The 140,955-nt window shown below is 34.7% G+C and overlaps 17 protein-coding genes and 1 long non-coding RNA gene across 40 annotated transcripts in view; 9 read left to right on the forward strand and 9 right to left on the reverse strand.

Annotated features, from left to right (window-relative positions):
* Positions 1 to 7,621, forward strand: part of LOC105426742 (uncharacterized) — a 190,016-nt gene extending 182,395 nt beyond the window's left edge. Inside the window, exon 3 of the mRNA XM_089085271.1 lies at positions 7,257 to 7,621. Coding sequence (XP_088941397.1) covers positions 7,257 to 7,271 — 15 coding nt within the window. The 3' untranslated portion in view covers positions 7,272 to 7,621. The remainder of the gene's footprint in view (positions 1 to 7,256) is intronic.
* A 4,439-nt stretch (positions 7,622 to 12,060) lies between these two features.
* Positions 12,061 to 16,959, reverse strand: DNaseII (deoxyribonuclease II). 8 transcript variants are annotated; one of them, XM_089070792.1, is made up of 10 exons: positions 16,776 to 16,957; positions 16,535 to 16,698; positions 15,435 to 15,554; positions 15,180 to 15,317; positions 14,481 to 14,658; positions 13,978 to 14,157; positions 13,468 to 13,780; positions 12,979 to 13,081; positions 12,753 to 12,897; positions 12,061 to 12,444 (listed from the first exon to the last, which is right to left on the reverse strand). In XM_089070792.1, the coding sequence occupies exons 4-10, from the start codon at positions 15,278 to 15,280 to the stop codon at positions 12,325 to 12,327; spliced, it is 1,140 nt and encodes a 379-aa protein (XP_088926918.1). In that variant the 5' UTR covers positions 15,281 to 15,317; positions 15,435 to 15,554; positions 16,535 to 16,698; positions 16,776 to 16,957; the 3' UTR covers positions 12,061 to 12,324. The 8 variants fall into 8 exon arrangements, with proteins under 8 accessions (XP_088926918.1, XP_088926924.1, XP_011636425.2 ...); XM_089070798.1 differs by lacking the exon at positions 16,535 to 16,698 and having other exon boundaries at positions 15,180 to 15,351; positions 16,780 to 16,959; XM_011638123.3 differs by lacking the exon at positions 16,535 to 16,698 and having other exon boundaries at positions 15,180 to 15,351; positions 16,776 to 16,959.
* A 1,410-nt stretch (positions 16,960 to 18,369) lies between these two features.
* On the forward strand, positions 18,370 to 27,947 carry Vav (Vav guanine nucleotide exchange factor). Of its 3 annotated transcripts, none has more exons than XM_011638125.3 (9): positions 18,370 to 18,844; positions 19,506 to 20,016; positions 20,107 to 20,175; positions 20,520 to 20,646; positions 21,921 to 22,283; positions 22,571 to 22,891; positions 23,038 to 23,442; positions 23,841 to 24,112; positions 24,339 to 27,947. In XM_011638125.3, exons 2-9 carry the CDS (start codon positions 19,610 to 19,612, stop codon positions 24,694 to 24,696), a joined length of 2,322 nt encoding a protein of 773 aa, XP_011636427.2. In that variant the 5' UTR covers positions 18,370 to 18,844; positions 19,506 to 19,609; the 3' UTR covers positions 24,697 to 27,947. The 3 variants fall into 3 exon arrangements, with proteins under 3 accessions (XP_011636427.2, XP_011636426.2, XP_088926893.1); XM_011638124.3 differs by lacking the exon at positions 20,520 to 20,646 and adding an exon at positions 21,382 to 21,571 and having other exon boundaries at positions 18,372 to 18,844; XM_089070767.1 differs by lacking the exon at positions 18,370 to 18,844 and adding an exon at positions 21,382 to 21,571 and having other exon boundaries at positions 19,944 to 20,016.
* On the reverse strand, positions 24,968 to 30,391 carry LOC105426745 (torsin family member). The gene is made up of 3 exons (XM_011638126.3): positions 29,430 to 30,391; positions 28,701 to 28,960; positions 24,968 to 28,633 (listed from the first exon to the last, which is right to left on the reverse strand). The coding sequence occupies exons 1-3, from the start codon at positions 29,617 to 29,619 to the stop codon at positions 28,037 to 28,039; spliced, it is 1,047 nt and encodes a 348-aa protein (XP_011636428.2). The 5' UTR covers positions 29,620 to 30,391; the 3' UTR covers positions 24,968 to 28,036.
* Positions 30,392 to 31,363: 972 nt separating this feature from the next.
* On the forward strand, positions 31,364 to 33,536 carry Cyt-b5 (Cytochrome b5). Of its 2 annotated transcripts, none has more exons than XM_025218162.2 (4): positions 31,364 to 31,870; positions 32,046 to 32,174; positions 32,261 to 32,334; positions 33,056 to 33,536. In XM_025218162.2, exons 1-4 carry the CDS (start codon positions 31,715 to 31,717, stop codon positions 33,075 to 33,077), a joined length of 381 nt encoding a protein of 126 aa, XP_025073947.1. In that variant the 5' UTR covers positions 31,364 to 31,714; the 3' UTR covers positions 33,078 to 33,536. The 2 variants fall into 2 exon arrangements, with proteins under 2 accessions (XP_025073947.1, XP_011636429.1); XM_011638127.3 differs by having other exon boundaries at positions 31,370 to 31,870; positions 33,094 to 33,536.
* A 1,321-nt stretch (positions 33,537 to 34,857) lies between these two features.
* LOC105426750 (b(0,+)-type amino acid transporter 1) lies at positions 34,858 to 55,369 on the forward strand. 2 transcript variants are annotated; one of them, XM_011638133.2, is made up of 5 exons: positions 34,858 to 35,373; positions 52,323 to 53,443; positions 53,676 to 53,889; positions 54,262 to 54,567; positions 54,963 to 55,369. In XM_011638133.2, the coding sequence occupies exons 1-5, from the start codon at positions 35,349 to 35,351 to the stop codon at positions 55,025 to 55,027; spliced, it is 1,731 nt and encodes a 576-aa protein (XP_011636435.1). In that variant the 5' UTR covers positions 34,858 to 35,348; the 3' UTR covers positions 55,028 to 55,369. The 2 variants fall into 2 exon arrangements, with proteins under 2 accessions (XP_011636435.1, XP_088936535.1); XM_089080409.1 differs by lacking the exon at positions 34,858 to 35,373 and adding an exon at positions 49,789 to 50,216.
* On the reverse strand, positions 55,213 to 56,670 carry LOC105426749 (uncharacterized). The gene is made up of 2 exons (XM_011638132.2): positions 56,530 to 56,670; positions 55,213 to 56,193 (listed from the first exon to the last, which is right to left on the reverse strand). The coding sequence occupies exon 2, from the start codon at positions 56,185 to 56,187 to the stop codon at positions 55,690 to 55,692; it is 498 nt and encodes a 165-aa protein (XP_011636434.1). The 5' UTR covers positions 56,188 to 56,193; positions 56,530 to 56,670; the 3' UTR covers positions 55,213 to 55,689.
* A 274-nt stretch (positions 56,671 to 56,944) lies between these two features.
* Positions 56,945 to 58,515, forward strand: LOC148938229 (exosome complex component RRP4-like). Its single transcript, XM_089080505.1, has 3 exons — positions 56,945 to 57,080; positions 57,142 to 57,382; positions 57,788 to 58,515. The coding sequence occupies exons 1-3, from the start codon at positions 56,947 to 56,949 to the stop codon at positions 58,304 to 58,306; spliced, it is 894 nt and encodes a 297-aa protein (XP_088936631.1). The 5' UTR covers positions 56,945 to 56,946; the 3' UTR covers positions 58,307 to 58,515.
* Positions 58,516 to 58,770: 255 nt separating this feature from the next.
* On the forward strand, positions 58,771 to 60,984 carry LOC105426748 (Nicotinamide amidase). The gene is made up of 3 exons (XM_089080474.1): positions 58,771 to 59,002; positions 59,366 to 59,610; positions 59,839 to 60,984. Exons 1-3 carry the CDS (start codon positions 58,808 to 58,810, stop codon positions 60,392 to 60,394), a joined length of 996 nt encoding a protein of 331 aa, XP_088936600.1. The 5' UTR covers positions 58,771 to 58,807; the 3' UTR covers positions 60,395 to 60,984.
* A 736-nt stretch (positions 60,985 to 61,720) lies between these two features.
* On the forward strand, positions 61,721 to 64,603 carry LOC105426751 (uncharacterized). The gene is made up of 5 exons (XM_011638134.3): positions 61,721 to 61,991; positions 62,614 to 63,141; positions 63,304 to 63,392; positions 63,489 to 63,713; positions 63,963 to 64,603. Exons 1-5 carry the CDS (start codon positions 61,788 to 61,790, stop codon positions 64,171 to 64,173), a joined length of 1,257 nt encoding a protein of 418 aa, XP_011636436.2. The 5' UTR covers positions 61,721 to 61,787; the 3' UTR covers positions 64,174 to 64,603.
* A 2-nt stretch (positions 64,604 to 64,605) lies between these two features.
* Positions 64,606 to 66,499, reverse strand: Rpb7 (DNA-directed RNA polymerase II subunit RPB7). The gene is made up of 8 exons (XM_011638135.2): positions 66,257 to 66,499; positions 66,025 to 66,134; positions 65,768 to 65,927; positions 65,461 to 65,511; positions 65,286 to 65,351; positions 65,093 to 65,164; positions 64,998 to 65,031; positions 64,606 to 64,920 (listed from the first exon to the last, which is right to left on the reverse strand). The coding sequence occupies exons 1-8, from the start codon at positions 66,266 to 66,268 to the stop codon at positions 64,904 to 64,906; spliced, it is 522 nt and encodes a 173-aa protein (XP_011636437.1). The 5' UTR covers positions 66,269 to 66,499; the 3' UTR covers positions 64,606 to 64,903.
* Positions 66,500 to 66,964: 465 nt separating this feature from the next.
* On the forward strand, positions 66,965 to 67,903 carry LOC112552575 (uncharacterized). Its single transcript, XM_025218157.2, has 2 exons — positions 66,965 to 67,153; positions 67,246 to 67,903. Exons 1-2 carry the CDS (start codon positions 67,071 to 67,073, stop codon positions 67,391 to 67,393), a joined length of 231 nt encoding a protein of 76 aa, XP_025073942.2. The 5' UTR covers positions 66,965 to 67,070; the 3' UTR covers positions 67,394 to 67,903.
* Positions 67,217 to 70,193, reverse strand: rnh1 (ribonuclease H1). Of its 4 annotated transcripts, XM_089080486.1 has the most exons (8): positions 70,035 to 70,193; positions 69,439 to 69,640; positions 69,211 to 69,372; positions 68,900 to 69,068; positions 68,516 to 68,646; positions 68,179 to 68,443; positions 67,893 to 68,028; positions 67,217 to 67,432 (listed from the first exon to the last, which is right to left on the reverse strand). In XM_089080486.1, exons 2-7 carry the CDS (start codon positions 69,537 to 69,539, stop codon positions 67,936 to 67,938), a joined length of 921 nt encoding a protein of 306 aa, XP_088936612.1. In that variant the 5' UTR covers positions 69,540 to 69,640; positions 70,035 to 70,193; the 3' UTR covers positions 67,217 to 67,432; positions 67,893 to 67,935. The 4 variants fall into 4 exon arrangements, with proteins under 4 accessions (XP_088936612.1, XP_088936608.1, XP_088936615.1 ...); XM_089080482.1 differs by having other exon boundaries at positions 67,217 to 68,028; XM_089080489.1 differs by lacking the exon at positions 70,035 to 70,193 and adding an exon at positions 69,949 to 69,964 and having other exon boundaries at positions 67,217 to 68,028.
* Positions 70,194 to 70,584: 391 nt separating this feature from the next.
* Positions 70,585 to 75,017, reverse strand: LOC105426755 (rab-like protein 6). 2 transcript variants are annotated; one of them, XM_011638137.3, is made up of 6 exons: positions 74,884 to 75,017; positions 74,206 to 74,383; positions 73,638 to 74,128; positions 72,448 to 73,232; positions 71,674 to 72,175; positions 70,585 to 71,529 (listed from the first exon to the last, which is right to left on the reverse strand). In XM_011638137.3, the coding sequence occupies exons 2-6, from the start codon at positions 74,330 to 74,332 to the stop codon at positions 71,329 to 71,331; spliced, it is 2,106 nt and encodes a 701-aa protein (XP_011636439.2). In that variant the 5' UTR covers positions 74,333 to 74,383; positions 74,884 to 75,017; the 3' UTR covers positions 70,585 to 71,328. The 2 variants fall into 2 exon arrangements, with proteins under 2 accessions (XP_011636439.2, XP_088936530.1); XM_089080404.1 differs by lacking the exon at positions 74,884 to 75,017 and adding an exon at positions 74,716 to 74,865.
* Positions 75,018 to 75,862: 845 nt separating this feature from the next.
* On the reverse strand, positions 75,863 to 80,078 carry Smyd3 (SET and MYND domain containing, class 3). 4 transcript variants are annotated; one of them, XM_011638139.2, is made up of 6 exons: positions 79,944 to 80,078; positions 77,547 to 77,788; positions 77,180 to 77,484; positions 76,740 to 77,019; positions 76,422 to 76,584; positions 75,863 to 76,144 (listed from the first exon to the last, which is right to left on the reverse strand). In XM_011638139.2, the coding sequence occupies exons 1-6, from the start codon at positions 80,072 to 80,074 to the stop codon at positions 75,922 to 75,924; spliced, it is 1,344 nt and encodes a 447-aa protein (XP_011636441.2). In that variant the 5' UTR covers positions 80,075 to 80,078; the 3' UTR covers positions 75,863 to 75,921. The 4 variants fall into 4 exon arrangements, with proteins under 4 accessions (XP_011636441.2, XP_088936570.1, XP_088936577.1 ...); XM_089080444.1 differs by lacking the exon at positions 79,944 to 80,078 and adding an exon at positions 78,539 to 79,736; XM_089080451.1 differs by lacking the exon at positions 79,944 to 80,078 and adding an exon at positions 78,495 to 79,736.
* Surf4 (Surfeit locus protein 4) lies at positions 79,884 to 83,195 on the reverse strand. 2 transcript variants are annotated; one of them, XM_011638140.2, is made up of 3 exons: positions 83,032 to 83,195; positions 81,399 to 82,073; positions 79,884 to 81,030 (listed from the first exon to the last, which is right to left on the reverse strand). In XM_011638140.2, exons 1-3 carry the CDS (start codon positions 83,080 to 83,082, stop codon positions 80,944 to 80,946), a joined length of 813 nt encoding a protein of 270 aa, XP_011636442.1. In that variant the 5' UTR covers positions 83,083 to 83,195; the 3' UTR covers positions 79,884 to 80,943. The 2 variants fall into 2 exon arrangements, with proteins under 2 accessions (XP_011636442.1, XP_088936643.1); XM_089080517.1 differs by lacking the exon at positions 83,032 to 83,195 and adding an exon at positions 82,759 to 82,782.
* A 112-nt stretch (positions 83,196 to 83,307) lies between these two features.
* On the forward strand, positions 83,308 to 90,986 carry LOC105426759 (uncharacterized). Of its 3 annotated transcripts, none has more exons than XR_003096686.2 (4): positions 83,308 to 83,752; positions 84,752 to 84,846; positions 85,391 to 85,612; positions 90,290 to 90,986. It is a non-coding gene; the product is annotated as an uncharacterized LOC105426759 (long non-coding RNA). The 3 variants fall into 3 exon arrangements; XR_016140018.1 differs by lacking the exon at positions 90,290 to 90,986 and adding an exon at positions 86,300 to 87,266; XR_967805.2 differs by lacking the exon at positions 90,290 to 90,986 and having other exon boundaries at positions 83,316 to 83,752; positions 85,391 to 86,246.
* A 3,911-nt stretch (positions 90,987 to 94,897) lies between these two features.
* Positions 94,898 to 112,932, reverse strand: net (atonal bHLH transcription factor 8-like protein net). Of its 2 annotated transcripts, none has more exons than XM_011638143.3 (2): positions 112,325 to 112,932; positions 94,898 to 98,426 (listed from the first exon to the last, which is right to left on the reverse strand). In XM_011638143.3, exons 1-2 carry the CDS (start codon positions 112,344 to 112,346, stop codon positions 97,243 to 97,245), a joined length of 1,206 nt encoding a protein of 401 aa, XP_011636445.2. In that variant the 5' UTR covers positions 112,347 to 112,932; the 3' UTR covers positions 94,898 to 97,242. The 2 variants fall into 2 exon arrangements, with proteins under 2 accessions (XP_011636445.2, XP_011636444.2); XM_011638142.3 differs by having other exon boundaries at positions 112,295 to 112,927.
* Between the last annotated feature and the right edge of the window lie 28,023 nt (positions 112,933 to 140,955).

Below are 140,955 nucleotides of genomic sequence, written 5' to 3' on the forward strand. Positions count from 1 at the left end.
GACCTGGACGCGTCTCGATACCCTTCCCGCTACTGCCCCCATCCAGTATGGACAAAAACCGCAGCGGTATCGTTTTGTAAAACACGCCGGTGCCGACTAACCTCGATCCACGTACTACGGTTCGTTAGATCGTCGGATCACACGACCTGATTTCGCTATAAAAGCGCGAACGCGATAGCGATGGCTAGCGGGCGCGTCGCGAACTCCCGCATTTTTCCAGACATCAATCTCACCTCCGTCTTCCCCTTTTCCCTTCGTTTTTTATTGTAAATTACCGATATGTATAAAGTAATAAATAACAAAAATAAAAATAGAGATTCAGAATATAAACTATGTGATACTTTGCCTCAAAAAGGATAAATACCAAATAAAGGAAACAAAAATTAAAAATCGTAGCGTGTATTACGTGAATTCAGTATGCTCTCTTCTTTTTCTTATATATATTTCTTTTATTTTTTATTATATTTTTTATATTTATACATCTTTGTTCTCGCATATCTCGTTATTAATTGCTCACTTTATTTTTAATTCTTTGAATAATGATTTAATCGATATGTTTATTTAAAAGGCTGATTTCTTAGTGAGGACGTTTTATGGCACAGCCAAATACATGCCAGAGCTTGCATCGCGGAAGGTTGCGTGCAGTATTGTGAAATATCCTTTCCGTAAGGGTGTGATTTTACGGAGAGACTTCACCATCGGGAAGTAGATAAATGCGCAAGTTTCTGCCCGACGGAAAAACAAACTTCGTTGCGAGCTCGTCCGTCTGCAAGTTTTCCGCGTAACCGCAACGTGAGAGAGGAAAAGAAGGGGAGGGGGGGGGAGAGGAGAGAGAGAGAGCGGAGAACCCGGTCGCTGCTGCCCGATTGATTCTTCTTCTTCGTAGAAAAGTTCCGACTACGAAGCCGCTGGCTGCTTCTCCCCCGAGAGTTTTATTACGTTGGGGACACGCTTATCCCGACCGCAGATCCGCGCTAACATATCCCTTTCCCGCTTGCCCCGTCCTCTCCTCATTCTTCGTTCCACTCACCCTTCCTCGAACCCCGTCGACCATCGATAGATTTAAGAGCAAGAAAAACTTGAAGAACCCTACGGGAAAAAAGAAGCAACTGGAGAGATAAGAATTGTGTGAAAGTGCAGCGATGCGGATATACATGGCAAACTAGAAGGAGTTGGCTTAAAAGGTCGCATATTGTGGAAAATTACTGAAATAAATTAAATAATAAGTATATACTCGTAACTATCTCTGCGTTTTACGGATGGAGCGAGTTGGAAACGGAGAAAATTAGGAAGTAAAAGAACAAGTTTTATTTAAAAAGTTATATTTAATATGAAACGTGAACAATATTTTTTTCTTATTATATTTTTAACAATATACAATATGCATGATCAATTTTTATCATCACAATTAAAATAAAAGACGAAGTTTTAAATACTATGAGACAGTCATTGTTGAATACCGTCAGATCGTAATAATTAGAAAAATGCTGAAGCCAAGAAATCATATCATTTATTTTTATTAAAAACGAGATTTATGCTATCCCTTGCTTGAAGCTTTTCCACCTAATTATATTCTTACAATGGATTTTGTACATTATTAATTAATATATACTTTCAACGTGCCATCATTATTATTAAATTTCACGAAATCTCTAAAGAATTTCGCGCACGTGAGAATCTACTTAACTCTCATGATTCCTCCTCCTTCACTTCGGTTGTTGCGCCGGATAAACTACCGGCGTTAGAAAGAGGCGGTACGCGCGCGAACACAGAAACCATACGGAGTAGTATCGTCGAGATGAAGCTATTGTGAAGAAGTCGATGGCGCGCGAAAGCAATGCTTTTCGCAACGCGGTAGAACGCAGAGAGTATGTTATCAGAAAAAAAGGATAAATAAAAAAATTAAAAAACACACAACTGCCCCTTGCAGCGAGACTGAAGAGATGCCGCTGGAGAATTAGCAACAGCTACCGAGAGGCTGCTTAGCCTGGGATATTCCGTTGATGGATGAAATTCAGTCGATGCCGCGTGCCGCGAGTAAGTATAATGGAAGTGAAGTCGCGGAAACACGCGCGGCCTACTGTCGCTGTGAATAGGAGCTTCGTTAAGCTTTGTCTAAGCGCTGCAGCTTCGCTCCCCCTCCCCGGTCTCTTCGCCGGCGTTCGCGTCTCAACTTTAACCCTGTAACTTTCCCTCGTACCCCCTCGAATCCCGGCTATTCTCCTCATCTCTCTGCTCTTGGCCATCTACTCGAGTTAGAAGCAATTGTTTGCGCTCGCTGCAGTAGATACGGAGTTTATAATGTAGAGAGAAAGAAAATCCGTTAATTTAATCCGCGAAACATTTTACAACATTTAACTTTTGCGCTATTCAATCTTGGTCAGTTTATTGGAAAACCGCTGCTTCAGCAGCCATGTTCGTGCTCGTCTATGTACGTAGAACTCTCGTCATGAACACACCTAACCGATAATGACAATGCTGAGACTTGTAGAGGGAATGCGATAAGTGCACGTACACTGGTACCATCAATGCGACTGCATTGTATAGTCGCGTCTGACTGTAACCGCACTTCTATCACTGCGATTGCAAAACGGTAATTGCTGCGACGCTTCGATGACCTGCATCGCTTTCCTCTCGCTCTCTCCTTCTCCTCCAGCCATGCTTGATAAGCTATCGGGTTCAAATATATCACAAAGTTGTGCCTTTTCACGTAACTCGTTATCTCTGATTTCCATTTCTTCTATTCCAGAATCTTTTTGATGAATACAATCCTCGTTTAGTCAATGTTTTCATTATTGGATTGAATTACTTTTTGACATGATAAAAATAACGAATAATTGTTATTCTATAATAATAGTTAAAAATTGTATTTCTTTTCGACATTTCCTACAAAAATATAATTAATATGCCTTACTGCGAGTTTTAATACAAGATAATTAAACGACGAACACATTAAAAATTTATATGCAATAAGTATATTTTCCGGAGGAAATAGCGGATAATATTAATAAGATCGCGATAGGAGCTATTTATGGATGATGAATACTAGTCTTTTGTCCTTTCTTCAATCGGAAAGCTCAGGATAGATAGCTCTCCTTGCTCTCTCAATTATTCGGAATGATGTTCCGTCTTTATAGCACGACGGTTCTCCCGTCGCAGGACGAATTAAACCGCCATTAGCCTTAGGGAATTTCCGAGAACCGGAAATGTGGAAGTAACGGGATGGGTAGTTATGAGTCAACGACTCTCTTCTTCCACCAGTCGATAAGTTCACGATGAAGAACCGACGTTCAAGTTCGATTATCTTGAAGTGGTTGTTTGGAATACGCCGCTCGCATTACGAGGAAGATAGAAAATCTACCAATTTTCAAGGAGACTCAAATTAAATGCAATTAGACCTAGATTAAAGGAATTTAGATTACATTTAGCTATTAGTGAATTAAGAGAGATCTGCAGAAATCTGAGATTTATGAAGTTTATCAAATTATGTCTTTAATAATAATTTATTACAACGTAATATTATTACAACGTTTATCATACGAAGAAAAAGATTAGCTATATTTACAATCAATATATTTATAATCAATAACAAGGATCAATAAATATTTGTATTTTTCTGGAGCTTGCAGACTTTACAATTTTTAAATTAAAAATAAAATTATTTGTGTATTTTGTATGTAAAAAAAGATATTAGATTGTCTATTTTAAGATATTTTTCAGAGAGAATTTATTTGTTCTTTTATTCTTTTATTTATTCTTTTTTATTTTTTCTTTTTAATTCTATTTAAATGCAATTTTTCAACTTTAAGATATTTCTTAACAGATTACTCAGAAAAATAAGAGATTTTTTATGAAATGATCATTTTCGCTATAAAATTATTATTGATACATTGTATTGCAAATTTCGATCTTATCCTTCACATTACCGTTTTTAATTTTATCTTTTATCATACAATTTTGATCTTCATTTTTTATTTATCCAAATTCTTCGCTAACATTCCGAGTTGATAATTTTTAGGAGTTTCGCAACTTCTTAACATCTCACCGACAACATCATTCTTGCGTCACGCTACAGAAATCTTCTGCGCTTCTTCCTCGTCTCCATCATTTGCAGAAGTCGAAGTTAACTTTCGTGGACTTTCGTCGGGGTAATGATGCAGGCTGTTGCTTGCATCGTAAGTTCCGCTACTTACAATTTAAATGTAGTCGCGCCGCGCACATTTCGTATCTCACGTAATTCGCGTCTTAACATTAGCGAGATAACGTTTAAGGGACTTCGCGCTACTTCCGGTCAGGTGAAGTCTCCCGCTTGATCCCCGCGAAGGAAACTCCAGAAGGATGTGAGTCACGAGTGCGCCATTAAAAGGTCGCCGTAACTCTTCATCGCGTAGCTGCTAGTTGCGAGGCAGCGAGCTGATGCCCGAAAACTTTCTGAGTGCCCGCGCGCTCCATTTTCTCCGTAAACGTAAATCTGGGTCAAAGTAAATGACGATAACATCAACGTAGATACGATTTTGCAGAGATTACTCGTAAAACGCGAAGTCCTGTCGAGTCTGCGTCTCTTCGTTAATTACAAGAAACATTTGAAAAATATAAAATGACTATTGAATTTCAAGGGCTAACCACTTAGAGCTACTGCATAAGCTCGATAAGCGCATGCGAGAAAAGATTTTTGCTTGAAAAGGTATTACATCGAAAAATAAATGTTTTGTCTACTTGCGGAGAACTAACATCGCGATATTTAAAAACTATTTAATATCATTTTAATTTATTAGCTAAATAAATGTGTATATATACATGTATGATAAAATAGTAGTGAAAAGATAGAAAATTACAAGTTGAAGCATGTTTAATAACTTTATTGACTCGTCATATTTATTACAAATATTCTTAACTTGGATATGTCGATGGTGTTAAAAGATTAATTATATAATATTAATTTCATAGCTTAATTATTACAAGATTTATGTAAATAAGATAATATGACAAGATTAATCATTAGATGCCATTTAAGGAAACAAAGAAATATTTTTTCTGTAGCGGTGTAAAATTATATTTTATTAATAAAAACTTTTTTCTGTTTTTACAACCTTCTTAAATTTTTAATCGTGCACGATTGCACATAAAAATATATATTAATATTGTTTTAATTATGTTGGAAGGATTAATGTTACACATGAAAGAGGGAAGACATTTCATATATCTTTCTATATGTACTTGACTTGTTTTCTCTCCTTTTAAGGAAATATTTTCAGATTAAATTTCTTCTCTCCGCCGTGTCGCTGTTGCCTCTGCAATCTTGTTTAAAGAACGGAACCTGACGCGCGCGCGCGCACACACGAACCGGAAGACGAATGCACGGGCGAGTTGCCGTTGACTGACGGAACTCGGCGTAATTGGCTCGGGGGCGATAACTGACAACGGAATTCGCCACCGTGGTTACCCCGACTCACGCTGAGCGATTACATTGCGCGAACGAGTCGTCCGCCGACAGACACCGGAAACTTTCAATTCGCTCCCGACCGCGTCATCAACCGTGTAACCTCGTTAGTGTCGGTCAAGCTCTGTATTTACCTTGAGAATAGTGCCTTTACATCTCTTTCTCTTTGTCTCTCTCTCTCTCTCTCTCTCTCTCTCTCTCTCTCTCTCTCTCTCTCTCTCTCTCTCTCTCTCTCTCTCTCTCTCTCTCCCCCTCTCTCTCTCTCCTTCTCTTTCGGTAGAACAACGAGATCAGCCTCCAGCTACCGCAACTTCAGCATTTGCATCGCGTCAAGTCAGGTGCGTCAGTCAAGATTACACAGAGTGTGTGTAATCCGTTTTACAATGAATACATGGCACATTTGTAGAACGAACTACGTTCTACATAGCTAGGAAACTGAAAAATATCGCGAAATACGAAAATTCTCTTGGTGAAGAAGTAAAAAGTATAAGTTCTTGATGAAAAGTTATTACACTCAGGAAGACAATTTTATAATATACATTAATGTTAAATCAAATATCATACTTATATTAGATATTTCATAAGTTTGATGTTTAATGTTTATAATTATTTTAATTTATTTTATTTAATTTATTTTATTTTATGTTTCTGATATAATTAGTTTTTGCGAATTTTGTTTTGTGTGTTTTGTTTAGAAAATTTCAAAAGAATGTTTCAGAAAAATGTCAGTAAAGTAGATTTAAGGACATGTGACATATATTATATATAAGAATAAGACACTACAAAATATAAATATACCACACACTAATACAGAATCACATACAAATACAGATACAAATGTTACAAGCTAGAAGTCATCTAGAGCTGTAAGACACGGATTAAAATAAATAAATTAATTAATTAATAAATATTAGATATTTCAGAATAGATTAAAAAAAAAAGTGCCTTTAAAAATAAAACATAAAATTAATTTAAAAAAATATAATAATTAAAATATTATATATATAAAAGAAATCTATAACACGCGGCATAGCAAATATATACAATATATGAACGCATATTTTGCAAATACATTTAAGACAAGAGATGAATTATCAGCGAAGCTGTCGGTAGCCATACGCTGGCGATAATTCCCGCAGAACAACGGGAAACGGAGCCGTTGAGAATCACTCTAATCCTCGTAAAGGGGATTCTCCGCGTGCGTATATATCTTCGTCCTTTCACGTAATCTGAGCTTAACTAAACTCAGTCTTAAACTTGCTCGCGGTAATAGTCTTCGCTGTTAATCGAAGCTCCGCTCTCCGGTGTGTCCCACTCCCGGAAGTTGCTGTGGACGACGGCGTGCACACGGGGCGATTTTGTCGTCGTTACCCGTCGGACCTCGCCAGTGACCCCAAAGCACGACGCAAAAGCTCGATTAGGGCGTTATCCAGTGTGGCATGAATATCAAACTTCGACCAGGAGTCCCGCTCCGTTCCGTTCCGTTTACGTAACTTCTGCCGAGAGTGATATGCACGTCACCTTCGACCTCGGTATCTTTGGTGGAAAACCGATATCATCTTCACGATTAGTATCCATAACGAATGATTGCTTTTTCAACATATTGATCAAAGCCTCTATGACATTTAAAAATTAAGGTTCTCTAGCGGACTTTAAGCTTTGATAAATACAATGATCAGATGACAAAATCGTAATCTTTCATTAATTTTTCATATTTTTCTAGTAAAGGAAAATGTGGAATTATCCTGCAAAATATTAAATATGTAAAAAGCATTCTGTCACACTTTAAATATCATTTATTTAATCTTAATTTCAGAAGAGTGCCTTGTAGAAGAGGGCTTTCATCATTCTCGGTTATCATCGTTTCCTCGACGCGTTATGGTCGCATAGGACAAGACCTGGAACGGTACGAATTCCACACCAGCTCATTTATTCGTATCGGTAAAACGAGGTTTGCGCGAAAATGGGTGTGAGACGTAAGTTTGGCAGCTCATTTTATCCCGTCCGCAAACGTAACCCGCCGACGCGGAGCACGGACGAAGAGAGATGTTTCCCGGACGTTCCCGGACGTTCGTCGACGTTGTGCGGTATGAATACGTATAAGGGTGTACTAAAGTTGGCGCCGGGACGTTATAATGCGTCATAACGGGCCGCACACGCACGCGCGCACCCCTCCCCCCCCCCACACACACACACACACACGCGCGCGCACACAAACACACGCACGGGGGCTCGCCATCCTAAACACGGAGGAAATGCAGCGCCGCCCCAACTTCAACTCGCCCTTCGTCACCCATACATTCGCGTTGCATATAATTTACATAATGAGCATCCATCTGCTTGGAAACGTTCGCTTGAAAGGGGTCGGACGAAAGTTAAACGCGTCTGTGCCTTCGTTCAATGTAGTTCCCGATGTGTTGCTCGATCCGTTTCGTTTGTGCATATCGGATATGCCAGAGCGTGTGCGATATCGTTCAACAAATTTAACGATACCTGAGCCGAACGTATAAAGCGCACTTTCGGATCTACTTTTAAATCCGAATTGAGAATTATCCTATCAGCATTGATAACGTTGTTATTTAATATATATCAGATTTTACCATCGAATTACTATCTAAAAATATTTTTTTAATGATCGGTGATTTGTTATTTTTACGGAAATTTGGAAATATTTTATTTTGAATTTTTAAAAAAAAAATCAGCATTGTGCACTGAATATTTGATAGGGCATTAAAAAATTTGTATCTTCTTCCCATTTAACGAAACATTAATAGCATATATGTTACCGCGTATAATTTACGCGTTCAATTATATTAGTATTGCAGAATTAATCGCGGATCAACTGTCGTACCAGCGGTTATGACACTTTGCGATCGACAGGCAAACAAATCCGAGTTGCGACGTACGCGTCGACGTACGCGTTACCTTCGTTTACACAGCTTTCCAATCTGTCGAGTTGTTCGCAATTTTCCATCAGAGAGTTCGCATATTCCGTTTACATCCGCGGGACGCGACATAAGCTTATTTCCACCTAAAAGGACTCGGACCCTCTAGCACACGATATGAATACGTATAAGGCAATATTAAGCTTTGCACAGGGCTATCCACCGCGATACGTATCCCTTCTATCCCAACGAAGCGTACAAGTGGTTATAGGATATATGTATATACGTGCAAGGCTGACCTTCTACACAAATCCTTTTCCCTCTGCTATACCTATTCTTTCCTTCAGCATCGTGTTTTCAATGTGTCAAGGTAAAGAAGTTTACCGTATCGATTTTTTCATATCCAAATTACATTTTCGAGAGCTAAATGTTTGAAAAATAAAAGTCAAATTTACATACACAAAATTTTTAAGTCGTCTCTGAAGAATAAAGCTTTTGTAAAATTTTATTTATCAAATTTTTTAATAGAAACATTTTCTAAATTTTTAAGGAAGATGAGATTCTCTTCGTTGAAATTCAAAAATTTATGAATGGATATCTATTAATCGATTGAATTGTTTATATGTGATCTCATTTATGATATCTTTGTATTATCAATTGGTATAACTTTAGCTCTCTTTGATTCTGTATTTTAAGAAAAACCGATATGTTAAAATTGAAATATCGATATATACGTTTGAATATTTACTTCATTACTTTTTTGACCAATATAGAGAACTTTTATCCCTATAAAAAAATTATTCGTCGCATTTTTTATCTCTAACATTATATATTTTTACTTGAAATCAAAACTCGATTAAATTTCATTGAAATTTGAAAATATAATATAATTATTTTATTTTTTCTTGCTTCACCTCTTTATTTTCACTCACTAAATCATAATAAAAAAGATGATATGTTAGATATTTTTATTAAAAAAAAATTATTTTCTGATTTGTGAAAGATACTGTATATCATCAAAAAGTAACGCATTACAGGTAAAACATTCTGCGATATGCGCACGCATTGCACGAATACTTGAGCATACATAGGCGAAACGATGCGATGGGTCTATGTATATAACGCCAACGCGTATACGTTTGGCTGGTGCACAGCCGGGGGTTTTAGCATGCGGGGCAGACCGGCCTTTAATGCTGAAATATCGCTGGAACGTCGCAATGTTACCCCGTCATCGTCGTCGTAGTCTTGCTGCGATATTTCGAGGCCCTTGTGCACAAAAGCCTTAACCGCAAACTCAAGCCTATCTCTTAACTACCGCCACGATGCTTTGTTGCGGGTTCAAAAAATTATAATTATTAAACAACTAGTGGAAAAGTTTTCAGGTTTCAATATTATAAAATATTATCGTCTGTTATATTTTTCTGAAAAATGATTAACAAATAATTGAAACAAACACAGAAAGGATTTTGCTAAAGTATCTAAAAGTTTGACCAGATACAGATTTGAAAATAATTTTATTGGGCCATTAAAATTATTATGTATATAACGTTTAAAATTATAATGTATAAAATTTAAGTTTAAGTATAATGATAATACTGCAAAAATGTTTTATCTTTTAGCAACCAATTTAAACGTTGTGTGTAATTATTTTAATGTTATTTCAACAATGTTATTTTCAAATTTGGCCAAATTTATAGATATTCTAGCAATATTTTTCTATAAAGCCATTAACTTAATTAATATTAAATTGATATGGGTTACATAAACGGAAGATTAGTAATCCCACCATAACATAACTCGATCCCTTATGTTTAGCCTAATCGATGTCTACTTAAGCAAGAGCAAACATCTCCAGTTTGAGTGTTAGTCGAACGGCAAAACAACGAGTTATCGAGGCGGAAAGCGGGCGGAAAGGAAGTTCCGAGGGCATCTGGAAGCTTCTAGTTGGTACTCGGAAAAACAAGCTGGCTGTCGTCAGGATAAGGGGATTAAAGGGGTTCTGCCAGCCGGCAGCTGGCAACGAACGCTCAGGCCAATTCCTCAGGATGGGGTTGGCCCATAGTCGCAGTATTCAGACGGCTCGACTTCGACGAGCCAAGAAAGAGAATTCACCGCCACTGTCGTGATTTATCGCTCGTTATTGCTGGTATTTTTCAAATTACGTGCGCCTATGTGAATTGGAAGAGAAAGGTATAAAGGTAGTGAACGAACGTTATTAAAAATGATTAGAAATTAATTGATAAATTAATATATTTATAAACGAGCTTCCAAAACATATTTTTATAATTTTATAATTTTAGTAACAGAAAGTCTTTAATCAGCCTCAAATGCGATTTTTAGATTTTTCATTAAAGTGATGTGAAAAGATTTATTCATCATTATTTTTAAAGAACAAATGTTTTTTAAAACTAATTTTTAAAACTGACGTTTTTTAAACTGATTTTTTTATTTATTTATCTTGAATGATTATTATTAGCTCTACTACATCGTCTTTCAGCCAAAAAAGATACATCGAGAGAAAGCTTTCCCATTCTGTATTTAAAGAAACTTGGAGTGATAACTTTATTTGAAATAAAATTTGATAGCAAAACGGTAAATTTTCTGCGCCGATCTAATACATCTTATAACTTGGACTATCACTCTCGGCATGCAATAGGGATCGAGGGAGGAAACAGCGGAGTTTTCGGCTAAAGTCGAAGAAAGTCGTAAAGCGCTTAGAGGTAAAAATCCATCTTGCTGCGGGATAAAGTCCGTGCGATAACTTTGGATGGAAAAATTTCTGCCAATCGCGGGGATGAAATCCCGAAGTTGTCAGACGATAAGTAGCGGCTGCCAAAGTTCGTTCGATTTCCTAGAGTTTTCATTAGTGAGCGAATCGTATTTCACCCTTTCTCCTCATCGCCTACTTTTTCTCTCTCATTAACAACCCGTTGAGCTACTCTGCAATTTCCTCGACTAAACAATAAGCACAGCTGCGAAAAGAAAGAGATACGAGGATGGGAAGAAACATCACTTCCCCTTCCACTTACCTCGGCTTTTCATAAAATCTAATTTAAGAACTACTCCTAATCCCTCGTCGTTCGTCCTTATTTTTTTAAAGCAGTGAAAAGCCGACGGGACATCTTTCTCCAAGATTATAGTTAGTGCATGATAAAAATGTGCAGTACATAAGGAACTATGAATGCAATAAATTTTTTTCTTTTTTTGATTTAAAACAACCAAGTTTTTTTAAATAAAGAGCACATAGAATATTTTAGATTAATTATTTATTTCATTATTAATTAATAATAATAATAAACTATTTAGAACTTTTACTACTTTTATGTTATGCACTTATCGATTGAATTAAAAGCATTGTAAAGCAATTAAACATGTAAAAATACTAAAAAATAAAGATATTTTATTATTTTTTTTAAATAACTATATTATATATTATTCCGAAAATAACATTTTATATAATTTTTTTTTATTTTCGATATATATTCTGTTTTATATCTTTTTATGTAAATTTTAACCGTAAATTTTAACATGTAGCAATGACGAGACATCTCGTGTAAAATATGATAATTGTGTAGCAACATCTCTTCATCGTCGGTATATCATCTCGATATTCATCGTCGGTCATATATCTCATCAAGACTCTATTAATAGAAAGAGAATTTTAAAAATTAATGCAAAAAATGCATCTTTATTTTAGAGTTGCATAAATTCTGATAATCCAAATATATCTAGTCCTTTGCAGAAAAATATTGATATAATCTGTTGATTATTACACGTATTACATACATATATTTGTACAATACGTAATTTTATAAAATACATCGATTATAACATTATTTCTAGTATTGTATCGTAAATGTACAATTTTGAAAATGTACAATTTTTTATTTATAAATTATACTGAACTACTTAACTACTTAACTATATGCAACAAGAATAAAATTATTACATTCTTATTTTTTGCATATCTATTATTTTCTTAGCGAAATTATAAATTCTCTAAATTGTTTTATAGTGCTTAGGACATTGTTCTACATCATTCACTATTTTCCGATAATTTTCCCAAACTTTCTTGTTATTGAAACAAACAGTTCCACCGCCTCGCACGTATTGAGTATCCTTGAAAATAATAAAATATTAAATTTAATACAATATATTTTTATTATATACTTTCCTAGAAAGTAAAATCAATTTTACAAACGTAAATAAAATTGTACAAGTCATACTTTAATTTGTGAGAAATTTCATTACTTCATTACTTAAAAAAAATAATCTATCTAATTAATTATTCTTTCTAAATTCTATTTAATTAAATTTTTGCTCTCTCTTGAATTAATTTTATTTAATTTGTTTTATATATGTAAATAATTTTAAAATAATTAGTGTAAAACTTTTTCTAAGAAAATGCTCAAAAAACATGTACTTACCGCTCGGTTAATATCACCAATACAGATCCAAGTACGATTACCTTTACCTTGAACAGCCACCGCCCACTTGGAGTGATCACGACTACTCTTAAAATCGATGTCAATCTCGTCCAAATGGATATAAATAGATATGATATTGTATACACTATAAAAACGATGAGAATGTAATTAAATTAGTTACAAATTGAATTAAAATTTATTAAATGGTTAAAAAATATGATATTACTTCACTTGTTCGCAATCCGATGGCAATCTACCTCGTCCATTCAACCATGTTTCAGTAAATAAATCAGTTTGTAACGTTGGCGCAACAAAATCGTCATATAAATCTATAAATTAACCAAAAAATACTGTTAGTCATTTAACAATTTTGAAAAATATATATATATAGTATGTGTGTAAAAAAAGGGACATGTATTTTAGCTCTAGGTGCTAATTAAAAAATAGTTTAAAAATTAAAAGTAGAAATTTTTTAAAATTTAATAACTGCATTTGGATACTTCTTACTTGAAAGACAAAATTTTGTTTTATAATATAACATCGTCAAACGTATATGTATAAAAAGTATGTATAAAGAGACATAAAATTTCTATGATTTCTATTTGATTTTCCAAGTAAGCAAAATACCTGAAGGTAGAGATTTTATTTTGCAAATATTTCATTAAATTATTTTTGACATCGAAAATGCCAGAAGCGTTTACTATCCACAGTTTACCTTTCTGCCACTTGTCACTCTTGGCAAAGGATGTGAATTCAACACCGTTGGACGATTTGAACAATGCCTTACTATTGAAGGGTGCTTGTCTAATACGCTTTTGATTAGCTGCTTTCGTGAGCACCGGAAACGTAGCGATGAACGTAGCAGGGATGTTCCTTCTATACACTATTATCTGATTGTACATCATCTGTCGACCAATCAGATCGAACTGATCGCTATCCACGGAAATGCACAGGAAACTCTGTCCATAATTCTCTCCGGATGACGGATAATTATATGTAGCCCCTGGATACGATTCCATGCGGTGTCCCTGAGAACATTTCACAGTTTAAAAGGTATCCATTAAGAGGTATCCAAAGATATCTTAAGATATCGAATCATTGTATAAGATAAAGTTGAAGAAATCATTCATAAAATAGTTGTCAAAAATAAATTATAACTAAGCTGTCAAAAATAAATTATACTAAAAATGAATTATAAATATCTTCAAAATGTTCTTATGCCTACCCGTCTTGTATCGTTACCGCTGTTAGGTACAGGTGGATATTGCGGAACACTGTGTATTAACCAGAAACCTTCTTGTTTGTTAATCATCATAACGCCTTTAGCATGACCGTATTTTCCGTTGACACCTCTATTAGGCGCATCGTCATTGTACAAGAACCAAAAAGCCTTCGATGCCTGTGACTAAATACACATAATCACGTAAATAAATATTATACACATAATTTAAAGAATAATATAAATTAAAAAGATTATTTTTTTCGAAGATTTGATCTTTTGTAGCCTTATAACGAAGAAAAATTCTCAGAAATACACAAACTATAACAAATTTAAATTAAAAATTACTTTTTATATTTAAGAGCGATTTAATAAAAAGAAAGTTTATCATTCATGTATGCAGCAAATAATGGAAAACTTGATGTGATCGGTACAAATAATTTGTATATTAAGCGCATCTAAATACACAAATATACATTTATATTACTTTATTATTTAAATGCTCTTACATCATTGTACAAAGGTGCTAAAGTATTCCCCGGTATGGAATTCTTTGCGCTGATATTTTTCCTGGATAATTGCCAACCTTTATCAACAGTATTATTGGTCATGTACAAATACGCTAACCCTTCTCTAACCACCGGATTGCTGCTTTGTGATGTCTTCGGCAATTTATAAAGTACATACCTAAAATTGTATTATATTAATTATTTACAAAGTCATGAAAAGATATGAGAGCAGAAACATAATAATTAATGGTGACAGTTTGCAAAAAAAAATATAACAATATAACATAAGATCTAATTAATATAGATGTATGACAAAATAATTGTTACTCATTTACGATTTATCAATTTATAAACTTGTTGAAGAACAACAATTATTTATGTTATTCTTGAAATAAATTTCGTTCTATATTTTCTTGAGAAATTTAAACATTTGAAAATAGATATAAATAAAATTACAATACAAGTTCAATCATAAAGACATTAAATAATATAAATAATTATGTAATTAAAATATATGTAGTTATGTATATAGATTTTATACATATTAAATATTTCATATTATCTTATTTCTTCATAAATTTAAAAAATTTTTTATTTTGGCCAATTATGATGACTTGTGACAATTAATTTTATTTTTAAAAAAATATTAAAATCTGTGACCAGTTTGTAAAAATATAAATATATGTCGAGAACACTTACCAATCAACAATTCGATTGTTCTCATCCCTACAACGAGGATTTGCTGCACTTATCGCATCACATGTGAACAATAAAATACTTATACACAATAACGAAAACATTATTGAATTACGTTATCGATGTCCACTCGATGAAAATCTATAACAATTGCGACACACCGAATCACGATCTTCTGACAACATTTGTGACATAAAATGGCATAATTAAAATACAATAACAAGCACGTATGATACTTATACTATGTACTGTACTTACAAATTTATGTTACAGCAACAAATTACAAAATGAAAGATGGAATTGCACCGATAAACAGTTCAATCTACATTATTTTTAGCTTGATTGAATCAAACATTGCATATTCTTGTTAAACATTTTCTGAAACATATGCGAATTTATATGTAAATTAGCAGCTGCTATAACACTGATGTTTGCTGTGAAAATAATGGCTCTTTTATAATCGTTATCAGCAGTATCTTATAATTTTATTCCGATAAAGATACAGCCGTGTAAAAAATATATACTTGTAAAGTAATAAATATATTGTTATCTTTTTATTAAAAATTTAAACAATTTATCTGTAAAAATTGTGAAGTTACAAAAGAAATTTTGAAGAAATAAGATGACAATTCCCACAAAAATTATTGATTCCCAATTCAAAACTTACAAAATTGATGTATCACAAAAATATATATAAATATCTCACATAGTACAAATACAGGGACTATTTGTCGACTAATTGTCGACTTTTTTTAGTCGACTTGTAAAGTCGACGTTTAGCCGACTGTTTCTGTAAAAGTCAACCTAGTCGCCATAACAAGTAAAAAATGTCGACTTATAATTATCATAAAGTCGACTTTAAGTCGACTGATATGGCTGACTTATAGCCGACTATAGTTGGGACATTTGTCGACTATTAGTCAGCTATAAGTTGACATTCAGTCTAATTAAAGTCGATGTTAAACTTCTTTTGCCGATTTATAGTCGACTAACAGTCGACTTTATGTTTGGGATATTAATAAAATTGCAAATACTTTTTATTTAATACTTTTTAATTTTTTCTAATTATTATAGTATAAATTTATTTTTTATGACACTGTTAATATTTAAAAAAACATTATTTTCTTTAATAACTCTGAAATTATATCAACAGTGTGTGTGTGTGTGTGTGTGTGTGTGTGTGTGTGTGTGTGTGTGTGTGTGTGTGTGTGTTTATATAAAATTAAAATTAAGACAATAACTGAAATTTATTTCTTTTTTAAATTTTTAATATTAAATAAGTTTTTATAATTCAATTCAACAAATTTTTATTAAAAATCTGATAAATATGGTAAAAATTCATGTATTCATGTCGCTACCTTTTAATTAAAATACTAAGTCAATTTAAATATTTTAAAAGAGAATGTATAATATAAGATATCTAATGAAAACAAAAAAATGTCGCCGCCTGCACACGTAGATAACGTCAGAGTGATTGCGCATCGCCCCCGCACACAGTTGTGACTATATTCACTGCAATGACCTTTAGAAATGTAACAGCGCCGCATGAGAATTTTATTAATATCGAAATGATGCGTATATTTAAGGAAACACATTTACCTACAATCTTTTCTGCCTCTTCGACTGACGATATCAACACTGTTGCAGAACAAACATTCGCCAACAACATGAATATGGCGAAGGCTTTGTTAAGACTCAAGACGGACACGTGAAAGAAAAATGATCGTAAAGACTACTGGTGACGTCACACGTCCCTTTCACGTGCGCAATGCATTCAGATGATGCATTATATTTACAACAAAGATCTTCATCAGAAAAGTAACGAGTGATCAAAATAATTACAGGACATAAAATGAATCTTCCAAAAATTAGTCCCCCTTATCTGTCTGTATTTGTATAAAGGATATTTAATAGGTATTAAAAATAATATAAATACATATCACGAGTATTATTTTCGAGTATCGTTTTTTAAAAATAAATAGTAAAAAATTAGATTCTAAAAAAAATAACAAGTTATGTATTCATTTACATTGTGTATATATTCTATACGTGTTTTACAATTTTATGTATCTATTTTTATATAAATATATCCATTTTCAATACAGTTTGAAATATATTAATATTGATATTTTATTCTATTATTTATTAAAAATAAACTGCTTCAAAATTTGTTATTATTTCTTGTATCTATTGATATATTTTAATTTTTAAAGTTAAATTTTTATTAAAAGTCTGATATCAAGTCATTTTTCAAATATTCATATTGTTATTTTTTTAATTAAAATATAAAATCGACTTAAACATTTCAAAAGAAAATAAATAAAACAAATAAAATAACAGATAAAATAGATGCGATATATTCAATGTATTTATACCTTTATTGCATTATCTCATTCTTCTTTAATTATTAAAAAATAGTTTCAGTAAGTAAATAAGATAATGATGTTTTAATAAATACAAAAGAAAAATGAAGACAACTGTATCTGATTGTTTTAAAAGTCATCACAAAATCAATCCAAAAAATTCGAGTTATCAATTATATTGATATTACATTTATCAAATAACAGAAGAATTCAAGTGACAAGAAAATATTTGTTTAAGGCGACTTCCATAACTCTGATGGTTTAATCGATGATTAAATTATCTATATTGAGATCACTTTCAATGAACTTATTTATTTTTTGAAATTTAACACAAAAAAAGAGAAAAAGATTAGATAACAATAAATTATATGATTAAAAACATTACTTTAAATAGTTCTATCAATTATGGATTAATCGCCGATTCAATTAATCAGAATTTAATCTAAGTCTTTTAGAAACTTTATATAAAAAAAAATACAATTACACTTATGTATTATACAATTATGTGAGTATTACAATTGTATATTTTAAATACACAAAATTACACTATATTTAAATTACAGATAAAAACTGAAAATTAAGGAAAGAATATAAAAAAATATAACATACAACAAAGATTATCAAATTTTTTTTATGAAATTTATTAAAAATGCATATTATTTTAAATATTTATATCTATTCTACGATCTATTTTGTCTTCGTTCTTTATTCTCAAACGAAAATTAAAGTAGTCAAAAGTTCGCCGTGATAAAATTTAAAAAACCATTCGCATCCGGTTTCATCGTGATATCCGTTGAGACGCAAGAGGCACGAGGCTCCCGTATGTACGCGGCCGGTCCTGCGGGATATCCAGCGCTTCGGAAGAAGGAAGCAGCAATATCGTCGGTCACAGTCGGTTTGATGCGGTGATATGGCGGACGCGGGTTCGCCGTGCGGAGGTAACGTGATGCGATTGTCGCGATAAAGCGTCTCGTCTTGGCGATGGAGCGACGCGCGATGTGCGCCACGAGGTTACGCGCGCATCCCGAATAATTTTCCGCGAGTGTCCCATTCGCCGCCGCCGCTTACTCTCCGTCTTCGTCACCGTCTTCTCGCGTCTATGTGGTCTTCCCCCATTCTCGACAGTGAGGAAATATCGTAGTGACACCGATGGCACCGTCCACGGAATGAGTCCTCGAGCGCAATCACTGGTCGCACTGAAGGTCGAATATCGCTCCGATAATAACGAGCTGCACGATGACTTCCGTCCCGATGTTCCGAAGCGGCCCTTCCTTGGATCGAGAGATGCTCGGCTTGGAATTGTCGGTCAGTCCACTCACAATGGGAATTGAAAGACGATAAGAATCACGCACGGACACACGCGATTTAATTTCACGAATTGATCTCGCAAATTTCAACGGCGACTCATTTTGTTAGAAAGATTCTTTTATTCTAGAACATTTTGCCGTGATACAGATGTAGTTTACAATAAGGCTGAAACATCAACATGTCTTCTAAAAATAATATTACTTCATTGTCAAATATTATAAATTAATACTATTTGACATGAAAAAAAAGTATTTAATACATCTTTCAATTATAGTAAATATACATACAAAAAATATAAATATATAAAAGAATATTTCATTTATTTTTTATTATTTCTGTATTATTTAATGTATTTCATAATAATCTTTGCATCAGACTTATGTCAAATTATAATTAAGTTTTGGAAATTTCATCGATGCTTAAATTTACTTCTTTTTCTTAATTAATTTTCCTATTATATTTTAAAAGGTCTTTATATATATATATATATATATATATGCATTGTTGAATGTCAACATTTCGTGAACATTGCAGTTCACTTCGTCAGATTCAACGTAGAAACCTTAAAAGTGTCTTTTGTATATATATTCTTGTAGCAATCATTTTATACTTACTTTTATACATTTATATTTATTTGTGATAATTTTATACTCAACAGGTAGCAGCTTAACTGATAAAATTTTGGAGTTTAATGCACATATCTACAAAATTACAAATGTGCCTTCAATGCCCTAACCATTAAACGATCAAAGAAGTATCAAAATGAATAGGGCAGAGAGCGCGGATGCTGGCAAGGGCTGGCATGAGTGTGCCAGCTGGTTGACTAGATGTGGTGCATTACGAGCGGATCATAAAGCCAATTGGCCACAAGCAACTGCATTTGATCTGGCTTATACATTACGAGATGGTGTATTGCTGTGCAACCTCTTGAATATTGTAGATCCAGGATGCATAGACATGAAGGACGTGAATCAGAAGCCACAAATGGCACAGTTCTTATGCTTGCGTAATATAAAAGTGTTCTTATCAGTGTGCTCGAGCGTTTTTGGCCTATCTGATTCGGATCTCTTCGAACCGTTTATGTTATTCGATCTTTCTAACTTTCATCGTGTCCTCTGCACACTTTCCGCCTTGTCCAACTGTCCTCGATTAAGGCGAAAGGGTATATCGTAAGTAATTAAGATTTAATTAATTATCGATTTGTCGTAATTACAAAATAAATAGATTAATAACTAGGAAATATATCTTATTTGTTGCAGTGGATTCTCTGTTGGTCATGGAAGATCACAAGAGGATATTTATAAAGATTTACAAAGTGCTGGAGCAGGGTAAGAGTTTATTGCTAAGATAATTAAATTAACTTTGGTGATATGTGTATCTGTGTATGTATGCGTGGCGCGCGCGCGCGCGCGCGCGTGTGTGTGTGTGTGTGTGTGTGTGTGTGTGTGTGTGTGTGTGTGTATAGACAATTGAATATTGAAGTTCAAAAAGCGTTGTATTTTATCTTAGGCAGTTAAGATTTCTCTATTTTAAAAGAAGTCTTTATTTTTCTGGCTGAAATTATACAAACAAGCATATCTTTTTAAATAACGATCGATAAAAAAGATAATTCCATTGCTCCATTTTCAAAAATAACGGAAGAGTTTAGTAATTTTTCTATTAATTGATTTAGCGCCACACATGGATTGGTGGCGTTTACCATAAAAACTAGGGCTGTGGACATAGATGAGTCTCGGGTTTATCAAGAATTGCTTTGTTTCTCGAGCAATTCTCAGCGTAGCTGGCCTTCCGTGGAGAAGGTACATTTACGGCTTGTCAATCTTAAGAATATTTTATGAAAGAATACTAGCCACCATTGTATCCTTTCGCAAATATTAGATCTTTTCAATCTATAAATAGTAAACTATCCAAAGCATGAATCGAAACGTTCTTATATACACAAACAAGTTGTTATACTATGATTTAAAACCTATTATTCGAACAACTATGTTTTTACTCAAATTTTGTTTTTGCCTCAAGTCGTTTTAGCTGTTGTTTTAACACATAGAAATTTATTCTAATACTTGTTTTATAATGCCAAATTTTTATCTGATTCATATGCTATATTTATTATTCTAGAAGACATTAACTTTATATTTATTTGTTCTAATAAAGACTTATTTTTAAAAATATTGAAAGTTTTTATTGTGTATACAATTTTATATAAATACAGAGGTTCTATTTTACAGCCTACTGTTTTGTGCAATAAATTTGGAGTGATATTCTAAAAGATATATAACTATCTATATAAGTGTTATATACTATTGCATTAAATTATATGTTAATGCATTAAATTATATATATCGCGTACATGATACAATGGTGGCACTGTTTCACTCTTCATGTTAAAGATGCGTATCGATCGCAGTTATCATCAGTGGCAGACCTTATAATTGTGCTATTTATAATTTAATTTCCGCCGAGAATTTAGCAATTCCCGTCAATATGCATGTCATAGTGCATGGCCGTGTTTTTTTCGTGTTTTTATGCTAAAGCCGCGAAGATGAAGGTCGTCGCAGGAGATTTAGGCGACGAGAAGGTGACGAGACTGGCAGCAGGGGGGATAACGAGGATCCAGTTGCCGAAGAAGATGGGTACGGAGCTTTTTGCAGCCACGCGCAAAGTGAGGAGATCTACCAGGACCTCTGTAGTCTGCATTTACCATCTCCTCCGTCTATTGCGCAGGTCATCATTTTTTTGCCTTATCGTTATTCAGTTTTCAATTTTTTTATATTCTGTGTATAAGATGTCAAATTTTCTTTTTCTTTGGCCACTGCTCAAAAAATTTAAAGAAGAAGCAGTTAATCAGAAAAATTGTGCATTTAAGCACAGAAAAATTGCATGAATGTATTAAATGTTTAATCTCGTTGTTGAAAATAGGGGAATTAAGCAAAAAGTCCTTCTTATTTATTATTAGCATATTTACGTACAATTAATTTTGTTATCCACCATGCGCTATGCTTTACACCTTGCATAATATATTATAATTTGTATAAAAATAATGTTCTTTATTGAGATAATCTTTGTGCAACAGAGTAGTGCCATTTCTGGAGGTGAGAAAAGAGATTACGTGATCCAGGAACTTGTCGAGACTGAGCGAAATTACACAGAAGTTCTTAGTAGTCTATATAGACACTTTGCTCGACCGTTATCGTCATTACTCCGAGCCGAAGACACAGCTCGCATTTTCTTCGGTATCAAGGAGCTCTCGGAAATCCACGTAGGCTTCCACAGTCAACTGCGTAAAGCACGAAACGGCGCCGCGCTCGCCCAGGTTTTTTTGGATTGGCGGGAGAAGTTTCTTATATATGGCGAATATTGCGCAAATCTCACTTTAGCACAAAATACTCTGCAGGAAATCTGCGCACGTAACGAAGTAGTCAATCAAGAAGTTATTGTAAGTTTCGCAGTGCACGTTGTGAAAACATGAAATTTAAAAATTAAATGAAACTAAATAAGAGAAAATTGAAGGCTTTATGTTTTACTTTTATGTTTTATTCAAGCTTTTCATCAAGAGAAAAAAATCAATATTTCGCGATATTTTTTTGTGTTTGATTTCATATTCTATTATATAATATAAGCCTTTAGAAATTTGAGCCAAAATTATTAATTGATTAAAATTATATATATATATATATATATATATATATATATATATTGTTTTAATATTAATATTTATTATAGAGGTGCCAACAAGAAGCTAACAACGGTAAATTTAAGTTGCGCGATATTTTATCTGTGCCAATGCAAAGGGTGCTCAAGTACCACTTACTATTGGATAAGTTGGTGGAAGAAACCCCGCGCGAATGGATCGAGGATTGTCGTGCATTGGCGAAGGCGAGAGAAGTAATGGTCGATGTCGCTCAGTATATAAATGAAGTAAAACGCGATTCTGACACGCTGGATATCATAAAAGATATCCAAGCATCAATAATCGATTGGGATGTGCCTGAGGATACACAACTGAAAGATTTTGGTCGATTACTTCGTGATGGCGAGCTCAAGGTTTGTCCAATATATTTTCGAACAAAGATTAATTAATTAATTTGTAAAATAAAGGTTAATTAATTAATTTGTAAAAAAACATTACAATAGATTCTAAAGTTAACTTTATACGGTTGAATATGATAATTAATTCAGCTCTTTTGTAGGTGAAAGCTCACGGCGACCAACGGATAAAAGCTCGTTATGCATTCGTATTCGAGCAAGTAGTATTGATTTGCAAAGCTGGCAGAGGAGATCAGTACTGTTATCGAGAAACTTTAAGATTAGATAATTACAGATTAGAAGATCACATAGGACGACGAACTTTGGGCCGAGATTCACGTTGGTCGTATCAGTGGCTACTTGTACATAAACAGGCATATACGGCGTACACTTTATATGCAAGAACAGAGGAGCAGAAACAAATGTGGATAAAGGCATTACAGGATGCAATGGATAATGTTAATCCTGCAGCTTGTCGTAATACCAATCATAAGTTCAAGTTGACGACGTTCGACACTCCTAGGAGTTGTCAACGATGCGGGAAATTCCTTAAAGGTCGCATATTCCAGGTAAATGATCAATTCACGAAAAATTTAATTATGTGCACTATCAATTGTTTGTTACTGCAAATAGACAGAGCGTGGTCACAATTCTTATTAAAAGTCGTGAAAACACAAAAGTTATGTATTCTATTTATATATTCTCTTAGATTTTTTTATATATTTTATTAAGGATTATTTAATTAAATTATAAAATTTTAAAGACTAGAATAAATAAAAATGCATCGAAAATTGGTACAAAATTAGCACACTTTCAAAAATTTATATTCAAAGTAAACATTAAAGTGATTTATCACTTTTTCACAAAAATAAGTTAAAAAATCAATAATCATAATTAACATTTTTCAAATTTCTTGAACTTTTCAAAAAAACTCACTCATATATTCTTAATTAAATGTTGTATATAGGGTTACAGATGCGAGATATGTCGCCTTGCTGTGCACAAACAATGTATTGCGCATTCAGGTCGTTGTATGCCCACACCACCATCACCGACACCACCTCCACCATTACCCTGCGAGCGCGCGCTTGCTGCAAAACTGTGGTTCGTTGGGGAAATGGGTAGAGATGCAGCTTCCAATAAACTGGAATCCCGCGAGGATGGTACCTACATGCTGCGCGTACGTCCGGCCGGACAGTCACGTCTCAAACATGAAACCAACTACGCTCTCAGCATCAAGTAAGTTTGAATGCAGAATGCAATTTATTTTTTAGAAAAATTTTATTTAATTTTACTTCCATATTATCTTTGTTACACTAAAAAAAGAAAAACATTTCATTGTTTCACGATGAATATCTATTTTTAATATTTAAATTATATTGAAATATTTACATTTTCTAAAGTCTTTTGAATGACGATATTATTAATATACACACACATATATATATATATATATTCTTTTTAGAGCGGATGGAGCAGTCAAACATATCCGAGTATTCAAACGTGATGTGGATGGCGCAGATTTATATTATCTCAGCGAGTCTCGATTCTTCAAGAGCGTTGTTGAGCTGGTCGAATACTACGAGCGCGCGTCACTCTCGGAAAATTTCGAAAAATTAGATCAACGTCTATTATGGCCGTATCGACGTGTCCTGGCTAAAGCATTATTTGATTTTCGTGGCTGCGAACGTAATCAATTAAGCTTACGACGCGGTTGTCGAGTCGTAGTGTTGAGCAAGGAAGGTGATGCCAAAGGATGGTGGAAAGGTAAAATAGGTGATCAAGTAGGGTTCTTCCCAAAAGAATACGTGGAAGAGGAATAGATTCATTAAAGTTGAATTGTTATATATTATATCGTTGCGTATAATATATCGGACTTCGAAATTTTCGGTTAGATATTTTTTAATTATTATATATTAGGATAAAGTAATATGATTTTTTTACAAAAATACATCTTTTTATATTTTGAATATAAATTTACAAGCTTTAAATGCATTGACAAAAATTTGTAAAATATTTTTACAAAAAACGCTTATATCACTCTATATGTTTTGAAATCAAATATGTTGTGAAATTTTTACATTTAAAAAAAGATTTTGCACGCATGAAGTTTATTAAATATTTATATAATGTATACAATAGTAAAATAAAATATAAAAAATGAGATTTTTTACAATACATAAAGTAAAATATAATTTAAATTTTACTATAAATTTCTTAATTCTAATGATCTTTTTTAATAGAACCGGCATTTTATATACAGCGATCTAATATTTGTTGATTTTTCTGTGGTAATCACCTCACGATGGAATCATGATAGTTCTATCGACGCATACCTCAGTAGGAAAAAATAAGAGGACGAATTATTTACGATGCATTTTGGTGTTGAAAAAAAGAAAAATGTAGATAAATGTATGCACAATTCGCGCGTTTGTATATGCATTCTTCAATACTACTGTTCTCTTGTGTTTAATAAGATCCAAACGCATCACACTGATATATGCCCGGCGCTACACTTATAGCGTTTTCAGCTCATTGCACTACACCGGATTGATGCATACAAAATGGTGATATACATGAAATTATGGAAATGTAAAAATGCACACTTTGAAATTTATATACACTTTGAGTTTATATATAGTCAACAATGAATTTGTCATATTATTTTACTAAATAATTTCATTATCAAAGCAATGATATTATGCTATTATTTAGATATTTCATGTGTACGGTCTTTAGTATGCACTGGCCCGATGTAGTACAACGAGCCGAAAATGCTATTAGACAACTTAGATAAATACTTTTTAGCTACATATATAGAATTATAAAAATAATAATTACGTATATTTTTTACTGCGATGCGGCATTCCTGATTATTATTAGATGATATCATAAAGACTAAAGTTGTTTGTCCAAAAATACGTTTAGAAAAATATATGCATACAAAATATCCCCAGCAAAAAAATGGAAGTCTGATTGTTTTCTTTGAGAAATCGCGAATTACATTTTTCTTAAAGAAAATTAAAAGGAGAGAAATACCAAAGAATTGAAATTAACATTTTTATAGGTGCATTCTCCACTTAAACTCTAACAAAAAAATGAATGTTCCGCCTAAAAGATATCTTATATTTGTTGATTCTTATTTTTTACAGGTATATTGTATATATGACGGTCTATATGTTGCCGACAACTTTTTTCTTTATGATTAGATTAAATAAGAGTCAATTGCCAGACATTATTATGTACATAATTCTTTCCGCATAACAAGTATTTCTAGTTACATTTAAATTGCGAACAAATGCATACACAAATTGTATACAGGCTGTTCGATAATTGAAGAACAAAGAGAGCAATTTCTCATTATGAAATATAATTGTTATATCTACAATATATTATATAGTATATTTAAAAACTTATATGTTTGTTTCGCGTTATTAATTATAGTTCAAAGAATTATCATTTACAAGTGTTTAATTCTTGATAACATTCGATATTTTTCTATCAATTGACTTTCATGATATTTTATATTTAAAAAAAAGAATTATATCGAATTGTCCGGAAGATATCGATTTTTAAGAGGTGTTGTTACTATTGTCTTAACAATTTTTAATAAGTGTTGTTACAGTTCAATCTTTTATCCAATGTCATACCGTACATATATTTTGAAAGCAGAAAGTTTATATTCGTTGTTCTAACATGAAAATCTTTAAAGCTATCAAAAATTTGTCGAGTGATGAAAATAGAGAATCAGAAACTGTATTTTCAATATCTGATGTTTTTTTCTTTTTTTTTAAAGATAAAAACAAATAACAAGATTTGTATAGTTTATGGAGATGATATTATAACTGAAAAAAACTGTTTGTAAATGATTTATGAAATCTAGAACTGATTTTAATCTCGAAAATGAAAGATGATCAGGTAAACCTTTTGTTACTGCTGTAAAGCAAATGAAGATAATGGTAAAACGTAATCTACATTATACAATTCGTAGATATACTTAAGATTTCAAAAACTACCATCCATTTGATAAAACTTGACTTGATAAATTGCTACGATACCATATAAATAAAGGGAGTAAAACATTTGATCGCATTTCAATTTGCGATTTGTGATGACACCGTGTGTGCATTTTACATTGTTTGAAAAATTAACAACAGAAGAAATCTTGTAAATAAGAAAGTAGTATTGTATTTCACTAGGATAACTATATGTTTTTAACTACTCGACAAAAATTATTGAATCTCGGATGGAATGTTTTGTCTCATCCACTATATTGCTCTATCAAACTTTTGTTCCATTTTTTCAGAATGTTTTAAATGGAAAAAATGTTTTATTTTTGGATAAAATCACAAATTATTTGTTACAATTTTCTGACAACGAGTCTCAGAAATTAGGATTAAATAACATACTAAAAGAAAGTGAAACAAAGAAGCAAAAAATAGTGAAACAAAATAGATTGTGAATTGAAATCACAAATATATTGTGAATTGAGAAAATATTTACATGTAAAAAAGAGTATCTTTTTTATAGACTTTAATAAAAAATCGGCAAATTTTTCGGACAATTCAATGTTTAAAAATTTCTATTATTTGTTACTTGGACTAATTGTTAAAAATTCATAAAAAGAAAGCTGCCTAAAAATCTTAATTTATCATAAGCTCAATTACTACAGCGCCAATCAAAATTCTGTCCAAATAGGGAAGATAGTAATTTAAGTATCAAATTTAAAAATCGCGGCGAAAAATATATCAAATCTTAATGGCCTGTAAAATTTGTTCAATATTCTATATTATTACTCCAAACAACAAAATCGATTATTTATCTTAAAAAATTGAGAAATTATTCTCTTTTTACACTAATTATATTGCTGACTATCGAATAACTATATATATATATATATATATACAAATATAGATACAAAAATATATATATATAATAAATATATTTATCTCTTTCGCGTATATATAAGTACGAAAAATTAATTTTACTATTTTTTTAATTGTTAGACATATTTTTCTGAGTGTGCCAATAAGAAATTCTATCAATAAAGGGTCTTATCGAGATGTTACATAAATGCGTGACATTGTTTCATTAGTTTTGTTATTTTTATTTAGTATTTTTGAATTTTTTTGTATTTCAAATTCAAATATTTTAAATTAGTTTTCAATCAATAGTTTTAAGCTCTTTTTGTTTGCGATGCACAATAGCTGCAACTTTCTGATCTATTCTCTTACAACCGGCCATCGAATACAGATTATACGGTTCAGGGCCAAAGGTTAAGTACGATAACGCTTCCTCTATCATTTCTTCTGTTGGAGTGACCCCCCGCTCCATGAAAGCTCTTGATAGACATTTTCTAACATGTACCTCTTCGAGAGGCAGAAAAGGTACATAATGATCAATCACACTAGTCTGTATAGTGTCGCTATGATGAAAACCACCCTTCTCATTAAATGCTCCATCAGATATCAATTTCTCGAAATCCTGTAATCGCATATTTTCTCGCTTCTTGCCCTTCTCCCACAGATTTGTGAGATGCTTCACTATCTGAGTGCTACCGGTATTTGAGAGAAATATAAAAATAGCTTTGTTCTGAGACACAGATTCACTATGCTTAGTAGATTTGTGATAGCTGTTATAATCGAGAAAAGGGACCAGCATGTCTAGCAGGCCTTCTGGCATTTTATCTACCTCATCAAATACAAACATCGATCTTTCACACTTTTGTAAACCATCAGAGATGATTTTGTACAATTTATCCTGAAAAATTTTACATTTCATATTTATTTATTTTTTTTTGTTTGTATTATAATAAACTTTTCTGTACCTTGTATTCATCTACTTTTCGTTGCAAAGGAAACTCATTACGGCCATTGAAAAAATAAAAATACTGACTCTTAACACCATTTTTATAAAAAGATTTGGCAATCATCTCTATTACGTAATTTTTGCCAGTTCCTGGTGTGCCATGAAAACTCATAACTAGTGCTTTGGGTGAATTATGTAAATGGCCCCGTAGTGCATTTATAATTGTTTCATGAGCAATTTTCTGTCCAAATAACTTAGAAGTCAGCTTATACTCTAGTCCTGTAATTTTAATAATTCATTAATATTTTTGTTTTCTAATACATGTAAAAAATATATATAAATACCAGATCTTATAGGTTACATTTTATATATTAATCAAATATTATTCTTAAATTTGAAAAATATAAAAGATACTAATTGTTCAAAATTAAAAAATTTATCTCTATAGAAAAAGTATCGTAACAATTATATCATTATAAAAATTATGGAAAAATCTCTTTAATACACAAAGTATAATAATAATCTGATATAAGTTGATAATTAAATATAAAATCTAATGAACTTTTCATAGAATATTACAAGAAATTATCAAGTCAATTTCAGTAAACTCTATCAAACATATGTTCTTTATCAATAATTGTTAGATGTTTAAATTCAATTTAACAAAATCAGTATGAGATTCAAGATATTTTTTCCATGATATTTTTTCCATGAAAGGAAAAACTAAAGATCATTGGACCATACTCACTATCTAAGTCAGCAAGAATGTATTCATTTGTACAGCACTCCATGTACATGCATTTGTATTTTTCATAGGTATAATAACTTGCAGTGCTTAATATACTGGCACCTATACCAAACGTTATAAATTCACATTCTGCGGATGCTAAGAACGTAAGGACAAGCAGAGATGCCAGAACGCAATCAATGAGATTCATGTTTGACTATTGAGTATTGTTTTTCCCTTTTCATGCACGTTTCTTACAATCAACATTGCTCATATAAAAAATAACTCAGTAGCATCTTATACTACATTGTTGTATCATGAGCAACTCTCCGACATTACGTTTAATTGGATTTGTTACGTAGAAAATGAATAAGACAGCCAAGATGATCGTGACATAAATCAATTAGAAGATAATTTGCGAAACATCACGAGTTTCAAATTACGCAGACTCAAAACTGATTCCAGCTGAGATAGTGCTGGTTCAATATCGGCTTTATTTCTTCTCTCGTAAGTTGACTGAGATACCACACAGGACAAAGATACCGGTTTTACACCCGGCAATGAAATGTTCGTTTTCATCTATTTTCTTTTGGATTGTTTCTCATGAAGCGAAATATCCATTTTTTTTTATCGTCGAACGAGAAAGCGCTTTGTGAAACAAGAAAATCTTTTTCTGTTAATTAATGACTAAATTAAGGTATTAATCAAGAGTCATTGTGAAACCTTAGAAAAACAAAATGCCGATTTATTAAAATGATTATTGTTTGCAAAATGATTGATGAAGAACGAAATAAGATAATTTAAAAGAATAAAAAAAAATCCTCGCGCGAAATCAATTCTGTCTGAATGATTGCAAGTGGAAAATTTATTTCGCGCTTTCTTTTAACTTCTGTTCGCTTTTCTTTCATCTTTTCACTTATTCTGCTCTAGTGATTGCTTCATTGGCTCTAGCGAGTTGTTCTTCATAGATTTTATGAATTTTCTGCTGTAGTACTATGAGTACATTAATGCATTCGTTATGTTTAATTTCTATTCTTAATTTTTATTTCTAAAATTTAATATTTATTAGGTTACATTCCAAAACATCTTTTTTCAAGAAAATTTTACTCGAAATATATAATACATGTAACGTATACTATATCGAGTAAAATTTTCCTCGGAGAGGATATTTTAGAATATAACCCTAGTCTTGTTCCTCCATTGTGCGTAGAGCCTAAACTTCAGATTTGTTCTTATGATCTATTCTTTTTAATTTCAAGTGTCGGTCCACAATAATAAATATTTAATCTTTAAGCCGTAAGAAATTGACCAATTGTAGTCGAGTATTTTTTTCATATTCGATTATAATTGGTCAATTTCTTACTTCTTAAAGCTTAAATCACCTATTGTGGACCGACATTTACACTTTTCATCTTTCTTCCTTTTCTCTTCAATATAGAGAGAAAAAGAGAAAAGACGAATAGTGCAAGAAGTTCAGCTAAAAAGAATAAGTTTAAAAAAGTATGAACTATAACCATATCTTATACCTGTGTTTATTATGCGTTTAATTTTTATTTCGAATTTTCATTTCCAAAATTCCATTTAATATTTATTCCTAATATTTTCCCCATTGTGCACAGGGCTAACCTTAGAATAAATATAAAAGATCTACTCTTTTTAGTTGAACTTTTTGCACAGCTGTTTTTCTTTTTCCTTCTGCGTTAAAACAAAAAAAAATGAATGCAAAAAGTCCAGCTAAAAAAAAATTGAAAATTCCTGAAGATAAAAAAAAGTTATAATAAATTAGCTTCTGAGTCGTTTTTAGATTATTGAATTCCATAATAATGTACGTTGTCTCTTATCCATTTTGATAGCTCAGCAGTATAAATAATATTCTAAAAATACATTCATGTCGTTTCTGCAGAAAGTGCAAATAATCGCACACGTTTTATTGTAATCGGCCGCGAGCGTGTTACCCTCGAAACAGCGCGGTGTGTTCGTAAACCAATCCGGAATTGCTTAAAAATTTGTACAAGTTTCTCGTTCTTCCAGAAATTGGGCCGCAGACGCCGGAACCAGTTGCCGATGATACTACAAAATCGCAGGTGTAGATTAAAAACTATGATTGCATGGTGATCGAAGTCCATTTGTCGACAAACGTTTCACGCTATTTGCCGTTGGTTGCCGATTCGATGCGCACGTCAGTGACGAAATTGAGGAGGAAACGCTGAGTCAGTTGCCTATTATTTGCCAAAGAGTGACAATCTCGGAATCAGCGAGGCGCAATCGGCAAAGAGAAATAAAGATTATACCAAGGTATCAATAAAATGGCATCAAAAGACGTTAAGGACGACACCACCACCGCTGCCGCTAAGACCGAAAGATTGTTTACTCGGGCAGAAGTGGCGAAGCATGCTGGTTCCAAAGAAACGTGGATCATCATACATAATAACGTCTATGATGTTACTACTTTTCTCAACGAGGTTGCTATCTCTTTTTTTTTTTCATATAGAAAAAACAAACTTAGATAATATTATAGATATTGACTTGTGTCTTCATTAAATTTTGAAATTGATAAACATCTAAGCTTTTAATTTAATGGGATATGTTTGATAAATTTATTATTTTTACTAGAAGTAGCCTTTGTTTTCTTAATAGCATCCTGGTGGCGAAGAGGTGCTTTTAGAACAAAATGGACAGGATGCTACGGAACCTTTTGAAGATATTGGACACTCGAGTGATGCAAGGACCTTGATGGAATCCTACAAAATTGGAGAACTGATAGAAGTAAGAAATTAACTTAATTTTATTCTAAATTTTATCTTGTCATTTTTTCATTTTTCATTATTATTCATTTCTTATATGCATCTTAGGAAGAAAGGACAAAAGATTCGGAAAAGAGAGCTAGAGATTGGTCCAATGGAAATGCAGAGGAAGATAATGCTAGGTATGATCTTATTTCCACTTTTATATCATATTATTTTATGAGTTTGATAACATTTTTAATATTTCAGTATTCTGAAATAATCATATTTACTAATATTCCAGAAAGCCATTTCCTTTGACCAAATCCCAGTTTCTAAAAAATATTCCTATTAAAAAATATTTACTACTAACATAACTTTTTATCATCTTTTTAATTATTTTTAATTTTAATTATTACGTAGAGATGATGTAAAAATATTAACTTGTTTAAAAGATGATGTCATAAATGATACTTTATCTGATGTTATCTGTTGATTTTATAAATATTTGCACTTGTGCTTTCCAAAGTGCAATGATTATTAAAACTGAGTATTTTACTTCCTTCTCATATAAAATATAATGTTCTTAATCAAGTTATCTATTATGTAAAAATTTAAACCTTGTTTATTTAAAAATTTCATGCATAACTTTTGCAATGCAAATGTTTTATCTACAATATTAATATTTGACAATATTATAATAGTCTGTCAGCAGTATTAGCTTTTTTTGTTTTAATTTCATTACATTTAAAAAATTACATTTAACGAAATTATTCATTACATTTAACGAAATTATTTTAATTGTAAATTTGATAATTTTTACATCTGCATATATAAAATTAGACACATATGTATTCATACCTGTTTACAAAGACACAATGGCACAGATTTCTTTTTTTCTTTTAAATTATTACATATAAATAGTCGATGCTGCATCGTGATGTGATAATTGGCAATTGCAGTTCTTGGTGGTCCTGGTTGATACCAATCGCTCTCGGAGTACTCGCAACCATCGTCTATCGCAACTTTATCAGCGCACATTAAAGCATTCCGAGTCCTTATTTTCATGTTATTTACTTGTTAATATATATATATATAAATGTATACATATGTATCAAGAATCAATTGTTATATATTTTTTCCGAATGTATGTCGTGCACCATTGTTTTCCATGAACCAAATAATACTTATTTGCTGGCCTAGACTCTAAAACTCATTGGAAAGAAGAAACAGGGAAAATGGTCAACGATATATTATAAAAATATAAAAACAGCGCATTTATATATTTATATATGTAATACGAATGTACACATCTTTATATACATGCATATATATATGTATGTTCGTATACGCGATATCGTTTTCCGAATTAACACAATAAATTAATTTAATTCCTTAGAAAGAAGGACATCCACGGAACGAACTAAATCCCGTCCTTAAATCCTTAAACGAAAAAAAATGACTTCAAGAGGAAAGAGCTAACAATGAAAGTAATTAAATCCTCAATCAATCATCGTATAAGCAAGAACTCACATAATTTATACATCTTACAGCAAATTAATTTTGAAGATTGTGTCGACTGCACCATAATGAGGAAAAAATGGCAGCATTAAGAATGATATTTTATATATGCATAATATGAATTTATAAAAATCACATTTATTTTTTATAAAACGTATTTATTTTTTTACCAATTTTTATTTTACCAATAAGTGTAATGGATCTCGAAATCTGATAATATAAAATCGGATATAAATGTAAAATTGAAGTAATAAAAACAATACACAAAGGATGACAATATTGTAAAAAATTTGGAAATATTAATATTTATGATCTTAATCTAGATGTCAAAAATATATTAATATTAAACCATATTATTTTATTAACCATATTATATTTTTAAAAAATAATATGTATAAATTAAGATTCTATTCTACAAAGGTTGTATCTGAATACTGATCTGGATCTAAACATGAGACACGTACAAGTTCGACAAAGCTGGAGCTAGTCTTTAAAAAAGAGTTTACAGGGTAGAGAGTAGCTAGGACAAGGTGCTTTCAGTACGAATGAAAAGAGAATGTCTCCAAATATTAGTTTATTATAGAGAATTATTATAGAGAATGTGTAGTTATTTATTTGTATCTTCTACAATGTACAGGATGTTCAGAATAATTCGTGCACATGGAATACACGTATGTTGCGAAATTCTTTGGGGAAATTGCTAATCTACACGTCCACCCCGCTCCTGATTCTACATAATTTATTTATTCATTAGCTCTAAATTATTCTCATTTGGAAACTACCACTACTATATTGTATAGTTAACTTTGATATATGATATCGATCGAAACAATCGAATCATTTGTATAGTGCAAACAGCGGCATTCAATGTGTGTTGAAAATATCTCGCATATGACGCATACTTAAATGTGATAAAATTATATTATTGAGAATATCTCGACATTCATCCACAACAGAGGATTAAAATTAAGCGCCAGCATCCAGACGTCTTGCGTGTTTTTACACGCAGGAGCCGCATGATAATCAGGAGAAACGCGGGGTAACCAATGAATGCTTCACACTGTCTGAAGTAAGGATTCACGGTGGCGTCGCTCGGTCGTCGGTATCGAGCGAGTTCTCCGACGCGCGCGTCTCCTCACGCCGCGCTGCGCCGCGCGCCGGTTTTCCTCGCTTCGCCCTCACGTCTCTCCACCCTCGCCAGCGACTTTGGTAGACCTCGCCTCCGACGAACGCCCAGTAAAGCGCGAAAGCTCGGTGAAGGAGCATCGTGGAGCGACACTTTGGCAGAAGCGTCAGCGATAATCGGTTAATAAAAAGAGGGATAATAGGAGAGGAGTCCCGTGGGAAGAGAATAGATAAATCCGGATCGAGAGTACGACGCGAGAGTACGTTGTCACGAGGGAGGGAACAAGGTAGGGCTAACGAGAGAACGAGGGTAGGACGCGAGAGAGAAAAGTACAAGCGCACGCTGAAAAGGGCGGCCTGAAGACAAGCAGGGACCGATCCCGGAAGTGGAAGGGCAGCAGAGGTCGACGGGGAGGCGGAAGAAAGGGTGCGTGTAGACGAGGACGACGAAGGACGCGAGGACAGTAGCTGCGTAAGGCGCGAACGGCGGTGGTTCCACTGAAAAGTAGCGGCGTGGTGTCATGAGAGGCGGTCTCACGGTCCGCCCTTCTTATCGGTCCCTCCAAGAGTCATGCATGTCGCGCCCCTCAAACGAGGTAAGCAACGTAATTGTCGAAACAACCCTCTCACGCGGGGAATCGCTCTTAATGATAAGGAATACCGGCCACATTAGATCGTTTGTAACTGTCGATTTAACCGGCTCTGCATTTTTTTTTTTTTTTTTTTTTTTTTTATAGAAAATCGATCATATCACAGTCGATTGATTGGCAAGTCAGTTTATATAGGGAAAGAATTTTTAAAATTATAGTTTAAAATTATACTTACTTTGTTAAATAAATTTTCTCTTTATATTTATCTTGTGCATAAAATTATGATGCGATCGGACATTCCTGGTTATATTGGAAGAAGAATGAATTTTAGCATGTTAAATTTATAATTATGTAAAATTGTATATGTTTTCGTTCTGGTTGAGAATTCGAAAATTTCAGGATAATGAAGGTAAAAATAAAATTAATTCAGTATTCTGTCAAGTTCTTAAAGAAAGAGGATTAAATCATTGTGCCTTAAACTCCGCGATTAACAATCTCGCATCTCGCCGGTATATACACGATGCGCCCACGTTTATTTGTAATGAAAACAACTAGTGCTACGTGATCGCATTAATCGTTCAGAAAAGAACCGCCATTTAAAATAAATTTTTAAATCTGATTAAATAATTTTCGTTGACGTGTTGCATATAACTCGTTATAATTTTATATAATTTTCTGAAAAAATTTATATAAATTTTTGAAAAAAACGAAGAGCGAATTTTGATTAATCAATATGGATGACACTTAATCGACACGTTATTCGATAGGTTCGATGATAGGTACTTTAAATATTAATAAAATTTTATATATATTTTCAAATAAAGATTTACTTGTCAGTTACCATTTGTGTAGTATCTATTAATTTTCTGCTTAATTTTAGAATTTTATTGAGAATCTTGATTTGAAAGAGATAATTTAATTATTAATCGAATTATGTAAATGGAAAAAACAATTTTTCTGAAGTATCTAAAAATTTAGATCTGAAAATAATTTTGTTGAGATATCAAAGCAATTATGTTGGAAGAGTATGATGATAAATAAAACTGCAAAATTCTTTTATATTCTAGCAATCAATTTGAATGTCCGACATAATTATTTTAATAACGCAACAAAATTATCAGATATGTATTTGGTGAAATTTTTAAATATTTAAAAATTTGTCCTTTTTGTGCATTAATTAAAACACACGCATTTCGTAGTATTGTTAAAAATTATCTAATATCCGACTGATACATAATCCGGTTATTACAAATTTCCGATTGACATTGATTTACCATCTTAAAGGAAGAAGAGTGGAATTAATCCAGATAAATCTCTTTTCTCAGGAAGCAAACGATTTTTGCTGAAACAATTTAAGAATTTTATAAAACTATTTTTATTATAAAAACTAGTGCCTTGCATGAGCAAAATGTGATAATCGAACAAAACAAATAAAGCAGGAAGCGTTCATCTGCCTGTATTTAAAAGTCGATACCAATCGCGCGGTCGAGTTCTCTTCCTTTAGCTAAAAATAGCGTTAGAAAGCGAAAATATCTTTACAAGAATATTCTATTAGATCTAGAATATCTTGAGATTACTTGATGAAAACAATATCATCTCGGATCATATAATACATGTATTCTAAGAATACTGTCCGAGACAATATGCACTGACGACATTCTGCGAATATAACTTGGCCTATTAGCCTCATAGAAGAGCAGGGGAAAAAAGCAAGTGCGTTTGCACTCCTTTGTGTTTACAAGAGAAAAGGAAAAAATTTAATTAAAAAATAACTCCCACCATTCAGAATTATCTATATTTTCTCGCCAATTCATCTTGAGCGCAGAGTAAACAGTTCCTCTCAACGCTGCTGACGTCGATATCGAATATCGATGACGTTTTCCACCTGCTAACATTAAGAGACATTAGGCATACTCTACTATATTAATTATGAAACATGAGGAGTAGTTGAAGGCCGGCGAGAAACACGTGGATGTTATAAAACGTTCTTTAAGGTGTGATCGATGAAAAAACGATCGCATCCCCGATGGCCCCGCATAAACCTGCATCCTTGCGAAAATGAAAAAAATATTTACGATTTTCGAAGAAGAAATGTTTTATCGTTGGAAGATACTAACACTTTTTTAACGTTTCTCTTGCGTAAAGAAAAGATTTTGATAGAATCTGATTCTTCAAATTACGAAATTACGTCGATAGCAAGAATTCAGAGAATGGAGAACGTAAGACCTCCTTTTACGTCTTCAGCCAGTTGGCAGGGTAATAAATAATTTCGAGACACCCGGTGTACTTGCAATTGAAGACAACGAGTGTTTCGCATCACGAATGCGCTTGGATGGATTAACAAGCTACGAAAAACCTGTTGGTCATCCTCGTGGTCGAACGCAGTGTGCCAAGATGATGTGTCCAGTGGTTACTCTCTCGATCGCTCAAGTCTCGAGATGTTTGCTAATTATAAACGTCTCGTCATCAAACCTCTTATTCCCTTTGTCAATGAAAAACGAGTTTTGTAAGATGTGACTCGGTTAGTTCGTGACTGACGATCACTTTTAGATGCGACATTGCAGAAAACTGCACGTTACGTAATCCCATACTTGAATTTCACACTTAGCCGAGGACATGAACAAAATGTGATCGAACCAGCAATAATAGCAACAACTCGAATTTTTTATGATAATGATCGATAAAATATAATTAGAACTAAAAATTGATTTTAGCAAATTTATCAGTTAATAAAAAATGACATTTTTTAAATATAACATTTATACGATAAGTCAACAGATGACTTTCTTTCGAGTTTGATTTTATTGATTATAAATAACACGTTTTTTCTAAATTAGCATAAAAACACTAAATTCATTTTTTATGTTATTATTTCAAATACTTTTTTTTGCTCAATGAATTAAAAAATATAGATTATATATATATATATATATATATATATATATCATTAAATGTTTAAATAGAACAGAAATAGCAATTTTTATTCTTCTAAATATTGAAATACACAAGATTTGGCTGCGACAAACTGCATCTCGAAATACGTTTTACAATCGACTGTCCAGGATAACACTCTTCGTGCGAATGACAGTACTCTCTACTTAACCCTTTCGCGACATCGTCTCACGATGATAAATGATCTGATGTCATTCGAATGTCGTAGATCTTTTTCTACGATTTGCTAAACGCGAGATTTTAGATCATTGCAAAATCCGTAAAATTAATTATTAATAAGTTCGCAAAAAATAGAAATGATGAATTTTAAATAGAAATTAATTTTTTAATATTTTCTGTGAAATTAATAAAAAAAATTTTTATTATCTTTATTTAATATAATAATTATAATTTTATGTCATAATAATAATTGTTACAAGTATATTAATAACTTTTAAGTCAAAGGCTACTATTACGATTAAGTGAAAACAGCGCGTTATAGTCAGACGGACTGTAATCAGACGGAGAATACGATCGATTCTGCGATAACTCGAGATCCGGTGAACTTTCGCTTCAAGAATACTATCGGATATACCCGATAACGATTTTTTCGTGTCGAGTATCGACCGCTTTCTTACGACCGTTGACGCGCAATTGTTGCTTAACATGCGATAAAGTCAAGCAGCTACTTGAATCACCAAAGACCGCTAATTTGCGATTAATGACCAAGCGATCGCGATATTATCGAGTGCTATCCATTCATACCCACTATGCTCTAGCCTTTTATATCTCGTAAGGTATACATCAGTTCATCAATATGTAATGTTACTGTCACGTAACAAACGTAAATATTTATGAAATGTCAAACGCTTTGATTAATTCCGATAAATTTGTGGATTTTCACATTTATTAAATAATTAAACATTTTCTTAGCATAATTTCTTATTTGTTTTACATCTTCTATTACTTGTTTTACATGTTTTATAATTCTAATCAATACATTGAATTTGTAACTTCTATCTCTTTTTTTTTCTTTCATAAATTCTCTCTCTCTCTCTCTCTCTCTCTCTCTTTCTTCCTGTCATATGCACTATTCTTTTTTAACCGGTGAAAACCGATAAAGATGACAGTAAAGACATCGATTTTTAGAGTCGCTTCTCTATAATAAGTTTCGCAAAGTTTATTCTACTTCGTTATGGCGTAAAGACCGTTTTATCCGCGTGACCTCTCACATACCAGAAATAGATCTGCCATCTCGCAAACTAACGTTTTTCTTTTACGTACGTCGAAACAGGTGTTTTTCCTGATAACGTTAATGTACTTTCCCGCCTACATCTTGCAACTTTCGTCGCGCAAACTCAATAGATTAACGCAAACATTGCTTAACCTCTATTGTGTTTTATCAACACGGATCTGATTTGTCTTGAGAGATAAGATACTAAGAAAACTTGATTTGACATTAGAATTTATCTTGAGATTATATTGGATTTTAAAAGGAAAATTATACAAAATTTCACATTTTATCTTAATGAATTAAATCAAAAAGTTTATTTTCTAAACGTTACTGAAATATTAACATTATATATTGTATATTAATATTACATATTGTATTAATATTGATGTATTAATTTGCCTTTTATTAATTTTAATAATCTTTTAGTAGAAAATGTTATTATCTATTGAAAATAAGTAAAATAAAAAATGTCTTCAAAATATTTTACTAAAATATATTAAACGATTGTATAAAAATTGATGCAAATAACAAGGAAAATTCTTTTAAAATGCTTAAAATTACTATATAAATTACTCTGAAAATTAAGTTTTTAACATTGATGCGATAAACATCTGTTGTGACTTCCGCGAATGATATGTTAACTGAGCGTCAAAACAGTAGTTTTGAAGTTTACATGTGAATGGCCAAAATTTATTATCGTTATAAGTTCCGCAAAATATGTGTGATGTGCGTTATGCATTAGCTTAACTTTTTAGCACCTCATATAAAAAGAAGTTTCGCGTCCGACTGTACCCATTGTGATAAAGCCTTGCTTTGACCTCTTCTCCCAACGAGAGAAGTGTAGAGTGCTGTCGACTATCGTGCGTTACTTCAGCGTGGATTCATTGATGAAAAGCGGCTCGTGCATGAGTTTGCGTGCAGAGAGAATGATTGGCTTAAACGAAACGTCGCAGCTCCTCTCGTTGCCGTTTCCTCTTTCTCTTTTTCTTTCTCGTCTCTCGTCGATTCGAGCTCGTTGAAGACCGTCTGTCTATTTCTCGTGTGCTATTTCTCATGTCTATTTATGGCCACTTTAACACGCGGCATGTCCATTTCGAATCGTTAAAAATAAGCTCGTCGATCGCGCTCACGTGGGCGGGATTCGGTGCGTATTATCGAATTAAATCGCGATAAGAAGAAGAAAAGAAATATATGAATTTTTCTTGATGAAGTATAGTCCTGTATATGTGATTACTTTTTTCATCTTCTAAGCTAAAAGAGATTAGGTTATAATAAAAATACATTAAATTAAATGATTTAAACTTTATTGTGAGTATAGTGATTGTTCATGAAATTCATCTGAATTAAAAACCAAAGAGATATGTGCAAATTTTTTCCAATGACTTTTCTCAATAATATACGTACATAATGAATGAGAAAGAAAATATTGTTACAATATTATTTAGCGCTTAATCACACTAATTGTATGAATTTTATTCACCAGTTTTGCCAGATGAAAATTGAGCAATTCTATTTAGCATTAGATATACATCAGTCAAAAATTTATTCGCTATCTCGATATTTCTAATTATGTACAATATTCATAAATTTCTAAACTATTTGTGAAATAACGAAGTATTGAAATTTTTTAGCAATTAATTATTGCGAAAAAAAGAAAAACCTATTGACTGAAATAATTTGAAAAAAAATTTACAAAGACAAATGATATATTATTTCATTATTTTTGCATAATTATTATATTAATACAATCTGTTAATAGTAAAATATAATTAAAATAATGCAATAAGTAATTAGATAATAAAATAGTATAAAAATAGGATATATATATGTATATATTTGCTATATAAACATTTATAACTATTAATATATGAAATAATTTCGCTTGTTGATATATTCGTAATGTATATCTACATAAATACGTCAGCGATGAATGATCAAGTAAATCGATTTCACCTCATTCGCGTTCAATGTTACGTGCAACGAAGCATGGATATTTTTGAAACAAATCGCGTTTTGGTTGGACAGAGAGTACCGCGTGCTCCAGAATGTCTTCTCTCTCTCTCTTTCCCCTTGGCGTTTCTCTGGTTACACGAGATGACGCAACTCCACATAGCCTTCTCCGCACTTACTCTCGTGTATTGCATCTACATCTCCCTAAGGATCAAAATGTGACAAAGCGATTCGAGAAGATAAAAAGAAAATATATTTAAAAACAACTAATTTTAGACATTTAAATTGGATTATATATATATTTGTTGAGAACACTATTTATATTATATATCATGATCTTTATACATATATGTATTACACATATATAACATATATGGTGTTCTCAACATATTTTTAATTTATATAAAATCAATAACAATTTTCATAGAATAACAATAATTAAGTGAATAAAGAAGAACATTAATATAAAGTATATTATTAAATTATATTATTAAATTTCGAGAGCGGAGATCTAACTATAATGTTTTTTGTTTTCTTTTAATTCTTTGAATAACGCTTAGTTATATTTTATTTAATTATTAACTAATATTACAATATTAATTATACATCTCTGTACATTCGATTTCAAATTAAATGAGAAGTTTTAATTTAAATAAGATTTTAAAACTTTAAGATTTTAGTTATACATAAGCATTACAAATTTTTAATATTATAAAAATTGATGACTCTTCTCACTTTTTTCCTGACATCCTCGCTAATGAAAAATTCATTTGAAGCTTCTCAAGGGACAGCGTTATGTTCGCTGGATCGCTTCTGTCTCTGCTGTTTTCTGAAAAATTTCATGTATTGAAATGCTATCATAATTTCTTAGCAAGGAATCCGCTTGCAGTCCGCGAAGTTTAAATTTTTTACGCAACGTTACAGTTTTGCATTATACAAAACAAGCTTGAAATTCTAAAGTCATGCCGGGAGATTATACGATCGTATACGCGTGTCGATCGATAAAAGATAAAACGAATAACGTGAAGGCGAACAATGCGACCAACACCCGCACCAATCGTCATTAAAGTAGTGCATCAGATTGTGAAACGAAAGCGGCCCTGAGAGATTATATTCTCAGATTGATACAAAATGCCGGCCCGAATTGTTCGCGAACTGAACTATACTCTGATCGGCTATTGATAAAAGTTACCAGTATTTCAATTTGCTCACGTTCGTTTTTTTCTTCAATCACATCCAAACGTAATCCTTTTCTATCAATCGCTTCACAATTTTATATTTCTCCATTTAATATAATATATGTATACATTCCTGAAATGTATTCAACTACAGAGGTAATTTAATGAAATATTGATTTTAAAACTCTCAAAAAACTCAGACTTGCATTCGAATGAATTTACACAAGGATTAAAAAATATCACTGACAAAAGATAAATTAAATTAATTTGTATTCTGAGTTTTGCTTATTAATTCTATAATTAATTAGATTTTATATTATATATATATATATATATATATATATATATATATATATATACAATAATAAATTTTTATTATACATATATAGTTTATTATCTCGCAACAACAATTAATATCGATAACATTACCTTTCATGAAAAATATATTTTTTAATTATAGCATATAATAATAGTATATAATTAATAAACATATAATACAGGATATATATATACAGGATATATATATTTTATAAAATTGCTTACATTTACGAGAATTATCATAAAAATGAATAATTATATGGTAAAACTTGAAAAAAATGAATGTGAATATGATATAATTTTTGAGCGCAATATACATAATGCTATGTTCATTAAATGATTGTATAGCAAATGACAGATAATATTGTTTTACCGCGCTAAAATAACTTTCTGAACATATTTTCGAGCAAAGTCTTCCGGAGAGATAATATTTATGTGCGGTAAAACACGTACGTCCCGTCAACATTGAAAGGATTAAGTCTTGCAGCATTCAATATACGACGCGAGTAATAAGCTATTAACGAATAAATTATGTTAATCATAATTTGACAGCAATTACCTCGTGTACTCGAGCAAGTTTGCTTTCTAAACGAACGTAATTTCGATGCAAAAAACGTCTCCGCTATGAAACTAGCCGATTGTTCTATGAACGACGAGGAATTTATTTTGACGTGGTTTGACAGTTCTTTTAAAAGATAATTAGTCGCAGTTTTTTATCATAGTTTGCGAAGCGAAATCGTTACGTACGTTAAAATAAATGTGTTATCCGTAAATTCATTTTTTGTAAAAAATCTCATTAAATTTAAATATGTGGAAATTTTTTCGAAGAAAAATCTGTACGCGGAATGAAAAAATATGTGATAAAGAATTTTTGATCGCTTTAAAAAGATAAAATTTTAGTGTGTTAACTAAATATTTACAAGGACTAAATATTTACAAAAAAAGATATAAAATGAGCGGCATATACATTAGCTTAATCTCTTTTTATGTTAAAATTTATGTTAAAATTTTATTTCAATTTTTTTATTTGTTCCTTTACAAATTTTATCTTTTGTTATGGTTTTATCAACGCAAATTATAATATATTCTACATAGAGAATAACGTCATTTCAATCATATTGACATTTTTTTTTATCCGTTACACCATTATTCTAGTCGTGAATTAAAAATTGCACTGTAAAAAGTGACCCAAATAGGAAGTAGCCTCTAAAATTGCGAGAGCCCGTGCGTCAAAATAAAAAAAAAAATCATTCGAGAATTAAAACTGGAAATGACTTATTCTTCCTATGTACGAGATGTCTCAGAGGTGTCCTCAATTTTCTCTTAGCTAGAAATGTTACAAGAAACTAAAAGATAGATATATGCTATAGTTTGTTGGAAACTAATCGAAAATTGGAAAATTACTTTTTTATTTGTAGCGTCTCTTGTGACTTAACCATTATTAAGAGTCCTCTGGTATAATTCTTATAAAATCAAATTAGCCTTCTAATTTTTAATTGTCCTAATTATATTTATATCATAAATTTTACAAAACATTACTTTTTCACAAATGAACAATCTTGCTTGTTCATTCTTGGTGAAGGAGAATTGTTATTACTTGCTCCATTTAATTTCGATGTAAGAAACGAACAATAAGAAACGCAACAACTTTGACAATTTCGAGTTCGATGGGATTCTTACGATCGACACGACCTTGCAACGTAAGTAAGGTAATTTGCTTTCCGACACCTCCGTAGATGGGAAATAGTCGTTCGTTCTATATGCGTCTCGAATCAGACGCAATTGGATCATTGCGACACTTCATGGTGAATGGTTATGGTTATTAATGCGATTTGACCCGTGGCAGCTCGTTAATGTTGCGAACCACGTGTCGTTTTAACCCCCAGTGTCACATATCTCTCGAGATGCGTGCAACGAATGTACGCAAATAAAATGTATGCGAGACTATCCAGGTGATCCAATCCGATTTTTTATCAAAGCTGTCAAAAACAACGCAATTGATCAAACACGTATGAGGTCAATAAGTAAAAGTACGCAATAAGAGCTAATGCGTAGTTGACGCAAACAATGACTTTTTTTCATCCATCAATCCGTCTGATACCTGGACAGCTTTATTAACAATAAACATACGTTTCGGAATTGGAAATCTTCTCGACGAATATCAAATAAAACCGAACGAAAAATTCATAAATCACTTCACATAGATTTACAGTTTTTTACTAGTTTTATTTACTTTAATTTGGCGTTGAAAAAGTTTCTCGATTTTTTATTAAAACGTTTTTTTTTTTTGTTAATGAAATTATCTAATTCAAATTAATCGATTCTCTATTAAAACTTCATCGTTTGCATTCTATCTTCGGCTTTTTTACTATCTAAATATTTTTATTTATTTGTTTATTACATATCCCAGAGCATTCTATAATTATCTTCTTGTATATGTAAACATTTTAATTTTGCAAAGATTTAATTTAATTTAGCCGCACTGTTTCAGAGATTTTCTAAAGTCAACTAGGACAAGTCCATCTTGTTTTAATTTAAAGCAGATCATTAAGAATTAAGCATCCTTCTGAAGCATCCTTCTGAAAGGATATTCTTATACATCATTCTAACAGAAATATTTTCTTGCGAACATTTTGCGTGACTCGTAAGTAGATTTTCTAAGTCTCAAGATTCTATATTTCTCATTCATTAAAATTTCTAAATCAAACTTAAGCCCTTTTACTCAGCCGTCTTTCGCGACATCCCGTGCATGTCGGCGCGTCATGCGCCAACGACGATTATCAACTCTGACATGTGTTGATGAATGCCATTCTATCAACCGGTCTGTTGTCGTCATTCGTCGTGTTGACAGTTCGTAGAATTTTGTAATTTAACCCAACCTAATTTGCCGCGTTGAGAGACGAAGGATCGAGAGGGAAATCATCGGTCTTTGCTTCGCTCCTTCTCGTCATCGTTTTCGTCGTCATCGTCTTCATCGTCTTCATCGTTTAGAGTCATTAGAAGCGCGCGTGCGAACGCGTTCCCTGGCGTCGTCGACAATTACATCGTTAAACAACACGCCGGTCGCGATCGGTTTTAAATGAGGCCGGATTACGAGACTGTGTCACGCAAAAGGAATCGCGACGCAATTTCCACTTTGTCGCTGCGATAAAGCTCATATAATAAATCTCACAAAGTTGAAAATGATTGCGTCACTGATTGAAAGTTAATCGGTTTAACGGAGATCCAACAGAGCATTCTATTCTCTTAATGGATATCTGCGTTTTTAATGAATACTGCAGCTTTTTTAAAGCAGCTATTTAAAAAAAATTCTTTTTCTCAAAATATATTAAGTGATGAATCTGTAATTTTTTAAAATTCAAGATCTCTATTCCCTTATTTTTTTCTATTATTAAATTTCGGCGGCTATGTTTCTTACGAATAACTCAATAAGTTGAGAAATTAATTGCGAGGAATTATATTTAGGAATGCGAGCGTAAAATAATCTTGGTGCACACAATTTTATTGTACCACGTGCCGATCTTTCATTATATTTAATATTTATGTGCCTGCGTCGTTGTACATCATTTTCTCATTTTGCATACAGAAATGTCGCTGTTATGAGTTGGCGGTTACAATAGTATTAGCGAAGTTTCGACGAGTGATGCAATGACGTGGATGAATTATGAGACGATGCGACGAGTAAATCACAGTGCCAAATGAAAAATACAATGCTGAAAGTGTGAGACAATGAAAGCCGGCCAAAAGAAATAATTTACCATTATAACGATGTGTTAGCAGTAAAACCGAACAGTATTGTTAACGTTTTCAGCGTGTGCAAATTTGTTCGAAATGGATGAAAAGAAACAAATTAATCTTAACAAATTAATCATATTCATAAATTATTAATCCTTAATATTTGGACGTGAATTGTAATATTTATATATCTTTACATGTATTTATATAAATTAAAATTATTGCAATTAAATTAATTAGCTATAATAAAATTAAATAACTGAGCCTGACTAATTTATGCTATTACTACTTAATTCTTCAACTGTATATTATATGACTAAATAAGGAGTGGCATTTCAATCTTCAGTATAGGATTTTTCTCCAGTTAAGAATTTTTTTTTCAAGAAGTCCTTATATTTCCTGGAAGAAATCCTTCTAAATCTATTATCTGGTTAGGTTATTAAAAATTATATATTTTTAGCGCAAGCAATCTATAATTATTATACATAATTTATAATTTTTTTCGGGATAGTAAGTCCGTTCCTGATGTATGAATCATCACAAGAGAGATTACCTACACGGATTTTAATCAAAATTCGCTGTTCAGCTTCAAGGATAAAACTTAATTAAAATTAGCATAAATGTTAAATGAGAAGCCACTTCGCTTTTCTCACATATTACTACTATATTAATTAGGGAATGCGATTAATAATATAATGAACGCAGCAATGAACCAAACCCGTGTTCACTTATTTTATTTTTTATACTTTTCAATCTTCATTTCGTGAAAGATGAGTTAATCAATAATTGAACATATCTCATGTAGGAAATAAATTAGAAGCAGTTCGAGCAATTCGTTCAAAGTTGCACGTGTAAAATTACAATTTGGCTCGGCATGTGTTTGCATAGCGATCATTTCTCCCGTTCGGATCCATTGCTTTTTTATGATCCTGACCTTCTTCCGTTAAATCGACCCCTTTGATTATACTCTTGGCAGTATATCTGTAGATAATGATACTTAAAAATTATCACTTCTTTTCAAATTATCTTTTCAGGTACATTTTCTTTAGACACATTTCAGATACATCATTACTTATCACAATGGTCGTCCGGTGAGAATTTGAGGAATCTCAAAACTGTGATACACAGGAATAATATAATCTAATTGAGATTAATGAATGTTCAATTGATTAATTAAAATTAATAAATGAATATTATAGTTAAATAAATAGAATTTTAATTAATTTTCTCATCTTTATAAATGATTGATTCAAAAAAACTATGAATTCTTCTTGCATAAAGATTTCTTTATCAATTGCATTGTTAATAAATTAATTATAAATTATGAATTATATAAGGTCCATTTAATTATCTTATTTGTTCATAATCCAGTTCTTAATGCGATAAATGATTATTGTTATTAAATCATAATCGCTTATCAATCTTTTGCAAGAATCCTCTTCATTCTTTCTTTTTTAGTAAGAGCATTGTACTTTAATATTCGATAACTATACCTGTCTACTTAATAGAGAGAACAATGCCACTTTTATTTAATTCGTTTTTTTAAGCATGAATAATTCCTGTAGATGAATATGTGCCATCTCAGCATTTTACAAGATCTTCCATATATAAAAGTATTTAAGCCTCTTTAAAAAAATAATTTTTGTAAAGCTTTAGAGATTTATATTTATTTAGTCTTGCTAAATCAAAAATTTGAATCTTGAAATTTCTCTTTTTTTTTCGTAAATGTATAAATTATACTTTCTATAATATAATATTCTATAATATAATTTTTTTAATTTTATAATTAATCATATCATTATAATTTTGCATAGTTTGCAATATTTTCTATAAAAATAATAATAAACCTTACTCATTATTTAAAAATTTATGGAAGAAATTTTTAACAAAACTTATTTTCAGATTTATTTAATTACTAGAATACGTAATATTTCAAATACAATGATGAAACAATGAGGAAAAGCTTGGAGAAGCTAAAATTTCAAGCTTGAAAACTTAAAATTTTGGCAAATAACAAATTGACTTCAATATCATGTCCAATTTGCGTTTAATTTCCTGCATAATTGTCCATGTGATCAGTTATGATAAGCGCACTTTAATAGCATAGGGCATGAGACTACATCGACATCGATTTTATGGTTAATAATTATACACGATTAATAATTATTCACGCAATTGTTTTCATAAATTTAGATACCCGTGCACGAGCGCATGCACATAAAATCCTAAACAATAAAAATATTGTTTTGTTGGCATGAGTGATCTCGTTAATGTTGGACTTTCATATTTTTGGCTATACAACCAAAATGCGCAGTTGTCACATGACGATCATGAGATAATGAAGTCAAAGAGAAGTGAGAGACGTGACCAAACCAATGTATACCGTTCAGAAATATACGCGCAGGGTGTGCCTCAAAAGTAGACGAGACTTTATGGTCCTCGCAATTTCTACGATCTACCTCTGTTTGCGAGAAAATAAATCTCTTAATTTCTTCAATTTTAATAATTCTTTTTTTTAAATTAATATCAATTACGTGTTCAAATTCAAGAAAACATGAAGTATCTCATTTTTAACTCTGAATTTCTTATGGACCGATTATGAAAAATGAAAAAACATACATTAAAGACATTTCTTAGCAACAAAATTTTTTAGAAATATTGTAAATAATAAATTTTAGAAATCTACATATTTAGAAATAATTATTAAAAATAAAAATACATTTATCTCTATTAGATACTCTTATTATCAATTGAATACGTATTTAGTTGCAAATGTAAGCTCGAAAAAAATTATATTTCTATTAAATACATTTCTTAGTGGCCTAATCTTGTAGAAATATTTGAAATTAATTATTAAGAAATTATTAAGAATGAAAATATATTTATTTTTATTAAATGCTCTTATTTTCGATTAATGCGCATTTTGAGTTGCGAATGCAATCTCGAAAAAAATTAGTACTCTCTAAAAGTTTAATGGTATTTGCTTATTACGTTCCTCGATGAACAGACTGATTTTTGCGAACAACATCGAAGCGGAGGAACGCGAGGCACGTAGATACCCATCCAATGAGATCGATAGTGCGAAGCGATGCCGTTGGGGTCACCTTGAGATGGGGGACGCGCGCACACCCCCGCTTCACGCTTCGAAATTCCCGCCATCGTACTGACAAATTTCGCGCGCATTTTCCGTTCGTTATTTATCGCTGCGAAAGAAAAGCCGCCGGTGCAGTTGCTTCCTGGCGCTTCGCCACGCGAACTATTACGGTCGCGACGCGGCGACTCCGTGATAATAATATGATAATCGTCGTCACGTGTGGCGCGGGAATACGCGGGGGTTGGCTGATGCGGCGGGCGGTCACGTGGTCGCCGGCGCCGCGAGCCAATCGCGCTTACCCGTTTGTCGCCCCAGTAAACGAAAGGGATGCGGTACGGGCTGGTCGGTTTCCTCGTCGCATCTTCGAGTAATTACCTGCGTCCGACGATTTGCTCGTGTACGACACCTGGTATGGTGAATCTGTGGAGATTTTTTTATTAATATATTTATTATTATTAATTTAACGAAATATATTAACGAAATATATTTTTGTAAAATTAAGGCATCTGTGTTAAAATGTTAATACATTGATGTATGGGGTGTGAATAAGCGTAGTAGAATGTCAATTCTTCCGTTGCCTTGTTCTCAAAAATTTATGTATGCTGACTGCGGTCGTTTCCAAAGGATGAGAGTCGGAAACAGATTTCGCGCATAACAGAGTTCTCGCGTTTATGTAAGAAGCGGCGAAATCCAGAATTATTTCTAGCTCTAGGCGTCTGTAACGAAACTCCGTACGAATTCCGCGGACTAGGACAGACCACGTGGTCCGATCCTCCTCTCGTTGGGTGACTCTAAACTTAGGAACCGGCACAATTCGAATATAACGAAGTCCATTTGATTTCTCGCAGCGCTTCCTGCATTTCTTCTCCCCTTTTGCAAATGAAAGGTGCAAAACAGAAATGTAATAATAAATAAAAACGCGCGATGATTGGCGTGCGAAAATTGTATCAATTTAGCAACTCGCCTAAGTTTTAATCTTTGTATGACAATTCTCGTCGATTTTGATCCACGCTTGTCAATCGAACTTCAGTGCATCCATCGATGGACACTATCACAACTCAGTAAATCACAAACTAATAGTAATATTATATTAATATTATAATTTATAGCCACCATATCCACTCAGCAATATAAATATAATATATATTGTACATAAGAATTACGTTGTTGAGTAAAAAATTATAATAGTGATATAATAGTACACTGTTGCTTTGTATTTGGAATAATGCCAATCGCAACATCCAAATATGTATCATGTTTCTCTTCAAGAGTACGATTCTGTTGAGTAAAAAGAAAACTTCCGCAATCAATCACTCGATGACCTGGATTCATCAGGTCACTTTTGTTATTTTCTCTGTTGCCAATCTAAATTTTGAATTCCTGTATAAAAGGGATATAATTTGAAGTGAAATCACACTGTAGTCAAAATAAATTACGAAATATTGCTATCTTAAATTTAAATCCTAATTTTTGTACGAAATAATGAGATTAGAATCGGAGAATGATCAGGTCAATATTGCTCTATTCCCCAAGTGGTTATTATTATCCAGATTACAGAAGGAGGGAAATTGGCCAAGTAGAAAAGAATTTATGGAAATAAATATTGTTAGCGTTAACGCGTTGTTTGTCTTCCAATACATTTTCCTTTAGAGAAAATGCTCCCTTGAGAATTTTTCTTTTCTTTTACGAATCATTTACAAAATCGGCCGATTATATCCTCGAGTTAGTATTACTTCATGGAATGACCAAGTTTGCAACTCTGAATAGCTTCTGAATAAGTTTACTATTTTATAAGACATCAGGAATGATTGTGTGTGTGTGTGTGTGTGTGTGTGTGTGCGTGTGCGTGTGTGTGTGTGTGTGTGTGTGTGTGTGTGTGTGTGTGTGTATGCCGGTTGAAGAAGCGAGAAAGTTTGTTGTTCGAAACTTTGACAAAATAAATATAATATTTATGGAGAGTTTTTTCACTCCTTCCCACCTCACTATCATATTATTTCGTTCTTTGACTTTCTTAACTTGTGTTAAAGAAGCTTAAGCAAGCAATAAACACAAGAAACATCTTCAGAAATTTGAAAAATTAAAAAATATTTTTTAAATATTTATATCTATCGACAAAATAATCAAAAGGAAAAATAATAAAATTGTATTATTTATCGGAAGAAAGAAATTATTCTTGCTTGAATGAACAAAGATAATTTTTGATGTACAGGTATAGACTTATAACTTTTTTACATTTTTGATATCGTGTTTGAAATCACAGCAAATCAATCAATGCGAATTTAATTTATAAATTAGTAATGATTAAATGTAATATTTAATTAGCACAATCTTCATCTTCTCTAATCAATAATTCAATGTATATTTTATTGGATGTATATTTTACTGGATATATTTTTTTATATCGTCATATTCTTTCGACCGCGTTAATTGTCAATGTATTCATAATTATATTCACTTTCTCAATTACAACGTAGGTAATATCTTAATTGCGAAATAACAAAATATCTCTTCGCAGCTACCGTGGGACATGATCCGCAGACGAGCAATGGCGGTCAATCACAACTACAGCAACAGCAACTACAATCTGGGGGCTGGCTGGGAGGTGGCACCGGCGACACTGGTGGCGGACTGGTCTGCCGATCCGGTAAATCGATCAACGGCAGCAGCAACGGCAAACCGTCGTTACACAATCCTCAACAACAACAGCAGCATCAACAGCAACAGCAACAACAACAAGGCCAATCTGGGGGTGTGGGGGATGACGAAGACGGGGGTGGAGGGAGCGGAGGGCTGGAGGGGACGGACGCAGAGGCGAACAACGCTGTTCACCTCAAGAGACGGGTGGGACTCGTCAGTGGGGTGGCTCTAATCGTCGGCACGATGATCGGCTCCGGGATCTTCGTGTCGCCGTCGGGTCTGCTGTTGCGTACCGGCAGCGTCGGCATCAGTTTTGTCGTATGGACCGCGTGCGGTTTGTTGAGCCTCTGCGGCGCCCTCGCCTATGCCGAGCTGGGCACCATGAATACGAGCAGCGGCGCCGAGTACGCGTATTTCATGGATGCGTTCGGCGCACCGCCTGCCTTCCTCTTCTCTTGGGTGTCCACCCTGGTGCTCAAGCCGTCGCAAATGGCGATTATCTGTCTGTCGTTCGCCCAGTATACCGTTGAGGCGTTCACCGTCGATTGTGAGCCGCCTGATCAGGTGGTCAAGATCGTCGCTCTGCTGGCGATCGTCCTGATACTTCTGATCAACTGCTACAGCGTGAATCTGGCTACCGGCGTGCAGAATGCCTTTACCGCCGCCAAACTGATGGCCATACTCGTGGTAATAGTCGGCGGCTCGTACAAATTGATACAGGGTAACACGCAGCATCTGCAAACGGCGTTCGACACAATCGACAGCAGTACTATCAACATCGGTCGCCTTGCCACTGCATTCTACACCGGCCTCTGGGCGTACGACGGCTGGAACAATCTCAATTACGTAACCGAGGAGATCAAAAATCCTTCCAAAAATCTGCCAAGGTCCATCATGATCGGCATACCGCTTGTCACGCTTTGCTACGCGCTCATCAATATATCCTACCTGGCGGTCATGTCACCGTCAGAGATGATCGAGAGCGAGGCTGTAGCAGTGGTAAGCATGGATGAGAATTTAGAGAAATGTTATTTCTGACAGAGATTTGGAAAAAGATCCTTTTTGAAACAAACAGAAGATATAGGGATAAAATAGTGTTAGAATTAAAGTACGCCTTTTTCCAGATTTCCTTGACATTGCTTTTCGAGTTTCAGAAGTAAGGATTACTATTTCGCCTTGCTTAATCTGTTTCTATATTTCGATTATGACGGATTAAGGTATTTCTTCACAGACGTTCGGCAATCGGATACTGGGCGTGATGGCATGGTTGATGCCGCTCTCTGTAGCAATCAGTACCTTCGGGTCTGCTAACGGCACCCTGTTCGCTGCGGGTAGGCTTTGCTTCGCCGCATCGCGAGAGGGTCATCTGCTCGACTGTTTGAGCTACGTGCACGTGCGACGCTTCACTCCTGCTCCAGGCCTCATCTTCCATTCCCTCGTAGCAGGTACCAAACCAAATCAAAATAACGAACAAGCAACTTGCTTGCAATGAATACTTGTGACTTTCGCATTCATTGAAGCTTTGTTTTTTATTCTCATTCGTTCGAGAACGTAAATGTTATCAGAATTTGATTTTACACAATGCGACAATGCTTTATTGCTTTAAATTCTTTAGATTTTTTTAAAATATTTCTCTTTTTAATATTCTCGATATATATTTTAAATATTTTTTGGACATCTTAAACTTTTGAGTTGTATCGTAGATGTCTTTCCAGCTTATTTAACATTTTATTTTACATATTATTAAGGCTTGATTAATATATAGACTATTGATTTTAAGATATACATATGTAAATATGTTGTAAACCGAATCACAGGCGCGATGGTTCTTTCCGGTAACATCGATTCGTTAATTGACTTCTTCTCGTTCACCGCATGGATATTTTATGGCGGAGCAATGCTCGCCTTACTGGTGATGCGGAGGACCAGGCCCAATCATCCGCGACCGTACAAATGCCCGCTAGTGATACCTGTGCTTGTGCTCCTTATTTCCGCATATCTTATAGTGGCGCCGATTATCGACAAGCCCCAGATCGAGTACCTGTATGCGGCTGGTTTTATCGGCGCGGGTATGCTCGTCTACCTCCCGTTCGTAAAGTTTGGATATGTGCCCAAATTCATGGGTAGGTATATGTTGTTATATTGTCAAAGTCCAACTCATCAATTTAATACGCGATTAAAAATTTTACAATATAAAATCTGTATTATAATAATTATTAATTATCTATCATAATTCTATCATAATATATTGTAACTTATATAAACTTGTTCTGAAACAAGAAATAAATTAAAAATGTCTTGTTGTAAAAGATAAAGCAAAAACTTTCTTCATTAAAAATTGTAAGACAAATAAAGAAGTTTAGATTTAAATTTCAAATATGATATTAAATTTCTTAAAAAATTAGAAGAGAGAGATCTCATTAAAATTCTCATTGAAATTTTAATCTCATGTTACTCTTTATATTTTTATTACATTACTTTAAATGTTATATTAAACATTTGTATTTTCTGATTATAGAAGGTGTCAATGCTTTCCTGCAAATGTTACTAGAGGTGGCTCCAACGGCGGCTGCCTTTGACTGATTTCATTTTGAAAGATCAACATATAGTTCTCGAAAATGCCGAATCATTCCATTATGGCATTATGTGGACTGTATGCACACCTGAATATATCCTATTTTAAATACATGCAGACGAGAGCATTATATCCTATATTACAAAGCTCAAGGCTGGCCCAAAAAATTAATCCATATAAAAAAAGGCATATATATTATATAAAAATATATTATTTTATTACTTGTTATTCTTCATACATAGTATACAACATGCAGAAGAGATATTATTGTTAGACAATAGATAGTTGATGTTGTAACAAGACAGCGATGAATCAACAGAAAATATTTTAAATGTTTGCAGTTACAAAAATATGTCTATTTTTCTTTGTATATCCTTCTTCCTTTCTCTAAACTACTAATTAAAAATTGTATATTATTCGTAATTCACAAATTTCGCATAATTCTTTTTCATGAATTCCTTTGTGTTTCTTTGCGAGAACATAATCTTTATATAACTAACTTTATATAATTTAATATAACTAAAAATTTTTAATAACTCATCACTCACTAATATATCATTAATATTTACAAATATATACGGTTTAGTTCTTAGAGATATTTCATTCTGAATACATTTTTTTTCAAAATTATACTAATTTTAATAAATTTCATTCGTTTTTGCTGAAAAATTCAGCTTTTTTCCTTAGGTAATTTAATATTTTTTGGTACTTTACCATAAACACCTAGAATACCGCTATCCTTCTTACGTATTTTTTTGGACTTAGGTTTGAGTAAACTATTAACAAATCCAGATATCCTATGTCCCTCTTCCTTTTTCTTTTCTTCTTCTTTCTTTCGACGTAGTTTTAATGCTTTGTAATTCATCCTCCTATTTTTAGGAGGTTTAGCACCTAAACTGATAGCAAGTTCAACCTTTGCTTTCTTCACCTTTGGTTTTTCAAAACCGGACATACCAAATTTAATAATCTCATATCGCAATTTCTTCATCTCCTTTTCTTGTTGCTCCTTCAACTCGGCAGGTGTTTTCTTATCCTCGGGCTTCTCTTTATTATCTGCATCATCTGCAGGCTTTCTTTTTTTCTTAGGTTCCTCGTAATTTACAGAGACGTAATTAGTCACTGTAGTTTTCTTGATTTGGGATACACGTGTTGGTACAAAGTCTTCCATCTTTTTCTTTACATTGAAGAAAAACAATCATTAAAAGAGAAAATATTTCTTTTTCCTTAATTTTATGTCCATTTTTATCAATGTAGATTATCTTCAATCTCGGTTTTAATCATTTTTTTATCTTTCTTTTAATTCTAAGTATTATAAAAAGATAAAGATTACATTAAACCGAGACTAAAATTAATAGACATTGATAAAATGTCTTGTTAAATAGGTTAGAAAAACTATGTTTCAATAATTTAAGAATTATAAATTAAACAAACGCCTAAATATTTAAAAAATATAGAATATAAATAATTTGCGCATATTTGTAAATATATTAATAATTATATTTTTACTTACATCACTGTCAATCAGATCAGCTTATAATTCACACATGATCCACAAATGAAATGAGTGCTTTTCAACAAGAAACATACTTCGAATGATTGGCTGTTGCCGAGGGAATATATAGCTTCAAAAAATTGGACAGCCAATTATGTGTTGCAGCCAGTAAAATTTAGCGCGACAGAGCAGTTGTGTTTTCTGAACGCAGACAGATGTATTCCATTTCTTTCCTTGTTTAATGCATAGTGAATAATAAGGATAAATGATACATCATTCGTATCATGCGGAACGCATCCTATGTTCATGGTTTATTCACACATGGCACATGATATAACCTCAATTCTAATCTGAATATTGACTCTTTGGAAAAAAAGGAATTGAATATTATAAAACAAGATATAAACGAATTTTGTCGAAATATTATCCTAAAAGATGACCGAATATCCGCCTATTAATGTACGCTTGGCAGTGAACCGAGTAGATTTTAATCTAATTACAAATGATGGCATTCAACCGCGACTTTATACTCCCGGTGAGGAGATATCTAGTCAACCCGATTTCCTGAGGTAAATCAATCTTTGATTTTGCATAATACGATTAGAACTAGAAGTCTGTCTTTTTAATTAGGGGTCATGGGACTTACGTTGATGAGGAGAAAACGTTGCGTGCATCAGTTGCTGGGATTTTGGAGAAGGTGAATAAACTTATATCCATCAGACCCTTGAAGGCGCGCTATAACGGAGAAATCGGAGATCTTATTGTTGGAAGGATAACGGAAGTCCAGCAGAAACGTTGGAAGGTCGACGTAAATGCCAAACTTGATGCTGTCCTATTATTGTCTAGTGTCAATTTACCTGGTGGTGAATTGGTAAATAAATATAACAATAGAGCACTTCCTATTTATAAAAAATATTTTGCTAGTTAGAATTTTTTAACAAAGATTTTAAGATCTTTCAAATTGTATGTTTTTAACCTTAAAATCAAATAAAAATTTATCTTATAAAGATTAAGTTACTTTCAGTAGAATCTTAAAATTTAGTCATTTAGAATTTTAGAGAAACCAAAGTTTTGATTAGTTTATTATTATTTTACAAAATCTTTAAATTATTTTTTAAGAAATTTATTAAGATTATTGATTATATCATACACTTCTGTAATTCTATTTTCTATAAAATTGTAATTTAAGAAATTTAATTTTTATTGAAATATATGCAACAAAGAATATAATAGCCCTGAAATATATTATGTATCAGATTGCTCTTGAAATTTACAGAGAAGACGATCTGCTGAAGATGAACAGACAATGCGTAGATATTTACAAGAGGGAGATTTGATCTGTGCCGAAGTGCAATCGATCTTTGCTGATGGCTCGCTCTCTCTGCACACTCGAGTGTTGAAGTATGGCAAATTGTCGCAGGGAATAATGTTGAAAGTACCACCAATGTTGATCCAACGTAAGAAGACGCACTATCACAATCTAGAAAATGGAGCTACTTTAATACTTGGTAACAACGGGTACGTGTGGATTGGTGCAAACATTCAAAATGTAGATAAATCCGAAGGTGGTTTCACGGAGGATCTGTCGAAAATCCCGGTAGAAAACCGCGATATATGCTCACGATTGCGTAATTGCATTTTGATTCTGGCGCAATGCAATATGCTATTATCAGATACCTCCGTAACATATGCTTATGAAGAATCCATGAAGTACGAAGTGCATGAACTACTGCATTCCGAAGCGATGATCGATGTCTCACTATTGACACATCAGAGACTCGCGCGGTCTATGTAATGTCACTATCCATATATGAAGAAATAATAATGTATCAAGATAGAATAATTTATTCCAAGCTAAAATTTGGAACTGAATGAGAAAATCGATCCTGAAAATAAAATATAAATAATATAAATATAAATATAAAATATAAATAAAAGAATTTTGTATATTGTAATATATCAAACTGTTTGATAATAAATCTAAATCTTATCTATCTTAATAAATCTTAAGTAACATTAAAACATCCTGTACCTTGCATTTCTTCGAAAAAATTCAAAAAGGTTAGATTATAACATATTGCAGTAACAACGAATAAGTATTATATATAAAATTATTATATTATATATAATATTAGTATTATATATAAGTATTATATATAAAATACTGCAGTATTTTCGATAGATCTATATTTGGCGAAACGATCCAGGTGTAAAATGATCACGAACGGAAGCTAATCTGAGTATTGATTAAACAAGTAGACTGGAAACAGGTAGTCGAGAAGTAGCGTCGAGAGACATGGATGCATGTTTCAATGCCTTTGATAAAGACGGCGACGGATTCCTGTCGATTTCCGAATTCGATCTCATATGTCGTGCGTTGTTTCGTAATGACCGCGGCAAGATCTATGGTCTCGAGGAGGATCAATTGCATGCGGTGTACTCTATCTTTGACCTCAAAGGCGATGGCTTGATCGACAGAGAAGAATTCGAGGTATAAAGAAAACGTTATCAATTAAATTACTTGATTTTTTTAAAGTGCTTCAGATATGAATTACAAAAAATTGATTAATTTTAATATTTTCTTTTTAATAATAGAAGATATAATAATAGAAGATATTAAAAAATTGATATATCTTTTTTCTAACAATTTCATTCTTGTTGAAGGTGATAGAACATATATATATATATATATATATATATATATATAATTAGCATAATAAAATTTTATACTTAGATATGCTGAAATAATTTTGTTAAAAATTTTATTAAATATTTTACAATAATATGTCTCTTCTAAAATGAGTCGTTTAATTATTGAAAGTTTAATGCTGTTTTTTATCGATATAACTTGTAGGTTTGTTGGAACCGATGGATCAAAGTATGTACGCGTCCCAAAAGCGCCTTTCTGATCGTGGATGTGCAAAATGACTTTATATCAGGTTCTTTGAACATAAAACACTGCGCTGCACAGCACGATGGTTCGGAAGTGATCGACCCAATTAATCGATTGTTAGAAACTGTGCCGTTTGACGCGGTATTTTATTCCTTGGATTGGCATCCAGTAGATCATGTGTCTTTCATTGACAATTTGCACCTAAGGTAACTAGCAGCACATCGCAGAATGTAAGATGTATTGCACGTTTTTATATGAGGAAATCTTTGTATACATTTTTTAAAAACATGTATTAAATTCTATATTCAAATGCGTTGTTTTAAACTATCAAAATTTTCATTTATTAACATAAATTCTAATCAGTAGATACAAAGAGAGACAGCAAAGAATAAAAAAAAAGGGTCAAGAAAAAGAATTCTTCGTGTTGTTATTAGGGAAGTGGATATCAGCAGCAATATTTCAAAGGAAGCAGCACGGGTGTACGATACAGTGACCTTCCGGGGACCGCCGTTGCTGAAGCAACGCCTGTGGCCGCGTCATTGCGTGCAAGATTCTTGGGGTGCTGAGCTTCACAAAGACCTGAAGATCGTCGACAACGCGATCAAGATCTACAAGGGCACGAATCCGGAGGTCGACTCGTACTCGGTGTTCTGGGACAACAAGAAGCTGACCGAGACCACGCTGTCATCACAATTGCAAGAAAAGGGTGCCACCGATATCTACATCTGTGGGTTGGCTTATGATGTTTGCGTGGGCGCTACCGCAGTGGATGCACTTACCAGCGGTTACCGCACTATACTGATCGACGATTGCAGTCGCGGCGTAGATCTTGTTGATATTGAGAAAACTAAAGCTACCGTAATAGGCAGTAACGGCGTGATAGTAAACTCTAGTCAGGTGAAGGCTATGGTAGAAGGAAGAGACCGACGACCGGAGCTCGGCTATAAGCTCGCATTAGAAATTAAACATAAATTGAGCCTTGGCGAATAATTGTAGCAAATAGTATAGTATATCTAGACACTTTTGATTAATAGATTAATATAAAAGACCATATATCAATCATATTTCAAAGCATTTCTTGTAAGCATAGAATAGTTGAAAATGAAGAAAAAAGTGTAAAGATGAGTTATATAATGAGTATATATGTTTTGTTGAGCGTTAAAATAGATATTAAATTAGGAATATTAGAAAGTAAATGTTAAATTTATTAGTAAGTGTTTGTTATTTTTTAAAGGAATTCTTTAAGAGAAATAAAAAATGGAAGATTGAATTTAAGTTTAATATAATATAATATTTAACTTTAAAATGAGTGATACAAGCATTTAAATTTAGCATAGATATATAATATTTATTCGATTGTAGGGCTTAACGAGAAAGAAATAAATATTGACTGCATAAATTTACTAAAATATATTTATTGAAAAATATATGTAAGTAAATTGAAAATAGTAATTATCTACTTAGATATGTATATATTTTTAATGAGAGAAAGATTTCTCGAGAACAATGTTTCCATAGTAGATTCTTGTAAAAGTATTTATTGTATTATGAAATAATAAAAGATGGAATTACAATCATGACTATGCTGCATGTTGATACATAAGTAAAATTATTATAATTTGAAATATTATTTTGACATTTGAAAGAAATATTGAGTTTTATTATGCATTTTATTTGTACTAAAACATAACATAATGGACTTTCCACAAGTCGACACGTCGTTCTATCTTTTTTGGCATTCAATAAGTAACAATAAGAATAACATAATACTTGTGTCGACTTGTATCACTAAATGAAAAATACTCAATATGTGCGTTATTTGTTTTCATTTTACAATAGATTTTGTAATAAAGATCCTTGGCAGATAATCTTTAATGCAAAATTAGCCAGGTAGAGAGCCCTGATAAAGACCTTATCAAAAATAACACAATTTTCCATCAAAAACTTGAGAGAGCAAAGATTAGGTTTTCATCAGATCCATAATAACGGAATCCAATATAACAGAATTTACATTACATGTTTGACATAATCTAATATAATGATCTTATTATATTCTATTTCAAAATTTTTTTTTATTTATTATTTTATTATTTATTATATAAGTAATAAGTTTCTAAAGAAATATTATTTTCAAAGTTATTCCAAAATTAAGTTGCTAATATAACAACTTTTTACCGAAAAATTTTAAAGCGCAAAAAGTATAACTAAGGTTTATAAGGTATTATGTAACGTACAATATATTTTTTTAATTTCGAGATGATTTAAAAAAATATCTATTTTGGCGCTTCCTTGCGAAGCGCTATCTCGCGAAGCGCGCAAGAACGTGTTCAAGTTTTGTGAGGGCAATCGCGCCGAGTAGCACGCGTGCGGACCGCATAGTCGTATGCTGTGTGCCTTCGCGTGTCATTGCGGAGGATGCTGTCGATCTAAACGACAAATCCTCATCTCACAATCGCACAACATGTCCTTGTGCTTTCGCATGCTGCCCGGCAAATTGTCGTCGCTTGTCAGTGGTCGGAAATCATCGTCAAAGTTCGACCGTCATCAACTGCAAAAACACATTGAGTCATCTGCCTTCTTGAAACAGGTACGTCTTACCCGTTTGGCGGATGTCCTACAGACTTCAAATCCGAGGCATGAGCTCACGCGTCGACAATCAGCACGCGGTATCCATCGACTATCCTTAACCTCCAATGGCTTACATAATCGCATGGCTTCGAGACATTTATTCGCGATCCGCGAAAGGAGGCTTTCCGTAAAGTTTTCGTATTGCAGTTTTGCGAGCGAAAGCGAGCAAACTTCTAATTCTTCTCGTGTCGTGCCATTCAAAAGATAAATGAATAACAAATGTCACGTTTGTGAAAACTAAAATGTCCTGTATATTCGTCCGAACCGATTGTTTGTAAATGCGCGGTGTACAGGATGTTTCGAAAGTATCGTGCATTTTTTTTCAGTCATAAATAAAAGTGACGAGAAATGTATGCGACTTGTAAATTTATAGCAATAAATTTCTAATAATAAATAATTTATACCACGAAAATTAAAATTAAGTTGCGCTTTAGGCTTGAATGTAGGAAGAATTATAACTTGAATTGTAATAAATCTAATTGTCATTTTTAATTTTATTTATGACATATAAAAATAATTGTCAAATTATATTTTTTCTTTGATCTATTGAATCTGGACTCTTATCATATCTAAATTTTCAGTTTTTGGGTACACAGAGAGCCCTGTCAGTAAGAGCGAATACTGTCGGCAAATCGATACCTTTTGTAAATTGTACTCTACCTCCGAATTTATCCCTGGCTTCATTTGACAGTCGCAACCAATGGAATGAGAAATTAACCAAACGATATGCCGATGATGAGAGCAAGAGCGCAACAATATATTGGGCCCAGAGTCCACGTAGGCTGCATAAATTACAAAGACTCAGTGTAACCTCCTTGAAAAATAGGAAACATGTAGCTTCTACAGGAATTGCATCGAACAATATTAAAACCTTTCAGATACAAGATGTTATAGGAAATGCTAAAGATCCAATTCCAGATAATAATAGAATGATCTCTTTAGAAAGCTTGTACAGTAATCGAGAAACAAATGTTGATACAAAAGTCTTGTTTGCTTCTGACAACATGGACATTTTAAAGACAAGTCCACAACAGCAATCACCACAAGAAAATGAGAATAAACCATCGCAGGAACAACTGCAATCCATAGTTGATTGTCTTAGTCAAGATGTATGTCAAGTGATTTACAGGATACATCAAAATTATTGCACTTTTATTAAGTCTCATAGTTCACATACATTTTCAGAAAGATAAAGTGCAATAATTCTGAGACATCCTGTGAGAAGGTCTTTTTATGCCAAGCAATCTTTCTGATTGAAACATTATTTGCAGTTACCAAAGCTGTTTGTGAAACCTTTGAATTATTCGATATATACCCAGGATATAACGTTTATCAATAACATTAGAGGGACAACAACAAGGTAAATTAATTTTATAAAGTATTTAAATTTATTACAAATTTCTAAATATTTCTATTTCCTAATAATATATAATATATATTTGAACAAATATTACAGGGGACTTATGAATTATGCAAAGCAGTTAATATGGTTAAGAGTAATTGGTCATATAAAGTTTGCGCATATCAAACTCGATATCATTAAGATCACAATGCATACTGAAGATGATACTGTAAAAGTTCGGTGGCGTATACGAGGTGTCACAGGCTGGAAAGTAATCTCTATGTTTTGGAAGTATAAATTTTGGAAAATACAAGATAGTATAAATGACAACCATGAAGTGTAAGTATAATCATTATTAAAAATCACATTAATAATGATAATAAAATTATTCATAAACATTAATTAACGTTAATTAAAATTCAGATTATTATATTATTTGAAAAGAAAGTTGCTTTTAGTTTTGTTAAAAAGCTTACTTTTTTAAGCTTACTTTAAAAAAAAATTAATTTAGGTTTCTTTCAATTTTAACGGAAATTATTAATCTTTATGGTATTGGAATAGCGAGACAATTATGTATAATCATTTCAGATGGTACGATGGCTTCTCTACATTTTATGTTAATACCAATGGAAAAATCTATAAACATATTGCGGATAAGATGATGCCTGATCAGGATCAAGTAACTGTGAAAAAAAACGACTTGCGTATTGCAACGAAATTAGCGTTATTCACAGGTCTTGCAAGCATGTTCGATAGTAATAATTTCTTTGAATTGAATTCGAATTTAAAATTGAAGTAAATGCTTAATAAGATGCGCCATAAGATGTTGGAATTATTCGCCACAATGATAAAAAAAGAACATGTTTTTCACTTCAAATCGATGATTCCGATGTTACTGGCGTTTTCGTTTCATGGCAAATGCATCATTGCGAAACGATCGGTAGTGAATAAGAGATGTATGAATTAAAAAGATGTACATTATCTATGTAATATCTCTGTATGATTGAAGAAATGTCTATATTTGATTTTCTTTAAATCGTTTTAATAACACCAATGACTGTGCATTGATATTTCTGTAAAAAAAATCATATATCATGCATTTGAAAAGTATTGGAGAATGACAATTGTTTAATGGAGTTCGTGAAGCATTCTGTATATCTACTTGTTTCGCCTCTGTGGATTGTTAATAGCTCGTAAGATAGTACTATTAAAGTAATATTTCTCACATATATATATTTCGTATACAATTTTATTTCATGAATATTATCAATAGTTTATAATTCCTATGAATTGTTTCCAATTATTATTATGGCCAGTTTGACAGAGATATATAAAGTGCCTAAATTGTTACTGTCCATTAACGTGTGGTTTTTATATTATTTATATCTTCACCTTTTTATTAGACTTATATCGATATCTTATCTTGCTTATTAAAAAAATAAATATTTTAAGACTTGTTTCCGAAATATAAAACTTGACTATAAGGCAAGTTTAAATTTAAAATTTTTTAGACAAAGTATCTTAGATATTTAATTGCACACAAGACCTGAAAAAAGAGAGGAATAAATTGTAATATATTTAATTAGAAATAATATGTTTAATCAATATTAAACCAGTCATTACCTAAGTAATCGTCCATTAATGTGCCAATAGCAAACTGAAAAACAAATAATTTATGTCAATGTGAAATAGATTTTCGTTATTAATGTAATACTCACAATTCCAGTAGCATCAACTCTTGTGCCCACAATTTTTAGTCTAATTTCATCATCCGCTTGGATAACTACATCCTGGAAAAAATGTATACTCAAACTTGTTACTACTAAATTTACAATTATAATAGATGTTTGAATTATCAGAATTATGTTTATAAGATTTTTATTGCAGCGTACACAATATTTTATGATTTACCTCTTCTTTTGATTTGTAACAAGCTGGATTAACATTTGGACAGAATTGCATATCTTCTGGGATTGACTGTAAAAATTTTGATTCGCATATAATTTTACATATTCTATCTTAATTATTAACTTCATTTGAATTGATTTTTTATTTTATGCAATATATAATTAGTATAATTACTCACATGATGAGATATAAAGCATGAAAGTGGACCTATTTCAGCAAACATTCCAACCTAAATATAAAAGGTAAAATATTAAACTGTTTGGCAATTAATAAATATGTTGATATAAATATAAATATATGACATATTCTATAAGAACAGTCAATTTATAATTGGCAAATTCCAAAATTGATTTTATCAGATGTTTATAAATGAAAGAGATAAATGACATAATTGATATTGAGAATATAACAGCCTAGCATGGCTACTGATAAATTAATAATTTAATGGATCACTATACGTTTTCAAAGAAAGCGTTTATTTATACCTTATTTACTTGAGTCACAATCGCATCCAGTACTTCACCCTTAAATGGTCTGAATACAATAGCTTTATACTTAACAGGATATACTACAAAACCTTGTCCTGGTTGTATGATACCAGCTCCTATGTTATCTATTGTCGTAACTGCGACTACGAAGCCATATCTGAATAAATGTATAAAAAAATAAATGTACAAATGTATTAAAAATAAAAAAATAATATGTATGTGTAAGAACTAATATCAAAATATACAATACTCACTTTCCTGTACAAGTGCCTTCTACTTCTGTGTACAGCTTCTGTTTCACAGTATCAAGTAATTGAGGGCCAAAATATCGAGGGTGCAATAGAATTTCATGTTCCAATGAAATCTATAATTTATATATATTTTTGTAAAAAATCACAGAGAGAGAAAGAGAGGATAATTTTATGCTTCGTCACAGATTTTAATAATTAATAACAATCTACAAGATGTATGCAAAAATTGACTTACGTGATAAAACATTATGTTTAAGTGCCAATTAAAACAATATTATAAATATTTAATCCAATTTAAATTTGTAAAATTTAGTAAATTAAACAATCTTAAGTTCATAAGTAAGAATCTTTTTCCTTTCTCGATCACTATCGGAAGCTTATAAAAGAACCGGTTATTTATATATGTTAGACTGTACATTTATAAACATTCTCGCCATATGACGCGGGCTACGGTCAATGTAACACTACGGCTGCGTTTCGATATTCACTGCCACTGAAAATATATAGTTCAAGTCACGTATAATATAGATTTTCAGTACTGACAGTGAATATCAGAACGCAGCCTAAAGGCTACATATCGAGTAGAATTTTGGAACATAATCCAGAGGATTGATTATATATTTTGTAAATTATAATAAATTAATAATAATAAATTAATAATAATTATAATAATGAAAAAATTCACTAAACATTTGCAACTTCATATGTCAAAAGCTAATAAATTTCTTCATTTTCCTCACTTCTATAATTTTCATCTCGTTTCAAGGTATACAAGATAAGATATACAATCTATCCGCAGAAATCTTCTAGAAAAAAGTTTTCTATCTTACCAATCAACGCGTTCAAAAATTTTGTACATACAACAATATATTATATATACAACAAATTAAATATTCTAAATTAACGCAATCAGAATTCCGATCATGTAACTTTTTTTTCTAAGGTGGAAACGTGAAGAAAGACTCGAGGCTCGAGTTTGTTGGTCGCGCCAATTTCGCGCGGCAAATCCAAAAATCTAAGAATTCGGACGATATATTTGACAAAAAAAAATGGCATTTCCACAATCACATCAACAGGAATTAATCGAACTGGCCGAATTAACAGGAATTTCTGCGGTACCCGGTGTTTTCCGGTGAGATTTGGCAACAATTTATCGAAAGTGGAATTTCGCTGTGAACATAACCTTTAAACGTGATTTCATCATAACGCAATTCTTTATTACAGCATTGTGTTGGAATTATTAGCATTACAAGTATCTCCAGAAGATATTTACACTCTTCTTAAACAAATCTCGACAAAAGCATCGAAACCCTTGAGCCAACGGATGACAAATGAAGAGGGGCAAGCTTCTAGTTCATCCACAAAAAAATAATCCACTAGGTTTACTGATTGATAATTCAATCCTTAATTACTGCATAATAAAAAAAGAATGTACTTAATGTAGATAAAATTATATAAGAAATTCTTTAAGTAATTTACAGATATAAATAGCATCTAACAATTTACACTTTTTGTAGTTATTAATAAGAATTGGTACATTTTGTAAGATATAATATGACACAATTGTTCAGTTTATCCTTCTCAATTTCAATATTAATGAAATTATGCTTATTTGTATTTTTGTATGAAACCAATATATCTTCAATTGTAATATTATTTTAGAAATTTATGTAGAAGTATAGTATAGCCTATAATTTTAAGAACTTTTTGTATCTCTGATATGCATTATATCTTTTACAATAGCTTACTTTAATTGCTTAAGAAACAAAGAATATATTATGTATGATTTATTAATAATTAATGTCTAAATATAAATATAATAGCTTCTACAGAAAAAGATTAAGTGTACAAAAATAAAATGAAAAGCTTACAATATCGTCTACAGGAGGTGTTTTGTATTTTTAATCTTTATTATTAAGTTTGACTTTTATATCGCAAGCAACCTTTTCTTGCTAGCTGATCTGCCATTTCATTACCATGAATTCCTACATGTCCATTCACATGATTCTATAAGAAAGATTATGTTTATTAATGCTAAACGAACAATATTTCTTACAATGATATAAAAAATTTATATTATAAATCTTTAAAAAAAAACATACTATTTCATTCATACTTTAAATCAAAATTTTAAATAAAAGTAAATATTTTGCTTACCCAAGTGACAATCAAGGATTCTAATTCTTTCTCCATTTCTATCAATTCTGTTTTATTTATAACTGGTTTATTCTGTATTGTCTTCCATCCTTGTTTCTTCCACTTTGGCATCCATTGCGTAATACAAGAAATAAGGAATTTGGAGTCAGTGTTGATTTTTAATTTCTTGATTCCTGCTTTCTTCGCTTGCTTCGCAGCTATCGTGACCGCTTGGATTTCTGCCATGTTGTTAGTAGGTCGTCCCTCCACTGGTTGAGATACATTTCTATGAAAATTACAGTATGTAATATATTGAAGCTTCATTGAATTCTAACAGAGCGATGGAAGTTAAACATACAAGGGATGATTGTCTTGAAACCAAACGCCGATGCCGGCTCGAGCGTTTTTATATCCGTTTGAACTGCACGCACCATCCGTGAAAACGTTTACATAGCCATCTTCATCCACAATAAAGTCCGTTTCATCATTCTGCGTATTTCCAAAATCACAGAATGCAGATGAGATATTGCTGTACAATTTGTTGTAATTTGTAAGCCAATGTATGAACTCCTCAGAAATCAAACAAATTAATTTTATAAAATAAAGAAAATTAGAAATTATAAATTATAATCGTGTGTTTTAATATTAAACTTGTTAAAATTAAAAATTGATAGAAAGTAGATGATTAGTTTGGTTTCTAAGAGATTTCATATATTTCTTGTAATATTCTATTTATTTTAACCTGATTGAGAGTTGATTTGTAGCAATCACCTAATGCAATTTTTCTTTTTTTACATTCTTGTTCATTAGTATCGCTTGTTGACAAAGTTCTTTTTGGAAATGATTTTGTCTCAACCACTATAGATTGCTTACTATCAAGTGGAAACAGTTGCTTTGGCAAGGTTTGAGATCTGAAGAAAATATCAATATTAAATAATAAAATTTCAGCTTTATTACTACTCTTCATAATATTTCTACATCTTTAATAAATAAATAAAAATAATTATTCTTATTTATTTATTATATTTTATATTTATTTATATATTTTATTACCTCGCAGATTTAACAGTTTTCAAAGAGATAAGGTTCTTGGTAGAATTTGTTCCCACAGTTGAAGAGGATCGCTCTTTTATAAAGTTCTGAGCCTCACTTTCCATTGAAAATTTCTTATATATTGACCCAGGAAACTTAATAACTTGAGCACTACATTCATCCCTGTTAAAAATAGAAAAGTCAAATGTAATTAATTTTCTTTGGTAATTAATTAATAAGTTTTTTTACCATGTGGCATATATTCCAGGTCTTCGACCTTTGGCTACTGCATAATAAGGCATTTTGCTTAAGAAAGTATGTCTTGTTATAAATATAAAATTCAATTGCATCAATTTGTTCAATATAGATTATCTATGTTCAAAAATCATATCACTGTTACTTAATATATTCTTCTTTTTATTAACATTGATGCATTATTTCTAGAAATGTCCTAAAAGATTTAAAAAATCTAAGAAAACATTTTAATGGCAGTTCCTCGTCATATAATATCTCATATCTCATATATATATATATATATATATATATATATATTTGAAGGAATGTAAATAATAGAATATATTATTCTATTTATTCTATTTTATATATATATATATATATATATATATATATATATATAAAATAGAATAAAAAATAATAAATATTTAAGATACATTTTTAATTAATGCATTCATTTCCATAATTACTAATTTTTCCATACGGATAAATTCACAGTTATATTACAAATTATTATAGATTTACATCATCGTAATTTTTAAATAAATTTGCGAATGAGATTAATTTAATAAGATTTTAATTTAATATTTTTTTTATATTTTCTTTTATACTTTTAAGTCTCGTTGATTATAAATAAATTCACAGCGTCAAATTCACAGTCTGGCTGTATCAAAGAAAGGTTATAAACAACATCCACTATTGGCGCTAGTGAACAGAAAGAAAGGAATTTAATGCTCGTTTTCAGATTTTTCTCCAATATTCGCATACTGTTCTTTTCTATTAATGTCTATTAATTTTAAGATTGATAATTTACTCTTTATTTTTTTCTAATTTTAAAAATTAAAAATAAGATAAACCAGATAAAAAATAAGTTAAGTCAAGCTTAAAGTTATATTTACTGAACTAGAAATGAACATAAAACATTATAATTGATTACACTATTTAGAAACCAAAGGTTGAGAAATAATTCAGTTTTTTGTTTTGGTTTTTGTTATGACATCTTCTACACATATACATTAAAGAAAAAATTGAAATAAAAAATGAAGAATAAAAGAATAAATTATTTCTCTTTATTTTAAATATGTGCATGCATTTATTTTTTAAAAAAGTAACTTGATAAAATTTTTATAAAAATGCCCTTATAAGCAATATAATGGAAAATTATTTTATATATATTTATTAACATGAAGCTAGTGACCGATACAATGCTATACAAATGCTATACACCGTTATGAAAAATACAACAATAATAACATAACATAACATTTTCATATACAGGATAACATCTTTAAAGGAATTATATTCAACAAGACAGACGTCTTAAGCTAAAAAGAAAATTTATAAATGATATCAACGATAAATATACATATATAAATCTTAATATAAATGAACACAAATATTAAAAATAGAAATATAATAAATAGTTTCATAAGTATGCCATTATAAAATGTTATATAATTTTCATATCACGAATCATACGGGATAAAAGATATTCGCATATTATATCCACTCACGCAACAATTCTTTGCTACATTGTATGATTTTATAAACACTAAATTATCAAACATCCAAGATCAGAAATGCAATGTAAATGAGCGCAGATTAAACGATAAAACGATATTTCTCATAAAATTATAATCTTTATCACGGCAGATTAAAGTCGGTCAAACCCGACTAAAATGTAGGTCGAAGCGGCCTAAAAGCAGACGGCTGAATTTGCAGAAAATGAATATATTTTTTCAGATTAATAGCATAATCCGAAAATATATTATTTTATTTTATTTTGAAGAATCTTGTTTTTCCGTTTTCGAGAACGGAACATACATTTTACATTAAAGAGAGTGAGGTCTTTTCTTGGAAGATGTGTGACTTTTAAAAAACGTCACCGATAATATTTCTGGAATGCTAAATCGCTTCGTAGGCCACATCGATGCCGATTCTCGTAACTGAGCCGTTTAAAAATTCTTCAAGCTCATCTCGCTCTCGATTCTCGTCTCTCGATCGATGTGAGGAGCGTTTTTTCTTTTTTTCAGTCTTCTCTGTTTTTTCTTTATCCTTATCTTTGTCTTTTGACTTTTTCTTTTTCCTCTTTTCTTTCTCATCTCCCTAGAATCAACAAAGAAAAAATATATTAAACTAAAAGGACAATTTAAAATTAATCACAATGATTGTAGAATTGAAAAACTATGCTTTCTAGTTCAGCAAAATTCTCTTTAAATAAGTTACTTATACAAGCTAGCCTCCTCCTACCTTTTCTTTATGTTTCTTTCTCTCCTTCATTACTGGACTACTAGCATTGGAACTCACATGGCGCATACTAGTATCATCGAGCAACTCTAAATGAACGTTAGAACTCGTCACACTAACATCCAGGCTCTTATCGCTCAATTCTAGTCTGTCTTTCCTCGTACTAGTGCTACTCACGTCTTCACCTCCTTCAGGACTTTGCCGCCATTTTGAATCCCGTCGTAGCCAGCTATCAAAAGCGTCTGAGTTTATATCTGGTTGCTCATTCGACTCATATTCATTAGAAATACGCAATTCTTGTTCTATGGAAGAAACAGAATCACGTTTCGTGTCTTGTCTTGGTTTCTCAATATTTATCTCTGGACCTGATAACGGTTCTAACTTGTGTTTCTGTTTACAGAGGGGATTTTCTGCTAATTTTGGCTGTACAGGAGAAGCTACTTCTTCGATGGATGATAAGTCGTCCTCATAGCCAGCTACTAGAGGATTACCTGTTTCCATGTCACTATATAAAAATAAAAAAAATATGATAATATTAATATCAATACTATAAAATAAAAGTTAATTTTTAATAATTTTTAATAATTTTCATATTGATTTTAATAAAAATGATTAATAATAATTTAATATTTTTAACTATTACAATAAGTTTGAATAAGACAAAAGATAATCTGCTTTGTAAGTATAAAGTGTAAATTACAATCATTTTCAGATTTGTATTTTATTTATCTTTTTTAAAAATATAAATTCAAGATAGCTTGTGGAAAGTTTGCTTACCTCTCAGAATCTGCTTGTTCTTGCTGTACTTTTTGAGGCGAGACATGACTGTCTTCCAAAAACGATTTATCTAGCATTCCATCATCTGGAACGAAATCTTCAACACTGGTTAATGGTGCGTTTAAACTAAGATTTTTAATATTTGGCAGTTTCCCATCCGTTTCGTCTTCCTTTTTGTGACCGAAGATTTTGGACATAAGTGACGATCGATTGAGCGAATCTCTTCTCTCATCGTTGTCATTCACAAATTCAGCCAATTTGGCCATTTCTATCTTAGTAGTGGAATTTTGCGAAACGGATGATGTCGCAATCTGTGATGTTTTCGTAGAATTGGATACGTTCTCCAAAGTACTTGTCACGGAGCTCTCTTTTCTTGGTAACAATTTCATTTCCAAATTTTTCACTGGTATTGGAGTTCCACCGCCAATCGGACCGGGCATTGACACTGACCGTCTGACTTCTCCAGTGATATTCGCATTGGAAGGTGCAAGGTGATGATTACTCATGGATGACGGAATAACATTTGAGATTAAGTTACTGGCGGATACAGAGTCAGCGAGAGCTCTTCTACGATTCACGAGATTATCTAGGAATTTGTTATAGTCAGCGTCATCGCTATCTTGGAAAAGATCGAGTTCCTGGATAGTCAAACGTGTTTCTTCCTCGTTGGTGTCAAGCTGCTTTAACAGTGTCTCGCGTTGCAATTGTAGAAACGGTAAATTAAAAAATTTGTGCAGCAATTTTAGACCAAAACCGTTTCGCATCGATGACTCTGCATATCTCACCTACAACAATTAATTTACATTCAGAATTAAGAATATAAAATTTTTAATTGTAAATACTGCATATATTAATAAATCTTTTTTATTATCAAGGAAATGATTGGTAAAATAGAATTAATATAAAGCATAATTTTATAGAAATTTTAATTAAAAGATTTATTGTAATTATATATAGAAAGCCTCAAGCCTATTTTATTAATAATATATAATATTTATTAAAATATTAATTCTTAAAAAAATGGAAGATATGAAATTAATTCTTTTTTAAAATTAAGAAAAAAAATATTAAATAAATAATTTCAATCAAATGATTAATAGACACATTGATTTTAACTTTTTTTAATTCGCTACCAGAATGTTAGTAACTAGATATGCGTCAATCATAAAAATAACAATTATTTCAATTACTTGTGCTGTTCTCTCGTGCAATGAATCTATAAAATACGTCACGTGATCCGCGGTAACAGTTCTGTGATGCGACATGTCACAATGATTGCCGAGGACGATGACAGGTATATGGCTAGGTATTTTCGGCAGCTCACGCTGGACATAATCAAAAGTCCAATTCTTCGTAATGTCCATTACGATGATGACGCCGTTGGTACCCTTGTAAACATCGAGAAATTCGGCATCCAGAGCAGGCTCCTCAATAACGTTCTCTGCGTTAGTCGGAGCATTGTCCATTTTCAAACCCTCCAATTTTCGGCGGCGTCTACCGCGATCTACAACATCCCATACCTCCACCTTGACGACGTCGTCGGTGGCCTTATAATTCCACTGTATACTTGCTACCTGTATCTCTTCCGTAGGTATATATTCTTCGATAAACTTCTGTCCCTGCAGTCTATAGAATAAACATGTCTTTCCTACATTCCTGTCTCCTTTTATTATTATTTTCACTAAAATAATATGTAAAGTTTGTATTACAATTAATAGTCCTATTTCCATCGTTCTAAAGCAGGCGCGTGATACTTACTATTATATTGCACTCCTTTGGCAAACTTTCTTTGAAGATTTGTAGGCATGGATTGATGGGCCGGTCTGGGAGACATATTGCCGACCCCATCAGACTTGCCGGCTAGTCTTTTAATTGCAGAAAACATTGTGCAATCTTTCCTCAAAGAAGCATCAATTTAAATGATTAATTTTGATGTCTGAAATGAAGAGTCGACTATAAAACAATACCTATAAGCAATATATCAAAATAAATGTAAATTGGTTTATAAAAGTATAAATTTAGTATATATATTTTTACTAAACGCAAACTGAAGGCTGAAATTTTCTTCATTAACATAAGAACACACTGTGGCTTACGACACAATCTAAAAACATATTGTGAATGATAACGATGATAAATGAGTTAATTGCTCCGTACGACGATTATTACAGCGTTAAAAAATTTTGTCTATGTCGTACAACGCGATTACCGCGAAACACATCGTCATACTCTTTAGAACAATTAATGCCCGGAGCGATTAATACCCACGCATTCCATCAAAACGAGATCTGACACATCGACCTAAAGCGGATTTCTTTTTCTTTCCTTCGCGGCGTTGTCGAAAGAATCTCGTTCGACAAATCGGCAATTTCGCGGCGCGTAGACAGATGAAAACATCCCGAGAACTCGTGAGAGACCGCGTGAAATCGCGCTTACCACATGCGTTGCATGTTCCGAGCCTCGTGAACGAAGCCCTCGCCGCTGGAGCGACTCTGAGACAGCTGTCATGTGCAGCAGCTGTTTCTTCTTCTCTCTCACTCGCACGCTCGGCGTCGCAAAGTTGGCAACGCCGATGGCTCTTCGGCGGGCCATTCGGAAAAAAATCGATCATTGATAAACCCCTCGTGATAACAAAACCGCAGATCAATCCGCAATCGCAAGTTTCTCAAGTTAATATTCGAGTCACAGTGCATCTGCTTCTAGTTCCGAAGAGCTTTTCTTACATCGCGAGGAATTATTTTATACTCATTTTATTTTAAATATACGAAAAAAATTGTGAAAAGAAGTCTAAATTTTGCCTCGGCAAGTTCGATTTTTTTCACAAAAAGATATGTACGTTATCGATTTTTGTGTCCGCAAAAAAATAAATACATTGTTTTTTTAAATAACGCATTATTTATTTCTCTTCTCTCAGAAATGAGGTTTTCTAATTTACGCAAACTATATCACAGACGCATTAAAAAAGATATAATACAACGAAATAAATGTTTTAATAATAAATAAATAAATAATGTTTTAACAGAGATAGCTAATACGCTATCTAAATTTCTCATTTTTCGTATTCGAAAAATTATAATAGCATTTCACACTGAAAATAAAACAAATACAAAAAATGATAAACATAAATACATCAATTTTAAGTTATTACGCAATAAAAAAATACTCTTTCGTCAAAAATATCATATTATATCATATTAAATTCGCTGATTCTCGGTTACTGAAATTGAGCAATAAAATATAATAATCATTAAAAATAAAGGAAAAAAATGATAAATATAAATCAAAGAATACAAATGAGAGGAGTATTATATTAATTATACGTTGTTACGCAATAGAAAGAATATTCTCTTACTAAAAACTATATCATATTAATTCTTAGTCATCAGAATCGAGCAATACGTTGAACCGTATAGAGTTTGTATTTCAAAAATAGTTTATTACTAAAAATTACAAAAAAATTATAATCTAACATCGTTACATATTGTTATCACTATTAGACTCCATAGTAGCCTGGCAGAGCAAAGGTTGTAATTCCTCTCGCACCAAAGAGTGCTTATCACCATGTGTTATCATTAATATCATATTAGCTTTGTTTAGTGCTTTGAGTGCTTCTTTTGATTTTTCCAAATAGAACTGTACCTTTCCTATCATGAGATACAGCCATCCTGTCAAAGGATGCACTTCCCCTAAGTACAATCTAAAAAAAAAAAAACAAGTGACAATATCCTCTATTGTGATTATTAATATTGTAGTTTTTATTTATTAAAACACACAGAGAATAAATGAGGGCAATTATTTCACATCATTTTCAATTAATTGGTCATATGTATATCTTGATTATTTATTAAATGTTGTAATAAATTAGTATAAAATCAATAAAGATTGTTATATTATTTCAAAGTTAGAAAATTAATTTTTTGCAAATTGAATTATTATCTGTACAGATAATTACATATTAGACAAATATCACTCACAAATATCCTGGCAAAAGTTCCATGCCATAAAGCTCAGCGTCTTGCCAAGATTCCAGATTCACAGCCGCGGTATGAGCCAATTCCAACGTACGAATATGTTGTATATTGAATTTGTGCAATACATCCTTCTGCTTTTTTAAACATACCTTACTAACATCAAGATCTATGCTATTAATAAGGATAAATATGAACATTTTATCAATTTATCATGATATATTAATATATATATATATATATATATATATATATATATATATATATATATATATATCACATTAATATATATATATATATATATATCACATATTAAAAAGATACAAGCCATAGTTTTCATTTTTTCCAAGTGATGAGTGGTAAAGGTGACAACTTCCTGAAATGTTTCCTTAAATTCTATAGATATTTTTGCATTGCACTTTTCACATTTATCAGCTTCAATCGAACACGGAGAATCGCACGATAAGTTTGGACATGCGGCCGCTTCGGCCATTAGTTCCTCTCCTTTACATCTTTCACAATCACACCAAAAGTAATATGAACTGTGCAGTTCTTCACGTCTGGCCTTGTTTGAATTTAGTAAATCAATGTATGATATTCTTATCTGTGCAAAATATAAAATTATACATTATTTTGAAATGTAAAGCATTTGTTAAATAGAATTAGTTGCATTTTTAAGGCAAATTTTTAAAGGCCAGAATTCTTAAAAGAATTGTTTTTCAATTGTATATCATAAGTTTGCAATATTCTTTGTCAACACTCGCCTGTGACCAGTCTAAAAAAGGAAGATCTGTCAACGTTCTGACAATAAGGGTAGTCCCTTCGAAAGTGACAACTGCATTGGGTTTGCAACTGTGATCCATCACAGATGCTCCCAGATATATACCAGCTCCAATAGTGTTCATATCGAGATCCAATATATTAAAGCAGTTTGTACACAATCTGCCATAAATACCCATCAGCTCTGCCACATTGGGTATTAATGTCTCATCAAGAAACTGGAATAAAACTCCACACAACATAGTGAAATGCTCTAGACGCTTCGTGTCTGTTTTTATGTCTGAATAATCTATAAAGATACAACAAGATTTTATAATCATCTTTTTACTCTTTTTCTTACAAAGTACTTACGAGACATCAGATCCTTGAATTTCCTAAAGTTTTTTTCAGTATAATAGCCCATTTCATTGGCTCCACCTTGATTGAGCTTAAGAATTATACGTGCCATAAGCCGAGCTGCATCTGGCATTTCTCTCGGGAAAATCTTCCTCAAACGTGGACATTCTGCTTTGTGTATTGACCATGATTCTTTTTGGCACTTACGATCGCAATAATACACATACTGACAACCCGAGCATTTTGACAATTTTCCACTGTAATAATATCACAGTGATCACATTTATGTCCATTTCTTTCAACATATATTAATTTTAATCTCAGTTTAACTTATATCTTCTTTCTATCTTAAGAATTAGAAAAAAAAAATAAAAAGTAAATTGAACCGACTAAAGTTAATCTATATTGATAAAAATGAACATAAAATATTTTGTTTTTGCTGATTAATTATAACAAATTTAAATACATTTCCACATTCCATTTTCTTCTATCTCCATTTAATATAAATTAGCTTTAATCTCAGTTTAATATTAACTCTTTGTTTTTTTTTTATTATAAGAATTAAAAAGATAAAATAGTAAACAAGATTAAAATTAATCTACATTGATAAAAATGAACATCAAAGTGATAGTATATATCAATCGCATTTATATATATAATAATCTGATTTGCCATGTGCAAAGTTAATTCAATCCAAAATAATTTAAAACAAGACAATGGAAAATCGATAACAAATATTTTGCGATTTCATTCATTATTCTATACCCCTTCAAACAATTGTCACATCGAGTAGTCCTGCATTTCGAGTTGAGAATAAAAGCAAACGGTTTGCTAGTAAAGATTGTTGTTCCCTTTTTCAGTATGTTGTCGCTCATGTTTTGCAGAAGACATAAACTACATTTGTGAAACGTTGAGCTTGATCTTTTCATTTGAAGTATGTCAAATTCTAAAGCGTAATCTAACCTAGATTATTCATGTTCGACGAACAAATGAAGTAACCTACACACCTTTAAAAATGTTACGAGACCTCTTTTCCTTAAAAAAAGAACGGATGATAGATAAGAAACAAACTGGCGTTATTCGTAACCTCAAAAATTCCAACGTGTTGCATCTTTTACTAAATTTTTTACTCGTTAAATTCGAAATATCTCGTTATAAAATAAATGCAGTTCAATAATACAGAATTTTTTCTCATAGAAATGTATGAAAACAGAAATGCATATTTGATTTTGTGGTTCTTTAATTTAAACAGCTGTTTTCAAAGATTTGTCACATCAAATTCTTAATTGTGTTCTACATTTTTTTGTTGGGTCATTCTACAATTAATATTCCATATTAAATGATTTGTTGTTTAAAAGTTTAATCTGAATTTTTTAAGACAGATTAAAAAATACATAAACAATTTGAACAATATTGAAGATAAACTTGTTATTTAATTTTTAATTTATATAAAATTATCCCTAAAAATAAGATTATTTATGAGAACAATTAATACAAATTTCCTTTTCCTTTTTTTTCTAAATATTTTACATAAACAATATAATTTGTATTCTAGAAAGTCGATATCATTTATATACTTTAAAATCAAATTAAAAAGAAAGGATTATAAATTTACAAAGATTTTTTTTTAATTGTTCTGATATTACTTATTAATATAAAACCATATTCTTAAATGTAAAAAGATTGTAGAATGTAAAAAGTTAAAAAATATATATAAACACCAATTGATAGTAACATTACACTATTATATTTCTCACTTGGCAATACAAGCGTAATATAACATGTGTTGCATAGTTACATTGTTGAGTGAGAAATCATAATATTGATGTAATGTTGTTAGTTGATGTTTATTGGAAGACTTTTAATGAATCGTTTATATTCATTAGTTCATTATAAATTATAGACAGAAAATGGTGTTCATTTGAGAATCGGCTCTTACATTTAGTGCTTTTATAATATCAGAGTTTTATAAATTAATATGAAATATACATACATGTATGTAAAATTCAGATTTAAATAATTTCTTATTCAACATACATTGTATATAATTTTATATAAAAATTACAGAAATATATTCACAATATAATTACAATCATATGTAGTATTTCATGAATAATACTTTCACAATAAATTATGAAATATAGAACGAAATTATTATTTCGTTAAATTATATATTTATATAGTATATTGCACAATTTTGTTACAAATAATTTAAAAAATAAATTGATAAAATCTTGAAGATATCATAAAAGTTTAACAATTATTAATACAAGGGAATGTAGAATAAGGTATAACAGGAATGGAGAAACAACAGAGGAAAAGACAATTCTATCAAGATTATCTTTTTATATATATATATATATATATATATATATATATATATATATATATATATGATAAAACATTTTTTACCTTTGTAGGCAATAGTCGCATCTTTCTTCGCGCACCACCGATCTTACAACATAGGCAAATGGTTTCTCATACAAAATAGTGGTACCTTTACTCACAGGTACTTGCGTACACCCTTGGTTCCTGATTCTCATCTTATTAAACTTTTTGGAATTTTACTTTTTCACCGATTAGCCTCGTACAGGAGACGTCGAGAAGACGTTGCACTTTCCCTACTAACTTTATAATATTACATTCTTCTTTCTCTCTTTCGTCTTACTGATGTATAGAGAGAGGCTCGAATGCATGCTATTTTAAGATCAGTTTATTTTCGCATGACATATTATTGGAGCTAACTATAATTAACCCTTAACCTGCTGATTTCTTATTAACAATCCATTCTTTCTCTCATATCTCATAATTAAGACAAATCTGGAACACTTATTTACAAATTACAGTTAAATAGAAAAAAAGTTATAGTGAAACTAGAGTTGACGGATTTTTCTCCCTGGAAATTCATAGATCTTAGATTCAGGGAAGTGGAAGCATATATCTGGCATTAAAACTCAAGTTTTTTTTTTAACAATCACTATTAAAATTAGGTAAATTAAAATACATAGAAAAAAAATACATTATCCACATCAGACGCAGCGTCATATGTACAATGCCGTTAACCGTTTTATATATAGTCTGTGTGTGTGTGAGTGCATATATGTATTGTATCTTTTTTCTTGCTTTCCTTTTATGTCTACTTTATATTCTAAAATATCATGGATAGTTTTACTGATCATCTCGAAGTTTCGAGTGTTTTCGTCGCAGTATTAAAATATGGACCTTGATTAAATGATTAATCAAACTAAAATCATCACCCTAGACCGGTGATGTCGATGCAATGAGTTTCTTCATTTAATGCATGATTTAACTAGGATTTTTTTGAGCGTATAAAGAAATAAAAATGGGAGACATAATAATTCATGACAATAATCCAGTGACACATTTTCCACATCCCCAAGTAGGATTGTTTCTACCATTCTTTTTTATGTTCGTCCATCGATACACCACCTGGACCTAGAGAGACTATCATCAGAAGGCCACCAATGACTGATAATGTCTGCAATAAAATATAAATGCATGAGAAATTAATGCCAGAAAGTTTGCATAAATAGTGAAATCACACCATACTGATGGAATTATATCAAATTAAAGATCAATTGATATTAAATCATTGCCAAATGATAATCACTTCAAAATTAAATTACAATTCAGATTCAAAATTAGCAACTTTTTTTTCAAGTAAAAATTAATAATTTTTCTAAATAGCTTTTTTTTTCTAGATTAGACTGCATTTTATAAAGTTATTTTGCAGAAAGAAAATATTAAAAATATTGTGATATTCTATTTATATATATAAAAATATCTGATCGATAGAAAGAATGAATGAATAAACAAATGTAACAGAGTAAAATCAGAGAAACTTACTTGGAAGAAATCATATTTGAGAAAATCCCTAAGCGGTTTGTAATCGGGAATAGTCCACCATGCATTGTGGTAGAAATTTAATGAAGTCAGTAAAATGACGAATAATAACGCGCTCAATTTAGTTTTGTAGCCCAACGTCACTAATACCATAAAAATGCTGCCGACAATGTCCTGAACGATCTGCATAAAAGATAGTTCAAAGCGGATCAGCGTGATGAACATGAATGCCAAGAGAATCCGACCAGCTAATTGTAGCAAATTTTTGGGTTTGTTATCGCCGAGACTAGGTACACCAGCGAACAGTGATCTACCCTCAACTCGGGATTCAGCCAGTACCAATAGAAGCGCTCCTATCAGCGCCAGATTCCTTAATAAGAATTGCATGTCCCATAGAATGCTATAAGCAATAGTCTGTAGGATCACGATGAAAAATAAGATGCTGCAGGCTATGCTGACTCGCCATCTGCCAATCACCATGATACATCCACCGAGTTGTCCCACAAGGTTCACAAGGACAAATATAGTAGCCAGGAATTTTCCACAGCCCCAAGAAGCATCCATATATTCTCGTTGTTCGCTCCATTGGAACCACATTCGTAAACCATCCTCTAGGAATGTAGCAATAAGACACAATCGTGCCAATGTTGGAAGCACATGTTTGCCATTGCGGATCACCTATTGTAATAAATAAATATTTTTAATAACATTTTTAATAACATGCGCTTTAATTTGTTTAATTTAATGTTAATTAAATAAAAAAAAATTATATTATATAATAAAGATGGTTCATAAAATTTCATTAAAGATTCTAAGCACAATATTTTGAATTTTACTTTTATTTTTATAAATTGATTGAAATTTATAATAGTTTCAGAATCGTTTTTATCGAAATTTTATTTTATTAATATCTCTTTCATATATGTTTGAAATTTACTGATCAGAAAATATGTCGCATTATTATGTATAAGTACGAAAAGTAGGTCTGTGAAAGTGTAAGCAATAAGATCCATATGTCTATAGGAACTGGATCGTTGCACATAAACATCTCATTCGGACAAAAAATATTTTCACTTATATACCCTCGTGAGAATTCCGCGAATAAAATTCTCTATATTGACCTCTCGCATGAAGCAAATTGCGCAAACGATAAATGATAAGAGCGGTATATTATCGAAAAATCAGAGTCATCATTGTACACATATGTAATTGTGAATATATGAGATGAATTTGAAAATCCGTTCATGTATCAAACGGTAAGAATCTATAGGATGACCGGTGAAGACAGACAGATGAAAACACATCGTATTCGGATCATCGTAGCGACTCGCGTGTGCCTCCGCCCGGGATTTCGGGAATTCACCTGTAGAATTCATAACCTCGGCGAACGCGGTCCTTAATCGCGGCATAACTATCTCATCGTACGATAAGCGAGAAAGCGCGCATATATAAAAATATGATCAACATGCGCGCGTGGGTTGATGACGTTGGACAGGAGCAAATCGCCGCGTGGCTCGTGATCCTGTAGGACCCGTGAACTTCCGTTTTCTCCCGTAAATACATCGTAGGGGATCCGCGGGTTCGCGAGTCGCGCGATGACGACGAGAGTATGCGGCGCGGTTCGCGCGAAATTCACCTGGTCGGCTATTTCCTCCGCCCTCGAGAGAATCTCCTGCGAGATCACCATTGTGGTGCACCGTCTTTCAAAAACCCAGAAAAAAATCTACCCATACACACACCAACGTACACACGTGCGCGCACGCAAATGGCACGACGCGCGCGACGGCCACGGCGCAGCGAAGAGGGTAGTGGGGGGGGGGGATGCGCCAGGTGGCAGCACCGATCGCGCCCCCCAAATGTGTGATGTGGAGATCGGCTGGTTGGCTGGCGCTGCGCGCGCATCGCTTCCGGCGTACGTGGTCGCGCGGGAGTAGGCAGCGACGTTCGCCGCCGAAATTCGATGTAACGCCGCGAGTGCCGGAATACAAACAGGGAGCCGTGATTCGGAATCTTGCTCTTGTCGGCTTCGTTGGCTAAGGAATCTAATTCATGTTTAACGTTGGCAACGTTGTCAGAATCATTTCATTTTTGTTGTTCATCAAATGGCTGTGTTCAACAGGAAAAGCAACTTTGCAACCATTGTAAGATTCTTCAATTTGATTAGTTTGTACATTTTGACCCGTGAGGACCTAAGAGCAGAAATCAGTGATATCCAAGATTTTTACAATTGCAAAGCTGCTTTCTCTGCTGAATACAGCCATTGTTGAACAAGAATAAACGATGATTGCGAGCATTGTTGCGAATGTTACGTGGAACGCAAGAATTATATGAGCTGCGCCGTGTCGCAAGGTCATTCTGTACGTATTTATTTTGATGTCATTAAGGGTCGGCAGGAGAAACTATGTAGATCTCTATGTTAGATGAATTCTTGTTGACTGTTATGGCTACGATATTAAGAAATTTGCATTTGCGATATTTAAAATCAAGATAATCGTCTGCAAGCTGCTACAGAACGATTTTTTTTAAAGTAAAAATAAATAATTCGTATCATTGGATTTGCACTATTAATACAATAAATATTAAATTATTATTATAAATTAGTGCAATAAGATAGTAAAAATTGGAATACACATCCTTCAGATTATCAAAAATTTATCGAAATTTTTGAAAATTCTATCTTTCGAGAAGAGATTAAAAACAGTTTAATAATATTTCTATGTTTTAATTTGAGATAGTATTATGGATCGTATCAAATAATGATTTACCAACGATAGATATAGCATGCATCAAAAATAGTTATCAGCATTGCAAAGGAATGAATGTGGTTACATAGTTTACATCCACTTTCTCAGTTGGCGCTAGGAGTCTTATGAATCAGAATTATGTCGCGATATAATAATTTTATGAATTAAAATTATATTAGATTACATTCACAATTTTAATTTATAAATAAATAATTTTTGAGAAGTAATAAATAATTATTTTTAATAATAAGTAATAAATATTGTAATTCTTCTTTAAATAATTATTTGAAAACTTTATGTTAATATCAATATCTATTATTTAAAAAATAAGATAATTTATTATAGATTTTTGTCTAATTTTTATTATGTAGATTAGATGTAGATTATCTAGTAGACCATGTAGATACCGCAGCATTTAGTAATAGTATTGTGTATTTGTAAATTTTATGTTCATGACGCTTGCTTTTTAACAGTGTACGTATTAAAATTGGAATAATAAATACAGAAAAATCAAAGTTTCGATTATAAAATAATATATAGCATTACTATTTAACTTTTTTATAAAAAAATATATATATATTTAATTATTAATAATATTAATCTGATTAACAGATATACAGAGAACAACGTTTATCCAGACGATATCCATACGCTGCCGCAATGCATAAGTTATATAGTCAACGTGCAATTATCTGAAAAATTGTAAGGTAAGAAGTTAATTTTAAGTTTAATTGAAGAAATTGATAAGTTGGAAGGGAGTTTTTTATTTTTTTCTTCTAATTTCTTTATCAATATAAGACAGTGATTTTTTTCATTTAATTTTAAAAAATTGTTTTTTTTTTTTCAAATTTTTGTAATATTCTATTTATTAATTATTCTTTTACCTAAAAATTACTTTTACCTACCTAATAACTTGTTATCAAACAAGAAAAAAAACACATAATATAATCATGTAAAAATTGATTGATAATTATTTTATTTTTAATGTAAATGTAAATTATTATATTGAAATAAGATTAGATAAATCAAATTAGTCCTTTCTTCATTTTAACGAACTCTCATTTAATTTCTTGAAATCTGTTCGGAAATCGAGAATTATTTGCTCATCTTAAATTTTATTTTCTTTAAAAGTCGCCCTTAAAAAGATTTTCTCTGTGAAATATATTTTATACTTTATAAAATTTTCATTTCTCAAATGCATAAAGTCGACAAGTACGACCGTCGTCATTTTGACTCGAGTTTTCGTTCTAGATGCCGCTTTGCGATACTCGCTATCTACTACCGCGAATACGTGCCACGTGTGTACGTTGCGTATATCAAGTTGTAATAGAGACGAGTAGGTTTACTATCGCTGCTGTTGCCGGTAGGCGCCGAGTTACTTGACTCCCTATCCTATTTAGGACTGGACAGGAAAGGGACGAGCTGATGAGCATCTGCCCGCTGATCTCGCTCCCGTCTAAATGGTACACACAGGTAGTTCTCTAGTAACGCGGAAACTCCGTTGAACTTCCGCGTATGTATGTCTGTACTATAAAGCCGGTTCGTCGGATCTCGATGGAAACTTTAATCGAATAAGGAAAAAAAATATCTGAAAAAGTGAATAAATCTTTTCCGTTTCACAAAAATCTAACTTTTCTGCAAGAGGTTGACAAAGAGAGGAGAGGTGGACATTTTTATATATGATATATTTATATCAATTTTTTTTTAAATGCCGTCTACAGAGCAGATACTTAAAATTTAGTTAGAAAAAAGCTTTGTTTAGACATTTTTATATTTTTTGTGTTTTGAATTAATTTAATTTTATTAGCATTTACGGAAGCTTTTATCGCTATTATTTTATCCTGTTTAAACCGTTTCTTTTATACATTAATTAATTTTATATAATCGAGATAAAAAATATCCTATTGGTTCGAAAGCGAGAAAAATTTCTAATATAGTATTTCACTTTAGTACGTCACTTATCGTATAATTTTACATCTTTAATAATGACTTTAGTTTTAAAGATATCATTTTTACAAATTTATATCAAAATCACCAATCACGAATAAGAAATTTAATTATCTATCTTTGAATACGAAATATAACATTTTCATGTATATTCACAAAATTTGCATCGTAATCTTAATTATCTTATTTACATTACGTATATATTCCGAGAAGTACAAGAAACATCTGAATCAAGATGAAATATGCAACGCTTCCTGAAACGGTGACTTTTCCATCGGACTTGCCTCCGCTTTCTTGGAAAGCCGCCGCGGGGGTTGCAAGTGCATCCCTTCGCGCCGACCTCGCGGCGGCAGCGACGGCCGCGGTCTTATCGCGACCTACGGTCGAGACTTACGTAAGTCGAGGACCGAGCGTGGTCGCATTCGTTCCTCGAAGCGTCGTCGCAGCGGGAATCGAGCGACGAGAACCCGGTTGTGTGTGTGCGCGCGCGAGGCTGTCTGGCGCCGCGCTGTCGCATCCCATACAGAGGATTGCTTTCGCACAGAGACACAGACGGGGTCCTCTCTCGTGGGTGTCCGGTCGAGAAGAGAGATAAACGGGGGGAGGGAAAAAATCGGAACTACAGCTATCTCGAAATGCCGATGCTCAGCGCATACATCGGTGTGTTATTATTCGGACGGAATCGTATTTTATCTTCGTCAGAAAAATCCGCAACTTCGTTAGTTACAATTAGATATAAATGTTGATTAACCGGTGTAATAAGACATTTTCTTATTAAGACGAATGAAAAAAATTATTTGTCATTTGATATGACTCGAATAAATAGATGAAAGAATTAAACTATTAAAGAAGGATTATATATTGATTAGAAAATAAGATTGTATAATTGAGATTTTGATATTTTATAACGTGAAATGTGTAATAATTGTGATAAATAAAAATAAGATGGATGATGATACAGTTTTGAATTTCTGCGCGAATACCATGAAATTTGAGTACTTAAGTTTCAATTATAAGTAATAAGAGCTTAAATATTTACAATCGCAACAGTTTCCCCATTAGTGCACTAATTAGTACGAGAATGTCTCTACGGTGCTAAATGATACTCTATAGGAATCTTCATTTAAATATCAGGTATCTCAAATGAATGAACATCTAATCATTCGTTTAGAAAATCATGTTAATTGTAGGAAATTTCTCCAGATTTGTCTCCGAAGATTAAAAATCTTTGATTAAATTAAACCGACTTAAATAATTTAAGAGAGAAATTTTTTATAAATTAAATTTAATTGACTCCGAAAAGAGAAATTATATATATATATATATAATTTTTTTAAATAAGGATTCAATGGGAGTTCTTAACAAAAGTGGTTATTCCAAAAACAGCCAAAAACTGCTGAATCATCACTTGATTCTTATTATTATTCTTTCACGAAGACCGATCACCGATGCCTCGCTATCGGGACGATCGATGCTTACGCGGAAAGAGGGAATCGGTTTCCCGGACGTGTTTTCTTTTTCATCGGGCGAATCGATTCTGGAGACGGAGTGCGGATCGATGGCGCGCATAATTGAACACCCTGGACTGGTTTGGGCACCATCGTCGTCCTCGTCGTCGTTCCGCCGTTCCGTGAGGCACGATCCGCTCTCTCGGGTCCGGGCATAGCGATCGTCCCGCAGCATTCTCATGGGCTCCTCCTCGCCGTATCGTTGCGGCCGGTGTTGCATTAATTAAGCGCAGATGCCGATGCCTTGTCACCCGCCATTTGCCATTCGTATTCGCGTTTGTATTCGTCCAGCCGCAGCGGTCGGAACCTAATATACGACGACGTGTAGAGGGTGTCCCGGAAATCGCGTTCCGTCACTGTGATGGATTTTCCCGAATAATCCAAAGTACATAAACAATGAAAAGCGATCTATTACCCATTGATTTTTTTCAACATTAAATATTTTTATAATTGATGAAATAACAAATGCGCAATGTGACACATTAAAAATATTTTGTATAATATGCTAATAAGAGTTTTTTCTAAAATTAATTCGACATTGGAGCAAGAATAAGATTGTAATAAAAAATTGTTGTTATTTGTAATAAAAAATTTTCTTTACTTATAATTCAGAATTGAACGCTTTAACATCGAAATAAATGCTATTTTTTAAATTTTATGATCTAGAAAATATTACGACTTTCCTGGGATAGCTTGCGTCTTTTTACGCTCTTCTTCATTTTTGCTCTATTCTCTTTTTTTCTCTTCCAGTCAATATTCTACCACTCAATTTTTCTTCTTTTTTCGCTCACACGAATGTAGTCGTTGTAAATTCCTGTCATGAATAAAAGCGGATATATAAAGTTTGCTATCTAATAAACCTAAAAATATGAAAAGTTTATAAATTTTTCAGAAATTCAGTTGATATTTTCAAAATTGCTGATATAGTTTAAGGTTTTGCCTCTTAAAAGTATCAAAATATATTTCTTATTTCTTGAATTTATAAGTAATTCTTTCAAAATTTTTACGAATCAAATTTTAAATTTGCAAGTAAACGACAGTCATCTTCCTCGTACAATTTCTCGTGAGCTTCAGTTTAACGGAAGTTTAAACGACGAAGTGCCATTTAATTGCTGCTTGATGCTGAAAATAAAGAAGGCGCGAAAAAGATGACGTCCAATTAAACTTTCGCTAAAGAGAAATCGACGCCAAATTGATTAAGGAGTTCGCAGCTCGCAGCTGGGAGAAAGCGCGATAATTTGCGGAAATTCCTAGATATTTTGTAAACTTAACATTTTTTAAAGAAAAAAGTGCTTATAAAAATATATCATGTTTTTCTTATTAGTCATTAATCATCAGTTATTTATTTAATACAAAATATAACTTTGTTGTATACTATTTATATATTTTAGTTTCAGTTATCTTATTTCTAAAAAGAATAAAAAATGTTTCATATTATTAAGTATTATTAAAAGTTAGCAGCTCAAGTTTCACCTTCCGAAACATTATACTTTTAAGCAACTTTTATTCGAGATATTTTTATTCGATGCAACACAGATTTTTATATATTTTTCAGCATTAAGAACCTTGACACACAGATAAATTATAAAATAAAAGAGTGTTTTGAATTATAAATAAAAATATACCCAAAGATCATTTTTTTATATCGATCTAGAATTTCCAATAGCTAAGCATAATCCTGGGACACCCTGTACGTTCATCAAGATTTCATTTTCCTCGTTCGTAGTCATTCGCCTAATTCGACTGTCCACTTCTCTGCGTGCGTTTGTCTGTGCGTGCGTGCAATCTTATGCGTGCACGCGTGCGAACGAGTGGTCTTGTGCATTCAATTCTTATTCGTGTATGATGCGTGCATTCGTGGTGAATCGATAGCCGAGTATAGCCGGGCTTTCGAACTCGCGTTGCGAAACTGGTTATGTACTTAACGTGGGATAACCGTCGGAGACAGGTGTCCCGAACTCCTCTCGACGTCGTCGCGAGATGGTCGGTTCGATCGTCGATGGCAGCCTGGGAAGAAGATGCGGAAGGCCGCGTTGAGACACGTAACACACACACACACACACACACACACACGCGCGCGCGCGCGCATACACGCATACAGACCGCAGACCGTCGGGTTTTCTTTCCACAAGCTGGGGGATAGCCCGCGTTCTTGAATGTCACGATCGTCGCCGATAAAGAGATCAATCAGTTCCTTGCCTTTGAGAAAATTATCGAATCGAGAGAGTGGGAAGGAGTCGAGGCATAAATTATCGATAGCAGGTTTCTTCGATATGAGTCTTCTCATTTAAATAGGAAGTTAATTGTAATTACCATTTTACCGTTTTAATGAGTGATAATGACAGATGATAATGATCGTTATTATTATCACCAGTCGAGAGCATCTATAATAATTATAAGTAATAATTTTCTTATTATGAAAACGAGTGATATGATATTTTAATACATAAACTTGTTAGAACTTCAAATGCTGTTAACATTCTTCAATTTTAAGAAAAATAGTATAAAATTTAGTACGTCATAAGGTAGCTATATTTCAAATCTTTCATTTTTACTTAAATACGCATCAGAAATTTACATTAATCATTTACGTCATCATTACACTTTTTCCCCGCTCTCTCACCCTCTTTCACCGTATCTTCTTCTAATTTTCCCGATATTTTTATGGTTACATTGGATCATTAATTGTTGTTAGATTACGTTGACGACATCTATTTTCTGGAGGACGAGCAAAACGAACGAGTTTGTCATGACGGAGAGAAAGAGAGAGGAGGATTTGGATCATAGTTTGTGGACATATTGTGTATGTATGTATATGTGTATGCGTATGTGGGTGTAATGGGTGTGCGTGTGGTCGATACCACGGCTGGTTGTGCGAGTCGTCTGGTCAGCTGGCGCCAGGACCCTGACAGCTTCCTACCAGAGCGCACTTCGCCTCATTAATCTTGCTTTATAGCCGCTGTTGCACCTAAGTCCCTCGCTCTCTCGGTTACTCCTCGGCGCTCCTACTCGCGATTTCTCTCTACGCGATGAATGCTTTGCACTGGTCAATCTGCAGTCTAAAATACCAACGCTAAAATCGAATTCCTAAGAAGAATTACGGAAAAGGTTCTCTTCTATAAGAATAATGCGCATTATGTTACAAATTCTTAAGAAAAAAATTTAAAAACGCTGTACGGTGAAACACAGAAGAAAATATTCAGTGTGTAGATTTTGTACAAAAAATATACCCTGAAGATATACAAAGAACACTCGGAGAATACATATGTCATATGAATATAATATATACGACAGAAAAGTTTAACGGAGAGTAATGATAGAAAGTTTTTCAAATTATATTAATTGAATTTACAATTTGCAAATTAATTTTGCATAACTTAAAGACATGAAAATTTTTGTAATGTTAGTGCGATTTTATTTTTAAAATATGTGACTCGCACGGTCAATTGTTATCATCTTCATTTTCGTTTACATTGTTCAAGATAATTTTATATAATTAAAAATCGTTTATTTAAACAATAATGACACTGTTTGCAGAAAAATAAAATGATCAAAATATGTCATTGCAAGATTCGTTGTGCGCATAAATACATATACAATACTCGAACTCCGTGATGCGTTATCTTTTGAAATTAAATAGACAACCTTTGTAACGAAACGCTCATTGAAATTGATCTGACCGATATACTGTGAGCGTATCGAACGGATTAAAAAGCTTATAGAGACTACTTTTAGTTGACCCGTATCCGGGATCCAAACAACACTTCTAATTCCTTTGTAACAAAATTATTTTCTATTTATTTTTTTAATTAAATAAATTATTTAAAATTATATCATACAAAACGATATACATGGATACAAAAAGTATACATATACAATTTAACGCTATATAGATATAATTAAAAGTTGATTATAAATTAAAATTATAATATTACAATTAATATACTAGCTAATAAATATAAGAGAAAGAGAGAAAGAACGGAGGATGAAAATAGAGAATCGTTTATCATTATATCAAGACAAGCAGAATCATCCAGGATGAATTTCCTTTGCTTCTTTTGAAAGACAATTATTATTGCCTATCACGTTCTTTGATCATTTTGCGATCATCTTCAATATTAAGTATTTCAGTCATTTCGCGTCAAATTGGGTAAAATGTATGGACGATAAAAGAACCGGGAGCGACGGAATGCCTGTGACATAAAATCGAGCATAACCGTTCAGGACGAGCGCCCTTTCATTCCTTTTTCGGAGTCAGGTACGCACTGAGCCAATTACTATACTCACGCTATGTGTGTAACCGTCGAAAATTAAGTAATGCTTATGAAGGTAGATAAATGCACCTGCGCCTGCCTTTTAGCAGGTGCGTACCCACGTTGGTTGGCTCGCCTTTCGGGCCCTCACGAAAATAAGAGGCATAGGGCCGCATCGCGTGTCCTTGCATCGCAAACGCATAATCAGCCTCGCGATGTGTGCGCTCATGTAGCTTGCGGTTCTCATTGTTGTTACGCTTCCGTAAAATAGTGTCTTGCGTTAGCGATGGCAGCAGATTACAAATTGCCATTTCAAACTTTTTATTTTCAATTTTTTATTCAACAAACTAAGCATTTTTTTTTTCACAATTTCGGTATGATGTAGGGAGAAAATAAAAAGATAAAAAAAAATATTTAAACATCAGACAGAGACTGCGGACAAGTCCTTCTTTTCAAAGCTCATTCCAGATCATGTCATGTACAAGATTATCAGCATTTTTTGTCAAAAGTGCTATTTTTGATATTACTTTCTCTTTCTTTTTTTTCTTTCTTTTTTTTTTTTTTAAGAGAGCGCAACATACGAATAGGATATTTGAAACTTTATATTGGTCGTCCGCGATCTCAAAATGCCTCAGATGCATGAGGCAGATATGCTTGAAAACGATATGTTCGCGAGAGGAACGAGGAACGTAAGGAACGTTCCGTAACGTGAGAGAAGAAGACTGAAGGAGAAGAGAGCCCATATCGCGATGTTGTGTTTCGAGCACCTGCTTGCTCGCCCGGTCGGCATTCTTTCGTTTCATCTGCAGGCAACGAAACTGCCATCCGTGAATCGTACATAGAGATGCTCTAATTGCAAATGGAAACCAAGTGGAAGTCATAAATAGTATCCCTCGCGGCTCCCCGGCGATGTGAAAATCGATTAACGCTTAAATCGGTTTTCCTCTCTCTTACTTGCGCTATATAGACAAGGCTCTTATCTAGTATTACTAGAAGGAACGCGTATCGTGTATCTTTTAGTTATTTATTTTCATTTATAATGGGGCCATATCTCTATGATTAACTAATCGAGATTGTCGCTATAATTTGTCATTTTTTCAAATAAGAGATATCTCGTTTTTTAAGAATATTCCTTCTTGCTCCACTTGCGCTTTCTCTTTCCTTTCCAGAAGAAACGTTATTTATCACTGATTTGATATGGTATGTGCTTTTTACATTCGGCCGGATTAGTTAGAACTTCTTCTGAATTTGAAGCAGAGACCTTATTAAATATAACCATACGATAAGATTGGGATGGACCGAGATAAAACGAAATTCAATTTCTGCGAAATCTTTAATCTTTAATTCATTAGCTCTGATTAGGATTAATTAATGTTGACATTTGAATAAGAAACAGGAGATATCACAGAATAAGATCCTGAGTATTCGAGTATTCTGAATAATCTAAGTGTCGAGGAATGTTGAAGCTCAACAGATACTTTTGAGAGTTTCAATTCATGCACAAATAACATAATCATTGAAATATTTGCATATCCGATTGCTTCTTGTTCGGCGTGCGTGTCTCGTTGCACGCGTATTTTTCTTACGTGCTTGTCCCCTCTCACCCTTGCCGTTCCTCGGCAGCCGCCGCAGCATCAACCTCCCCGGGGTTACTCCCCTAACGCCCGTATTACACGTGCAACTCGCGGCGGGTATGCACACGCGTGTTACACGCGTATGTGATGCTGCTAGCGTGCGGCGAGTAAAACCGCGCGCTCGCGGTTTTCGAGGCAGGTAGCCGAATGGCCGGGCGCGAGAAACGTCATCGCCACCTGCCGCATCACGGGATAATGGTGGAAGGAGGCGCGAGTCGCAAAAGACGAGAGCGAGAGGCGGCAAGGCGCAGAGGAATCCATTATTTTCTTAAGCAATTTGCCCTTATGCTAAACAGCTGCCGAACCGGATACAGCTTGGACGCGCCTCGCGCCGATCCGTTGCTAATAACCCGATCACGGTGAATTTACAAAGATGATTAAATAGAATCGGAGAATTATAATTAAAAAAACGTGAAGAACGCACAACGAAGTGGTAAAATTTTTTTCGTAACTTTAACAGCTCGAGTTAAAAGATCTATCTGCATCTCTGTGAAATATTAAATATCCGCAATATCCGAGCTCTTCTGTGAGAAGTAAATATAAAAGACATTTCAGATTGACAACCGAAGAAACTTATCGTAACTTAGAAAATGCTATAATTGCCGCAGATAGAGTTGGCGCGGGACTATCGCGGATTCACGATGACGGACACGTATGTACGTAACGAACACACGCGCTCGTTGTGTGCGGTGTATCGTGAAGTAGCAGGTAACACAATTGGATTGTTAGCCGATATCGTTATCTTTTTTGTGGGCCAGATGTGCGCGCCTGGGGAACACCCACGCCTTCGCGCCGACGATGCGTCGGTGTTGTTACACCTGAATACATTCCGCGTTTACGTGTGCATGCGTTGTATACGATTTTTACGAACCGTATTGTTAGATCCACTTTTACCTCGTCGCTACGGCGATAACCAGCCGCGATTCCATCTCGGGCGCTTAAGGCAAACTCGCGAAATCTGGCTGTAACTGGTTACATACGTACGCTCGATCGAGCAATGTCCCGCCGAGCTTGAATGCACCATACATTTTTTTCTCGATATTGCGTCCGATAAGGCGATAGATCTGCGCATTTCGTTTCTTCTTTCGTATTCTCGTCTGCGTCGGCTTCGAGATTTTACGACGAAAATCGCGACTTTTCTGAAAGTTTCGTCGTCCAAAAAAGCTAACAAATAACAAATGCAATAATGCTGTATAATAAAAACAATATACGCAATAACGGTCAGATGATAAAAGTTAACTTGCCGAAATATATAGCTTCTATATATTCTTGTCTTTTTTCTGAAGTGTAGAATTTCTAAATAAAAGGTAATATAAAAAATTTCATATAACGTCTATAATTATGAGAGAAATAGTGATGAAATAAATAGGAAAATAATGGAAAAGAGAAGGATAAATATTATATAAAAAGACACAATTTTCGTTGTTGAATTTCACTTTCATTTGAACTTTGCTCGAAATTTTTTTGCCTTATAATATAGAAAGGTACACGTCGGATATCGCATCGGATCGTCGCATAAGGCAAACGTGCAAATGCGCTCCTTTCTCGCATCGCGTAACATATTCGATTACTATACATTCGCTTCAGCATAAATCGTTAGTCGTAACATCATTACATTCACTATTTACAAAATTCGAGACGCAGTCGACTGCGTGAAAAGACTGTGTGAGCATACGTCAACTCTTCTTTGATCACTCTTTTAGCTTTAATTCTCTCAAGATCAGGTAACGTCTTCCTCTTCTGCGATAGCGATAACGACAATCGCAATCTTTTTAAAACAAACTGCGCAATGATCCTTTTGTTACCATTTCATTATACGTCGTGGAGTTAGAATTATTTAATACCGTACTCTTTTTGAGATAAATTTTAATATTGACATTAATATTAATATTACTATTAAAAATCTATTGACTTTATAATATTCTTTTTGAAGTGAATTTATGAATTTTAACATTAACATTAATATAAATATTAAAGGTCCATCAATATTATAATATTAAAATCTTTTTTTTCCAAAATAGAGATTATACATTTCCATTTTTCTTTACATTTCCGTTTTTTGACTTCTGATTTAGTAGTGTATTCTGAAAATTTTAAAGTAGTAGTTTTCCTGAAAAATGAGACAATTCTAGCAAATTCCATCCTGTTTACGGCGACGATTTTTTTACATGTCTTGATGATCTTTTATCTATCATATATTTCTATAGGAAGATGATACCGTTTATAATTTTGTAATGTATGTGTAACGTTCACTATCTTATCAGAGAACATCACAAGCAGCATTATTGTCTTCCTTTTTATTTCGTACTTTTTCGTTTTCGCGCATATTTTAGATTAGTGTTTCGTAAGCAACAGATTGCAGGCGATCGATTCTTTTGTCCTTTCGTTGAAATAAGTATGCATCTTAATAGATTGAAACTCTTAATAGTTTGAAAATCGTCGCTTTACATGATATACGAATCCGCTCGGTCGAGGTAAGGCCCGTTTGCGTGCTACACGTTTAACCCTTTCAAAAGGCAATAATCCCAAAGATTATTTAAAATTTTATTAGAATAATACATTAATAATAAAGTAAATGCTTTCTATGGTTTTATTGCGAGAATGTAAATTTAAAGAATTATAATTATAGTTTGATGAAAATCTCTTGATCCACAGTCAGTGAAAAATAATTTTTTTTCTGAATGGGTATTCTAACATTAATAAATTGAAAAATTCTATATTTTTGCTATAAAAATGTAGGAAACATGATTTCATAATACAAGTATAATTAAAAAAATAATAATAAGTTGAAAAAAAATACACTTAAAAAAATTTAATTTTATTAAAATTTTATTTATAAACTTTTTTAAATTATACTTAAAGATATTTTAATTTTTTAATTAAAGTTTAATTTGTTACAAACTTAATTAAATTTAAATTTATTCACATAAAGTTAATTTTTATTTATACTTTATAAGAGAGCTTAAGCATTTAAAAATGTTTTATCACGATAAAAATACCAATGTATTTTACAGGATACATCAGTAGATATATTTGAACAAGATATCATTTTGAAAGGGTTAAGGTTTCGAGACTAGCTTCTATCATGAATTGTTAGATTCTACATAAATGTTTATCGCTCTTCATCGTAATTTCCGAGACACAGTGCAAGGATTGCAGGCAGTGTCTGTTGTAAATTAAGCGTGACCTAAGTATGAGGATCTTTCTAAAGATTTATTGTCTGGTTGTGCAACTGCTGTCGGTACGTGGATAGACAAGTCCCTATTGTGGGCGCCGCAAGAAATTCTCTGCTGGTAATACCCATTAAAATTTAAAGCTTACTATTATTCCAAAGAGCGTAATATATAATTTTTGTAAAACGACAAGTACTTATCCTATAAAGTTTTCTGCGAATAAGACTCATGCTCATTTAATTAAAATTATTGTTATTTTTCGAAAATCTTTCACTTCTTTCGAAATTTCTTCTATTGCGCCTGTAACTCACGATTCTAGTTAATGCATTCCTAATCAATACACCACGAATTAATCGAGACAATCACACAGCGTAGAAACCGGTGGTGATCAGGTTTACTTAGGTTTACTTAACCCTAGGTCGTCCTCCCCTCCTCTGCAAAAATTAAATGGCATCGAGAATAGAAGGCGAATAAGCGTTTGACAATGCGGAGCGGAGCATTTTCCGCTATTTCCGATACGAATGTAACAAACTTCATTGTCCATCATTTCCCTTTTTGTTCCGTTGCTTAAATGGAAACAGGATTCGTTCAATCGTCTTTCCGTTTTCTAAGCTTGCCCTCCGTCTGAATGGTCCTGGAGACCAATTCCACGCAGCTGCCCAAGCTTGCAAGCCCGTTGCTTCTCGTGGCCATCTCATCGTCTTTTCCCAGAATTTTGCTGAGCGTCATGATATAACTGCAAGCGATCCTCAGAACCGACAGCTTCGACAGCTTCTGGTTATACGCGTAGGCCGGTATGGCGCGTCTCAAGGTGTCGAAGGCCGCGCTGATGGTGTGCACCCTGGTTCTCTCTCGAGCGTTCGCCTCTATTCGTCTTTCCCTCGTCATATTCTTGTAATTCCTCTGTTGGCCGCCCTGATGGTGGTGTCTCGATGTCGCGGAGGCCGACTGGTGACTGTGATGACTCCGCTGCTGACTCTGATGAGTCTGATGATTTTGATGATTACGGCCGGACGACGTCGCCAGTAAATGTTCCATCATATATGACGGCGTCTTCTCGTAGGTGCCACTCACTGCGGGATGTGACGGCACTCTGGGCATCTCGTTTCTCACCACCAAGGACAGTGGCTCGTCCTGCAGCCTAGGATGCGGTAAGGAGATATTCGATGGGGACGTTGCCGGTGCTGTTGTTGGCGTCGCCGACTCGAGCAACCTTTGACGAGGTTCTCGTCGGGGTGAAACAGCCGGTCGATTACTACCGACAGGTTGTTGTAATCTTCTGAACGATTCGTGCAGCCTCTGTGTCGTCTCGTCTTGCTCTTTCCTCCTTTCCTCTTCTTTCTTCTCATTGGATGTTGTTGATGTTAACATTGTCGTTGTTGTCGTCGTTGTAGTGTCAGAAATTGTCTTTGAAGTTGTCATCGTCGATGTCGTCGTCGAAGTCGTGGTTGTTTTGGATTCATTTTTGCAGGAAGTAGGAATCCATGGTCGGAAGGGATTCGGCGTGTTCAACGATCTGGCTGCCTCTTGATCCACAGTAGTCTCCTCGGAAATTGGATCGAACCGTCTCTTCTTCAATGGCGTCGCGATGACCGCCGGCTCCTGGATCTTTCGCGGTTCCGCCAGCTTCCGCTTGTTTCGCAGCGAAATCGGTGTCACTTGCACCTCGACACTGTCTTCGGACGAAGTGGGCGAATGCAGGCTAGATCTACTATCCTCATCAACGCTGCTGCAAGAGCCGCTGTCCCTCTCTGAACCCGCCATGATACCAGCTGAAAACAGAATAAAGAAAAATGCGCATTAGTCACGGCTATCTTTCATTGAATACCGTAGGTAATAAATGGACAATAATAAAAATAATCAATCAGAGTATACTATTTAATATTTCACTTCTTTTTATACATCAAATCTAAAAAAATCTGAGAATATTCAGAATTTCTCTACTATCTTTAGAATTTATTATATACGTATGTGATGGCGTAATATTTCAAGATGTGAAACACGTAACGTGAAGACTTCTGAAGAACATAACGAAGACTTCTTATAAAAATTTCGGTTTATGCCACTTTGTTATGTGAGAAATATCACAGAAATTGTATCTCGTTCTCCGATATAATTAATCAAGTGATGATTAATGTAAATCGCAAGAGGAATTTGGCACTGGAAATTTAATACGGCGCCGATGTCCACGTGCAACATATAGATAAATAACGTTCTTCGGTAACGTAGGCACGTTACAAGATCCTACCGAATTCTTGCACTACGAGACTGCAACGTGACGGACGATGCGGCGGCGGCGGTGGCGGCGGCGATGACTACGACAGCGGAGGCGCACGTGTTTCCTTCGCGATTCTGTGGGCGGAACCGCGCTTCGGACACGCGGGAGGTTTTCTGCTTTGATGCGTCATCCAGCTGGTACCATCTGGCGCGCACACAGGGATCGACCCGAGCGAGAGAGGATTATAATATACTCGCGCCGTCCCTGCTCCTTTCCTTCCGTCCGCCTCGCCGACCCGAGCCGACTCGGATTCCAAGGCGGAGACTAATTTCGCTGATTTTAGTATCGCCGGCAAAGACGCCTGTCATCACGCGACTTACGCGAATCGTCTCCCCACACGCTCCTCCTTTCCACCATCTGATGCATTTCGGGAATCAAGACGATTTCCGGTACTCCTACGATTTTATTATCGCACGATTTTTTAGAAATGAAGCAGGAAGCGATCGGTATGACTTATCACACCTGAAGATTCCTGCTTCATTCATACATGCATTCGCGAAATGTTATTTTGTGAGTGCGTGTACTTTTTTTTCTCTTGTAAATATCCAGCATATTTTTTTGGAAAAGCTCGAGCAATGCAGTGTTTCGCAAGATGACGCGCACGAGTCAAGAATCGCGAAACTATATACAACGCACGAATTATCAAACCAGCTGACGTAACCGTCTTGTTTGTGTAGCAAACGCGTATGCAAACACGACGGTGCGTAATTTTATCTGACGTTAGAGCGAAGATCGCGATTTCACGACCTTTCTCACATTTCCCGACCGCGAGACACGTAAAATTCCGCGAGCTGCGCGAGTGACACGCGATCTTAAACTTTGACATTCTTCCCGCGGTTACGTAAATTATTCGGCGAATCCCCGTGCACGCGGGGTATCTGTGTTAGTGAAAACGAACGATCAATCGCGCGTTTTCATTCGACGATCATCGATCGGCCGAAGCAATAATTCATATGAGCCGATGATCGCTGACGAGACGACCGCGTGTTCGGAAGCCACCTAAGCGTTGCAGATGCATCAGATTTCTCGATCGCGGATCGTCGGCGCCACAGCCGGCGATTTTTTCATCTCACATTATCTCGCTCTCGCATTCAACTTCTCTGTCTCACTCTGTCTCGACCTTCTCTCCCGAATGAGATTATTGTGAATCGGAATCAGTTAAGAGGCGTCTGGCATCATGTTTACTTTAAATCGAAGTCGGCTGGCGTTTGACGCCAAGTTCTTTCATCAGCTCTTTTTTTTTCTCGAATTCTTTAATTATTCTAACGCTTCAATTTTAATCCGAAAATGATTTGTAATAGAAAATATATATAAAATAAAATAGAAAAATTGCATTCGTCTATATGATGCTTAAGATATAATTGAGTTCAGTCAATTGCTTTCCCAAAATTCCCCGACTAAAAATTAAAGGTCAAATAACGCGTACTCTGAAATTCAATTCTGCGGTATTAATAAATATATTTCTCTCTCTTCTCCTCTCTGCCATTCTTCTCTTTCCTTTTCTTGTGTCCTCTCGAGAGAAACAAGCCGCGAAGAGCAAAGGCACGGCCGCCATATGGCGCTGGCGCCAACCTCGTCTGTTCATTGCTCTCCTCTTATTGCCTCTCCGAGAGAGCGAGAGAAAGAAAGAGAGAGGATTCATCGCGATCGTCATTTCTTTCTGGTTGGCGATCATGCTAACCTCGGCGCGACGCTTCCCGAAAACCTTTCGCGGATACCGCGTATCTTGGAAACCGTCCAAACGAAGGGCTCTCCTCCGGAAAGACCTGGAATTCCTTCGAGCGTAGTAAGAGTGCCCGCCAATTGGAGCCAAACATAAATTTTCTGCCGGCCGTTTCGACTCAAACGTCACCGACGACGTGACTTCTCGTGACGCGACGACGGGTTAAAGTTGAATTAATTGGTACGAAATTCCAGTTTGTGTTCAATATCATCGCGAGGTATCTACAGTTTCCTTGTCGCTTCTCCTTTCGTCGCCAAACAAATTGACTCGGAAGAAGAACGAATTATAATAGAACGAGAGAGTGCGAACGTATGAGTGCGAAACTGTTCAAGCGCAAGTGAGATAATCATTGCTGGCCACCTGGCATCAGCTTGTCGCGTGTTAGTTTAGAGGCGTTATCGTACCGATAACAAGGTCGCACTCTCTCGATAGCGGCCATCTGCCACCGCCATCGGGGACGATCGTTATTATTGTTTAACGAACGAAGGAGTATTCTTCCTCTTTACTCGAGTTAGCTCGCCACCGATGCGCCGATATCGATACTGAACCTTCGATATTGATCGAAGTACCGACTTTTGTAATTTATGTCATCCAAGTTTTTTCCTGTTAATTATTTTAAGGTACTATTTTTTTTAAAAGAATATTGCATAGACATCAAATTAAACTAATGACTTCCCGGTTTATATATAAATTTATATATCTCTGCGTAGAAAAAAGTTTTTTTTGTTAGATCGCCGCGTAATCTTATCGCATGCGTAAAAATGAAAGGTCGCAAGCGCGTGGAAAGGAAATTATCGCGATGGTGTCGGAAAGAGTTTAGGTTACACGAGGTCATCAGCAGGCGCCGACCGAGACACATGCTCGATCATCGGTCAATTCATAAATATTGATCGAACGAAAAAAAAAACGAAGCCGACGAAGGAGGTCGCGCGTCCGCGATTCGCCGATACGATTCGCATCGCCTCAAATAAGATATATCTTTACCAAAGAATGCTCGAAACAAAACGCAGTAGAATATTCGGAGTTTCCAAATTATAGCTGAATGAATGAGATGAAAGAGCCTGAATGAAAGGGACAGATATCGTTTCTTTTTTGACTACGTACAAATTAGACCGTCTAAAGTTCGGACGACACGTGATTAAGCTACGTGGAGCAATTTTGATCCAGAAAGACTCAATTTACTAGCTTCTAGACGGCTAATTGAAGGACGACGTTCTGCTGGGAACTACGACTAGTTCAGAGAGAACGACAGAAATCTGCTTCTCAATATACGCGTCCACGTGTACTCTCGCGCTCGTGCCATTTTGCAATCGAGGCTTGCGAAGTCTCGGATGTATGTATGTATGTACCTCCGCCGTCTCGTTCGCATTTGTTCAAACACGCCGGGCACATCTGTGCAAACTCTCGCGTCGGAGAACGTAACGGCTTGTAACGCCGACCTTCCGCCAGTCTTCCGTCGCGCCGGGTGCGCATCTTCCACGTGTCGCTCCGTAGAAGCATCTTTCGTGGAAAAAAATTCTTTTTATTTGATGTTGCGTCTGCCGCACAGCTGTGTTTGCCCATTGAAATCATTGTTAAGCGCGAACGTTGCCTCGGTTCCGCGATAACCAAATAATTCTTTAATTATTATTAATAAATTTTTATATATCGAAGACAAAGCTAATAAATCCTAAAGAAATTTAAGAAATTTAATAATCCGAAATTATTATTATTATTATCGTGATATTTAATTAATTCAGAACATATATTCTATGAGAGAAAATTATTTAATAAATTTAAATCTATGGAATATTTAAATATTTCAAATTATTGAATACGAATCTGATATTTTTTATTTTTCTTATAAAAAAACAACAAAGAAAATGAAAACCGTTTATATTTTTTTTATTAAGATGAAAAGATTTTTATGGATAGGCCCCACGTAGAAGATTGAAGAGAAGCCGAAGGCGAGAACACGTGGGACATATCGGAAAACTTCCAACTGCTTTTGAGAGCTTTATATAGAATCGAAGTAGCTAAATATAAAATACGCAGACGATTCTCACGGTGCCCACGGCCGAAATTTAATCATCCATGCGGCGACTTTTGAAGTCGTTAGTGATAACAATTCGAATGGTATTGTTTAGAAAGCGATGTGTTTCTTCTTTTGCGTAATGTGTAGAAAGAATCGAAGAACTGATAAGCGAGATTCAAGTGTGATCTATGGCCTGGATTACGAAAGATTAGATGAAAATAGAAGAGCACGTGCGCATAAAATGATTGAGCTATAATATTCGCATTTCATAATACTAATGAGTACGATGATAATACTAATATCGATACCCAGTTTATCTCTATCTAAGTACGTATGAAAACACAACGTAAACATTATTAAATTTGACGTTTTCCTTCGTCTCATAATCCTATTTCCAAATGATATAGTGGGGAGGAAATTATTCAATAATATAAATTACATATTTTCTAGGGGATTGTAATATTCGTATTAAAAGTTTTTTTTATTGATTTGAGGCAAATATAATCATCCAAGCGCATCTTAAGCTGTTCAAGTCGGATTGAGACACCACTTTTTCACCCCATCGATAAGTGGTTTCGGGAAATGAAACAAACCAAGCTAAATAAGGGAAATAGGGCTCGTTCTCGGCCGTAGATCATTCGTCGAGTGGTTTCCGTCATCGCGCTGCCCATATCACGGCCGCCTGTCTGTCAGCGCCGGCCGCCTTTTGCGGAATTATAAAGCGCCGAGCCGCGGGGTTGCGTCGACCAGTCCGCGTAATTACGCGACGCCAATTGCATCCGGCGCCGCGCGACGCCGTGGGCCGCTAATAATCACCTGTTACGCGGCCGTAATGGCGACGTAATACGAGAGTCCGCACGATCGCCGAGCGATGACTTAGATCGTTCGGCCGATACGGATAGGTATCGTATACCTAATGATTCTCGATACCGCGGTACTTAACGATTGCCTAACGAGCGGTCTCCCGTTAACGATTACCGTTCGACGCGCGTGTCAACGTGTTTCGCAGTCGCCGCTCGTGGGCGCGTTTCAACCGCGTGCTCGTCGCCTTCGTCGGCGTTATTGGGAGAATTATGCGACAGCCCGAGCGTTGATTTAAGACCGCGGCGCGTTGAGCGTGGGCGCGAAAGTGTACACGCCGACCGAATTAAGCGTCTGATTATTCTCTTCTCTTTCTTCTTGTTGGTAGCCTCGGAGGGCGGCACGCCGAGTCGTGCTCTCGCGCTATTCGTCGCGAAAATAGCCGGGGTTAGAGCGAATGCAACCGGCTATAAAGAACGGAATGGTAGAGGCTTGAATTGTAACGAGATATGATTGATAAAAAATAAATATCTGAGACTATGAATAAAATTCATTATTAATTCGATTGTGTATTGTATTGTTTCAATAGGAAAGTACTCGTATTATATCAATAAAAAAACTTAATGATTATTTTTTAATCATCAGAATAAGATTTACTTGTACGTCATTTAAAAAAAATGACATAATTTATCCATATTATCCATAGTGTAACGTCGCCGAATTAATCAGATCAAAAAGCTTTTAATTTCAATTTCAATTAAATATCAGATTATCAACGTTCGAAACATCAACACGCGTGCTATGGATTCTAAAAGATCATTTTCTCTTTTAGCGATTTTTTTTTGTCTGAACTCTCTTAGTAATTATAATAGAAGAATCATTGAGGGATAGCGCAGTCGAGACGAAAAAAATTCAAAATTTATCCAATCATCGAACTCTTCAAACCAAGCCAAATTACGAACGCTATTTCGTAATCTCGAAAGGGAAAACCGTGCGCGAAGATTACGGGAAGCGATGGAAGAGCTATGGGAGAGCTATCCCTCGCTCTCGCGCTATTATATTCCACTCTCGTGTGGCGGCGCGTCGCATTTCCGCCGGAGGCTTTCCGCGAAGCGAGCGGCGAGCCGGATAGCGCGCGGAAGAGAGAAGAAAAGAGAAGGGAGGAGGAAATAAAAAACAAGTCTCGCCGATAAATCTCGCCGACGCGACGCCGCCGCCGTGTGGATGCGCCGTTTCCTGTCCCGATCCTCGCGAGAGCGCGCGGCATTTATCGCGCTGTGCCAATGTACCATCACGCGTGACAGAGCGGCCGCTTCCGACGAGGGTTACGAGTCGCGTAGTTTCTTCGTCCGACACATAAATAAATCGACTCGATTCCCCCCGTTCGTGCCCCCGTTCGGTTCGATCTGGATAATGAGACGGCATTAATACTTTCGCAGTTTTCGATCGAGAGACGGAATTTCGCCTATCTCAGCAAAACCGTCACTATCGCCTCCACGTTTTTCATACCCGATACGATTACGACCGTTGGCCAATTATTGGATATTATAAGGCGGGATCATCGCCTTTCATTGTATAAAATAAAGAAAAAAAAAAAAAAAAAAAAAAAAGAAAGATATCCTCATCCCCGTCCGGTTTGTTCGTGGAATTTGCTGCCGAAGGAAACTTAATTCGTCGCTAGTGCGAAACGAAATTATTCTTACGTCTCTCACGATATCCGAGTGTTCTCTCGTAAATGATAAGAGAAAGCCCGATGCGGATGTGCGCACTCAGCATCGTCTCGCGGAGAGGAATTGGAGGAGATTGCTTGGAAGAGAACGGCAGATAGAGAGGAGGCGATGGCGCTAGCCAGATGGTCGTGAGAGCGAGCGTGACTCGATGTATCGAGCTGGTCATTTGCGCGACCGGCCGGCCCGATCGCGAGAACGCAAGCTTCGCTCTTCGTCTACATCCCGCGAGCTCTGTTCGTACTTTGCCGCTTCCTCCACTACTTGTTCATATTTGCTCGGCCACATGGCCGCTTGTTCTATCGTATTCTGACCGACCGGGGGGACGTCGGGCGGCTTCGCGTAAACACAATACGTGCTGAATGTATAATTTGTTTTTTGCCAATATCCCTCTGCACGTGATCTAAGAGTTAAATTATTCTCTTGCTCATGTTTTCTCATTTTCTTTTGTTTTATTTTCTTTTCCCTTTTTTTTTTTTTTTTTTTTTTTTTTTTTTTTTTTTTTTTTTTAAGAAAGATTTCTTTTCCGATTACTCGTTTGCATAGGGGATGCGTCATCATAACATTAATTTTAAATTGCATTTAGCGTAATTATTGTAAAATGGTAAATAAAAGTAGAATTGGTGATTTTTGTCAGTTTTAAATCGAACAATTTTATTTAATTTCTTTTTCTTATAAGAAATATAAATTAGTTGATATGATTTATTCACATCACATAAAAAGAATGGATTTTGGAAAAACCAAGGCACACAAAATTTATATAAGAAATATGTAATAATTTCCTTAATTAAATAATACTTTTTATTTTTCAATACTTTTATATGCATTGTATGATTTATTAACATACTCTAGTTTCTTTTTTACAATAAAACATTGATCATGTGGACGTCTCATAAAATGTCACTAGATGAAAGAGCACCGGAGTACTAATAACATCAAATGAAGATATCGATTATGGATATGTAATATGACAATTCTCTCTCTTTCTCTCTCGTTTTCTTTTCTCTCTCTCTCTCTCTCTTCCCCTTCTCTCTCTTTCACTGACCTTATGTCTTGACCTTTGTCAGTATGTTTAACTCGTAACATCGATATCGAAACTTTAAAGCATCGTGTTTTCGAGCCCGGGTTTTGCCCGTTAATAATTTTGATAACGTAGTGTGATTGTAAAATTCTTATTCATAAGAAAAACCAATGACACGATAATTATATATTTTAAAAATATTTAATTGATTTAAAAAGTAAAAGAAGACATTATCTCAATAAGAAAAGAGGAATAAACTCCAAGAGATCAATGTGAATTAAACTGCACTTTTTAAATTATCCAATCTGAATAAATTTTTCTGATGTCATTCTGTGTCGGTCTTACGTATTCCGTACAACTTTAAAAATAACTTTCAAATTGCTTATCATGTCTGATTTGTAGCAAACAGTTACTGATACATTAATTTGTATTGTAAAATTATCTTTCTTACTCATTAAGACTTTGTAAATTATCTTCCAAATATGCATTCTTAGATCAATAATGTTTATTAAATTTAAATAAAATTAAGAAAATAAAATTCAAATTATTTAAAATTTATATCTTCTTAGTAATTTTCTATAATCTATAATTCTATTTTCTAATTTTTAATGTTAAATACCATATTATAAAAATATCATATAATTAAAATTCAATAATAAAATAAGGAGCAATGAGAATTAAAATTCGAAAAAAATTGAAATATTTTAACATTTATTTAATAATAAACATTTCTATAGAAATGTTTTATTTTATTTTTTTATAGAAATAATGAATGTTTAAAAAGATTAGAACGTTCTCTTTGCACAAGTAAAATACAATTTAATCTAATTTTAATTAATTTAATTAAATAAAGAATATATGTAAAGAATATATAACTATCTTGATAATTATGTTAAAATCATCGCCGTTTCGAATTTCTAACGTTCTTATCGTTAAAATGTACACATTTTTGCCGTTTTTGCAAAGTACAGTTGTGAGACTTTTGATAAATTTAGCTATTCAATATTTGTCCTTCTCGCTTTACGTGTGTGTTATGGCACATATCATCAATCCGCGTAATAAACACGTGTAAACAGTCCACGTGCCGCGGAATTGTGCGAATCACTCGTATTTACATGTGCTCTTAAACCAACATAAAATCGCGAATTATAATATACAAATGGACACGTGCCGTTATTACGTAAGTTTCGTGTCAATGTATCGACACAGTTCGTGAGAAAAGATACGTGTGCTGCAGTAGAGAGAGAGAGACTGTTCTTTTCTTTTCATCATAGCATCTCCATCGATATATTAAATTATCTTTTTTTACTCGCGAGAGAAGAATTTTCGTCGACGATTATTTCGAGCGTGGATGAGATCTGGAGGACCGCTGAGGACCGCTTATTTTAATCAATATCGTGTGCTCGACAAGAACAAGTGGCTCGCTGTCGTGTGCATCACACTGCATTCTCATCGTGCACCATCGGTTATACATACGTTTGCTGGTCTCGAAATTATCGAGACGCACGTGTTTGCATCATTTTATAAGGTAAATCCCTTATAAATATTAAGAGAAATAGTGTTCAATTTTTATGACCGTAAGTCAAGATTACACGTTGCCTGAAACATTCGTTTTTGGAACTTTACTAATTGTACTTTATGTAAATTTATGACGGAAAAAATTTCTTAGGTAATATCGTCTTATTTTTACAAAAAGACGGAAGTCAAGAAGCTCTTCCTTCCGATGATAGTTACTAACTAAGTTAATGTCATCGTAGGTAGCAGGTAGCAGGTGCAAAACTGTAATGCATAAGTGGGTGGCGATGGGAGTCCCTTCTCCTCGTAACATCCTTTGTATTTGTGACGGGACTCAATAGGGTATCGATTACATTCTCGAGGTGAGGTCAAAGCCGGCGCAATAAACCCCAGGCGAAATTTGTATTGAGCATTGTGCCGTCGCCCGTGGCATCTACGGAGCGTTGGAATGGCGTTGACCGACCTATAGACACTTCATACAATACTGTTTAACTTTGGTAATACTGCATTGTAAATGTTGCATGATTGCTCTAATGGAATTTTAATTTGACGCTTAGAGTTATGTGGAACAGCGAAAAAAAATGACACTCAATCAAAATCTCTGCCGAGAGTGAGAGAGAGAGAGAGAGAGAGAGAGAGAGAGAGAGAGGGGGGAGAGAGAAAGAGAGAGAGGGAGAGGGAGAGAGGGAGGATCATATCGAAACTCTTTGGATATTTAAAAGTGAAATGTGCCGAGTGTATTGCGGACATCCTGTACCGCGAAAATTTCCATAATACTTGCCTGAGGTGACGATCTTTGATTATATATGCGCACGGTAGCGCAGCGCGCCTGATAATGTTTCTATGTTAATAATATGAACGTGTTTCTCATATTAATGCATAAATATATCCACTTTCGCGCAAAGTCGTGCATGCCGCGTGAAAAACAAATGCGGATGTCGCAATAATGTCGCGAAAATCGGAATGACGTATAAAAGTGCATGCACGCGCGCGTAACACATGCCGCGATAAGGGAACGATGGAACGATCCTCCTCCCTCTCCTCCTCTTTCTCTCGCTTTCATAGTTTTGACCCCGTGAAACTTGCGAGAAGTCATTTCGTCGCGTTGCGGCTCGACGTCAAATGCGACTCGGGCACTCGCTGCCGTCGGCAGGTTTGAGAGTAAAAGTAGTCGGTCGAGGAGATGAGATATGCAAATGAGCACGTAGAACTTAAGTAGCAACAGGCGATAGGTATTATCACGATTACAGTAGTAGTTATTGCGGCGAGGGTAGACACGATCTAATTAAAACGCTCGTTTTCTGCACGCTTTCATGTCGACTGATTATGATAGCAAAATGAAGTTGCGATGCTTCACGACGATAACATTAATGATTACTTCGAGATCAATGAATGTATTATTTATTGAGCCGCTGTCTGTAATAAACGGTTAATGAAGTTTTAATCATTATACTATATAATGGGCTTTTGATAATTCTTCAAATATTGGGAGCGAAAAATTAATAAAATAACGGGAATTTGTAAAGCAATAATAATATATAAAAAATAAATTAAACTCAAGTAAATAAGGAATAAAAGTAAATTAAGCGAAATAATATAAAATATTGTCTGGAGTGTTTGAAAAAGAAAACTGAAGTATTTATCCGCATACAAATACCTCGATATATTTCATCATTTGTGTCGTCCGTTTATTAATTATTGCATTAACCGTTCAGTCGTATTGAAATAATCGAAAAATACTAACTACTGATTTTATCGTTGAACAACATCGTGGTATTATGTTAACAGCACTTCAATTATCTCAATTAACTTTAACGTCTCGTTGACGACATCAATAACGGCAGATTTCCGAGAGAAAATATCGAATGGCAATCTAGTCTTTTATTAATATTTTTTTTTTCAACCGCTCTAACTATGCAACTATCCGTAGAACGCACGACATTATCGCGATCGATGCATTTAACACGCTGATGAATATTGGATTCGAGTACGTCACGATTAAGCGGCGCGTACTGACGTTAACGTACGATTAATCGCGCCAAGATCAACGCGTGTAATCGGCACGATTTTTCGATCTGTTTTTTCAATTCAAAGAGCGAAAAGTAGGGCGCGATCGAATATTCTTTTATACGGCGGAAATTCACCCGTCACGATAAAACAAGGAACGAAACTAACAAACAACAAGAAAAATACTATCTTACTAATGCCCTTGTATTCAATTCTCTGTTAAGAAAATCGTAATGATAATATTGTTAGTAATCTTGTTATGATATTATATTTATTATATTAATGGGATATTGTAATATAATATTATATAAACGTTACATATAATGGTACTATACATGTTATAATAATACCATTATATTATAGGAATGATAAATAATAAATTTAGTTCTTCATTACGAAGAATTTAATAATGTTAATAATAAATGTACAAGCGATAATATCAATAAATTAAAGATAGCAAATAAAATAGTAATAAAATCAATTATAAATTCTAAATAAAATAATAACGATTAATTATAAATTCAGCAACGAGTCAAATAGATCCTTTAAGCATTACGTTCAACGAGTTGTCGTTCCGGTGTTCAATTAAAGAGATATGCTTTTAATGGTCAGATGGGATCCTGTTTTTATTCTTGGCTGCTATCACCAGGAGGTTTGGTGTTTCATCGACTTCTGCGTTATCGTTTTCCGAGAAATATCCATAATGACGTTTGATACGAAACGTCATAGATAAACGTTTCATTAAACAGAACTTGATAGCAGACGATGTATAATCGTCATTCCATTAATAAATTCGAATAAAACGCCACTCTGTTTTCGTGTCGATCTGATTGTTTTCGATCGACACGTGTGCGTGTCGCCGGAACGGACGTTCGGGTTTCGGTCTTTCGCCGATGTCAGATTAAATCGGCGTGTCGCGTCGTGCCGATTTCCGCTATTCCGAGCATCGTTGTTTACGCGTAGATGCTCAGCACCGATTTCAAGCTCGGTCAAAGGGGGTCGTCTGTTCGTACCCGGGATCGTATCTCTGTGCAGTGCGTGTATGTGGCGACCCACGCTGGCGCCGTCGCAGCCACAGCCGCCACCACCACCGCCGTCGCCGTCGCCGCCTTCTGTCCCGCACTCTCGTTTCTATTTTCTTTCTCTCCTCTTCTTTCTTTCTCAACGAATCGCTATACCACCTCCGGCATCTGATAAAAATGTCCGGACTATTATCCAACATCTGGCGTTACCGGTATTTTACGTATAAATAGCGATAGCCTAATCACAATTGTAGGACATGTTCGTGAACTTGAAGTCGATAAAAAGGAAAAAGAAGAATGCTTTCGAGACAAAAGAAAGAAAATGCCCTCGTATTATCAACAGACTTATTTATTAGATTTGACGTAAATCATTTTGATTTGACAATCGTTCCGTCAAAACGGTGCATCGCGTGCGCGACTACGATCGAGTTCATGATGTTTTTTTTTGGAATCGCATCGCACTAAACCGGATTAGATCTGTTTCAATACGAAGCCAAGAATATTTGACAGTGATATAAATGTCAAAGATAATCGTTATTTAAATATAGCATTTATTTCGCCCTGCTTTAAAAAAAATGCGAGGAGGGAGAGTGCGCCTCCGAGTGCAGCTAATAAGGGCAATTTTTCTCGCATCTGTGTACTCTCGATACTCGATATCTCGTTCCGTATATCTATTCATTTGTGTACAAGTGTTGCTTGCCTAATCCTTATATTGGTATATACAAGTTCGTTCCGATCGTTGCCCGCAAGGCAATTCCCCTTTCATCCCCTCACAATCCATCAGTCGCGATCTCTCCATTCCACGATATTGACGCCGCTTATAACGATAATTATCGGTCCCCGCCAAGAGGGAGCATATCTGCTCACATTAGAACGATCGACATGATGATTTACGGCGCATTAGGGGATATGCGTTGCTGTTATTTGGCGGAACATCGCGTTAAGCAAATCGAGGTGTCAATATACCGATTTAAGAACGACAATCAACAAAACAAATCTGCGGCACGCTGATTAGAAATATAAGTGGGTTTAAACCAGTGAGTTTAAGATATGATCTGGCTACAATTTGGGATTTTCTATATTTTTTTTTATAGCGCTAGGAATGATGACGCGAGAAAATGCAAAAGGCTTTTGATGTATCAATTTTTAGAATAGATGAATAAGAAATCTATAATTGTCTCGGCTAAATTAATTAACGTACTAGTTTAGATGTTTAGATTAATGTAAGTTTAACTTTTAGATTTGCTATTTATAGTTCATTAATTTAATTTATTTAATTCATCAATAGATGATGGATATTGTATATTGTATATCAATAGATAATGGATATTGTATGTTAAATTATGGCAAATTATTCATTCATATAATTTTGCACTATTTACGGCTTGGCAACTATGTTAAAGATACGGGAAGTAAAGTTAGATTAAACTGGAATGCTCAATAATCTGAAGTGAATCACATTCGCTTTGGTCTCATGTCATCATTCGGTTTAAGTCCGTGAGCGCGCTACGGACTACGGGACTAAAATTCACCTTTCATGAAAGCTGAAAGCTCGAACGTACTTTCCACCACGTGATCGGTCATTTTCCTCTCATGGACTACCGGCACTTCACCGGTTACTCCCTCCCCTCGATTCACCCTTTGCACCCTCACGCACAAATGCACTTTTTCTTTTCTTTTCGCGATACAGATCCACAAATCTCGGCACGTGTAAAACCAACTGGCTGATAAACTGGCCGCCGATTTCTGGATAATCCCAAAAAATCGCCCTCGAACGAGCGCGATAGAGGAGAGTTTATAGAGGAGTTCTCTCGCGAATCTGTCTAGGCGATCAACTCGACGTGGGCCGACACACGTCCTGTTCCGAACGCAGTCGACAGCGAACTGACTCGCCTCGTGTACTCTCGACTCCGTTTCATCCTCTTACGTGTGCGAGTGCGAGGGAGGCTCGACTGGTCTGTACTCCATTCCACCACCACCACTACCATCGCTACCACCACCACCACCACCACCATCAGTTTTGCCGCCGCCACTAGTAACATCTCGCCGCGCACTATCACATCACAGTACCACTACCACACCGTCACTATCAGTACCAGCAACACTAGTAGTACTACTGAACTACTACCGCCTATACTACCACCACTATCAGCAACACCGGCGACCTGACGTCGCCGCGGATACGACCTCCCTCTCACCCACCAACAAGCTTTGTCGACTCGAAACGCGGTATACGCGAGAATGTCGCGATGGTGGGGGATCCATCGCCGGAAAAGATCTCGTGACAGAGAACGGCACGTTGGCGTTGGCGTTCGGCGTTGGCGTTGGCGCCAGTGATAGTGGTGGTATGTGTTGCCACAGATTGATGCTAAGCATGTCGCAGCTTATTACAATGATAATAATAGTATGAGTATTTGATAGTATCTGTTTACTAGTTCATTCAAAAAAACGACACACAATAGCATGAATGACTGACGGTACAATGTTTGTTGTACTTGATTCCCTAACGATGTTAAGATATAATAGTTTAACGATTCTAAATGATCCCTATTGATTCTTGATAATTCTCGGTGCTCGACGTTGGTGTCCGATGTTGGCGCCGCTGATCGCGGTGATGTCGCTGTCCAGTAGTATTAGTAACCACCGAGATGTTAGACGACGTAGCGCGTTGGCGTCGGTGGTGGCGATGGCTATAGAGAAGAGGAGGAGAAGGAGGAGAAAGAGGAGAAGAAATGCACGCATTGTTGGCGGCGGGAGTCAGCGGGGGCCGACAGAGCGGCGCCAGCAGGCTAAGAGTTTAGCTCACAGTTTCTCTGTACCACTCGCTTGTTCTTTCTCTTTCTCTCTCTCTCTCTCTCTCTCTCTCTCTCTCTCTCTCTCTCTCTCTCTTTCTTTGCGCCTGTCCTCTCGCTTATTCTCCTTCACCAGTCTCTACTTCGCTGACCCTACGGCTCTTCTCTCTACATTCGTCTCTCTTTCGTCGTGCCTTATAGCCATTCTGCCCACCCACTAGTGGTAGCACTCTCGAGTGTGCGAGTATGCGTTTACATGTATGCGTGCGGAGATGCCGCGGGCGGCCAAGAATCGCGAGTTTATGGGATTCGCTGACCACCGCAGGAGTCTTTCCCCGGTCTCGAGGCGGAGGCCGTTTACCGGCGTTGATCTCCGGGAGATTCGACCTCCGAATTTTTGCTTCTTTTACCGCCCCCTCGTTTCTAACCGTCCTCCCCTTTCGTCGCCTGCCTCGCCATATCCATGGCATTTCTCCCGTTTGTCGGGTGCAAGCAGATCCGGTGTAACGCTCCTGTCCTCCTGAAAGAACGTTCTCGCTACGTCAAAAACCATGGGAAACACCCGCGGGGCATACTGTGCACAGACGGGAATTAGGGGCACTTCTCGGGGGCGGTGGCGAAGCGACCGTTAATGTTCACCCGCTATAATGTTCACCGGGTCCGCTGCCATTCCACCGAATCGTAAATACTTGCGGATCCGTGCGAAAACAACGACAATCCTCGCGGCGAAGTAATCGTTGGACAAAATTAAAGTTTGAGCAAAACAGATTGGGTGTACCAATAGATGAGTAATTATAGAATAATCAATAAATCTATGTCTATCCAAATTTATTGCAAATATTTATTTTAAACTTAAAAAAATTTATTGATATAAATAATGTTGACAGTAATATGAAATAGAATAAGAAAAGAAAGCAAATATATACATGAAACACGTATTTACAATACGTGTATGTGTCTATGTTATCATAAAAATACAAACAATATATATCTATATCTTTTTTCAAAATTCGAAATATTTTATCAATTTTATAAGCCGCTAGCCGTATCCATGTTTGTATCTTTCAATTTTTAGATATTTATAAATTGAAATAATTGTTTGTTGAAAAATTAAATTAATTATTATTTTACTATTCAATTCTTACTAATTTAAAATTTTAAATAATATATTTTACTTGTAAACTTTTCAATAGAGTTTTTCTTCATTTAAATCTTTTGATTTATTCCATAAATAATATTTTATTGTGAATTTACAATATCCTATCTGAAGTTTATTTAAAAGTGCATGTTATCCACATAAATCTTATAAATCTTTTTTTATGCAGTATGCATACGGTCAACATTCTTCTTATATTTTTTGTAATATGGGATTTTTCTTGCGAGTGTTAGATCAAATAGTCACTGTTTGTCATATACAGGATTCTGTAGATCAAAGAATATGCTGAGACAATGCCACAGTCTTTCGTCATTCTGTTGATTTTACGATTTCAAAAACTCTTCGGCATATTTCCATATTCGATACGTGACCACGTGGCCATTTGGTCACCATCTGTAAATACAGATGTATGTTTCTCTATTCTTTAGAGGATTTACAAATCCATATGGCAAATCCGTTCGGATTAGCGTATTTTGCGTTGTAAAGAACAGACTATCAAGCAGAATCTTTTATCAGCTTCTTTTAGTTTGGTCGTTAATTCCTATGCTAATCAAGTTTAGCACTCATCTTTGGCCTATTTTATTTCCACTTTTTTTCTGGCACGTAGTTAATTTTAATTTTTGTCGACAAATATCGGTGAAGGCCTTATCAATACAACCTCTTAATTCCGTCACAGCGCCTCGGACATTCGTCGAGCTGCATTTTCGAGGTTGCAGCGAGTTCTGCGTTTCGTTTCAGCAGTAGCCAGACTTGTCAAACCAGAAATTGACCGTGCATCAACAAGCGTAACCGATCAAGGCCGTCCGGAACTTTTATTTAATCGCGTCATATTATTTTCCCATGGCGCTTGTAACTAATTTTTTTGCTCAATTAGTCAAGCATCAATACGCTTAATTAAAAAAGTCGCGAGCCTTTTTTTGTTGAAATGTACAATTAACGATGTAAATAATTTGTTCTTTTGTTAACTTTTTGTAATTAAGGAAATTTAATTGTTCAAGGATGTGTAAGATTTTGAGGGAACAGAGATATGACGAAATTTAGAAAATGAAAATATTAAAAATACTAATATAGAAATAGTGTTTATGTTAATAATTTATCAAAGAATATCCTTATTCCTATTCTAATATTATTATTATTAATTAGTAATATTAATTTTCAGTATTCTCGATATATTTTCTCTTTTTTAATAGAATATGACAATTTTTGAAAATGAATTCATACTCGTATTTAAAAATAACATGAAGCACAATAAAAGTCCCTTATCTATTTATATCATTATTGGTGATCTTTTTATTATCACAAACACAAAGGATATGATGATGCTTCATGTTTAAAAATATAAATAAATCAGAATAATCACGACTTAGAAGAATTTGAAAGACGGAAGAAATACACATAATCATATCTCTGACGAGAATTTGTAGATAATCGTCGTTTTTTTGGAAGAAACGAGTTGACACATTCTCTTGCGAGACGAATCGCTTAACCTTACGACGCTCTTACGACGATCTTTTTTTTTGCATTAGGGTACGACAGTTCGAGCATTACCGCATTTTCAGTTTTCCGGTATTTACGAGTCGGTAAAGGTTTTAGTTTTTTGCCTCCTAGGTATCAACACATTGACCGATATCTTGTATAGAAACGAAGGAATGCTGAGTATACCTGCGTCGCCGAAACGATTTTAATGGCTTCTGACCATGCTAATCTTAAGTATGATTCATCGCGATCTTCTTTCACATAATCGCTCTTCAAAATAGATTGAACTCTACAGTTACACAAGCACTTTCGAACAACGATTAATCCTCCGACATGTGTAGGAAATTTTATGTAATCTCTAAGAACTATATAATTTCACATCCTATATGCAATTAAATTCCACGAAAAGATTAAATTGTTATAAATATATTGTAAATAGTTTAAACAGATATGAATTTAAATTTTATAAATGTAGGGTTTCTCGACTTTCGATTTGAAAATAAAATATATTGTTTTCTTTTACGCTGCGTCAGCATGACTTGCAATTAAATAATTGTATCGAGAATTTCCACCAAAAGCAGTTGTTTTCACGCGACTTCTTTAAAAACCAATCTAGTGCGATTCTTAGAGTTTGATTATTTCAATGAAAATTGTTTTGATAAGATATGTTAATCGATAAAACTTTTCGTGTCACCTGCTGGCTATGGTCTTATCGGTAATTTTATCATTATCGACTTACTTTCGAGTTATCAATGATTAAATTGTATATCATCACGTAAGGACGGATAATCTGATAACGATGAGAAGACTACGTTGAAATATTTTCGTTAACATCGTATATATTTCATATTATTGTATTATTATGCGTCAAATATATGATGGCTGTAAAAGTCTTAAAAGTTAATTTTATTTTTTAAGATAACATTTTTTTTATTAATTGCATGCTAGCATTAAACAAAGATGCGGTGATGCTAATGATATAATTCCTTTTGTTGATTCAATCAATTCATCATTTGCACTGAGAAGTCAGTTAATCCACCGAACGAATCATTCTTACAAATTTTTTTCCTCGGTGATAATTCCGCGATATTTCTATCTGACATTTTCTATAACAAACAAACGGATCTTGTTAAGTATTTTGCTTCTTGCGTATTGGCCTATACGCGCGTGTATTTACGGCGCGTTGTAAAAAGCGCTGCTTTCGATTTACGGCAAATATCGGTCGCGCGCGCGCGAGAAAAAGAGAGCATTAATGACTGTTATTTTGGTCGGCAATTTCGCGCGCAATTGCACGAGTCAACTCGCGAAACAGACACGCCCGTGCTGCTTTCGGTCGCCTTTCAATTCGCATCGAATTCAAAAAGCAACCTCAACGCCGGACGCGGCCGATCTCTCATTTCCTTTCGTTCGTAACGTGCAAAGGCTGCAGTAAAAAAATCTGTAGCTCTCGAAAAAATGTAAAATAAAAATTTTGTTAAATTGAATTGAAAATTACACATTTGAAAACTGATGCAATCATGGAAGCTGATGCAATCATGGATTGTAATTACGCTTTGTATTTTCGAGAAAGCTTTTCAATAAATAACACGAATTAGTTGCGATTTACATTTTATAACTTACTAATTGATTATTGTCGTTAACTATTATTAATTATTTGATGTTTCTTAATAATTTTTATCAATTGTTTGAACCTAAAACGAGGAATGGACTACATATATCGATTATCGAAATGTAATTAAAGAATGGGAGAATGGAGGATTCGAATGATCTATTTAATTGTAATTTGGATTATCGTAGGATAATTATCGTTTTTTAAATACGTACGTCGTACGACTGTGAAAAATAATAGCGACAGTTTTTTTTGCTCCCTGAATCTCGGCTCCACGTGCATCCTTGTAATAATAGTAACGAAGAACGCTCCACTCGGGGGACGGAAGTCAGGCGACAGCTGGCGATTGCGGGGGTGGATGCGGGAGGCGAGAGGGACGAGACGCGGCGAAGATGATCGCGGTAAAGACTAGTGTACTGACTCGGGGAGTGCCATGTAATTTACGTTAACAGTCAACGCGCGAACGCGCGACGGAAGGTTCTCCCTTTATTTTTCCCCGCGACACGTCACTTTGGTACTTCGAACACGATACGATATTAATCCCATAGGTCCCGCAGGGAGAGCCCGTAATATTTTTATCAGACTATATATTCCGTTTTAGTCCGCGCTCTATTACGCGAAAGTTCGTCCGGTTTGCTGCAATAAACAAATACTTTATTCAATATACGTGGGCGTATCGATAAAAATTTCAATATAAAATATTTGATAAAATACATAAATAAAAATAACGTAATATTCGACGATGAAGGGATGAATATTTATACGGCGGATTTGAATTTATTCTTGCAGAATAAACCATGTTCGCCACGTAAAACATTTCCATATTAATAATCAATAATATTCGAAGGGCCGCGGCTGCGAAAATGTCGCATCGAGTGACACGAACGTCCTCGTCAGATACGCGTTTCTATCGGGAAGCCACGTTCGCGCTCGTCGTCCAAACTCGAGCGAATCGCGGCATCGATTTCCGTGAAATCGGCGCCGTAGTCTCTCGCTCTTATCGCGCGAGTTTCTTTTTTATACGAGCGCGCACGATAAGAGCTTACATCGCGTACACCGCGAGACGCGTGACGCGTTAAATACATCCGATACGCATTACGCGATAACCAACGTACAACCGAACGTGTAGATCAGATTGGAACACAGAGTGCACGCGTACTCGCGCGTGAGTGCACGCACGCGAACGCGCGGATAACGATCTTTTTCATCGTCATCGCGCTCGCGGTATCGCTTAATCCGTCCTTAGAGCGTGATCTGTCCCGGCGTGTCTTTACGGGAAAATGTTATCATCGCTGATTGTTTGCGCTCCGTTTTTATCGTTACTGCGAGTCGTTTGAAGAGGATGTTTTGGTCTTCTAACGTTGGCAAACGTTGGGCAACAATAACATTTTATATATGGAATTACTATCTTACATAGATTTTTTTCTCATCATCGTGTTAACGATAGTGCAGACGGTAGACGCAATTTTGAGATAAATGAAAGTTATTGTAAAAATTATTTACAATCAAACAAAAAAAGACTGCAGTTCCTTTCATGAGTTTTGTTTCTGTCGAATATGAATGAATAATATTTTTATTAAAATATGATCGAGAAACGCTCCACAAGTTTTTCTCAAAAAATCTTTTCGCTTGTTTTGTTAACATTTATTTATTCCGATCATTTGAAGAGACTATGAAACTATAAAATTGTTTCTCACGTATTCTCTTCGAAGCCTTTTTCTTGTAAGAGGAAAAAATATAGTTTGAGAACACGGGATTTGTTTTAAGGGGTTTTCCTTTTTCTCGACGACGATGAAAGTGGCGTGACGAAATGAAAGAAATCACTGTTAACGGACAACGCACAAGGCGCTCGTTGCGTCTGCTGATGTCGTTTTTAGAGTTGTATGCTTGCACTCGATACCTCGCTGCTTGACTCTGTCCCATTATCCCCATTCTCAACACTCTTTCTCAGGCCTCGTCAAACACGTTGATCGTTTCTCGGGAAAATCGAGCGAGAAGTTTAAAAATTAGTCTGACACTTTAAAATTATCCGTTACACTCTATTCTGTTTTTAATAACGGGATTCAGATAGAAATTTGTTTAATGTGCTGCGAGATAATATCCGTTCTTTATTGCGCATAATAAATTATACATATACGAGATATATATAAATTATAAATTATTCGGAAAATTTTACGCAACGTTTGTAAGTCTGTATAAATTTTACATTTTTTTATATTTTACATTAATTTTAAATGTAGATTGTGTTATTGAAAGATTAAAAACTTACTATTGATTATTATAAAATTAATTATTTCTCTATATTTAAAGTATTCTCTTTCTTAAATTTTAGATTTAGAAAAAAGAAAGAAAAAACACATATTATATATTATTAATAAAAAATATATAATATAAAAATATCATATAAATATTTTATATTTCACTTAACGAAAATGCATTTCTAAATTTTGTGAAATACTCTGCATAAAATTTTACTCCGGGTCATTTTCACTTAGAGGCGAGAACTATCCGACTAATTGAGAAAGTTACCAACGATAACTAAAACAAGTAGATACGCAGTAATTGTTCGCTGACAAATGCTCGAGCGGAATACACAGGACAATTCACAGAAGCATATCACGTGAAAAGCCTTGGCTTTTCGATCGATTTTCCCGATTTAAGACAGCACATGTGTACATCCACTAATATTTAACGCGTTATCTCTTGCGCGTTCGCGCTTATCTCATTAGTTCATTGATTTACGTGATTATCAGATAGTTCTCAACATTATCCCATTGAAACTAGAATAGAGAAATATATATAAAATATATACAAAAAGTAATATGTAATATATCTACTAATATAATAATAATTCTTAAAAATCTCGTAAAATTCTTATTTCAACTTTCAAATTTTCACTCCAATTTTTATTTTTTATCATAGTTTGTATTACATTACAAGTTTATATTACAGTGTAAATTAGTATAAAATTATAACATATCATATTATTAAATCTATTGTAATTTAATCTATTTATATTTTTTATATCTTCAACAATTATAGTGACGTAAATCTAATTGTCATATATCATATTGTTGAATCTATTTTAAAGACTTATATTTCTTATGATATTTTCCACAATTAGGATTCCGCTGGTCGAATGGCGGATACTAATTGACCATGGCAGTTTTTCGATGATGGGGATCCGTGCATGACCTACCTATGAGCCAATCGACCGATCGACTCGGCGTGACAGAGGGTCGTTAGCGCGTCATCGCGCAGCGCGGAAGTCCAGCCCCGGCCCGGCCCCATATAGAGTCACGTCGCGGTGCCTTATGGCGTAGTCGCGGCAGTCGCAGCGGGGTGTCGTTCTATATTTACGGTGACGGTAACGTAACGATGCGTGCGTGCGTGCGTGCGTCCGTGCGTTCACCCCGCGAAAGTAATCGTGGCGCGAGTGCGACGCACGCTTCCTGCATTTACCTAGCCGGCTATCGCCGCTGCCATTGGAAACAGCCTCGTATCGCTTATTTATACGGGGCTCGTCATCCTGCTACTTCCGGAGATTAAGGTCCACCGATGGATTCCACGGCAATCAAGAGTCAGTTTTTTTCTGAAGGAAAATCTTAAGCAGTTGTTTGACACAACTTGTTAATTTTTAATATTATTCTTATAATTTCTGGAAATGAAATGAAACATTTTGAAATAAAATAAAATCCATTAAAAAAAAAGTGTAAGTGTGTGTTTAAAATGAAACGATAAATTCTGTTATATCTACTTTTTGGAAATGTCACCTGTAAAAAAGAGATTATTTCTATTTATCTCAGTGTTTGTCTCAGACTCCAATCATATCTCCTCCAATTGTATCTCTTTGATAATTTTTATCGCAAAATACTAAAAAGGATTCTCTTTAATTTTTCTTTAATTTCAAGCTATGTTATTTATAAACTAAATTTCTTTTATTTTGAAGAAACGCAAATCAAGAAGTCACTGGCGCAAGCAGAATCGCGCACAGCGTCGGCATAGCGAAATTACATGTCAGTCGCCAATAAAATTAGGCCGGTTTAATAAGGTCCGATTTCACAAGCGCGATTAGACGGAGCAGCCTGCCTTTTCTCGGCGGGCTGCGAATGACAGTTGGCGTAATAATGCGTGGGCTCGGCCGGGCCCGCGGGGGAATCCCCGCGACACGACGCGTAGGTTACACACACCGGGCACATCACGCGCGATATCTGCGAAACATATGCACCGATAGGGGTGCGTCGAAGCCACCGGGGAAACCAGGCTGCGCGCACGCAGCCCCAATGCGTGTCAGCCAGATGTTCCCTTAAAAGGACCAAGAAAATTCCCAAGGGTTCTCGAAAACCGCCCTCGCCCCGTGGACCATTCACGCACCCCTTGGATACATCACGCAAAGTTCCGTCCCATTCTATTGCTCGGCTCCTTCGAGTACGGTGGGTGCTGTTCAAGATATTAGCTCTTTCTTCCAGACATTTTCTCAAGGATAGATTAAAATGTCAAATCATTAGAATGAATATGATTAAAATTCTTGGTTGAGAAACATAAACAAAGAAGAAAAGGCAAATGAGAGATGACTACGTGTTCCAATTATTAGAATTATATGCAAAATCAGATCCCGTTTATTAACAACCGGGGAAAAAAAATATTATATTGAATGTATAATATTGCGAATTGCGTTACACAATTCATATTTATATGTGTTTATATTCGTGCATATCAATTCAATTTATATGAACTCGCATTTACATACTAGCTTTCGCAGAGAATATAAAATCTGATCGCACACGGCATACATAATAAAGTGTCATTATCATCATGTAAAATATTTTTATCGATAGAAAAATGCTTAAAAGAAAACCGGAGATGCTTAGGGCTTTGGGAGTCATCCCGAGAGAAATGAGTCATTTTGCAAAAGTCATTTTGCGTTCCTCGAAGAATAAGAGAAGTTTTGCCCGAGTTTTGCGCCTGTCTGCAGCGGCAACCAGTTCGGCCAGATACACACCGGTGCCACAATAAGTCCTATCGCGTTGACATTCCGCGGCTGTCTGAGTCGGGTGACCGCCCGCTGGGGCACTCAAATTCTATTATCCCGCCCGTCCGCCACCACCCTCTGCGCCATTCTCGTCGTGATCCCGCCGTCGTCCTGCAATCGACCGACGGGCCAGGACGACCCTTCTGCGAGTGGCACGTGAAGGATACGGCATGCTAATCCAGCGGGACTTCGAGGGTAACCAGATGGCAACTCCTTGACGCCTATCGACTAATCCTACGCCACCTGACAAGCAGCGTCAGGTCAGACTCGTTCTTTCCCGCTTCCTCCGCTTGCGGATCCCTCGACGAGACAAACAAAAAGAGAAAAGGCTCTCGAGGAGATAATCGTTATATATGAGGCCTCTCGAATGTACGATTTATTATTTTTCGTGAAGTGACGTAACCTTCGAGCGAATTAGTTTTAAATTTTAACCGTTTCGTTACATCTTTTCGAGTATCTCTACTTAAATTATCTTAATGCGCCATTGAGTTGCGGTATTCAGTTCACATCGTCATACATTTTTCATGTACGAGAAAGCTTTTGTAATGATAAATGTGTAGAAGCCTGGCCAATGACTAATGCGCGTCTGATAGCATAATATGTGCACACGCGTGCATATATCGTCCGCTTATTTGTAGTCGGGTTACCAAAATTACGCGATGACGAATCCGTCTGATCTCGCAATGCCATTCCACTGTTTCGCGACACATTGAAGATGCTATTCGCTATTCGTCTGGTAGCTGGTTGCTATGGCCAAGGTACACCTGCTCGCTGCTCTCATCTGCCCGCATGTTACTTTAATAAATTTTGTCGCTTACCCGGAGAAATGACCGTAATCTCTTAGTGGTTCGTTGTGACATTGATATTCTAATGTATTTCTCGAAGGCATCATGTCATGTCCCTCTCTATAATTTGCCGAGAATTATATATTTTACTGTCCATTTGCAAGTGTATGCGCGTGTATGTGTGTGGTGTCAGATTCGTGTTTATTCAAGATTATTAATCTGTAGAAGTATACAGGAATCTCACAGTCTGTGAGCGAATTTAAATTTAGCGACTTACCTGAAACCGGCTCATTTTTAATAAAATTCCGAACAAGAAAATAACTTTTTTTATTTTTATATTCTATTTTTTCCTGTATGAATTCTCCATTCGAGTTTCGTAATATTTATCTGAATAAACTTGCAGTTTATCGTATTTTATCTCGAATTTGCTCGATCGACTTGCTCATCGAGTTCTACCACAGAGCGAGGATGTATCGCTGTTCGTATCTGTATTACAAAACGGCAATAGAGGTACCACTCATCGTGACAAAGTTTATCCGACATTTCACGTGTGCCATATATCTATTTTACAAATCTGAAGCACTACTAACTAAAGTTCTAAATAAATACTGAATAAATAATACCGACTAGAATTATAAAATACATTTCATTGCAACTAGAAGAATTAATATAAAAAAAAAAAAAAAAAAAAAAAAATACGCAACTCAGAAAAACATTTTGATGGAAAATTTAATTAAAAAAAATTTCACGTAGTTATGCCGTTATTAACAAGAAATAGTCGGGCGTTTTAGCGATGAGTTAAAATGTATGAGTTATATTATACAGTGGGAGAAAATTCTTGCGAAGCGGCGCGCTTCTCGACTGTCGCGCGCGTTTCCGATGCGACTGGCAAGAACGACGCGCATATGCGCTCTCTAGAAAAACGCGGAAAGGACGAACGCAGGCAGTGCACACAGCGTGTGCGTGCCGCGTGTAGTTTATAATCTCTAAATATTTGATGGGCGGACCGCGCCGCGCGCGTCGCGCGCGCGATAGCGTCGGCGAATAGTGGCCGCATCTGCGCCAATGTCGGCTTCAATTATTAAAGCTCCGCCATATGTCCTCTCTCCCGGATATCTAATCCGTCCTACCCAACCCCCTCTTGCCACACCGTCTACGTTGACCCCCGTTCTTCGTGACTCTCGCGAAAGCCCACGTGGAAATTGAAGAAGTGTCGCCATTTCTGCGATCCACTCGGCGCAATCTCAAGAGTATTCCGTCACAAAATGAAATATTATTTAAATGATATTATTAGTCATTGTTATATTTGTCATATATATATATATATATATACAAATACGAAATTTATTCACCAATAAAAAAATGCCAAATTAATTAATAATATTTAAGATTATTACTCGCCGTTCTCCATTGTGCGTGGAATGATTCCGATTACACTCCTTTTATCGCAAAAATTTAATCTTGCCGTTATCATCGAGAAACAATTTAACCGTTTGAAATCCTAACTGTGTATTAATATTTCCCTCTGTAAACTGTTCTTGTTGTCGAATCCAGCCATTCATCTCGCCACGTTTTCGTTCGAAATAATGGGGGAAGATTACACAGCGGGTCGGGATCTCTTTATTACGCTCATTTGATCGAGGGCGTGACGCGATTGGCGCGATACACGCGTACGCACGCCAGTTGGAAATTCATGGTGTGTACACGAAATTTCGTAAATCAAGAACGGCGAGGGACACGTCCGACAGCTCGCGTGACAGTGGATACGCTTTGGCTCGCCGGGTCCCGACTGTATCGCTGTACGGCGCGTAATTATGATCGGATTTGATGGATAGATGAACGGATGCGGCCGGTCGGATCGGATGGTGCTCACGTACCTGACTATGTACGCGGTCGCCGTTTAATTCGAGTAACGCGATATCCGCGCGCGCGATACGATCGCGCGATTGCGACGAGGAGATGGAAATCGCGCGCGACGCGAGACCATCGCCGTTCGTTATCTACGATCTGGATTCCGCTGCGTGTATCGGTTACGAATCTCCCCCGCCGATATTACGATGAACGATGAGCAACGCCGGTTTCCGGTAACGCTTGTCGCACATCTTGTGCGACGAGGTCGCGATGGGGAATGAAAAGTCAGCTGACAGCTCAACTTGACAGTGGACTGTATTTTATACTAGACGCGTATCACGTACTTCACGATAAACATTAATTTGTACACGCGTTTTTGCGGAGATTTGATGTTTAAATTCTGAGAACTGTTTTTTTTTTTTTTTAATATCAATTAACATAATTGCTCTTTTTTAAATTTTAAATTTTTATTAAAATAGGTTTTGACTAAAAACTTATTTAACTACTTGATAAATGACGCTGTTTACTTTTTATTTATTATTTCAATTTTTTATTTACCCCTTATAGATTGTGTTTACTTAATTTTTTAATTCTGTCTATATTAAGATATTCTAAAATTACTAGTTTCTTGAATTAATTGCTAAATTTTTTAGTTTTTTGATTGAAATAAATGAATTTTTTTCGTGTAAAACTTTTTAAAATTTATATAATTTTTGTATATATGTTTTGTTTCTTAAATAGTATCACTTTTCGATCAGTTTGCTTTCTGTTCCAAATTTCCCTAGTTTGCTAATAATTAAATTTTCTGTGTGAGTCTCAAAAATATAAGTAAAGAAGAAATAACTTTTACTTCTATTTATACTTTTCTAAAAATAGCGTTCTACTCTATATAAGAAGAGGAACTTAGTTCCGAAATGAGCAGTCATTATTATCGACTCGACCCGCAGAAAAGGGCACAACAGAAACGTGCAATCGAGTTCCAGTTTTTCCCTCTTTCCCCCCTTGCCTGCTTCGCTCTTGATAGCTCACGATGTCGCCATTAGCTCGCCGCATGTCGCGGGAGACACGTGCTGTTTCAATTACAGCGCCGTAAGGGCAGGATTTGTCGAGAGAGTAACAGGGAGGGCGAGTTTCAACCCCCTTTTTCAGCTGGGTACAATGACACGTGGTGACCTCGCCTCGTTGGAAATAACCGAAGAAGAGGGCTGCTTCGAACTTGTTTGCACTACTTGAGCCTGAAGGATCAATGATCGAACTTGTTTTTATGCTACAATCACTCTAATGGACGTGATGTTAGCGTGTAATTGGAGTAGATTTTCAGCCCTTAAATCAAGGCATCCAAAAGATATTTTATCTTATCTCTTCTTAAATTTTTCACATATTATTATGATTGCAATAATTCGACTGGATTCTCTTAATGTATTTTAAATATAGCTAGGATAAATATTCAGCTCTTAGAAATTTTAATTAAATTTATTGTCAGTCTGCAGTCTAGAGTAAATCTTTAGTCATTAGAAATGATAGTCAAATTTACATTTGGAAAAATTTCTAATTTAATATTCTATCTAATTTGTGCCAATCGAAGATAACTGTTGTTAGCTGTTAGAAGGGTTCGGGGGAGAAGAGTTCGGGAAATAATTTCGTGCGGATCCGTCGCGCGGCGATTAATTGGGAAAAGTCGCATCCGTATGCGTTGCGCACGCGAGAGACATCAAATTTACCTCCGGAGCCAGCAGCGGCGGTTGTTTGCAATCACGTACAAATGTCGGGACGCCCATTGACGATGGTCGTCATTGTCAACGCGCGGCGCGATGACATTCCCCTTTGTTTACGCTATCCGTCGCACGAACGACAAATCACCGTGAATACTAACGCGATCGCGCTTCGCTCGGATCCGCGTCGGCATGCACGCGGTGTCCGAAAAGTATTATACTGCGAATACTGGATGTATAATGGAAAGCAAGGTGACAGTGTGTTGATTGTTTCGGCGACTAGCTGCGGACGAAACCTCCGCGTTGCTAAAATTAAATTTCCTGGCCTGCAAATTATTTGCAAAATCGTCGTCCCTCTTACTCGATTAAAAATTTTACCGTGATAGAGATTCAAGGATTACTTAAGCTGTCAGCTGATTTAAATCCTCTCGACATGGCGAATGAATAGAAATGTTTTTTATGCTCTTTAATCAGTTTTAAAAAGATTTTAATAAATGATATTCAGGAGGTTTTATTAAATTTTTAATGTCGAGGATTAACAATCGAAAAAGAAAGAGGGCTTTGATCGAATTTTATTCGTTAAGAGATAATCGATAACTTATGTGCGTGCGATGCGTACTCGTCGATGTGAATCAAGCTATAGTACATCATCGAACACAAATGCATGCGTGCACATTTTCGTCACGGAGCGTGTAATGAATTCCGGGGTGTAAAGAGTCAGGTCACTTTCGACCTTTCTTGCTTACGAACATGTGTTCGACATGTCCAAAGGTAATGCGCAACGTGTAAAAACTGTGCGGACTTCTATAATATACGTTGGGTCGCGGTAAAATACAGGCAAAACAGATCGCCATCTGCAATGCCGGAACTATGAAATAGTAAACCGTACACAAACATATACGCAGGAACATTAAGAGTTTCTTCAATATCGAAAATATTTTTCTTAAATACTTTAGACCATTAATTAAATATCCAATAGTTTTTTTTATTAAATTACAATAAGAAAAAATATATTTTTCAATAGAGAATCAATTACACATTTTTTTTTATTCTAATTGATTTGTATTTTATGCTATGAAGTAGGTTTTCATAAATTAAAAAGTATTCTCATAAAATCTTAAGACACACATACATGTACACATACACAAAAATGATTCGAAATCGTTTCTTCTACCGCACCTGGCACTTTGTTGTCGGATTTTCTGTTATTTGTCACTGATTTACGCCCAAGTCATCGGAAAACGCAAACGAGCGAGACGATCCTTGAATTTCTGGAAACACGTGTCGTCGAACACATGGCAATTACGAGTGGTCTTGGAATCTGAGTTTTCCTCGCCGGTCCAGATCCTATCGTTTCACCGACGATTGCCTTTACCACGCCCAAAATTGAATGACTTTGCGGAAAAAACTAGTCGACCGGAATTTTTCCCAACATATACAGATAAAAAATCGGCGGACCTTCGTTCAGTTTGTTGCCAGATGTAGCTGCGTTGAAAATGTATTGTTGTCGCCATATGCATGAAACATTTTGGAAAAGAATAAGTTTCATCTGGCTGTTTTTGATTTATTACTGTGAATTTCCAGGATGTATGGTATAATTCATAATTATAAAATATGTATAAATAAACATAGTTAAAAATTAAAAAACTGCAATTTTAAATTCCGCAGAATTTTTTTTTCTTAATTTCCAACGTACAAAAAATGTTTTATATCTAATATAATTATTTATTTTATATATTAAATATCTGTGTGTATTTGTACGAACCTCGAATTAAATTTGCATTCAGACATTCAACAGAATGAAATATCTTATACGCGCGATTCCATCGAGTCAATTAAGCTGCTCGAATTTAACTTTAAATAAGATTCGTGATGCACGTGATGTATTACTTTCAGTCAGTCGGAAAGTAGTTAAAGGAATAAATAAAAGCTCCGACGTCAATTACATGTAATTAATCAGTACTAGAGATCCCGCGCCGTGACGTAAGTTAATCAAGTGCTGGCGAATTAAAGTCAGTAAGTTCTGACCAATCCAATCTTTCCGGTCGACGGCTTCTTCCATGCGGAGGCAGGTGGTGTAATTTCAACTTGGAATCACCGAATTCGTTGCTTCCCCGAGCAAGTAATGCGAATAAGAGAATGGGACATGTACGTGTGTGTGTGTCATCGAGGCGTCCGAATTATTCGTGGAAGATCGCGTGGCTCGTCTCTCTATCGAACGTGTCACAGATGTCAGGTGTGTTCTTTCCAATCGGAGAATAATTGTGGTGCGATCGAGTGAATGCATAATAAATTCATGCCATTCGAATTTCGTCCGGTCGAAACTTTCTCGGGTAATCAGCTGTCCCCTCGTTTTCCTTTTTACTCTTTTTTATTATATTTAATAAAATCATTATGTATGCAATTTTAATACGTATGTAAATAATTAATCTAAATTATTTTAAAATAATTTTAAAGTTTATAAATAAAATTTAAAGTTTAAAGTTTATTTTAAATTATTTTAATCCAATATAATATAATTTAATATAATTAATATTTATATGAATAACGAAATTAAATAATTTTAATTAATATTATTTAAACTACTATGAAATAAACTACCATAAAGGCTTAATGTCGATCTCGTTATAATTTCTAATTTACTATCGCGAAAAATTTGAGGCGTCGATGCGGGCATTCTATGTCGCTTAGGTGCGGAGTTTCCACGGGATGTTGCGACATCGGTAGCCGAGGACCACGGAGGTGGCGGGACACGTTACACGAATCGTATTTTCCCGTCTAATTAGCGCCGCCTGCCGCCGCCGTTCGTTGCGGTCGCAGGTGCTCGGGCTTTTATTTGCTCGGCAGAAAGTAGCAACAGCTGAAACCGCGTGTACGCGGCCGTGGATGTGTGTGCGCCTAACGCACACGCTCGATATACACATGCCTGATATACACGCCACCCTATCCGTACATCGTGGCTCTAACGCCGCTTGTAAATTGTCGACGCGATTGCTGGAAACCGCACTCGCCAGAAACCGCGTTTTACCGCGCCGCGAGGAGCAGCACTTCTTCCTCTACCCTCTTTTAGAATCTCTGAAATCGCGGTTTAGTCGGCACACCTGTGTGCGATTGTCTTCTTCTCCTCGCCTGTTTCCCCTTTTCGCGCGTCTCTGAATGGAAACAGGCGAGATTTCCAAAAGAGCGAGAGAATGGAAAACAAACACGTGTAAATGTGCAAACAATGGGGTGGTTAGAGAGATTTCCCTTTGTCGTATCTCGCTTAGTCTGCTCCGGTCTACTCGCACGATCTTGTCCTTTTATTTAAAGAAGTTTGCCGACTGCTGGTGTACGCACATTTTTAATGTCCAATACGTAAAACGCATCCGAATGATTGCAATTGATTGACAACCTTGCGTGCTATCGAATACGCTCCCTCGAATATCCCTCTTTACCTTCTTTGAAGAAAATCACGATCTTGCCTCTTGAAGATCTCAAACGAAACGCCGTGGATGGTGTATCCGGCTTACCCACGCCGTGGAATTCCATTCCTTTGGGTTTGACGAGTTCCGATCCGCCAACGTCTCACTCCGCTCCCGTGGCGAGAACGCATTCCGGTAGCGGGAGCGTTTCCGTTCGCCCTATCGGAATTCGAAGGCGCGCGCAACACGCATCTCGCGCAGCATCGCGGACGTGCGAGATCGGTTTAGCCCGCGGCGCGGGCTAGCATTTAAAGTTTATAGTAGTAATTTGTATCCCTTCGGGCGGACTCTCTCCCCGTCGGAAGAGGGATGCCCGCCGAAGTCTCTCACGCTGGCTGCAGTTACGTGATAATGGACTAGTAGAATCTTCCTGCTGCTCCTTTCCCGCCTTGCTGCGAACGCGACTCGATCCATCGACCTTCCTCGGCACACACTGTTCCGGTCGACACGCACTCTGATCACGGATCTATTATCGAAAAAATTCGGCCGTACCCCCCGGAAGAGGGTTTATGCTGAGATCAATCGCGCTATTTAACAAATCGCTGTGAACGAATCATGAAATGAAATCGATATTTTTTTGCATTATATTATCAATATTTTGTTGAAAAAGTGATTATAATGAATTAGATATATATTTAAAGATAATATTTAATATTTTTTAACAAACTTTTAATAACAGTTTTATGAACGAAAGTTTGTTTATTTAAAAGTTATTTGTTAGAAAAATTTATAAATTTTTCGTAAAATACCATACGATTATTATGATCATTATATGATCCGGATATTCCATCTTGAAGCGTGATTGCTAAAATATTCGACATTGAGAATTCAAGAGACGTGTCCGATCGAATCCGAGGTTGCCGAGGAAAAATCGTCTTCGATCCATCGGAGGAGTGCAAGTCCCCCTTGAAATTTTATGTAAATCCGACGATACATCCTGCAGTTTTAATGCCCGTAATCGTTGCGCGTTTAATCAATATAAAAAGGAAGGCTGAGATGCTCCGGTGGCCCAGCTCCCGTCGAAAATTCGGGACCGTTTCAGCCAGCGGCCGTCGAGGCGCAAGAGTGCACACACGGTGGCAATGGCATTTGCACCTAACACACTCACGTCAAGGAGAACCGGATCGCCCGGCTTGAGGAGTGGTCCTTTTCGTGCAGTGTCAAGGTGCTGCCCGCGAGACTATCTCAAGATTAAAGTCCAGGATTACGGGCGGATCCTCGTACTCCGCAGTTATGTCGGTTAATCCTTTAAAGACAACTTTTTCGCTATGTCAAATTTACAGATATACAGATATTCGTTAGACATTTACAATTGAATTATGGAATTTTTAATATTTTATAAAAATAATAGTTAGTTGCAAAAAATTATAAAAATTTATTCGGATTTATAATAAACATAATTTATCATTTAAATTCGAGCAGTTTAAAATTTTCACTGCACTTTGATTAATTAAACCGTGAAAATTTGTAATCTTTAATTTTTGTGACAATATCTGATAGTCGCGTAAGCAAGTACGCGTGAAACATATTGTAATTTAATTTGTAAAGAGCAAATGATTTTCTAGAGGAAATTCTTTCTTGTTTTTACACCTTGCGTCCCTTTTCCACAATTTTGAAAGAGTTAAATCGGTCGTAGCTCTTGCTTCGAACGTTACCAATGGAAATTTTTTCCTTTAATTCCAAGAATAAAACTTTCCGAACTTTCCGAAAATTTTAATAGACCCGGGATTTTACCTGTGGGAAAAATACACATGTTCGCCCACGTACGTTATAAAAGTGCGTTCTCTAACTAGCATTATATTGTGACGTGTTTACTTACGCGAAGGTACACAGAGATGGACCAGGATGACCCTTAAGTAGATATTCCTAGTTCTCTTGCGTCTGACACCAAATGTAAAATATTCCGCTTTTTTTATAAATTATTATTATTAAGAACATGATAAATTTCTTTAATTAATTCTAATTTAAAAGCTACTCATGTTACTTATAATCAACTTATTACTCATATTAATCATGGTTATATTATTTTATAATCATTTTAATCACGCATATATGCAAAGTACTAATTTTTTTCAATGGATAATCGATAGCAAAAAAACAAGTTAGGTGCCTTTTTGTTTTTTATATCGATTATTTATGGGGTGATACTGTACTTTACGACTTTATTTACTCACGTTTGCAATGAATCGAGCGGCAACTTTATCGTTTTATCGGCGCGATATATTCGAAGAGTGTGATACGCAAAAGGCCAATTTTTTCGTCAAGTAATTGACAGTAAAGGACGGCTATGCTCTCCTTTTCACGGCTATACATATAGGTGACGCCGCAACCTTCCTTTCCCTTCCTTTCCACCTACGCGCTTTTGCCTTAAACCAGTTAACAAGGACACGAGAGATTGTAGAAAGCGAATCGAAATATTTTTAAATCCTTGTTTTAATTATTCCTTTGTTATCGCACATCGTAAGCTATTAATTTTTCATTCAGAAATTATTTGTCCTCTCTTATCAGAAAGTTCATAAAGTATTTTAATATATTAGAGCAAAAATAAAATGATATCTTGAATGTCCCTCCAACAGAATTTCGTAGCAGCGTAGCGATCGGCTCTTCACGATACAAGATTCCAAGTCTTGCCTCTGTCGGGCGGAGGCGATGAAAAAAAAAAGCAAGTAAAAGGTGGCGGGATTGTCCGATGAGGGACCTGGCGCCTACATGGTGCCCGGCACACCTGTGCCTGCCTGTCTTTTCCTCTCCTTCCCACCTCTCATTCCTATTATTTCCCTTTTCCTTATCCCAGCCCGAGGCGCGGCGGTCTACAGCGTCTTCTCCATTCTCTGTCTCTACATCGTGCTATATCGAATCTCTTCTACACGGTGCCAAAGAATCACACACGCGTATTTCAGCGTTTGTAAAACGAGAAAAGGAGTTTCGTGGATATGAATCTAAAAAAATCGAAAAATCTAAATAAATTATTGATCTTTAATTTAAGGGAGATTGACAATAAATTTTATAATTGGGAACAAATTCTTATTTTCCACTTGTAATTGTAAGCGAACTTTACTCGAATATTTTTAAATAAGCTTTAATCGTCAAGAAATACTTAAGGTTGGAAATGAAAGAAATGAAGAAGAAATATAGTCAGTTAAGTATAAGTTTTGCAATTAAATTAGGGACTTTGAATCATTTGAAAAGTCATAAATGATATGCATATATATATATATATATATATATATATCGAATATTTTTTAACACCCTGTATAGGCACCGTCTCTGTTTCTATATCTTTCCGATAGACGTCAGAGCGTCTATCTCCTCGATCTACTTCATCGGTGGGCTGGATGCAAAGGCTATTTCTTCGTTTGTAAGGCTTTAGTTGCCTAATGCGCTTCACAACTTTTAAGTTTGGAATATTACGTGTCCTTTAAAATCATCGCATCCCGTATTAACGATTTTATCCACCTTCAGCTCCCCCATCAGCTTTTGCCACCTGGTCAGGAAAGAGATTGCCGATTTGACATTCTTACGTGACGAGGTGTGGATCTTGTCGGCTTTCGATCATTCGATTCTTTCCTTTTCATCTAAATCGGCTTTACAGTCGAATCTACCGACAAAATGTGAGATTATCGCCATCTGTCATAAAAGAATCGGCATCTCGTTTGTATTTTTTATCGTCAACGGAATACATTTTTATTCTATTTTCAAAATATTTATTTAAGAAATATTTAAAAAAAAAAATAAAAATTTATACAAGAAAATTTTATTTGTTAAATATTAAATATTATAAAGTATTTTTGAAGCATTGAAGTAATAAAGACTAGCTCATTTTTCTTTTCTGATAAAATACACGATACACACACAATAAACACACAATTTAAATTTTTTTCAACAATACATATACATTTGCTCTAATCACATTCTTTGAAACAATAATAGAGAGAGAAAGGGAAAAAGCTATTTAAAAGTTTTGTCGAAAAACATAACTTATTGAGGAAAAAAAGTCGTTCGTGCCGCTTAAATCCGGAATAGAAGAGATAAAGAGAGAGGAAAAAAAATTCTCGTAGGTAGGTGGCATCGTCGATGAGAAAGGTCGGAGCAACCGTTGGCACATCAACAGGTGGGTATCGGGTGGCGGAATGAGAGTCGAATCGAAGCAAGGTGAGGCGAGGCATGCACGCACTCACACAGCCGCGTCTGAAATGGCTTTTCTCCGAGCGCGGCTGGAGCGATCGTATTTCATCTCTCGTACATACGCGGTACCGCTTATTTCTCACGTTCTTAAAGCCCGGCCCATCCGGCTTCCTGACTTACGGACTTCGATAAGTCCGCGTCGCAAATAGCGAGGCTCGACTACGGCATCGATACTTTTGCCTGCGCTGCATCGCAAGCAGCGATATTTATTGATTATTTTTATATTTTAAAGTATATTCTGGAGAATGCATTCGACAACGTGTATTATTTAAAAAAACAGATGTTCTTCTGAAAAAAAAATATATATATATATATTTTTTTTTAAATAAAACTAATTTAATTTGATCGTAAAGTGACTTTAAATTGAGCACCAAAGTACAAAAGATGTCGTTACAAGAAATTATTCTTTAGTTTAATTAGTCCCAGACGGAGGGAATGGGAGTATCAATTCCTGTGATAAGTTAAATATACTCTATATTAACCCTACCGGATGCATGAAGATAATTTATTTAATCTTCTTCTAAGTACTTTTTTAATCAAGTAACTGTATCCACGACAGCGTCATCGCGATTGATAAATGTCTCACGGATGTCTCTCGAACAGTTCTTCTCGAGAGGTCTCGATTGCGAGAAGTATATCATGCCGCGCGTTCCGGTTGATCCATTCGGCAGGACGATTACGGCGAGGCGGAAGATCAGAGACGTAGCACCTCGACGAGAAGACTACCACGCATCGGCTACCTCGATACGCGTTTCCGCGAAGCCGTAAATCAGCGGCGCTGCGATTACGCACTCATGGCCGCGTAATTTATCTTTAAGAAGGATGCCGTCAAACGGAGAGAAAGAGAGAAAGAGAAAAGGAGAAAGGGAGGCAGAGAGCGAAAACGTCTCTCTGGTGATGGTGGGACCTCTTTCGACCCGGTTCGCTCGAACGCGAGTGTTACAGGTGCGCCGGAGCCTGGGACCGGATCACTCGTTAAACACGCCACGACGCACCTGCCGCGGCATCATTCATTGCCTTTATTTCCCTCTGCTCTCCTCTCCCTCTACTCTCCTCACCCTCTGCTCTCCTCCAGCCGCTCTTCTTCCCTCAACCCGGTTCTCGATCTCGTTTTCTCTCCCTTCTTCATCCCTTTTCTCATTTCTCGCTCGCGGAGAGAGCCCTTGGCGACGCGGTCCAAACGTGCCATCGTCCTTTCTCATCCCCGTCCTTCTCTTCTATTACCCGCTATAGAAATTCACCCGTGCATCCTTTCTTTCACCCTTACGCAGGATTAGTCTCAGCACAGTCTCTTCGGACCGGACATTATGTGCTACTTTTGGAAGAGGAAAAAAATTTTTTTGGCATGGAATAAATAAGATTTGACATAACTTTTCAAATACGTATACGTATTTTAATATTTTAATAATAATAATATAATGTTTTCGAATTATTCACTGTTCGATCTTTTTTTAAGAAGGTTTAACAAGAGCGACAACTGTCATACTTGCAATCAATGTTTAAAGAGGTTTCTTCATTCAAGGGATCAAGTGTATTATAAATTAAACTTTTAACTAAATTTTTATTAAAAACGCTTTAAACTGTAAAAAGCATTTTTTTATATCTTCTGTATCTATTACGCATTCAATGAATATCTTGTTGAAATTAAGCAAATCATTTTGTTCGTACATTATATTTAAATTTCATAAATTTGATGGCTTTCATACTTTTAAATTTGTCCAGGTTTCTTTATATAAATACATAAATATATAAATTCGAAATTCATAAATACATAAATTCGAATAAAAATTTTTACGATCGGTATACAGGGAGTATCGATTTCTAAGTCACTAATGGCGCCAGATCGTCCGATGCCGGTTGATTTCTCGATGGGCATCGAAAGGAGATCCTTTTTATCTACTTTTACAGAGTACAAAGCTTATATTTCATGCTAGAAAGAAAATTGTGGTTGAAGACTTTTCCCGGTATTGTCCTTTCTCGACAGAGATTGATGTCAGCTTCTCTAAAAGCCTCGCAATCAAGCTATATTTTAAACTGACTGGGGCAGAAGCACTCAATTTTATGACTAACGTTATCTCTGTTTTTCACGTAGTTATGCTGGAAAATCAGAAAGTTTGGAATTTTTTTAAGTTTTAGGAAGAAAGCTTTCAGTTTCAAAAGAGGATTATAATATGTACATAATGGGCCCTATCTTTTCCGAGAAAAAAATGTTTTTTTTCTTGAAAAGGTTTTAACGACATGTAACTGTATTTGGTTGATTAGTTATGCCCTGAATGGACAAGAACCTACTATGAACTGAACAGGTGTGATCAACTCTGGTCATCATTTTTAAGTAGATATTAGTTACAAAACGCAGCAAGGATCCTACTATTTATAGAAGTGGACTGTATGCATTATATATTTAAAGGAATTTATCGCTGCGCCCACATTTCGACGGGGTGTCTGAAAAGTTTTGAAAAGATAGATTAGTTAGATATTCCTTGCGTTCATTTGCCGAGGTATTTACCTTTATTTTATATTAGAGATTTATATTAGATTTATATTAGATTTATGCAAAGGGAATTTTAAAGACAGGTGCTGAGTCTATATGGATGTTCAAGAAATGTACATGATTCTGTATATAATTAGAAAAGAATATTTCACAAATATTTCCTTGATGCTAATGGAATCTTCGAGAAAGTTGAATAATTAATGTATTTCACGATTTCAACATGAATAATAATAATTATATTCGAGGACATAAAAATTTATTTTATCACTCGATAGCTTATTTTGATTAAAAGTCATTTTTTTATTGTTTATATTTTGCATATGTAAATTTATGATAAAATTTGAGAATCTAATTTTAATATTTACTATTTCTTTTATTTTTTAAATAATAATATCTTCCTAGTATGTTTTTTATTATGTTTTTAAGATTATTATGAAGAATATATATGTTTATTATTATTATTAAAACATACGTTTGATCTTTTTTATGTTGTATAATTTAAAAAAAAATGACGCATAAATGCTAGTCAATTAAATCTCTGATAGACAAAATTGCACGTGTTCTTAAAATTACATTCAAAGTTAAAACTGTGAGTCATTATATCTCATTGCTTATTTTTGAAGATAGAGAAGACAAAGACGAGTCCGAATAGGGCTGAACCACAAGGGCTTCAGGTATCAGGACGGGTAAAAAGCCCGCACGAGAACGACCTCGGCCGGGATCTCAGCCGTTAATATTGCATCGTTCATTTTCTCCTTCTCTTCCAACGGGAGAAAGAGCTCGGTGGGGATGCTGCGGGCAAGTAGACACAGGTGTTAAGGGAGCTCCGGGAGGGAAAACCGGGTCCGCACAGCTCGGTGTCTCAGATGGACCGTTGTGTATCGATGTCACCGGTATTCCAAATACACTTTTCTGCCTCGTTGTTAATAAATCGCAAGCGATAGTCTCAGATTACGGTCTCGGGTGAGAGCGGATCACGGATTTTTACCTGCGTCACCTAATTAGTGATGCCTACGCGCGTGCGTTTCTCCTCCGCAACAAACGCGCACGCGGAGAGATTTAGTCCCGGGCGTGTTTTCCAACTTTCTCTTTGTAAAAAAATTTTATAAACATATAAATGTACGTATACAGACAGATCTCTCGGAATGATTTTATCCCGGGGCGTAGCGAGATTCGCATCTCACTTACAATACCGAGCGTCGAGCGTGATTCCAGAAAACAAGGGCCTCTAAGCGGGATAATATATAAAACGAGGAAAGGCGCAACCCGATACGCCCGCGCGATGGCACGCGTCTCGTTTCGCATAAAGAGAGCGGAGTGCACCAGCCGCGAAGATCGCCCTCCTGCACAAAGCGCCGCGGCACAGCCTCGTTCCACAAATCATAACGCGTAAATCTCGATGAGCGCGCGCCGCGCCGTCGTCATTAGTCCTTCTCGCGCGGGAGAAGACGGGTCTTGTCTTTGGCGACTGTTTATGTCCCGAGGAATACCCGAGACCGTAATACAGGCACTTGCTCGATCGTCCGTCTTTCCTCGCCCGGCGTCATTATCCCTAATGGAATCGCGCCGAGTCCGAGTCGTTAGACATTATTATTATTACGTTATTATCGGCTTTTCGAATCGCGTCGGGTTGTGCGTAGGGTTAACGACCGGGACTCCCTTTGTTTCTTCGGTTCGACCACAACGTTCTCCTCCGCGATCCTCCGGGTTATCGTGTTACGTGTACCGCAAACGTGTGTCGCCCACCGATCCACCGAAAGATAGATCCGCTCCTCCCGCGACCCGCGTTGGGTCCTCGCGTTTATAGCGAGAAATCCTCGCGCAAACGAGATAATCTTGGCGGCGCTCCCACTGAATCGTTCCTGGAAACGATACCGACACGGCGAGGACACCGGTGAGAGGAAAGAGCCGCCAGCGTGCGCGCACTTAGGAAGCGAAAAAACGAGACTTTGCGAAGGCGTTTATCGCCGTCATGTGAACATGTCCGTCGATCAATGCTACCGGATGCCTGGGAGCCATTCATGCGGTCGTTGCGCCGCAAGCCGATCTTTCATATTGCACCTTGGAAAGAATAGTATCGAGCTTTGATAAAGAACAGATATGCCAACTTTATTTCAGACGGGCCTAAAATCAAAATGAAAACAAAATTTCTCTTTATAATACGTCAGCTCGAATTTTATTTGTTAAAAGAATGAGAAAGAAATCTTAATCCAGAGATTTTAGTCCCGATAATTAATCTCAAAGATCATGAGCATATCGGAAGAACAGGGGAAAATTAGAGGGTTCAATTCTCAAATAAAAAAAAAAATTAAAGTTATGATTTACAAACATTAATATTTTTCTCATTCAAAATCAGGAACGAGAAGATATTCTAAGTTTTAAAATATTGAAAAAAGCAATTCATTAACTTAAAAAATGGTTGTTTGTGCGTTATCAAAATTAATAAACCCCTCCCCCGCCGCCCGGAAAAGAATCCTGGATAGTCATGTCAAAGATTGTTAAATTAATTAGTTAAGCGTCTTTTTTTTCATACTTTTTAAATCTAAATGGATGAAATGTGGGAGCACAATTTATTTTCAGTTCTCTCCAAGGACTCGCAGTTTCTGCATCGATCGTGATAATCGATAATCGAGTTATCTCCCGTGGCTCATTGTCCTAATGGTCCTGTTTTCTCGTTAGCGTGCGGACGGTGATCGGCGGTTACCTTCGTCGGCGGCATATGATCTCGATCTTTGCCTTCGAAACGGGCCTGTAGCCGGCGGCCCGATCGATTCCGGGAAGGATATCTCGTAAATGTTAATTTACGGGCACGGTATCCCGGCGAGGCGACAGATACTTCGCGTCCCGATGCTTTCTCGCCGATGCTCTCATCGTGCGCTGCCGCGCCGCGAGTGTGATTCACGTGTCATTGAAGAACGAGACGTGTACGGGACACTCGCGTGTGTCGATTCACATGAAACGATCTCTTAAGATGTGTCCTTATCGTTCCCAGTCTGAGTCTCTGACTCGCAGATCGCACGCAGCGCAGATGCGGAAAGTACGCGGCGGATGCACCTTCCGTGGAATATACACGATCTCGTAATCTCATTCATTCAAGCTGACGAGCCGTCTGAGCTTTACGAGGTCGCTCACCGAGGATTACTGAATCGACAGGAATAGCCGATTCTCCTTGGGAGGAGGACAACTGACGTCAATCTGCGACGGTGAGATAAAAGGTGAGAGGTAGTGTCAATGTGACGTCTTGCTCTTTCGAAGTTCATCACTCGAGTGCGTTCGCGTAATTTGACTTGTGGCCAAATAAAAATTTAAATAATTCATCATTCTAGTAGAAACAGTGACAGTTCGATTTTTCTGCAATTCGATCTCTCCGCAATTAAAAAAGACAAATAATAAATCTAAACAATCTAGCTCAAATAAAAAAATCAAGAAAAAGAAAGGTGAGGAATTTGACAAATATAAAGGATGTTAAATTAATAACAATTTAATACATAAAAATAATAAATACAATTATCGTCAGATAAGACATACGTCAGTTTTAGCTTTTAATTTTTTACTTGCTTTTTACTTGTTTTTAACTTTTTATTAAATTGTAATTCGCAGTTTTTATATGGGCTAAGGAAGGCTTTGTAAAGTCGAAACGTTC

This window comes from Pogonomyrmex barbatus, unplaced genomic scaffold, assembly GCF_055798465.1.
Source record: "Pogonomyrmex barbatus isolate J1 unplaced genomic scaffold, ASM5579846v1 scaffold1, whole genome shotgun sequence".
Taxonomy (NCBI): domain Eukaryota; kingdom Metazoa; phylum Arthropoda; class Insecta; order Hymenoptera; family Formicidae; genus Pogonomyrmex; species Pogonomyrmex barbatus.

Excerpts from the sequence above, each read along its gene's own strand:
- DNaseII (XM_089070798.1), bottom strand. The coding sequence starts at position 15,280 with ATGTTTTCGTTATTGTGTATAAGTATTTTATTGTTCACATGTGATGCG. Across the intron at positions 14,659-15,179 it reads AACAATCGAATTGTTGATTG|GTATGTACTTTATAAATTGC; the intron begins GTAAGTGTTCTC and ends ATACAATTTTAG. Across the intron at positions 12,898-12,978 it reads TCGGATTGCGAACAAGTGAA|TGTATACAATATCATATCTA; the intron begins GTAATATCATAT and ends TCGTTTTTATAG.
- Vav (XM_011638124.3), top strand. The coding sequence starts at position 19,610 with ATGAATAGGGCAGAGAGCGCGGATGCTGGCAAGGGCTGGCATGAGTGT. Across the intron at positions 20,176-21,381 it reads TTACAAAGTGCTGGAGCAGG|CCGCGAAGATGAAGGTCGTC; the intron begins GTAAGAGTTTAT and ends TTTATGCTAAAG. Across the intron at positions 24,113-24,338 it reads AACTACGCTCTCAGCATCAA|AGCGGATGGAGCAGTCAAAC; the intron begins GTAAGTTTGAAT and ends TATTCTTTTTAG.
- LOC105426745 (XM_011638126.3), bottom strand. The coding sequence starts at position 29,619 with ATGAATCTCATTGATTGCGTTCTGGCATCTCTGCTTGTCCTTACGTTC. Across the intron at positions 28,961-29,429 it reads CATTCTTGCTGACTTAGATA|GACTAGAGTATAAGCTGACT; the intron begins GTGAGTATGGTC and ends TTAAAATTACAG. Across the intron at positions 28,634-28,700 it reads GAAAAGTAGATGAATACAAG|GATAAATTGTACAAAATCAT; the intron begins GTACAGAAAAGT and ends AAAATTTTTCAG.
- Cyt-b5 (XM_011638127.3), top strand. The coding sequence starts at position 31,715 with ATGGCATCAAAAGACGTTAAGGACGACACCACCACCGCTGCCGCTAAG. Across the intron at positions 31,871-32,045 it reads TTACTACTTTTCTCAACGAG|CATCCTGGTGGCGAAGAGGT; the intron begins GTTGCTATCTCT and ends TTTTCTTAATAG. Across the intron at positions 32,175-32,260 it reads AAATTGGAGAACTGATAGAA|GAAGAAAGGACAAAAGATTC; the intron begins GTAAGAAATTAA and ends TATGCATCTTAG.
- LOC105426750 (XM_089080409.1), top strand. The coding sequence starts at position 50,135 with ATGCGGTACGGGCTGGTCGGTTTCCTCGTCGCATCTTCGAGTAATTAC. Across the intron at positions 53,890-54,261 it reads CTTCCATTCCCTCGTAGCAG|GCGCGATGGTTCTTTCCGGT; the intron begins GTACCAAACCAA and ends ACCGAATCACAG. Across the intron at positions 54,568-54,962 it reads ATATGTGCCCAAATTCATGG|AAGGTGTCAATGCTTTCCTG; the intron begins GTAGGTATATGT and ends TTCTGATTATAG.
- LOC105426749 (XM_011638132.2), bottom strand. The coding sequence starts at position 56,187 with ATGGAAGACTTTGTACCAACACGTGTATCCCAAATCAAGAAAACTACA.
- LOC148938229 (XM_089080505.1), top strand. The coding sequence starts at position 56,947 with ATGACCGAATATCCGCCTATTAATGTACGCTTGGCAGTGAACCGAGTA. Across the intron at positions 57,081-57,141 it reads AGTCAACCCGATTTCCTGAG|GGGTCATGGGACTTACGTTG; the intron begins GTAAATCAATCT and ends CTTTTTAATTAG. Across the intron at positions 57,383-57,787 it reads ATTTACCTGGTGGTGAATTG|AGAAGACGATCTGCTGAAGA; the intron begins GTAAATAAATAT and ends TGAAATTTACAG.
- LOC105426748 (XM_089080474.1), top strand. The coding sequence starts at position 58,808 with ATGGATGCATGTTTCAATGCCTTTGATAAAGACGGCGACGGATTCCTG. Across the intron at positions 59,003-59,365 it reads TCGACAGAGAAGAATTCGAG|GTTTGTTGGAACCGATGGAT; the intron begins GTATAAAGAAAA and ends TATAACTTGTAG. Across the intron at positions 59,611-59,838 it reads ATTGACAATTTGCACCTAAG|GGAAGTGGATATCAGCAGCA; the intron begins GTAACTAGCAGC and ends TGTTGTTATTAG.
- LOC105426751 (XM_011638134.3), top strand. The coding sequence starts at position 61,788 with ATGCTGTGTGCCTTCGCGTGTCATTGCGGAGGATGCTGTCGATCTAAA. Across the intron at positions 61,992-62,613 it reads CATCTGCCTTCTTGAAACAG|TTTTTGGGTACACAGAGAGC; the intron begins GTACGTCTTACC and ends CTAAATTTTCAG. Across the intron at positions 63,393-63,488 it reads ATTAGAGGGACAACAACAAG|GGGACTTATGAATTATGCAA; the intron begins GTAAATTAATTT and ends CAAATATTACAG.
- Rpb7 (XM_011638135.2), bottom strand. Across the intron at positions 65,928-66,024 it reads GAAGGCACTTGTACAGGAAA|ATATGGCTTCGTAGTCGCAG; the intron begins GTGAGTATTGTA and ends ACATTTATTCAG. Across the intron at positions 65,165-65,285 it reads GTTACAAATCAAAAGAAGAG|GATGTAGTTATCCAAGCGGA; the intron begins GTAAATCATAAA and ends CATTTTTTCCAG.
- LOC112552575 (XM_025218157.2), top strand. The coding sequence starts at position 67,071 with ATGGCATTTCCACAATCACATCAACAGGAATTAATCGAACTGGCCGAA. Across the intron at positions 67,154-67,245 it reads GCGGTACCCGGTGTTTTCCG|CATTGTGTTGGAATTATTAG; the intron begins GTGAGATTTGGC and ends TCTTTATTACAG.
- rnh1 (XM_089080486.1), bottom strand. The coding sequence starts at position 69,539 with ATGCAATTGAATTTTATATTTATAACAAGACATACTTTCTTAAGCAAA. Across the intron at positions 69,373-69,438 it reads CCTGGAATATATGCCACATG|GGATGAATGTAGTGCTCAAG; the intron begins GTAAAAAAACTT and ends TATTTTTAACAG. Across the intron at positions 68,647-68,899 it reads ACAAATCAACTCTCAATCAG|AATGATGAAACGGACTTTAT; the intron begins GTTAAAATAAAT and ends GGAAATACGCAG.
- LOC105426755 (XM_011638137.3), bottom strand. The coding sequence starts at position 74,332 with ATGTTTTCTGCAATTAAAAGACTAGCCGGCAAGTCTGATGGGGTCGGC. Across the intron at positions 73,233-73,637 it reads TGCACGAGAGAACAGCACAA|GTGAGATATGCAGAGTCATC; the intron begins GTAATTGAAATA and ends TAATTGTTGTAG. Across the intron at positions 72,176-72,447 it reads GAACAAGCAGATTCTGAGAG|TGACATGGAAACAGGTAATC; the intron begins GTAAGCAAACTT and ends ATTTTTATATAG.
- Smyd3 (XM_011638138.2), bottom strand. The coding sequence starts at position 78,460 with ATGAAAAGATCAAGCTCAACGTTTCACAAATGTAGTTTATGTCTTCTG. Across the intron at positions 77,020-77,179 it reads CTTTTTTAGACTGGTCACAG|ATAAGAATATCATACATTGA; the intron begins GCGAGTGTTGAC and ends TATTTTGCACAG. Across the intron at positions 76,585-76,739 it reads AAAAATGAAAACTATGGCTT|ATCTTGATGTTAGTAAGGTA; the intron begins GTATCTTTTTAA and ends TTAATAGCATAG.
- Surf4 (XM_011638140.2), bottom strand. The coding sequence starts at position 83,082 with ATGGTGATCTCGCAGGAGATTCTCTCGAGGGCGGAGGAAATAGCCGAC. Across the intron at positions 82,074-83,031 it reads CGGAGGAAATAGCCGACCAG|GTGATCCGCAATGGCAAACA; the intron begins GTGAATTTCGCG and ends TTATTACAATAG. Across the intron at positions 81,031-81,398 it reads TCAAATATGATTTCTTCCAA|ACATTATCAGTCATTGGTGG; the intron begins GTAAGTTTCTCT and ends ATTTTATTGCAG.
- net (XM_011638142.3), bottom strand. The coding sequence starts at position 112,346 with ATGACCGATCACGTGGTGGAAAGTACGTTCGAGCTTTCAGCTTTCATG. Across the intron at positions 98,427-112,294 it reads GCTTTCAGCTTTCATGAAAG|CTGGTATCATGGCGGGTTCA; the intron begins GTGAATTTTAGT and ends TTCTGTTTTCAG.